This window comes from Hyperolius riggenbachi, chromosome 2, assembly GCF_040937935.1.
Source record: "Hyperolius riggenbachi isolate aHypRig1 chromosome 2, aHypRig1.pri, whole genome shotgun sequence".
In the NCBI taxonomy this organism is placed as follows: Eukaryota; Metazoa; Chordata; class Amphibia; order Anura; family Hyperoliidae; genus Hyperolius; species Hyperolius riggenbachi.
The window spans coordinates 303,843,395-303,987,573 of record NC_090647.1 but is presented as its reverse complement, the minus strand read 5'-3'; the positions used below and the strand labels follow the sequence as shown (position 1 = coordinate 303,987,573).

The following is a 144,179-nucleotide window of genomic DNA, read 5'->3' as shown; positions in this document are numbered from 1 at the left end:
GCTCACAAAAGATGACTCGTGTGTGTGTATAATGCCACCGATCCACGGGGGGCATGCAAAAGACAAGAGAAAACTCTACTCTTGCAAGCTTACAATCTAAAGGGAACATGCTTCTTTTTATAGAATTGCAGCTGAGTAGTGCTGTAGCTCGAATTTGGGATTTTTAATATGGAAACTCTAATTATGCCGTACACCATAATTCAGCAGTGCCAGGCAAAAAGCAAACACAAAAGGGAAGCATTTCCAAAGGGGCAAATTTACGAGCTTGCTAAATCCGATGTGATCAAATGTTTGCAAACATACCTATATGGGCAAATCCTAATGCAAACGTCCATTTGCATATACATTTACATATGTGCACTCAACTCCTGTTGCCTATTCCAACCCAGTAGACCTTTATTTAAATGTCATACTGGGCATTATGGGAAAAAAAAGTTTGCAGCGGATGAAAATGCATTCAAAAATGCAAATACCATTGCAAAACCCTATCTGCAGTATTTAAAGAGGAACTCCAGTGAAAATAATGTAGTAAAAAAGTGCTTCATTTTTTACCATAATTATGGATAAATGATTTAGTCAGTGTTTGCTCATTGTAAAATCTTTCCTCTCCCAGATTCACATTCTGACATTTATTACATGGTGACATTTTTACTGTGGGCAGGTTATGTAGCTGCTCCTAGCTGTTTTGGCTGTTAGAGACAGCTGTAAACAGCTAATTCCTGTCTGTGAACATTGTTACATTGTGGCAGTTTGCCCAGAGTACCGCGGTACTCAGAGCTTCTTGTGGGAGGGGTTTCAGCACAAAATCAGTCATACAGCGCCCCCTGATGGTCTGTTTGTGAAAATCATTATATTTCTCATGTAAAAGGGGGTATCAGCTACTGATTGGGATAAAGTTCAATTCTAGGTTGGAGTTTCTCTTTAAAGGTCTTTTAGCTGAGAAACAATTAACAAAAAAAAAAAAAAAAATCCTTATCAGTTGTTACAGGTGAGAACTTCCATTCTGTTGTGAATACCCATCTAGGAAGGAGATCACATTCTCTTTCTTCAGTAGTATTTTCAAAATTTTTGACCAATCAACTGATAAGCAGTAATCTAATAGATACTTGGCGTGCTTAGAATATGGGTTGTATGGATTGATCCTTTTTCCCTTTTCATTTACATGAAATCCTGGTTGGATAATATCTTTGCACACATGTGGAAGTTAAGTGTCTTAATGTTTGTTGCAATATTAAGAGAGGCATAGTCAAACCATTCTATTGTACGTACCATTGTTACCAGTACCAACCTTGCTGTCACCCATCCACATGCCTTTACAGTGTATAACAGTAATACAAGAGAAGGTGATCAATGTTCTCAAAGTAAAAAAAAAAGAATTCCAATGTCATACCCTTTGAACTGAATTGTCTTCAGTCTTTCACAAATCTATTCAGGACCAGGTTAGGTATCAAAAGGACCAGGTTAGGTATTTACTTCTAATGTGGAGAAATTACTTAGATTATCTAAAGCTAAAATCTATCAGTATACCAATTTTCTCCTCCTTTAACCGTCCACTATAAGCCAATTGCACTGTTTTAGACTTGAAACCATTACATCATGGATAGATGAGACCCTTCTCCCTAAGTAAATACCCCTAAACCTTAAATGAAACCTGAGATGGACAATATTGCAGTATTTATACTTACCTGGGGCTTCCTCCAGCCTCATGTGGTCCTTGGACTCCTTCACCATCCTCCCTGCTTATCCCGCGATCAACTCAGGTAATTTTGCCAGTCGTGCTCTTCTGTGCATGCACAGCCCGGCCGCATGTGTGCCCTCTGTCGTGGTCCCGGGAGTGTTGTGCGCATACGCAGTACTACTATGGTGTAGACAAGAGGGTACATTTCTATAAGCTATCAAGATTCTGCATGTGACCCGTAAAGCTAGAATTAAAATTCTTGGCAGGATTCTTTCAAAGAGAGGCAGATGTCAAGGGTGCCCTTTCTCCCCTCTGATATTTGCACTAATTATGAAACCCTTAGTGTGAAAGATTAGATTAGATGCTAATATATGTAGAGGTGGGAGAAACCGAGTTTAAGATGAGACATTATGCCGATGACCTGATAATATAAATCACACAACATTAATAGCCTTCCCAATCTAATCTTACATTTACATCAGTTCTCTAAGGTTTCTGGTCTCAGGATAAATTTCACTGAATCATCAGCCCTCTTAGTTAATGTTCCAAGGCAGACTGAAATTCTTTGAAGGAATTTTTTTTAAGTTTTTGATCAAAGCACTTCAACATCTTTGCATCTTGCCTATAAACTGTATCTCTGCTCTTTTTGTTTCAAATATTTTATTATTTAGCACATAAAGGTAATATAAGACTAAAGAGGCAGGAGGAAATAAATTATATATAAAAATACAAATTTTATTGATGACCAAAATACAAACATATATAATATAATATAAATCTATTAAAAATTGACCAGAACACACAGGTGGGCCACCATATCCAGGCCAGATGAAAAGATGTGGGGGATCCCCCCCAAAAAATATATTTGAAAGGAGATTATTCCATTGGTTTTAAAGGCCAAGTATTGAGGACCTAAAATGGAAAAAAAAGGCATCCTATTGAGGAAGCACAAATATATCAGATTCCGGCTGTGTTGCTGCAATGTTTCCAGTGGTTTGTAGGATCCAAAAATAAAGTGGTAGCTGATAAAAGTTTCAATCCATCAATGTAAGTGGTCTCACTGCATATGCTGTCACATAATAATAGGATTGGTGTATAGATCCACAGATCAGGGCTATGACAGTGGCCAAGTGCACAGAGGTAGATTAATTGGTACACACTGTATGTGGCAAGCACTTCGGGTTGGTAAACAATATTTTCATAGCAAGACAGACATGTCCGCAGACCCCCGGGGTGACAGGTAGTTCACCAGATTTGGTGGTTAAACCCTCGGACAAGGGGGGCAACTTTGTTGTCATGAGCGCATGCCAATATGAACGGATGTGTTATAACATTTTGAATAATACTGAATGGTATGAGAGGGTCTCGGCGTCGAGGATGCAAGCCAGCCACCAACATTTTCAGGATATATTGGGAGAGGCCTTGTCCATGGGCATTATCTCAAAAAGAACTTATCGGTTTTTGTGGAATCCCAATCCAAGAATTCCAACTTTTTACTCCCTTCCCAAGACACACAAATCCACGACGGACCCCCCGGGATGCCCCATTATATTGGGGTGTGCCTCATTGACTGAAAATGCAAGTCGATATGTGGATGCACACTTACAGCCCCATGTGAGGGCACTACCCTCTTATGTACGTGATACGACTCACCTACTTACCATTTTAGATGACATTAGCATCCCTACTGGTGCCTGGCTTGTCACCCTTGACGTCGAGGCCCTCTACTCTAGTATCCCTCACACCGAGGGGCTCGAGACGATTAGATCGGTTTTGACGACCCTTCCCATTGATGCCATTCCTCATAATATGTTTCTGTTAAGGCTATTGGAGTTTATTCTCAAGAACAATTATTTTTTATTTGACTCCTCCCATTTCCTCCAGGTGCAGGGCACAGCGATGGGGACCACCTGTGCCCCGTCCTATGCATGCCTGTACCTGGGGGAATGGGAACGTTGTATTTTTTTGGATGCGGACCTGAGTGACCTTTTGGGGCATGTACTTACCTGGCATCGTTACATCGATGACATATTCTTAATCTGGACAGGAACACAACAACAAATGTTAGATCTGGTCAATTTGCTAAATGATAATGTTTTCAACCTTAAATTTACTATGACCATGGATACTCACAGCATCCCGGTTTTGGACATCATGATCTCTGTGAATGATCAGGGAGTATTAGAGACAGATCTATATAGAAAACCCACAGCAGCTAACTCCTTGCTTCATGCAAGGAGTTTTCACCCTACACACCAGATACGCAGTATTCCTGTCGGACAATATCTGAGATCCCGACGGAACTGCTCTGATGACAGGAATTTCCATGCCCAGGCCAATGATTTACAGCAACGTTTAAGGGCCCGTGGTTACCCTAAAAGATACCTAAAGAAAGCCTACCACCGAGCCTGTGATACCCCCAGATCTACTCTCCTATATAATCAATTTTCGGGACAAAAGTCTCGAAACGAATCAGATAGGGGTCTCTCCTTCATTACCAAATACAATGATCATCACTTTCAGGTCCGCGCCCTACTCCAGAAGCATTGGCATGTGCTCACGGGCGACCAACGTGTTGCCCCCTTGGTTCCAAGGGAGCCCTCCGTTACTTACAGGCGGGCAACCACCATAGGTGACACTCTAACACGTAGCCACTACTCAGGTAGAGGCAAAACCAAATTATGTAATTGTAAAGTTTTGGGTACCTACCCTTGTCAGTCCTGTAATCAATGCAGGTACATCTATGTTGGCAAACAGTGCCCCATTGTGAAGAGAGACGTTGTATTAACTATCAGACATTATGTTAACTGTGAGACAGAGGGGATAATTTATCTCCTCCTCTGCCCCTGTGGGGCCTTCTATGTGGGCAAGACTGGTAGATCCCTTAACAGGCGTATCTATGAACACACTTATGGTATCCAGGAGGGACACCAGACACCTGTAGCTCGACATTTCGCAACTTGCCAGGGGGGTAACCCCAGGAAAATCACATTTTTTGGCCTGGATATGGTGCACCGGGATCCCCGGGGGGGGGGGGGGGGACTGGGATGGGAGACTGCTCCAGTGTGAGGCCTTCTGGATTTACAAACTTAAGGCCTTTCGGACACCGGGCCTCAATGAAGGTATTGATTTTGCACCATTTTTGTGACAGCAGTGCTCTAGCCTTAGGCCATATTTTTTCTACATTTTCTCTACGTTTATGATTTTTTTAAAGACGAATTTTCATATTTTTCTTTTCTTTTATTACTGTGCTGGAACTGGAAACCTTTCGCGCTTTACCGGGTCTTCTCCCGTCCCTCTCTTTATATATTCTTTTTATTTAACAAAAATCTCATTTTGCCATCCATTTTGGATATGATCTTTGACACTTCCTGGATGGTGGTTGGTGGGTTGGCGTAGTCTCCCGCTTCCCCACTTTGTCCTTGGCCTTCTCTCATTTGGTCCCCTTATGGCAGGACAACAGATTATTTATTATTATTCTATTATACGTTTGTAGTTTATTTTTTGCTTATGATTATTTCATTACATATAGTTATGTAGGGATTTATCATTAATGGGAATATCTTTGTATTATTATGGTGTGTTCTTTAACGTGTAACTTTTTTTGATGACTTTGCTGATCTTGTGGGAGGTGGTAGTTATGCCCCCCCCCCCCCCCGGTGTGACGCACTGGCTGGTGGTCCTGGATGCAGGGGGGGTTGGTGGTGGATCGGTGTGCCCTCTGGGGGGGCTTCGGGGTCGACCCATGTTCTCGGCTTGACCTGGGCCATATACTGGGCTGAATGCCTGCTGACCCATGGCCTGCCTGTGGGCCCTCCCCGTCCCCCTCCCTTTGTGGCCCCCCCTCCTCCCCCCCCTTCCCTACCCCGTTCTCCTGTTGCCCGAGGGCACACTTGGCCGCAGCTATGGTGGCGCCCCGGTGGTGATGGCAACTGGGCGGCCCAGGGGACCCGGGGCCCCACTTTGCAGGACAGCCGGGTCACCCCTTCTCCTTACCATCAATTTAGGGGTGTGGTCCATGCGGTCCGTGCCCCCTAGCGATCGTGGAGCCCCCCCCTCTGGTGTCGGCCGCACTTTCCCAGCGGCCTCACTGGGGGGTACTTGTGGGTCACTTACATTTGTACGCATGCACGCGTTCCCTTCGTTCTGATCCGCCAAGCGGTTGCGGACGTGGGGGAAGCGCTGTGCGTACATCAGTACGCATGTACGCGTTCCCTCCAACTTGATCCGCATCACCGCATGCGGACGTGGGGGAAACGCTATGCGTACATGCGGATAATTGGACGCATCGCGCCTCTGCCGCCGCCCCTCGCCTACTACCTGCATCATGTGGTGGTGGGCTGGGTGTGGCCATGGGGGGGCGTGGTGGCGTCCTCTTGCCGCTCAGCGCCGTTTTAGGCCGGCTCCTCTCTCCCACAGGCAGCAAAACTTCTAAACTTGCCCTGATGATGCTGGTATCCTTACCAGTGAAACCGGTTGGCTTTCTAGGGCTCTCCTTCTGACCAGACACACTTGTGGTGGCAGCACATGGGCCTCTGTGGATAGACTTCACATTGATCTGCCATTCAGATGAGTATACCTCAATGATATGCATTTCTGCTGGTGACTTGAAAATGGCCTCCTAAGGAACAACCACTGTTTATTATATGATCATTGAAACACCTTTTTTGGGATGCACCTATATGCTGTTGCTTGCGGGAATCTGAGTTTGTTTATGACAAGTTGATGCTGCTGAAAGGGTGACCCTGGCGGACTGCTCTATGAGTGAACTTTATCAACGTCAATATTACATCATCTATACCTGCATAAGTCTGGGGTTTAAACATGTGCCTGTGAGTTTGTCGCAGAATGTGCTTCTGACTGGTGCACTAACTCTGGTGAACTAAATGTCACCCCGGGGGTCTGCGGACATGTCTGGCTTGCTGTGAAAATATTGTTTACCAGCCCGAAGTGCTTGCCACATAATGGGCTTGATTCACAAAGCAGTGCTAACCTACTTAGCACGTCTAAAGTCTTTAGATGCGCTAACCAGGGTGCTAAGTAGGTTAGCACCGGATTTCTCAATCAGCTCGTGCGCTAACTTTGCGCGCGTAAAGATTTACGCACGCAAAGTTTTACGCGCGCTAAGTCCCATAGGCTTTAATGGGCACTTCGTGCGCTGCGCCCTGTGCTCTGTGCAGTACGCGCGTAAAGTTTTACGCAAATAAAATTTTGCGCGCGTAAAGTTTTATGCGCGAAAAGCTTGTTTAGACGTGCTAAGGGGGTTTTCACAGGCGTGCTAACAGTTAACACCGCTTTGTGAATCAAGCCCGCAGTGTGTACCAATTAATCTACCTCTGTGCACTTGGCCACTGTCATAGCCCTGATCTGTGGACCTATACACCAATCCTATTATTATGTGACAGCATATGCAGTGAGCCCACTTACATTGATGGATTGAAACTTTTATCAGCTACCACTTTATTTTTTGATCCTACAAACCACTGGAAACATTGCAGCAACACTGCCGGAATCTGATATATTTGTGCTTCCTCAATAGGATGCCTTTTTTCCATTTTAGGTCCTCAATACTTGGCCTTTAAAACCAATGGAATAATCTCCTTTCAAAGGTCTTTTTTCAATGTTACCTGCCAGGAGCTATTTCCCCCTTTTTCTGTATTAAGATATTTGATAGATTGCGCACTATCAATATATTTTTTGGGGGGGATCCCCCACAGTTTTTCATCTGGCCTGGATATGGTGGCCCACCTGTGTGTTCTGGTCAATTTTTAATAGATTTATATTATATAATATATGTTTGTATTTTGGTCATTAATAAAATTTGTATTTTTATATATAATTTATTTCCTCCTGCCTCTTTAGTCTTACATTGGTCATATTGAAAAGTCTCAGACTTGTGGAGGATCATCTTTGCTAGGAAATTTTTTTAGGACCCATTTGTCTAAACAACATAAAGGTAATAAACAGAGCACATGCTAATATCATAAACATGACCTTATTGTCTAGTTACTTTTCCATAGTAAACACGTCCAGTACATTATGTTTATACCACTGTACTAAAGCTCCTGCTTTTGCTATATAGAAAAGAAGAAAACAATAAGATGGAAAGAAAACATTAGAAAAACCCAGTATTGGAGGAGAGTGATTAACCTATAGAGTTAGAAATAGAAAAGAGAAGAGAATAGGTGCCGTTTTTAAAGCCAGTTACCCCAAAGCTGTTAATATTGCTTCTGTGCTGCCAAAGCAGAGGTATAAGTACAGAGTATAGTGGTTGAATTAGATTGTGGTGGGTTAGGAATCACAGTATAATAAATAAGATGGAGAAATCTAGGAACTAATGAGTAGAGATGTTGGCAAACAGCTCGCCAGTGAATCTCTATGGGCAATCTGGCCACCTACTACTTCCGGGTCGCAATATCCCGCAGTAGTACGCATGCCGGCGTCTGCATGTGTCCATTAGTACGCATGCCCTGGCCCGGCGGTGCGTGTTTCTGATTGCAACGAAGTGTGCCCGGCCACATCGGCGCAATCAAGGACACACACCACCACAGCAGGACATGCATACTAACGAACGTGTCCGGGCCACGGCATGCATACTACTCCAGGACATTGCGAACCGAAAGTACTACAGGGCCATCTATTCCCAGCAAGCAGCTCGCAAGCTGTTCACCTACATCACTACTAGAAAGCAGAAAAATAGAATTGTGAACTTCGATTTTCTATTATTCAGACTGTATCTTGATGCTGAAAACAATACAGATAAATTAATTACTTATCTGGGAATTAAAATAACAAACATATCAGATATCTTACTCAAAAACTTCCCATCACTTTTAGAAACACTCAGTGCTGACCTCAAGAAATGGCATTGCCCAGAGTTCTCAAGGCTAGGAAGAATAGCAGTTATAAAAATGAATGTGATCTCACATTTGTTGTACTTGTTTCCAATCCTTCCAGTATGTATCCCTATTTTTTTTCATGAAAAGATCACAAATGACCTTCATTAGCTACGTACATCTGGAGACGTGAACCCCCCAGGGTCCATAGACTAGTTCTGTACTTGGCGAATTAGCAGTACTAGACGTCCAAATATCATGCCGCTGTCCTGACAAAATTAGGCGATTGGCACAAAGATCCAAGATATGTATATATGCCTTCAAAACGTCAACTGCGGGGGTGCATGCGCAGCGCCAGTGAGTCAGGATGCAGGCTTGCTGAGCTCCGTGCCCGACCGGACATTTAAGGCACCTTAACGCTACATTCCTTATGGAGACCCTGACGGGACCTTTGGCCATCGGTGCAGGACATGCCTGGCAGTAGAAGAAGACGGAACAAGGCCAATAAAGATACCAAGAACGCTTCAATCCCGGAACTCTTTCTACGCAGTGCACAGAAGGCGAGGCCCAAGATGGCCGACGAGGCCTCTCTCTCAAGTTCCGCCTCTACTCCTTCAACCTCTCCGAAAGGAACTAAAAGCTCCCAGGAGGGACATAGTATGCAAGACAACGCTGCACTTCTTGCTTCCATCCAAAAGCTCCTCAAGAAGGAGCTGGATTCAGCCGTCTCTAATATTAATGACCACATCAGTGAACTGGGCGATCGAGTGCACGCTGTGGAACAACGCCTAGATGGCTTTGCTGGCGCACTTAAAGAAGACTCAGCCCGGCTGGATGAGCACGATAAAAGACTTGATCTGCACGAAGCCCGGCTTGAGGACTATGAAAATAGAGCTCGGCGCTCCAATGTTCGTCTTCGAGGCCTACCCGAAACCTTTACAGAACTCAGAACAGTTGCTACCAACCTATTTGCAGCTATGCTCCCGCAACTTGATCATTCCCTCTTCAGGATGGATAGGATCCACCGTGCTCTAGGTAGACCCCGAAACCCAGAACTGCCTAGAGACGTTGTTCTAAAATTTCATTATCATGAGACCAAGGAGCAAATTATGGAGGTTGTGCGGAATTTATCCCCTCTTCCTGGAGTCCCGGACACCGTCCAGCTTTATGCGGATCTTTCTCCGATTACACTCCAAAAGCGCCGGACCCTGCGGCCTATTGCTCAAGCCCTCATAAAAGAATCGGTGCGATACCACTGGGGGTTCCCCTGTTCGATCAACTTTACACTCCAGGGAGCTACTCACAGGGTTACATCACTGGAGGAGGGTAAACGAATTCTCACTGCAGCAGGCATTGGAGTGACCCTTCCTCCCCCGGTAAACCTTACACCACGTCCGCAAAGGCCCGAGAGAGAATGGTCCACAGTAAGAAGCTCAACAGGCCGCTCTCAAGGAACTCCCTCAGGCTCACCCAGATGAGTATACGCTTGTTCGCCTATCTATGCCTTCTCTCTTTATACTGTCCGATGTTGCCCATAAGTACTGTTCACCCACCCTATGGGCTATTAGCCCGGGTCTCAAATTTTTATCAGTGGCACTAATCATCGGAATCTGACTGTTCATCTTTACCTTTAAAAAAGACAGCTGAAACCTTAAAATTGTTCCTCTAGAACACAAACGCCAAAGAAGCTAATGTATGAGGGGGGGGGAGGATGAGGGGTTTTTCTCTTTTTTTTTTTTCTTTTTTTTTTTTTCTTTTTTTCTTTTTCACCCTATGGGCTGATGGCCTGGGACTTCTGTATCACTACCATAAGCCTGTTCCTATTGACAGCATCTTTACAAACGGAACATTATCGTATTTTACTTAAAGGGTGATACACCTGGACATTTTCTATTACTAGCACTGGAGACTCTGTTGGCCATCCTTGATACAGGTTGCCCCCCAATCTTGTGTATACCCCCCCCGTATTTTGCCCATACGCTGGGTTATTGCTACTGTTTTTGTTGTATTGTTGTTTTCGTGTTGTTTTCATTTTGATATACGGACCAGGGGATGCCCTCCTACTCACGCTAAACCTGCTCACAAATCATCTGATTTCTGCAAGTATGACCCCCCTTAAGATACTTTCCCTCAATGTGAGGGGATTCAACTCACCCCCTAACCGTAGAAGGACATTTGCCTCCATCAGAAGACACCACCCGGATATAGTGTGTCTCCAGGAAACACACTTTTAAGGTACCTCCAGCCCACGATATTTTCATAGCCAGTACACCACGTTTTTCACTGCTAACGCACCCAAAAAACACAGAGGAGTTATGGTTCTTGTTAGGAATTCTCTTCCGCTGGTGGTGGAATCCTGTGAACTAGACCCAGAGGGTCGATTTATTAAATTAATAGGATCATTATACAATAAGAAATTGTACCTGATAAATTTTTATGCCCCTCCTGAATCAGCGCTACAGGCCTTTTCTGCAGTCCAAAAATCCCTTGACATAGGACCAAACACGATCTTCGTTTGGTGTGGAGATTTCAATCTTACTCTCAATGATAAATTAGATAAGTCCAAACCTACAAAAGATAAACTCTCTAAAAAGCAACGCTTACGCCTACAGACCATGCTGGACGATAATTTTTTAGTTGACGCATGGAGAGAACTTTATGCTAGCAAAAGAGGTTACACGCATTACTCCAGCATACATAATTCATATGCAAAAATCAATCACTTTTTAATTACGACGTCGGTCGTCCCCTTTATACAATATATCAGACACATCCTGAATACTTTTTCCGATCATGACACCCTATTGTTATGTTTGGACCTCAATGTTAGTCCCACACAACGACCTTGGTGGCGCTTAAATGAATCCCTTATAACAAATGAAAAAACAAGATCCATTATCATGGAGCAGCTTTCAGAATATTTTAATTTCAACGATAGAGATGATATATCCCCGGTCTCAATTTGGATGGCTCATAAGGCCTATATGCGTGGCTGTATTATTAAACTGGCAACGCAGTCTAAGAAGTCTTACATGGAACTGACAGACAACCTTCATTTTAAACTAATAAGACTGCAACACTTACATCAAATCGACCCATCCATATACCTTCTTAAACAAATAAAAGACACCAAGGCACAATTAGACCTTCTATTAGCAAAATCAACCGAAAAAGCTCTTCGTATGACAAAAGCTAAATACTACAGGTATGCCAATAAACCCGACTCATGGCTTGCAAAAAAATTAAGGAGCCAACAAAAGATGAATATAATAAGTAGGATTCGTACCACCAACGGAAACATCTCCAGTAGCCCTGACAAGATCTATTCTGCCTTTCAGGCCTATTACACTAAACTATATACCTATTCCCCCACTGCCCCCCCATCTGATGTAGACTCCTTTTTATCCTCCCTTCATTTGCCGACCTTAACGACAAAAGCAGCAAAGCAACTTAACGCAGTCTTCACAGACGAAGAGGTTGAGGATACAATCAAAAAACTTAAGCTGCATAAAGCCCCAGGACCAGACGGTCTGAGCTCTATCTACTATAAAAAGTACTCTCATATCTTAGTTTCCTATCTCACTAAATGCCTTAACTATATAAGAACTAAACCTCTTTCCCAGCCCGAATTTTTGGAAGCCCACATCACAGTAATACCCAAGCCCGAAAGAGATATGTTAGACACTAAAAATTACAGACCAATTGCACTATTGAACCTTGACTACAAAATTCTTACAAGTATTTTAGCAAAACGTCTTAATAAACTCCTCCCCTTTCTAGTGGAGAAAGACCAAGTGGGTTTTGTCCCGCACAGGCAGGCCTCTGACAACATTCGCAGAACTTTGAATATATTAAATCATGCTAAAAACTCAAACTCTCAACTTATCACTTTAGCTTTAGATATCGAAAAAGCTTTTGATACTATCTCCTGGGACTTTATGAAATGTGTGTTGAAGAGAGCAGGCCTGTGCGGTTCGTTTCTCCACATTATTGAACAACTATATTCAACCCCCATGGCATATCTTAACCACTTAAGCCCGAAGGGTTGAAATTTTTTTACATCCGAGCAACTTTCACCCCCCCATTCATTTGCCAATAACTTTATCACTACTCATCACAATTAATTGATCTATATCTTGTTTTTTCCGCCACCAATTAGGCTTTCTGTGGGTGGTATATTTTGCTAAGAGCCACTTTACTGTAAATGCATTTTAACAGGAAGAATAAGAAAAAAATGGAAAAAATTCATTATTTCTCAGTTTTCAGCCATTATAGTTTTAAAATAATACATGCCTCCATAATTAAAACTCACGTATTGTATTTGCCCATATGCCCCGGGTATTTCACCGTTAAAATTATGTCCCTATCACAATGTATGGCGACAATATTTTATTTGGAAATAAAGGTGCATTTTTTCCGTTTTGCGTCCATCACTGTTTAGAAGCCCATAATTTATTAAATCATATTGATATACTCCTTTGACATGAATATTTAAAAAGTTCAGACCCTTAGGTAACTATTTATGTTTTTTTTTTTTTTTTATTATTGTAATTTTTTTTTTTTTATTTAAACTTGTATGTGGGTATTTTTTGGTGTGGGAGGTAAACAGGGTTTTTTTTAATATCTTTATAGGTTTATTCTTAAAACTTTTTTTTTTTGGGTGTAATTTGCTATTTGGCCACAAGATGGCCAGAATCAAAAAGTCCTGGGAGCGATCGATCTCGCTCCCAGGCAGAAGAAAGGAGACCAGAGCTCAGAAAAGCCGCAGCGTCTGAAGAGACGCTGTCGGCTTTTCTCCGGGGGGGTCCGATCAGCGAAAGGGATTTATAATCCCTTTCACTGATCGGTGGGCTAGCGGCCAGCAGCGGGGGCGCTCACGGGGGGGCCCGCGGGCGCACGCGCGACCCGCGGGAGTGCGCGCAGCCCAACTGGACGAGAAATCTCGTCCAGTTGGGCTTAAGTGGTTAAACTTCCTAGCTCATCTCCAACTGCAATCTCTATAAAATGTGGCACCCGTCAAGGCTGCCCTCTTTCTCCGGCAATTTTCGCACTTGTGATGGAGCCCCTGGCCTGTGCCATACGACATAACACTGACATCAAAGGCTACTGGATAGGAGACTTAGAATATAAGCTCAGCTTATTCGCTGATGATGTTCTACTAACTCTGACCCAGCCAACCATCACAGTGCCTAATTTGCTGAAAGAGCTGAAGCATTTTGAATTTGTGTCAGGATTAAAGCTTAATTATAACAAGTCGGAAGCAATGTTTACTAACTATCCAGTGGGCATGGGTGATTATATAAGTAGAATATTTAAATTCAAATACCAACCTCATTATCTCAAATACCTAGGAGTAAAAATTCCCCACGACCCTTCCTCGATCTTTCAATGGAACTATACTCCTTTATTTAAAGAACTCCACAAACTACTCGAATCCTGGATGAATCAAAACATATCGTGGGCTGGACATGTAACAGCCGTTAAGATGACACTTCTCCCCAAGATTATGTACTATTTTAGAACTCTTCCCATTCCTTTATCGAAAAAGGTGTTGGAGCCCCTACAGAAACATATTTTTCTTTTTATTTGGCAAAAAAAGAAGCCTAGAATCAAACGTAGCTTCATGCTATTGCATAAAAAAGAAGGGGGGATGTCAGTCCCCAATCTCTATAAATATTATCAAGCCTCTCAATTAGCTTTCTTACCTATGCTGTATGCGGTGCCCCACACGCCTAAATGAATTCAGCTAGAAAATTAGCTAATATATCCCCTGTCATGGAAGGGAATAATGTGGTCCCAACACTGGTCACCTAAACATCTTAAGAAAAGATCCCCATACTCATACTATACCCTCATGGTGTGGAGGAAGGTCAGATTTAAGTTCGGCCTTCAATCACATCCCTCACGTCTATTAGAGTTCTTCATGAACCCTGACTTTTCTGAGGGGCTCCAGATAAAGAGATTTAGTTGGTGGACATCTCATAAACTTACCACTCTCAGAAGCTTTCTCATAGGAAGCAAAATCTGTTCCCTTAAATCATTCATAGAAAATAATCAGGTTCCACAGGCAGAATATTTTAGGTTATCCCAACTGTTTCATTATATACGATCCATATCCACTTTGAATCAGGAATTGAAGCTGTCCTCCTTAGAATCCATATGTCTTTCTGACCCACTACGAAAGGGAATTCTCTCTATGCTTTATGCAATCCTTAATGCTGCCTCCAGAGAGTCCAAATTCTCATTTCAACACGAATGGGAAGACGATTGTCAGCAGACTCTAGATGAGGAACAATGGCTCCAATGTTTTGACACGCTCTCTAAGGGCAGTCTCTTAGTAACTCACATGGAGGTATCATTGCGAATCTTGCATAGGACATACTTAGTGCCTGCCAGACTACACCAAATATGTCCAGATAGGGACCCTTTCTGTTTCCGAGGATGCCAAGAAAGAGGCACTATGTTACATACTTGGTGGTCGTGCCCGATAGCTGGTGGTATGTGGAAGAAAATCCTTAGATTAATTAATAGGATCCTAGACCTGCACCTTACTCTTGATCCGTCCATTTTCCTATTGGGCCTTCAACCCAAAACTGTGACAGCTGCCAAACACAAATTAATACAGTTTATAGCCAATGCATGTAAAACATACATAGCATCTCAATGGCGGAAACCTAAGCTATATTACAAAGTGATCCTTGAACGTATACATGATTTAATGGTCAACGAAAAGATCAAAGCGAATCTGCTAGACACGACACACCATTTTGAAAAGGTTTGGCTCCCGTGGATACAGAACATGTCCTCTATAGGAATTCGCAATAGCTTAACGTACCTTTAGGGTTCGTACTACCCTCTACCTGGATGTGTGACGTGAGATGGGCACCCCTGGTCTGACCCGTTCTAACTGTTGGTTTTCTTTTCTTTTTCTTTTTATTTTCTATATCATTCTGGTTTATTTTATCTAGACTCTGACTGGCATACGTGTGCTTTGTTTCGTATGCCACAATATCAAGCCTATAATAATAAAAAACATGAGGCAACCAAAGAGATCATTTTAGCATAACCAGGAAATTTTTTTTAAAAGACTAATAGCAGATATATACCCAAAGAAAATCTTAAGAAGTCTGTTTTAACTTTACCAACAATGTTTTGAACCAAACAATTGTCAAATAACTATCTGTTGATATGTGTAACGACCTGTTCTGTCTTGAAAAATTTTGTAAGCTTGTTATCGCAATGATTTTCCATACATCTGCTAATAAAAGTCTTTGAAACTAAAACGTCAACTGCGGCTCATATCTAAGAAATGAAAGCGGATCCGAGATGAAAAACTAACTATAACAAGTAACTTGGCTATATATCTTATGTACAGTTTAGATGGTTTAAACAGCAAATCTGTCTGCATACTGCTTTAATAAAATATGATTATTTCTTCCTGTGACACAATGACAGCAGCCATGTTGTTTGTAAACATTACACAGAGGCAGGCTTATCTGCACCATCAGCACTCAAACCTAATCCCCCCTCCTCCTCCCCTCTACCTCTGAAATCTCTGGCTAGTAATACCTCCCCCTCCTCCTGCCCAGACTGAGCTCCCATGAGCCCTTGCTACTACCAAGGCTCTCTGAAAACTGTGGGTGGGGCTTATTTAGTTTATAGGAAATTAGAGTATTAAAACAAAAACAAAAAAGTATTTGGCTTGAGGAATGCCCTATAAACTATAGGAAAGGAACACAATTATGCAATGATTAAAAGTTCAACTCGGATCCACTTTAACTACAAAATTTTAGCCATATGGTACTACACCCCCCCCCCCCCTGAGCTTGCCTCAGATCTTTCCTGATAAAGACCCTAACTGCTGGAGATGAAAGTTTGAGCAGGGTTCTTTGCTGCATGTTATATGGAACTGCCCATTGTTGATCGCGTGCATGAAAAAAGGATGCCGTGAAAAAGGGCCCGAGTTGATAACGAAATGGCACCAGTTATTAACGAAATATGATATTGATAAACATTGTTGTCAAGCTTTGTTAATGATAAATACCATTGTAAAAACAGACGAGAAATAAAAACGAAAAGATATTAATGTTAAATATTGTTATGTAATTCAACAATACAGCTTAACCCAACCCTACCCTCACACAGAACCCTCCACTGGTGGTGCCTAATACTAACCACTCCCCTGGTGGCGCCTAACCCTAACCACCCCCCCAGTGGTGCCTAACCCTAACCACCCCCCCAGTGGTGCTAACCCCCCGGTGGTGCCTAACCCTAACCACCCCCTGGTGGTGCCTAACCCTAAACACCCCCCCCTGGTGTTGCCTAAAACTAACCGCCGCCCGGGTGGTACCTAAACCTAACCGCTCCCCCTGGTGGTGCCTAACCCTAATGACTCCCTCTGTAGAAACACCCTTTTAGACATAGTAACGATAATATCTTTGATAACGTAAAATCTGTACATACAAATGAAATAATATGATAAAAACTATAAGGTTGCAAGCTTCTAAAATGAAAACATACTTCAAAAACTATAATGTTCTAATATTGTCAATGATATTTATCACGGCACCCTTTTTTCTGCTTTTTTCGACGTATTAACAATAATTGCCGGGGAATCCTGGTTCGATTCCGGTCTGGAGTGGGAGCCTAAGAAACGGCTACCACCACACATCCAAGGAAGGCAGCAGGCATGCTGTGGGCAAAGGAGCAGGAACGGCTACAACCACACATCCAAGGAAGGCAGCAGCCATGGCATGCACGTCCCGAGGTAGTGACCAAAAATAACAATACAGGAGGACTTTCAAAGGCTTGCTGTATTTGAAATGAATTAACTTTAAATCCTTTAACAAGAATCTGTTCCCAAGCCGTGAGTCCAGAATCTTTTCAATCTCATACTCAGGTTGGTCATCAATCAACACAGGGGGGGGGGGGGAACGGAAGCCACGTGCACTGCCGGCTTGAGCAAGGACACATGGAATGATCTCACACCTCGCATGCTGGTAGGGAGATCAATAGCATAAGTGACATTATTGATTTTTCTGGTCACTGGAAAAGGACCCACAATTGTAGCTGCCTATCACACACACAGGTAGTCACTGAATGTGCTGGGCCTGGCAGTGGCACACACACAGTATGAATTACAAAAGCTGTCTATGCAACACAAGTGCAGTAATGGGTATTACAATGTGCAGCTGCCTATCACACACACAGGTAGTCACTGAATGTGCTGGGCCGGGCAGTGGCACACACACAGTATGAATTGCAAAAGCTGTCTATGCAACACAAGTGTCAGTTAGATCAGTAGGACACAAAGAAAAAAAATAGATCACAATAACAACATTAGCTCTCAAAAAAGCTGTTGTGGGGTGCTATTTTAGTAATAAGAATCAGCCAGGGCAAGCTAACAAGCCAAGAGCCTAACTAATCTTTCCCTATGAGAGACAGTCTGCAGCAGCTTGCCCTTCTCTAATTACTGCAGGCACACGAGTGAGTGTAATGGCCGGCGCTCCCTGCCTTATATACGGGGGGAGTGGCTCCAGGAGTGAGTGTAGCCTGATTGGCTACAATGTGCCTGCTGACTGTGATGTAGAGGGTCAAAGTTTTTTTTTTTTTCAAACAATTATATTTTATTGGAAGATGTGCAACAACCACATATATATACATGGTCAGGTATATTCAACATATAATCAAGAGCATGACAATTTTGTGTACATACATATCTTCTGATAAGAACAGACTTCACACTTAAGGGACAAAGGTAATACAGAAGATGGTACTGAAAACAGAGACAAAGCGTCCCATAATAAACAGAATGATAAAAAGTACTATACTATAAATCTTAACTGTTCACAATTATATATTCACATAAGAGCTGGTGGTTGTTCAATTATGAAATATAGATGAGTGGAGATAAAAAGAATACACATCTGTGCACATTGTAATGAAAATAACACCTGCATAGTATATGTCTTGACCATAGAAGATACAATCTTAGTTAGAAGCAACCTAATAGAGAATGTAAATTATCGGAAATTAAAGCTATTGATTAGGTCCATAATGAAGGTTGATATATTTCATGGTACCTGGGAGGGTGGGATAACAGTTGGGCCTAAACACAGATGTGCATTGAGGGGAGGCCTTGATTGCCTATCTATCATTAAGTCTCGATATTCCTGGCTATCTAAGAAGTCAAACCATTGGGCCCACATAATCACATATTTTTCAACCTCCTCTGTGGTGGAGTGGCGTAATTGTTCCATTTTTTCAATCTGTTCTATCTTTTGGAACCAAAGAGAGATCGATGGAGGGTCAGTAGATTTCCATTTGAGAGGTATACATGCCTTGGCTGCATTGAGCAAATGTTTGACAAGAGATTTTTTGTATGAACGCATGCTCTCTCTAGAAAGATGTAATAAGAATACTTCTGGTAGAAATTCTAATTTTTCACTAGCAATAGTAGCTATTAATGATTGGACTCTGGTCCAGAAGGGAACAATTGATTGGCAATCCCACCAAATGTGAAGAAGAGTACCCTTTGCACTTTGACACCTCCAGCACACATCATAGACCTGAGGGAAGCACTGATGAAGAAAGGCGGGTGTTCTATACCAATGAGCTAGCAGTTTAAAGTTCATCTCTTGAGTCAGTACACTTACTGAACTTTTATATCCCATAATAGAGGGTCAAAGTTGACCCTAATGGAGCATTATGGGGGCGAACCGAACTTCCGGGAAAGTTCGCCTTCGCCGGTGAAGGCGAACCACCCAAAGTTTGCCTGGAACCGTTCGCCGGCGAACCGTTCGGGCCATATCTAATACCAACTTGCAGCAATATGTAAATATATGACGTGTTTCTGGTGCTGAAACCAGGAAAATTAACATAAAAGTGGGTATCCTGAATAATTTACTACAATTTACTATGTGTCACTGGAGCTCCTCTTTAAGCCGAGTACACACGCTGGATTAAACTCAGCTAAGGGGGCCATTAACGACCACCACACGCTTTATTGCTAGTTGGGTGCTGGGAAGTTATTACTTAGATAAGGTGAAAAAAATAAGGCAAATATGTTAGTAAAAAGTTTGTTCCTACATAGCCAAAGTCTTTACAGTAGATACATTTTTAACAATCTATTTAAAACCATGGCAAATTGGGGGCGTGGCCAGCGGCCGAAGAAGATGGCGGCTTAGAAGCCCTGCTCCGCACCCACCGCTCGCACAAGCCTGTATCTACCGCAACATAGCGAGATACAAACACAGGCTGAGACTCCTGGGGACACGCAGGCAACATCGGGACCCGAATGGGAGGACGGCGCTCACATAAATCCCGCAAATTCGCCTCCACACAGCGCGCCTCTCCCAAGCCCAGCAAGCCAAAGATGGCGCCCGGACAGCAACGCAGCAGCTCTCCCGCTCAGGCCTCCGACGATAGCAGCCTGTCAGCCAGCTCCCAACAGACCAGGAGATCGGAAAGACAAGCCCAAGCCACAAAAGGTACTGGGGATCCTTCTAATAGAGATAAAAAGCTCCTGGAACAATTTGAACTAATATTGCAACGCAAGCTGGATGAAACTACCAAAAAGATAACATCCCAGCTAAAGCAGGAGATTAGAGACCTGGGGGTGCGTACAAATACCCTTGAACAACGCATGGATAAGGCTGAGGTAGTGCTAGCTGCCCATGAAGGGGAGATGGAGACTGTCCAAGCGGATACTCAGTTCTCTCAGCTGAAGCTGGAGGACTTTGAGAACAGGGCCCGAAGGGTGAACTTAAGAATCAGAGGGATCCCAGAGACTGTCACTGACCTTACTTCCACAATCACAGCTTTATTTCAGGAACTGGACCCTACAATTCCTATTGACAGACTGGAATTTGATAGGATCCACAGGGCCCTTACACCCCTGAAAACAAACGGCCCCCCTAGAGACATAATCGTTAAACCAACGTTCTACAATACGAAAGAGGCTCTATTGAAAGCAGCAAGGGACAAAGGAGATCTTGTGTTCCAAAGCTATACATATCAACTGTTTTCAGATCTAGCTCCTGCCACGGTCCAACGTAGGCGAGCCATGAAACCTTTTTTACAGATCCTGATTGCCCATAAAATAAAATATAGATGGGGATTCCCCTTTAAGCTGCTTTTCACATACCAGGACAAACAGATTACAGTCTCTACTCTGGAGGAGGCACAGCGGAAATTTGAGAAACTGAATCTAAGTCTCCCAGCAGGCTCACCCACCCACAGTCAGCAGTCTGCCCGATCTACCCCTCTTTGGGAAACAGTGAAATCCAAGCGCACAACCTCAAGGCGCCGCAACAATTCCGAATCACCCTCTAGACTCTCAGACCCCGGATGAACCATATCTTATCCCTCTTTTTGGTGATCGCCAGTCACTGGTTACCCTAGGCCCTTTGAGCCTCTCCAGTCCTTCAACACAGGAGAGACTAGCATTGTAGCATGATGTGTTTAATTCATTTTTGCCCTTCAGTTTCTGAATAACTATCACCTGAGCCCTATACCGGTTATAGCTACTTTAATATGTTTATTAGAGGTTAACCCTTAAGGTTTTATGCTTTTTGTATTGATAGTTGTCTTAAGATGATCAGTTAATTGTTACCTTCTTTGGGCGGGGTGTGTGTTCAGGGTCCATTCCCGTTGCTCCACAATTAGATGGAGCCACTGGAGGGGACCTGGCACACAGCACTTGCTACCCTATCCTTTATGTAACCTAAACAGCCCATAATAATCCCTAACGGGCTTAGGTTTCATATTATTGGACTGAGCAGACAGAACTGAAATACTTTCTCGTTTGTTACGGAATTTGACTATACTGTTCCTTTAAGAATGCTGTGCGAGCGGAGGGGACCATTAGTTCCCCTTCTACCTTTTGGATGGCTTTGCAAGCGGCAAAGCCAGGTAGGTTCTCTGGCCCTTATGTGTCAGTCCGACACAGAGGTAGCCATTCTAAAGTACGTGTTTGCATCTCCCCGGTTAGCCTTCTTCCAGGGGGATGCACCCTTCTAACCCTTTTACTTTTTTCCCTTTTTTCCCCCCTCTTCTTATTTCTGTCTTCCCTTCCGAGTTCCGGCGAGCCCACTGAGGTCGGAGTAGCAGCCCAGGTCACGACTACAGATCTCAATTCAGTATATAACCAGATACTACCTGAGGTAAGATGGCCATGATAGATTCTGCTGACCTTTCTGTGATCTCTCATAATGTTCAAGGTTTCAACTCCCCCCAGAAAAGAACAAAAGCCTTCCATTTTTATAAATCTTGTAAAGCAGACATAGTGTGTCTCCAGGAAACAAGATTTTCAGTTTCATCATGCCCCTCTTACCTTAGCTACCATTTTCCTTTAGTTTTCCATTCCAGAGCACGGGAGAAAGTGAGGGGGGTCACAATCGCCATCCGACGGGGCCTATCGTTTAAATGCACTTTTCAAATATCCGACCCAACTGGCAGATATATGTTACTAGTGGGAGACCTACACGACACACGGGTCACTCTTGTGTCATACTATGCCCCTAACAGTTTCCAGGAGCGATTCTTATCACATTTACTACAAGTCATACAAAACCACTGCGAAGGTACATTAATTCTATGCGGGGATACAAACTCGGTATTAAATGAAATGCTAGATAGATCTAAAGCATCTTCCCATAGTACCTCCCCCCAGTCTCCAGGAGTTCCCCGCCCAAACGCAATCAATACCCTATTCCACTCTCGAGGTCTGTTTGATGTTTGGAGAGAATTGAATCCGACAACAAAGGACTATACATTCTATTCTAATCCCCATCAAAGTTTCTGCAGGATCGATCATTTCTTCCTACACCAAACGACTCTACCAAACGTAATTAAAGCTAAAATACTAGCCGTGTCATGGTCAGACCACAGCCCTTTATTGATCCAACTCTCCTCTCTAGTCCCTCGCAAGACTAGTTTCCGATGGAGAATGAATGACTCACTGCTCTCTGACGAAGGCTCCCTGGAAAGGATTCGTTCCTTCTTGTTGGAGTACATAGACGACAACAGTGAATCAGTACAATCTCCTATCACTTTATGGGAAGCTCTCAAAGTGACTGTTAGAGGTCGCCTTATTGGTTTAGCCTCCTTTAAAAAGAAACAGCGCCAAGAGGAAATTCTGGATCTGACCCACAAGCTAGATGTAGCTGAATCAATGTGGAAGGCCTCCCCCACCACTAGCTCAAAACAAGCCAGAGATCTTCTACGAACACAACTAGATTTAAAACTATCTAATATGGCTGAAAAACACCTAAGATGGCAGCGAAATAAGTACTATAGATGGGGTAATAAACCCCACACAATGCTAGCCAATAAATTAAAGCACAGGATATATAAGCCCCCAACTTTGTCTGTCAGAACTGCACAGGGCCGCATCACCTCAGACCCCCACAAGATCACTTCTAGCTTCTATGATTTTCTAAGCAAACTATATACACAACAGCCTCTCTCTAATAACTTAGATATTGATAATTTTTTAGAAACTGTGCATCTACCAAATATCTCAACAGACTGGACAGATTTATTAAACAGAGATATTACCTCCGAGGAGGTTCAGGAAGCTATCAAATCACTACGCATTTCTAAAACACCAGGCCCAGACGGTTTCTCTGGTCTATTTTATAAAAAATTCTCAGCTATTCTGACCCCTCTTCTGGTATCTCTTTTTAATAAATACAAAACAGGCTCCCTTCCACATTCTAGCTCTCTTCAAGCTGACATCACAATGCTTCCAAAATCAGATCAAGAACCTCTAGACCTGACCCAGTTCAGACCCATTTCATTGTTAAATATAGATAACAAGTTATTAGGCAAGGTCTTAGCCACTAGGATCAATTCCTTTTTAGCTGAATTGGTATACAAAGATCAGGTCGGCTTCGTACCGGGCCGCCAGGCCTCAGACGCTATATTTAGGGCAATCCAAGTTATTGAATCGTTCAAAGACAGGAAAGTTCCAGGACTGTGTCTTTCCTTAGATATTTATAAGGCTTTTGACACAGTATCCTGGAACTACCTATTCAAAACCCTTACAAAATGGGGCCTTGGATCTTCTTTCACAGAATGGGTCAAGGTCCTGTACTCCAGACCTACGGCTGGTATACACTACTCTGGCTATTCCTCCCCGATATTTGAAATAGGCCGGGGGACTCGTCAAGGGTGCCCCCTATCGCCCATCTTGTTTGTTTTAGCGATAGAGCCTCTAGCTCAAGCAATTAGACAAAATCCCTTGATATCGGGCCTTGAGTGTGCCGGAATACAACATAAACTAAACTTATTCGCAGACGATTTACTATTATTTTTAGCCCAACCAGAAACCTCTATTCCTGAGCTTCTTACATTACTGGAAGATTTTTCTAAAATCTCCGGTCTGCAAATAAATGTTGGAAAATCCAAGGCTTTAAACATAACTCTTTCTCCTCAATCATGTCAGTTTCTTAAATCCAACTTTCCCTTTGCATGGCAAGCTTCTACCTTAGAATATCTAGGAATAAAACTGACTTCTTCTTATCTGACTTTGTTCCAAAACAATTATTACCTCCTGGCTAAGACCTTAACTCAATTGCTACAACAATGGTCCACCTACAATATTTCCTGGCTGGGCCGGATAAACTCTATAAAAATGACTTGGTTACCAAAGGTTCTTTATTATTTTCGGATGCTACCAGTACGAGTCCCCCCTCACTCAATTATATAATTTTATCTGGGCAGGAACCCGCTCACGAATCTCTAGATCAACTTTATATATACATAAGCGAGACGGGGGACTGGGAGTTCCCAACCTAAGCAATTACTATCAAGCTGCCCAATTGGCACATTTGATTGATCTTTATAAAGGCCCACGGATGCCAACATGGATTGTTTTTGATATACTAGCCTCAGCTCCCCAATCGGTCCAAACCTCTATGTGGTTACACAAGCCCCTCCGCCCACACAACCTGAGCAAAATATTACAACACCTTCTGACTATATGGGACTCGATACGATACTCGCGAAAGCTGATGTCCCCAACATTACCGCTTCTATCATTTATCAATAACCCTAAATTTCCCCCAGGATATGATAATCCACTTAGCTTCAAATGGTGGAGAGACAAGGGCCTAGAACAAGTACAATCTTTGATAGGGAGATCAGGGATCTTAAGGTGGGAGGATCTCCAAACAAAACACCAAATTCCTTCAGGGGAATGGTTCCGATACACACAATTAAAACATTGGTTGCAATCTTTCCTACCAACCCAAACACAATTTCCACTATCTCTCACGAATTTTGAACGTCTCTGTGCCAATAACCCCTTTTCAAAAGGGATAATATCAGAATTATATGCCTTACTTAACAACCCATCTCCATCATTTCGTCACAACTATGTAATAAAGTGGGAGTCTGACTTGAAAACCAATAAAACTATAGAGGAATGGGGAAAGGTGTGGGGCATAGTCCCTAAGCTCTCCCTTAATTTGATGATGGTTGAATCAGCATATAAAGTCTTATTCCGATGGTACTGGGTACCAGCCAGGTTATCGTATCTGACCACCCCAGACTCAGATAAATGCTTCCGGGGTTGTGGGTCAAAGGGGGACATGCTACACACCTTCTGGTCATGCTCCATGTTATCCAGATTCTGGGGCAGAATCTTTAGACTTTTATCCACGTTATTTGGCAAAACAATCTCCAGAGACCCCTGGCCAGCTCTACTACACCATAAAATTGACTCCCTTACTAGAACCCAGAATGCTCTAGCTCATTTTATATTTGTCGCAGCTACCCAGACCATCGCTAAGGCATGGAAGACTCAATTTGTGTCATTTGAGGAAGTCAAGAGTAGAGTAACGGCCTTCTTGATCCAAGAACAGATGGCCAGCCAGCTTGAAGACAAGACAGAATTGTTTTCTAAAATATGGGATCCCTGGAGGTTGTATATTGGCCTACCCTGACTGCTATCTATTGAGAAGTGATAGTGGACTTCAGTGGACGACCGGACCCTTCTCTCTTCTTCTTTCCTCTTCCCTTTTCTTCTTTTTCCTTTCTATTCCCTTTGAACCCTCACATATATGGGCTAATCCTGCTCTTTCATAGGTATAAGTTAAGTCTATAGCCCAACAGAAGCTATTAGGAATCCGGAGATAACAATGACGCCTTAATCTAGGTTCGCCTGTTAATATAACATAATATTGAATATGATGCCTAAGGCAAGACTACTTGAACCTTTTCTGTAATCATTCATGGTACTTAGTAAAATGTCACTGTGTCTCTCTGCTTGATGAATTGCAGGAATATTGCAATCTTGTTTGTTAAAATTCTCTCTGAAAACTTCAATAAAAATATTGAAACAGAAAACCATGGCAAATTATACATTCTAAAATACATTACAATAACTGATATAACAGCAGGCTTTTATTTTCACACATCCTGGAGTTTTTCTTTACTTGGTGGCATCCTAGTTGTGTAAAGAGCTATAGAGACATTTCTCCAGAAAGTAAAGGTAAAACTTATGTGTGATAGTTTTCCATATTCATTTGTTTTTCAAGAAAAATGTGTGTCTAGTGTGTTAACATGCAGTTACAGCACAGATCTCCTACTATAGATTTAATGTGCTTTCCTAATGAACAACACATCATCTTTAGGACGGTTGTCAAACTGTGATGCAACATTAAGATGGGGCATATGAATATTCATATAGGGCACACCAAAAGTCAAAAAGGATACTGCTGAAGTAAATGCTTGTCTTCAAAGGGGCATCTAACATATGACAATGTCACTTTCAGACAAACAGGGCTTACATAGCCAATCTTACAAGCTCACAATCACAGCTACACCCTGTGTTCAGCATTAACTTAAAGTGTACCCAAGGTGATGTGCCATGATGAGATAAACATGTGTATGCACAGTGCAAAACATATTAATAACCAGGCTGTTTTTATTTTTTTTATGTTGCAGCCTGAAAGAGGCAATATGGTAAACCTCAATGACATGCAAATTTCAGCCATATAAGTTTTCCTAGCAGAATGAAACTTCTGAGAGCAGGGGAAAGATAGAAAAAGGTAATAGTTCATGATTTATTTTTACTCTGGGACACTTAATAGACTACCATTGAGCAGATAAAATAATCTACTTTGTAAATGCTTACATATAAAATAGACCATGGGATATATAAACATGTTATTTTAGGAGTAGGGGAATAAAAACAATTCTTTATTTCATCAGTTTATTTTTACCTTAGGTTCAGTTTAAGTAAACATTTTAAGTAATTACAAAATTATTCACATAAAACACCAGTCTATAAACTTGAAAAAGTTAAAATAAGGGTGTCCAAAAATATCATATATTCCATTCCATGTACATCAACATTTAAAACAAATAACCTGGCGTTTAAAAAAAAAAAAATCATAAAAGTAATTTTAATGCTAGCCATATTTCTTTGTAATTGATATGGTGAACACAGCTTCCTGCACAATTTAAATGTCCTCTCTAGTCAATGTAGCTTTTCAGATACACAGTGCTTTTATCCTTAGCAGCTTGCGAGCAGATCTCCATTCTTCATTCAGCCAGGCTCCCGAGGCTGCTACGGAAATGTTTGTTTTAATTGAAAAGACTGACACAGACCCCTCCGAATATTCCTGAATCTTTCCACCAATATGAATTCCAGGCTGTCATGTTCAAGAAGTTGGCTTGATGCAAACAGAAGCATCCTGGAGAGAAAGCAACTTTATTATCACACTCCAGCCTTGTGCAGATGGCGCCAAGGCCTTACTATCTTGGCAGGCCATATCAGAAATGTCATTATTTCAGACGCTTTTAATTCTTCACAAATGCTTTCTTTACAAATCATCACAGTGGTTTCCACTATCAAAACAAAAACTGGCAGTTTAGCATATAATATGCATGCATAATGACTTCTCACCAATAAAATCTTACAATCTAATTCAATTTGAAAGGAACACGTAACTGGATTCTCTGTTGCCGGTCAGGGTTCCTCTATGCCCGTATCTTGACACTCCAGCGTGTTAATTATATTGTAATATCTGGCGGAAAGAGTGGTTTTGAAATTCCCATTTTCATCAACAGAGGTTAAATGAAAGCTTACCAGTCAATAACGATCAGGAATATGTCAAGACAGACATTTACTCTGGTATTTAATGCCAACTAAGAATGATTGGGAAAACAAGGCAAATGTGTGCACTAAATAAAACATAGTTTATTACATTCTCAGCCTATAAAATCCCCAGTGATCTTTTGTGATTCGAGCTTTAAGTTTTGCTGACAGATTAGAACAAATGCTCCTTTGAGCACTGCTGATCTGACATATTGTGATATTTAATAAGAAAACAAAAAGTGTTAAAGAAGTCTTAATAGATTGTCAACACTTGCAGGAACGCAATGCCTAGTGCAAGCAAGGTTTTCCCATCATTTCTGAATCATTTAAAAAAAAACAACAACAAAAAAACGATTTTGTTATGCAATAATTAGACATGCTAGACATAGTTCTGCAGCTAATAACAGCTTAATATATCACTTAAAGTGACCCAGAGCCCGAAACCTATGAACTTAAAGTGAACCTGAGGGATGAGAGGGATATAGAGGCTGCCATATTTATTTCCTTTTAAACAATACTAGTTGCCTGGCACTCCTGTTGATCTTCTGGCATCAGTAGTGTCTGAGTCACAACCGTGAAGCAAGCAAGGGGCTAATCCAGTCAGAATTGAGTTGGAGCATCTGATCTTCTGGCGTGTTTAGGGTCTATGGCTAAAAGTATTAGGTGCACAGAGTCAGGGGGACAGCCAGGCAACTGGTATTGTTTAAAAGGAAATAAATAGGCAGGCAAACCTGTGATAACTATGTCATGTGCCATCTTTTAATTTATCCACGCTTGACTTCAATATTATTTTCACCTTTTCTTCTTTTTTACTTGTAGTAAGTGTCCATACCTTCTTGCCTCATTAAGCTGCTCATATTGGCCAACTGTCACCAGCCTGTTATACTGGTGACATCTTTATGGGGAACTGGCCTGTAATTAAAGGGCACTACAGCGAAAAACTGTAACATTTAAAATATGTGCAAACATATACCAATAAGAAGTACATTTTTTCCAGAGTAAAATGAGCCATAAATTACTTTTCTCCTATGTTGCTCTCACTTACAGTAGGTTGTTGAAATCTTACAGAAGTGACAGGTTTTGAATTAGTTCATCTCTTTAAAGCTGGCCACTAACGGTCCAATTTCTAGTGAAAAATCGTTCGAGCGATCAGAAATTCTGATCGGATTGGTTGTAAATAATCTCCATTGGTGGACACAATCGATTATGAACGAGTGAAAAAAATGTCGCCCGAATGAATTTTCGTCGAACGAAAATTTGGATTTTCTTGGTGGCCGTGATAGATAGGAAGCAAAGATTAATTAGTTGATGGTGTAATGAACGATTTTTCGTCCGATCAGAATTTCTGATCGCTCGAACGATTTTTCGCTAGAAATTGGACAGTTAGTGGCCACCTTAAAGGGGATTCTCAGGGATATATTTATTTTCAAAGCACTAAAGCTGGCCACTAACGGTCCAATTTCTAGCGAAAAATCGTTCGAGCGATCAGAAATTCTGATCGGATTGGTTGTAAATAATCTCCATTGGTGGACACAATCGATTATGAACGAGTGAAAAAAATGTCGCCCGAATGAATTTTCGTCGAACGAAAATTTGGATTTTCCTGGTGGTCGTGATAGATAGGAAGAAATGATAGGTTAGTTGATGGTGTAGTGAACGATTTTTCGTCCGATCAGAATTTCTGATCGCTCGAACGATTTTTCGCTAGAAATTGGACCGTTAGTGGCCAGCTTTAGTGAATGGCAGTTGCTCTGTCCAACTGCCAAAAAACTGTGTAGGGAGCAGGGAGGCTGGCCAGCATCATTGTTTAATTCCTTTTTAGGGAATATCTTTATAAAGAATAAAAGCCTTGCTGAGAATCCCCTATGAAGAGATGGATTAGTCCAAAACCTGTCACTTCTGTCAGATTTCTACTGCCTACTGTAAGTGACAGCAACATAGGAGAAAAGTAATCAATGGCTCATTTTACTCTGAAAAAAAACGCACTTCTTACTTGTATATGTTTGCACATATTTTAAATTTTACAATTTTTCGCCTTAGTGGACCTTTAACTTAGAATTGCTTTACCAAAACTGCAGCTTAGGGACAAACACGGGGCAAACATTCTTTCTGATATCCCAAGAGAGGCTAAAAAACATAAATTAATCTTCAAACCATAAAAAAGAAAACAGACACTAAGCAGGTCCTTATTATCATCATCAATTATATCTGTATACAAGTGCGTACAGCTTATTAAGCTCATTTTGGACATAGGTTTGCTTTAACATTCAAAGGACACACTTGCTTACATTAGGTGCAATTGCAATGTCAACCGCATAATATTATTTTTTGATTATCAAGGTCCTCTTTTCATTTTGTGCCTTAATATCTACTATGGATTTGTTCATAAGAAATTTAAAGTGAACCTGAAGTGAGAAGTATATGGAGACTGTCTGGCAGCCCTGCTTGTCTCTTTGGCTGCAGTAGTGTCTGAATCACACCAGAAACAAGCATCTACATGCAGCTAAACTTGTCAGATTCCAGTATTTTAATAATTCCAGGATTTGTATAGCGCTTTTCTCCTGACTGACTCAAAGCGCTTGCAAGGCAGCCATAAGAGCATACTCAGTAGGCAGTAGCAGTGTTAGAGAGTCTCGCCCAAGAACTCCTTACTGAATAGGTGCTAGTTTACTGAAATAGGAAAAGCCTTAGATTTGAACCCTGGTCTCCTATTGTATGTTAGAGGCAGAGCCCTTAAAGAGACTTAGAGCTGAGTAAATATAATAGATTTATACATACCTGGGGCTTCCTCTAGCCCCATCCGCATGGATCGCTCCCACTCCGCTGTCCTCCACCTTCTCTATCACCGATACAGGATCTCATAATTTTGGCCAGTCGCGGCCAGTTTTCCGCATGTGCAGCAACTCCCTCCGTCTCACCGGCGCCTGCCTTATGCATGTGCCTGCACAGTACGGAGGGAGCACGCGCACTGCGCTTTCGTCGATTGGCACTGACTGGCCGAAGCTACGAAACCCAGTACCAGCAATAGAGAAGGCAGAGAACGGCAGTGTTGGAGCGATCCATGTGGATGGGACTGGAGGAAGCCCCAGATATGTATAAATCTATTATTTTACTCGGCTCTGAGTCTCTTTAACCATTACACTATCCAGCCACTAGATCTGACAATAGTGTCCGAAACCCATGATCTGCTGCGTACTTGTTCAGGGTCTATGGCTAAAGGTATTAGAGGCAGACAATCAGCAGGATAGCCAGGAAATTGGTATTGCTTAAATGGAAATAAATATGGTAGCCTCCATATACCTCTCACTTCAGGTTCCCTTTAAAAACTTGCTCGCGGTTGCATTCTATGAAGGGTGTGTTCCGCTTCTAGAAACTACTATAGAAGATCCATAGAAGTTAGGCACCTGTACTATGTGAAATTGCTGCTAACTAAGGACATGAACTGCCTGCTTAACTGATGAACTGCTGTTGCATAACTGTTGCTGTATAACTGTTGCTGCCTGCATTACTGTCATGTGCTTTAATCTGCTGTATACTGTCATATGCTTCCGCATACAGGGCCAACAGGTCCATAGAGGATGCAATAAATGTCGGCCTGGCATACATCATGGAGCATCTCGACAAGCCTGACTCCTATGTCAGAGTCCTGTTCCTGGACTTTAGCTCGGCCTTCAACACGATCTGCCCAGACACCCTGGTCAACAATCTGACGCAACTCGACATCGACCCCATGCTTCGTGCTTGGATCAAGAGTTTCCTCTCGGACAGGACACAACAGGTCAAGCTCGGCAACTGCTCCTCTAGCGTGAGAACCACCAACATGGGGGCACCTCAAGGGTGTGTACTGTCCCCGCTTCTGTTCTCCTTGTACACAAATAACTGCACCTCCTCCTCGGAATCTGTCAAGGTCATTAAATTTGCTGATGACACTACAATTATTGGCCTTATCGGCAGCAACGGAGAACAAGACTACCACAGCGAGATAGAGAGAATCTGCAATTGGTGCAAGAACAACAACCTTGTCCTAAATGCAACAAAGACGGTCGAGCTGATCGCTGACTTCAGGAAAAACCCTCCCACTCGCCCACCAATCCACATAGGTGAGACCGAAGTCTCCAGAGTTTCATCGGTCCGGTTCCTTGGCACAACCTTGTCGTCTGACCTAAAATGGAAGCTAGACACCATCAAAATTCAGAAGAAGGCACAGCAGAGGCTATTTTTCCTGCGCCAACTCAAAAAATATGGCATGCCTCAGGAGCTGCTCACCAGCTTCTACACCGCCACCACTGAATCCATACTTTGCTCCTCAGTCATCGTCTGGTATGCCAGCGCATCAGCTAGTGACAGACATAAATTGCAAAGAGTCATTGGTGAGGCGGAAAGGATCATTGGTTCGCCCCTACCACCGCTTGAACTCCTTCACAAGGCAAGGATGAAGAAGAGGGCCACCTGGATCTCCCGCGACTCCTCCCACCCTGGCAGCCGCCTCTTTGAGCCCCTCCCATCTGGCCGGCGCTTCCGCACCATCCCATCCAAGACCACCAGGTACAGGAATTCCTTCTTCCCTCAGGCTGTTCTGTTGCTGAACGACACAGACCCCTGACTTTCCACCTCCTAGCCTGCAACCAGCACGTCTGCCTCTGATGCGGCTATTCCACTTCTCCTCTGCATCCCTACTCACACTGCCTTTCTTCAGCATTACTCTCCGCCTTCTCTTCTGCACTTTCCGCCTCCCTTTGCAACTCTGACACTATACCACTCTGAATGTTATCGTAATGTTATCGTACTGTTTATGCTGCTAGCCTGTTTAAACGTAGTTGTAAATGTACTGTATTGTTAAGTGCTGTCAGCATATGTACATGTAGCCGTGTGTGTAACATGTACAACTGTTACTGTTGTACTTTGCCTAAGCCATGTGTACCACAAGTATTCCGAGTACGGCTCCACTGTACTTGGCGAATAAATCCTTCTTGTATCTTGCACGCAGTTACATCAGAACATGTGGCGGTGTCACGTAGTACAGGTCCTGGGCAGCAATGGAGAAAGACGCGGTTCACAGGAGGAGGCGAGGAGTGGCACCTGTGGAACAGATATCCCTGCAACACTCAAGTTGCGGAGACTGGCCAAGGATCTATTGGGTCCTCATCATTGGGAAATCGCCATTACTGCTGTGCATCAAATCAAACCCTTCCAGGCAAGATTTTTCCAGCATGCCGGATTGATCTCTTACCCCTTACCCATTTCCACCTAGAGTTAACAGTTAAATAAAAACACAACAATGATAATAGTTCTTTAATGCTCTTAATTAGCCATCAATACTTACTTTTGGTTAATCCCATATCAATATCCTCAGAAATGTCCCACGCCAATATCCTCTTGATACCAACAAACACTGAGTATAGCAAGCCCCAGCAAAGCATCTTTGAGAGTGCTGCCGGGCTCACAAATGGTCCTTAAAGAAAACCTGAACTGAAAATTAAAAGTCAAAATAAGCATACACAAGTCATACTTACCTTCCATGTAGTCTACTCCTCGGTGTCTTTCTCCTGCCCCGCATCCTGTTTGTCCACTGTGATCAAGGGAATTTTCCGTCCTCCATTTTGAAAATGGCCATTACACATAACAGCTTTCTGATCAGCACACAGTTAAACTGTAACATTGCCCACTTGAGCCATAGGGAAACATAGACATTACCTGGTACATCCGTTTTCCTCTCAGCTATAACTGACAGCAACTGATATTTTTACTGACAGCAACTGATATATTTCAGATCTGACAAAATATTGTCAGAACTGGAAGGGATTATTGTCAGAAGAAAATGGTGAGCTTCTGAGAGGAACTGATGGCAAGGTAACTATGTAATGTTCATTTGAAGTTACCTCATGTGTTTATTTTAAATATTTTTACTCAGTACACATTCTCTTTAAGCAGACCAATGGAAATCATAAACAAATATCACAGAGACACTACACATCATATGTACACCATCTGTAATTTTCTTGCAGTCATCTTGTTTATTATATCGTTTTTTTTCTCTTCTTTTATTTACTTTTTATAGCAATTTATCATTGACTCAAAAACTGGTTTATACTGTAGATCGTGCTGGTACTACTTACATTTGTACTGTAGTTTAACCAAAGAGGAATGCTGTGCATGGAAGCCTTTCTAGCCCATAGATGACCTCAGGTCAAATGAGGATACTTCAGCCTGCAACAAACTATTATAATGCCAAGCTAGGAGATTTTTACCAACCATTGGTCAATGCAGATTGCATGGTGTTTGCACTGAAAATCTGATCGACAGTAACTACTTGCATAATGGAGTGTTCCAAATCATTGACCATAAAAGGCATGGATTGAGTGAAAGACCCTGAGGAGAGTGGCGTTCACATGAGGACCACCTGTGCAATCCTATATAATAATCCCCCTGTCTCTGCGTTCCTGTCCCTATTTGTGTCCATACGTTTGCACTACTGCGCATGTGCCGCATGGATAGCCTGGGACAGGAGCAAGGACGGACCAGGGGGCCGGCCGTGTGGGCGGGCATAGGTGCGTAGCGGGTGTGTGTGTTCACATGCACGCTGACAGGTGGCAGTAGTGACAGAGCTAGAGCCCTTTTTTAAACGGGCTTAGGTATACTAGTGGAAAAATAATGGTGCACTAGTCAAAGGTAACACAGCACATTTTTAAAGTCATGATTGCTTTCACTTAAGCCTAAAAATGGTTAGATTCATGGAATGGACCACAAGAGACAATGGACATATCAACTGATACTATGATAAACAAATGATCCATTCAGACCTGCACCAAAATGTCTGTTCTGTCCAGAGACTGTGTGTCTATTGCAGTGATGAAACACAATGACCTTAGATAAGATATATGTAGCCAGGGGTATATGTGCCCAGTATATGTAGCCAGGGGTATATGTGCCCAGTATATAGCCAGGGGTATATGTGCCCAGTATATATAGCCAGGGGTATATGTGCCCAGAGCATGGGTTCGTGGGAGTTCCATTCTGGGGTGCTGTCACTATCCACGGCACTGAGCACCCTAATGTGAATCAAGGCTCAGACCTTTGTTAGAAATGTTTGATGTAGTGAAAGTCATTCCAATCTACTAACTTGATTAACTAAGTGACAACTATATTGAAAGTACCCTATCATCACTGATGGGATAGAAAGTACATTATGGGTTACTTCACTCTATCTGTATTGGTCATCTCTATGCAGGCTATTTAGTAACTAAATACCATTATACAGTATATTAACTTTAAACATCAGTCCACAGCATCAACTACTTTTTTTAGGAAACATTCTGGAAACCATGGTAACAGCATATGGTCTGCTTAACCAGTTAAGTACCAGCAGTCTCTACCCCCTTAAGGACTAGAGATCGCTGGTAACAGAAATGAAATCAGCTCCTGACCCGTTCACGAGGCTCTGCCGTTATAGAAACAGCAAAGTGAGTGAGCTGCGGCAGGGAGATAGCGACGCGATTGTTGGAAGCAAAAGCGGCAAGAACCTGTGGCGTCAGTGAATTGAGATCAATGCCCTGGCAGCCACATCAGCATCAAAACATGGCGTAGATGTCAATTTGCGTCATCTTTAAATGGTTAAAAAAGTGCGCAGAATTCTCCTCTCTATGTTTGCCTCACTGGTTCATAAGTTTAAACAAAGCATAAAGTAAAACTCATTTCATTGTTATAGTGAGAACACATTCATTCCATAGGGAGGAATGATCCTAAGTGTTTGGGCTCTGCTTATGTGGGGTCTGGTATAGTCACTCCCATCTCACTTACAGCTGAAAGGAGATGCTAACCAGCTTTCACAATAAAACATTCAGAGTTGCTATGCAATGCACTAAATGTAATCACAGGTATGTCTGTATCATACAATTTAGTAAAAGAGGTGATTTGATGTGGGTTGTTTTTAATTTGGAAAAACGGAGATACACTTTAAAGTGAACCTGAGGTGAAAATAAACTGATGAGATGAACAATTATATTTATTCTCCTACACCTAAAAATGACCTTTTTTTTTTTTAAGATATCTCATAGTTTTATTTTATATGTAAACATGTACAAGGTAGGTTACATTTTGTACTGTGTCCAATCAGTGGCAGCCTATTAAGTGTCCCAGAGTTAGAAAAGGGTCAATAGTTCATGTATTTTATCTCTCCCTACCCTAGGCAGTTGTATTCTGCCAGGGAAACTTGTAGGGCTGTAATTTGCTTATCAGTGATGTGTACTATATTCTCGACAAGGTAACCACAAGACAGAAGGTGTCACTTCCATGCCTAGAAATTAAGTCTTTCAGGCAGCAAAATGAATCAAGAAAAACAGCCTGGTTATTAATATGTTTTGTACTGTACAATCACATGTTTATTTCATTATGTTACATATCGGGTACACTTTAAGTGAAGCAATGTTTATCCCACTTAAACATCATAAATATAGTTTCACAATAGGAGAAGGTATTGTCTATAGCCAAAACAGGTAAGAACTTAAGAAGTTTTTCTCAATTAAAATATATGTGAGTACAAATGTGGCATTTAATTCTCCGTGTCTTAAATGAAAAGCTTGGACTGGCCCGGTTACCTTTCATCCAAGGCCAGAAGGCAGCAATAATCATTTCACGTACTTGGGCCTGGCAGTAAGCTACTGAGAGAGGCAGGATTCTTGGATCAAGTAGCAGCTTTTGGCCACCCTACTTTTACTCTGAGTCAGAGCACATAATTCTACAGTAAATGCCACAGATGGTGAAGCCTTCAGCCAAAGAACCCCAGTCTGTGCACAACGTACAGGATCCTTCACTTCCCCTCGAAATGACTAATATAAAAACAACCTAGTCATGCACATGATGTCTCCCTCCCTCAGCTGATGCACATTTGCAGGTAGAAAGTGAAATCACTTGATGCTAATTAGTGGACATAAGCTGTTTAACATCTGTGGCCAATTACCATATAAGCTGTTGGCTTGGGTTCTACATAAACAGGGAATGCCACCTTCCGCTCAACAGTTATCTCTTCCCAACACAAGCTTTTATTTGCTCTAACAAAAATCCGAATGAGGTTATAGAATGCTAATGCTGACCCAAAGCTTTTGAAAACATAGCTCCTTTCCCTTATATCACAGACCCCCAGAGTTCTGATTCAGTTACATCTGTAGCAATTAGGAAATGGATTGTTTATGCGGAGAATGCCCAGCCAGGTTTATCTGATTTGCTACTAAAGGAAGTTGCAGCAGTTATGTCTCCTCTTGACTGCTAAGTTATCATATGGATGGACGCAGTCCAACGTTGCTCCTATACCGTATGGCTTGGCATCGTACAGACTTACCAAGTGTCATATGTTGCATGTTACACACAGATTTTAATTGATGGCATTCAACTGGTCCTAGCATTTTAACTTTTAAATGCTATACTTTGTTTTGTAATCTGTAAATAAAACAGTTTGTGTTGTCCATGGTAAAAAGTTAGAAACTTTTTATTCTGTTCTGGATTGGAGCTTCAGTTGATAAATATTCTTCCTATCTGTTACACTGCCACAATATTTATTTAGCTATTATCTCTCCTTCACTGCACAGAATTCACTGTATATAATGCTAAGAACAGACATCTGTTGGTAGCGCAACATGCAAAGCATAGTCCAACATTTGTGTCTTCTAAACAACAAAAGAGCATATGAACATGTGAACACTTGGCTCCACTGCACATGCATATTTATTTCCATGGAAGGGGATGGCAAGTGAGAGGCAAGGGATGAAAGCAATCTGACCAGGAAAATCCAACTCTGTAGATTATTATTCCATTAAGCATCCTTTAGACATCAAGACAAGACACAGAACATTTACATTGTGCTTTTCTCCTGGTGGACATAAAAAGCCAGAACTGCAGCCACCAAGGAGCGCTCAGTAGGCAGTAGCAGTGTTAGGGAGTATTGCCCAATGTTTCCTTACAGAAAACAGCTACCTTACAGAACAGGTAGAGCCAAGATTTCCCAAGATCCAATCCCTGGTGTCCTGTGGCAGAGACAGAGCCCGTAACCAGTACACTATTCAGACACAAGAGCACAGAGCTTTCCTTCTATTTCGATATGTATCAAACCTGAACTGGGTTTCCTCACTTTAGGTTCCCTTTGATGCTGACGATGAGACAAATGTGTCAGAACATGCAGTGTTTTCCAGCTTGCTGTGTATGGGGCTGTGTAGCTACACATACCAGTAAGAGTGCTCATGCTGATCCATGTCCACCTCCAAAAGTGCTCACAATGAGCACATGAGCATTGATACAAGATCATGAAGTGATGGAAGTGGTGGCTTGGTCTAATACATCACCCATTGTTTTAGGTTATGTGGATATCATATTACCACCTACTTAAATATTGTTAAAGACTATGTGCAACCCTTTATAACAATGCATCAATTTCCTTTTTGGCAGTGAACTGTGTGCTTCTAACGTCTGGGTAGTTGATTCCATGAAACACATCAGAGACCTTGCAAAGTCCATGTCTAGATGGGTCGCAGCAGTTTTGATGGCACAAAGTTGACCTACACAATATCAGGCAGATTTCTGTAATGTTTTGGCTGATCAGTATATGAATTATTGTTCGCTGTAGTGTCTCCACTATTTTGTTATGTTGATAGGCAGGTGTAAAATTGCAGATTTGAAAATAAGACAAAACATTCTGTAACAGCTTTATACACTAACAAAACAAAACAAAATGATGACACAATCAACCCCACATGTGGTGATAACTGTGTTATCGAAACATAACTACTTATAAATACAAACACCCTTTATTAGAACAAGATGGCTCTGAATTCATACTGTTGGCAAACTCCTGTATTTGAACAGAAAATGCTATTGAAGTTTGTTCTGTGTGTCTGACCTAAAGAACATCACTTCATTTTCTTAATAAAAATGTATCTGCCTACCTTTGTATACTGCAGAATGGGAGACTGAATATATACTAATTAGCTGCTACACACTGCATTGTGATAGTTCAGCCATCCATCTCCTGGATATCTCCTAGATACATATCATACTGGGTAAGGTAGTGTTACAAGGTAGCAAAGTGAATATCAAGTCAAATAAACAGATCGGCTGCCAAAGCTCGTTTGTTATCGCCAGCTACCAAATTAGAAATTAATTTCCCAATGTCAATGGAGCACTTGGGAGAAAATGCAAGTCAGTGTCGCATTGTGCATGTACATTAAGGAGACCTCTGGGTCATTTTCACACTTCAGAGGAGACTGATCTATGGCAGGGATGCTGTTTCAACAAAATGAATAAAGATGCAGCACATGCTATTGCCAAACCTTGTGTTGCATACAAATGACCTGATGTGGATTATGTTTATGCACATATGGACATATACTAAATGATCTTAAAGCAGAAATAGCTTTTTTAACTCATAAAGAAAATAAAAAACCCTTTCTATCTTAGCCAGCATGTTATGTGATAAACAGCTCTCCTGTCTCGGTTTGCCCCTTGAAATGTGGATTTGGTGTGCCACCATCAGAAGGAGATGGAATGGACTTTCCACTTGGTAACAAAAGTCCATGTTCCTTGTATTTTTTTTATTTATTTCTATAGGGGGCAAATCCTTGATGTTGCATGCAGGAGATTAGCACAGCTGCACTGTGTAAAATGGCTACTTTACTTGCTAATTGTTTATTGAGACAATCGGCTCAATTAGCTGGATTATTTTGTGCTGGCAGCTGGGGTAATTCAGGAAGAGACAGGAACACTCTTTTACCACCTCCTTATGCCATTAGTGAGTAGCCTTAAAGGTGGCCACCGACCATAATTTTTTTTTTTTTTAATTTCAAGAATTTTTTAAATAATTGTACTATTTGAAAAATAAATAAAAAAAATCCAACCAATGTACCACATATGTGTTGAATTTTTCCCCAATTTTATGAAAAAAAAAATGTTTAAAAAGCATTGAAAAAATTGCTTGGGTCTATACATCAAGAAATTGACAATCTACCCTACACCATTCAATTTTCATAAAAATCGATTTATATAAAAAAAGGGAAATTCAATCAGATTTCTTCGTCTGACGAAGCTGCGCATTGAAGGCAGCGAATCGCGACGGCGTTGTGGGGTACACCCTTCCCTTGCCTGTCCCTCCTTACCCCCGGTAAGCTGCAGCCTCACTTCTTTGTCTCTCACAGCACTTTATATTGTATTTATGGTTCTTCCATTCCTGCACGTTGGTCTTACACTTTATCTTTATGGATGGTCCTTTATACCTTATCATCTCTGATGGCATTATGCACTTTACTAACTTTTACACATGATTAAGTATTGTATGTTTGTGGCTGACACCTTGTCTGGGGGGTTTTTGATTGCTACCTCATGTATGTAACTGATTTAGCACCTTGCCACTATATACTATTCAGGAGGTGCACTACAGGCACTGTGGTTTTATGAAATTATTTGTATATCTACCATCATTATCATGTGCCCCTTTGTCCATTGTTTTTAGTGTTTTTATTCACTTCTTGTACTGAATAAAGATTGATTATATTTTGATAATTTGATAGAGTGGTGCGGTTTTTTAGGGAACTACTTTTTTCTTGTAATATGTATATGTTTTCAGTTCCTTTCTGCACACTCCTTGCTATTTACCCATATATATGGTAGAGTGGATGGTGCTTGCCCAAACTTGTTGTTTTTTTGGATGTGGGTGGAGAATCTCTGGAAGTGGGTGGTCCTCACAGGTACGTGCCACCCTGTCTCTATCTCCAGGCTGTGGGCGCTCAGACGGTACAGGCTCAAGGCCTGTCTGTCTTTGTGGTGGTGTAGCCTCTCCAGATATGGAGCCATTGTCTCTGCTCAATGATCCCTTCACTGAAGTATGCTAGCGCTCAAATCTATGAATTACTGACCCTTTTTATCTATTTCCCGCTCTCAGAAGCCATTTACTGACAGGAAAGTATTTTATGCCGGTAATTACTTATCAGTGAGGGTTATGCTATAGTCTGACCCAATCCTGACCCGGTCCCGACCCATCATTTGCATACCTGATGTTTAACTCTTTCAGGCATAGAAATAAAAAAAGGAACACAGCGTAGTTATTTGTATGCTTGGCACTGTACATACACATGTCTATCTCATCATGTCAAATGTCACCTCGGTTGTCCTTTAAGACTAAGTTGTCTGTTTTTATGGTTCGTAGTTTCTTTCATTGATGTTTGAAGTTTCTCACCTCTGTGTCTAGTTACAGAAAGTTTGTCTGCATCTGAGTTACAAGAAACTTTTTCTAGCTTTCAACTATAATTTCTCTATTGCCGGTTTAAAAATGGAGCAAGTATGTTATTGGGTTCTGTGAGCATCAAAAACAGATTCTTTCCTCACATAAGGGCCCTGGGTTAGAGGTAAAGAACAGTTGTATTTCTTTCAACAAGAGCTGTACTAGGTTATTTGTAGTTGATTACTTTATTTTCTGAAAGCGGTATAAAATTTGATTGGGGCCACACTCCTCTCCAAGCATGAGCGGGGAAGCAGTAGCAATATCCATGGCAGCCATGGCAACTGCTATGGGGCCCTGGAGCAGAGGGGGGCCCAAGTAATTGATGTATTCACTATTATTTAATTTTCCTTTGTATCTCCATCATCTGACTTTATCTCCGTGCCCATAGACTGTACAATATGTACAGTATACATTGCGTGGTAATGTACATTGCCCTGTCCACTCACATCCCATAGGGTAGGGGCAATTGGCATTGCTAAACACTGCCTCGGTCTGATGCTCCATCAAAATTCTGCTATGGAGCCCCATAATCTCTAGCTACGCCTCTGCGGGGAAGTACTTTGCCTGTGCGAGTACAGCCGTGCTCGCGAAGTAAGCCGGAGCCATTCATGCATGAGCAGTTCCGTGTGAAAGCAAAGCCTTGCTCGCGTGAGTGCAGCATGGCCGCCCTCATGCCCAAAGAGGAACGCTAGTCCTGATGTTCATGAGGGTCTCGATGTTAAAGAGAACCTGAGCCGAAGAGTAATTAATGAGTTTATTAAAAATTAATAATTACCTCTTAGAGAGGGGAGCCTCAGGATCCTTTTGAGGCTTCCCTTGGTGGTCTGCAGTGCCCTTCATGCTGAGAGCGCCCCCCCTCCTCATCCTGGCCAGGCAGCTCCTCTTCTGCAATCATAGCCGCGCATTGTAAGATTGAGCCTGCCCATGCATGCGCAGTAGCACGGTGCCGCATGCTTTGTGCTACTGCGCATGCGCGGGCAGGCTCTATCTTACAATGCGCGGCCATGATTGCAGAAGTGGAGGCGCACGGCCCTGATAGGATTAGCAATAATGCAGTGACGGGGGACAGCAGACCACCAAGGGAAGCCTTAATAGGATCCAGAGGCTTCCATCTTCTTTGCTAAGTATTTCACTTTAACTGACCATAATTTTTGATTCAGGTTAACTATAATGTACAAATGTCAAAGTAATAACATGAACTTTTTTTTTAACTATTCGAAGCTTTATTGAATATCAAAAGTGAAAAGGTACAAACATTTCAGAATCAAAAAAGAAAGCATACAGACAAAGCCTTTTATGAAAACATAGATAGGTTAAATAGGTTAAGTGAGTCAAACCTGATGAGTGACATGCGACAAAGTGAAGCTAATTGGTTAGAGGCCAGGATGTTGTAGTTTCCACCAATTATGGCTAGTATCCCAGCTTGCTACTAAAGAAGGGGAGGTATTCCCAGAGAGGAGGGTAGAGTAGAGAGGAGAGTAGGGAAGTAGAGAGGTAGTAAGAGCATCCAGGGAGTTTGTTGCTGAAGGGGAGATTCAGGCAGTGTAAAGCATTTCGTGCTAGGGAAACGTCATGTTTGCCCTCCCACTCTTTGTTGGAAGTCATCAGATAGTTTGAAATGGAACCATACTGCCCATGTGGTGTTAAATTTTTCAAGTCTGTCCGCCGCCGCCGACACCAGCTCCTCCATTTCAGCAATAGCATCAACTCTACGCACCCACTCCAATGGAGAGGGGGAGATATTGGATTTCCAATGTGTTGGGATGAGTGCTCGTGCAGCGTTAATCAAATGTAGTAGTATGGATTTCTTGTATGCTCTGATGGAGGAGGTGGTGTCATGTAGAAGGAGGCAGGCTGGGGTGAACAGGATCTTGTCGGTTGTAATATGTTCCATTAGGGAGTGTACTGCTTTCCAGAAGACACGTATGATAGGGCACTCCCAGAAGATATGCAGGAGGGTTCCCCCCGACCCGCCGCATCTCCAACATTGGTCCAGGACGGATGGGAAGATTTTGTGGAGTACATGTGGTGTCTTATACCAACGTGTCAGAATCTTGTAGCCAAGTTCCTGAGTGTTGGTATTTAAAGAACCTTTATGGTTAAAGAGGATGATTTGTTCCCATCTATCATTGTCAAATTTACGATTCAAGTCTCTTTCCCATTTGTCCTGGAATTTGGTGTTTCCATCCCAATTTGCCCCAAGCAGGATTTGATACACGGAGGACACTAGGTGTCTGTGTGGGCCTTTGCTATCTACTAAGTTTTCGAAAGCGGTGAGTGGTTTGGACCAGTTTCTCTTAATATCGTCACTTCTGAGGTAATGAGAGATCTGCAGGTATTGCCACCAGGTAAGGGGGGGGTGGGTTTCTGAGAGTGAGTTGAGATCCGTTAGTGATTTTAATCTACCGTTGTTTATAAAATCTTTTACCCGAGGGTTTGGAAGGATGGGGTGATTAAAAAGAAAGGGGATCTCCTGGGCCGGAAGAAAGTGTGGGTTATGGGTTAGAGGGGTTAGGTTGCTTGGATGGGATAGCAGGCCTAGTTTTGGAAGGATTTTTTGTGTGCTTAGAATGGAAGCAGCAATTAGTGGGTTGCCCAAGTCTCTCCCAGTTTGTTGGCTCTGAGGGATCCATCCCAAGACTGAAGCAGGGATGTGAGTAGAGTCTTGCTCAACCAGAACCCAATGTTTTGTATCCACCTCGTTTGCCCATTCCACTACTCTCGAGAGTTGTGAGGCGGTATGGTACTTATATAGGTCAGGGAGACCCAGGCCCCCATGTTCTTTGGGCATGGAGATGACCGATCTTTTCAATCTGGGTGGTTTGTTTCCCCATATGAATTTGGAAATTTGTGATTGAAGGGAGCGCAGGTAGGATGGAGGGAGTGTGATGGGAATGCATTGGCTGACATAGAGAAACCGAGGAAGCAGGTTCATTTTAACTGAGGAAATTCTCCCGAACCAGGAAAGACAGGGTTTCTTAGCCCAAGTGGATAGGTCATCTGAGAGGACTCTACCCAGAGGTTCGAAATTTAGGTGGAACAGTTCAGACAGGCCACGAGGGATGGTTATTCCCAGGTATTTCAGGGATGACTTCGACCAGGTGAAGGGAAAAGTCTGTGTGCAGTGAGTGGCCATCTCTGGTGGGAGGGAGATGTTGAGAGCTTGTGATTTAGAGAAGTTAATCTTTAGGTTGGACAAAGCGCCAAATTCCTGAAATCTCCTCATCAGATTAGGGATTGAGGTCAGGGGGTCTTTTAAGAAGAAAAGAAGATCATCGGCAAATGCCGCAACTAGGTGTTCATTGGTGCCCACCCTCACCCCCTTGATTGATGGATCCGATCTGATGCAGTTAAGAAAGGGCTCCAGAGTAAGGATATATATGAGGGGCGAGAGGGGGCACCCCTGTCTAGTACCGTTCGATATTGATAAGGGAGATGAAAGTACCCCATTTGCTTTGACCTTAGCTGACGGATTTGAGTAGAGTAACCCGATCCATTGGAGCATAGGTTGGCCAATATCAAGCCGTGACAGGGTGGCCTGTATATAGTCCCAGGCCACCCTGTCAAAGGCCTTCTCAGCGTCAGTTGAGAGTAGGAAGGTTTGAATCCCATTCTTTTTAGCTAGGGATATAATGTCTATTGTTCGAAAGACATTATCTTTTGCTTCCCTCCCAGGGACAAAGCCAGCTTGATCGCCCAGTATTGTGCTAGGTATGAAAGGTAGCAGTCGGTTCGCGATAATTTTTGCCAGGATTTTTGCATCCAGGTTGAGTAGAGAAATTGGCCTGTAACTAGCACATTGTTGCGGGTCCTTCCCTTCTTTGGGGATCACGGCAATGTGGGCCTCCAAGAATTGTGGGGAGGGGATAGTCGATGAGTTAATGGAATTGAAGGCTGCTACAAACCTGGATGCGAGGGTGTGGCGGAAAAGTTTATAGTATTGGGATGTGAGGCCGTCCGGGCCAGGGGCTTTACCTGCCTTAAGGGCAGAGGTAGCTAGAAGGAATTCATCCTCAGAGATGGGCGCTGCAAGAGTTTCTCTGTCATCCTGGGAGAGATTAAGGGGGTTACTGAAATTCTCTAGAAAGATTTGCATTTTGGTAAGCCTTTCCGAACCTCGGGGGTCTGGGGACCCAGGTGGGTAAAGGTTGTATAGCTTCTCGTAGAACTGCCTGAACTGCTCCACTATGTCCTCGGGAGAATAAAACCTCCTCTGGGCTTTATCTGAAATAGAAACAATATTTGATTTGAGAACCTGCTTCCTCAGTGACCCAGCCAAGAGTCTACCCGGTTTGTTACCAAACTCGTAAAAGAGACGCTTACTCCAGCATACTTTCCTCTTAGCCTCCACCAGGAGATATCTAGAGAGGTATTCTCTAGCTGCAGTCAGTTCCTCCATTCTGCCTGCTGCTAGGGATTGTTTGTGAAGCTTTTCAAGCTCATTGACTCTAGCTGTTAGGTTAGCTATGGCCTCCTCCTTTTCCCTTTTGAGTTGTGCTCCCAAACGAATGAGGCGTCCCCTTACTACCACTTTGTGTGCTTCCCATATCGTGAGTGACGAAGTGTCTGGAGTGTTGTTATGCGAAAAGTACTCGGTAAGATCAGCTGTGATCTTCTCTACTCTTGTTTTGTCAGCTAAAATGTGAGGGTTTAGACGCCAGCACCAGGTTTTGGTCACTCGCTCAGGGAGTCTAAGAGTAAGGGTAGTTGGGGCATGGTCTGAGATACTTTTGACACCAATTGAGGTTGAATGTATGAGGCTTAAATCTCTCTGAGAGAGGAAGAGGTAGTCGATGCGCGAGTGTTTATCATGTATCTGGGAGAAGAAGGTAAAGTCCCTTTCTTTAGGGTGCATGGCTCTCCATGCATCAACCAGGGAGAGTTTCTGTATTTGAGTTTTAATGGCTTTCAGAGCTCTATATGATAGGGATGAGGAGCCATTGGAGCAGTCAATGAGCGGTTCTAATGGGACATTAAAGTCTCCTCCCAGTACTAAATAACATGAACTTAAGGGGACTCCGAGCTCAACCTAAAAAGCAAAATAGTACTCATCCGGGGCTTTCTCCAGCCCAGTGCTGGTCTGGAGGTCCCACGACGGCGTCCTGGCTCCTCTCCTAGTCCCCGCTCTGGAATGGCTGACCGGCGGCCGAGTGTCGTGCTCCTTCTTCCGCGTATGACGTGGCTGACGTCACGACACCGGCCGCCTCGCGTCATCACGACGGCCGGCGTGGCAGTTCGGCGCATGCGCGCTTTAATCGCACATGCGCAGTACTTTCACGCCGGCCGCCGTGATGACGCGAGGTGGCCGGCGTCATGACGTCAGCCGCGTCATACGCGGAAGAAGGAGCCCGACACTCGGCCGAGTGTCGCCGGGCTGCTGCCGGTCAGCCATTCCGGAGCGGGGCCTAGGAGAGGAGCCAGGACGCCGTTGTGCTTTTTAGGTTGAGCTCGGAGTCCCTTTAAATCAAAGCAGCCATTAATTGCTGTCCTGGCAGAGAAAGCAATGAAAATCTATGGGCTCACACATTTGATTGTGGCTTCAACATTAGATTAGAGATGGGCCGAACCTCCGATTTTAGGTTCGCGAACCGGGTTCGTGAACTTTCGCGTAACGTTCAGTTCGCGTTAAAGTTCGCGAACCGCAATAGACTTCAATGGGGATGCGAACTTTGAAAAAAAAAAAATTATGCTGGCCACAAAAGTGATGGAAAAGATGTTTCAAGGGGTCTAACACCTGGAGGGGGGCATGGCGGAGTGGGATACATGCCAAAAGTCCCGGGGAAAAATCTGGATTTGACGCAAAGCAGCGTTTTAAGGGCAGAAATCACATTGAATGCTAAATGACAGGCCTAAAGTGCTTTAAAACATCTTGCATGTGTATACATCAATCAGGTAGTGTAATTAAGGTACTGCTTCACACTGACACACCAAACTCACCGTGTAACGCACCGCAAACAGCTGTTTGTGTAGTGATGGCCGTGCTGGACTGGTGCGCACCATGGCGAGAGTGCAGGTTTTGGTGGCTTTACAGCCCATATGGTCGCCTGGCTGATGTAGCTGAATGACAGAACAGTGACTGTCCAGCTGATCAAATTTGGTCTGACCACAATGAAGCAACGACCTTATTATCTTTTGTGTGCCCCCCGAGACACTCATCTAGGCGCCGGTCATTGCTTCATTGTGATACGCAAGCCCCTTCACCACGGCAAGGTAATGATCACGAAGGGAAATGGGCGCATGTACATGCCTTTTCTTTTGTTGTTGCAGCTGCCCGCAGTGCAGCCAGAAAAATTAGGCAGTCATGTACACGCACCAGAAAAATTATTACAGCGGCCGCTGCTAGCAGCGGCCTAAAAAATTCAGCAATCCGCCTGGAGTCCAGGACCCTGTTGGTGGTGGCGGAGAAGGTAGTCAAGCGGCCTGCAGGCAGACATGCTGTGTGGAGGGACTGGGAGCGACTTAGTCTTCTTGGGGCAGCCCAGGCAGCCAGTCACACGGCGTGCAGGCAGAGATGCTGTGTGTGCGGGGACTGACTTAGTCTTGGGGCGGGCAGCAGCCCTCCGGGATCCATGCCTCATTCATTTTGATAAAGGTGAGGTACTTAACACTTTTGTGATTTAGGCGACTTCTCTTCTCTGTGACAATGCCTCCAGCTGCGCTGAAGGTCCTTTCTGACAGGACGCTTGCGGCTGGGCAGGAGAGAAGTTGGATGGCAAATTGGGACAGCTCTGGCCACAGGTCAAGCCTGCGCACCCAGTAGTTCAAGGGTTCCTCATTGCTGTTCACAGTAGTGTCTACATCCACACTTAAGGCCAGGTAGTCGGCTACCTGCCGTTCCAGGCGTTGGTGGAGGGTGGATCCGGAAGGGCTACGGCGAGGCGTTGGACTAAAGAACGTCCGCATGTCCGACATCACCATGAGATCGCTGGCGCGTCCTGTCTTTGACTGCGTGGACACGGGAGGAGGATTAGTGGCAGTGGTACCTTGCTGGCGTTGTGCTGTCACATCACCCTTAAAGGCATTGTAAAGCATAGTTGACAGCTGGTTCTGCATGTGCTGCATCCTTTCCACCTTCCGGTGAGTTGGTAACAGGTCCGCCACTTTGTGCCTGTACCGAGGGTCTAGTAGTGTGGCCACCCAGTACAGCTCATTCCCCTTGAGGTTTTTTATACGGGGGTCCCTCAACAGGCAGGACAGCATAAAAGACGACATCTGCACAAAGTCGGATCCAGTACCCTCCATCTCCTCTTGCTCTTCCTCAGTGACGTCACGTAAGTCAACCTCCTCCCCCCAGCCGCTAAAAATACCACGGGAAGGTTGAGCAGCACAAGCCCCCTGCGACGCCTGCTGCGGGTGTTCTCCTGCCGCCGTCCCCTCCTCCTCCTCCTCCCCCAAAGAAACACCTTGCTCATCATCCTCTGAGTCTGACTCGTCTTCTGCACACGACTTCTCTTCTTCCTCCTCCTCCCCCCTCTGTGCTGCCGCAGGTGTTGAGGAAACAGCTGGGTCTGATGAAAATTGGTCCCATGCCTGTTCCTGCCGTAACGGTTCCTGGTCACACTCATTCACAGCTGCATCCGCCACTCTACGCACAGCACACTCCAAGAAGTAAGCGTAGGGAATTAAGTCGCTGATGGTGCCCTCACTGCGGCTCACCAGGTTGGTCACCTCCTCAAATGGCCGCATGAGCCTGCATGCATTTTTCATCAGTGTCCAGTTGTCGGGCCAGAACATCCCCATCTTCCCAGACTGTTTCATTCTACTGTAGTTGTAGAGGTAGTGGGTGACGGCTTTCTTCTGTTCTAGCAGGCGGGAGAACATGAGCAGGGTCGAATTCCAGCGAGTCGGGCTATTGCAAATGAGGCGTCTCACCGGCATGTTGTTTTTCCGCTGAATTTCTGCAAATCGTGCCATGGCTGTGTAAGACCGCCTCAAATGCCCACAGAACTTCCTGGCCTGCTTCAGGACATCCGCTAAGCCAGGGTACTTTGCCACAAATGTTTGAACAACTAGATTCATGACATGTGCCATGCAGGGTATGTGTGTCAGCTTCCCCATATGCAAAGCGGCAAGCAGATTGCTGCCGTTGTCGCACACCACGTTGCCTATCTCCAGGTGGTGCGGGGTCAGCCACTCATCCACCTGTTTCCTAAGAGCAGCCAGGAGAGCTGCTCCAGTGTGACTCTCCGCTTTGAGACAAGACATGTCTAAGATGGCGTGACAGCGTCGTACCTGGCATGCAGCATAGGCCCTGCGGAGCTGGGGCTGTGTAGCTGGAGAGGAGAACTGCCACTCAGCCAAGGAGGAGGAGGACAGCGAAGAGCATGTAGCAGGAGGAGAGGAGGTGGCAGGAGGCCTGCCTGCAAGCCGTGGAGGTGTCACAATTTGGTCCGCTGCGCCCTGCTTGCCATCGTTCACCACCAGGTTCACCCAATGGGCTGTGTACGTAATGTAGCGGCCCTGCCCGTGCTTGGCAGACCAGGCATCCGTGGTCAGGTGTACCCTTGACCCAACGCTCTTCGCAAGAGATGACACCACTTGCCTCTCAACTTCACGGTGCAGTTGGGGTATGGCCTTTCTCGAAAAATAAGTGCGGCCTGGCATCTTCCACTGCGGTGTTCCGATGGCCACAAATTTACGGAAGGCCTCAGAGTCCACCAGCTGGTATGGTAACAGCTGCCGAGCTAACAGTTCCGCCACGCCAGCTGTCAGACGCCGGGCAAGGGGGTGACTGGCCGAAATTGGCTTCTTCCGCTCAAACATTTCCTTCACGGACACCTGACTACTGCTGTGGGCAGAGGAGCAGGAACCGCTCAAGGGCAGAGGCGGAGTGGAGGAGGGTGCCTGGGAGGGTGCAAGGGAGAAAGCGGCAGAAGCAGATGATGCACCTGAAGGAGGAAGAGGAGAAGGAGGGTGACTTTTCTTTTGTGTGCTGCTGCTGCTTTTGCTCAGGTGGCCATCCCATTGCTGTTTGTGCCTTTTCTCCAGGTGCCTTCGTAAGGCACTTGTCCCTACATGAGTGTTGGCCTTTCCACGGCTCAATATTTGTTGGCAGAGCGAACAGATGGCTTTGGTCCGATCTGAGGCACACACATTAAAAAATTTCCACACCGCTGAGCCACCCTGGGATGTGGGCACTATGGGGACCTCAGCAGCTGATGCTGAAGGGCAAGTTGGCTGGCTGTACATAGGTGGCGATACATGGTGCCGGACACTGCCACCAGCTGTTTCTGACGAAAAGCTGCCCCAGCTTCTTTCAGCAACTTCTCTCCTCCTACTACTCTCTGACTCCCCCTCTGAACTGTCCCCCTCTTCATCTCCTCTATTGGGAACATACAGAGGATCCCTATCATCGTCATCATCGTAATCATCCTGCCCAGCTTCGCTTGCCTCAGACAAATCCAAACATGCACCATCAGTAGGTCCTTCATCCTCCTTACACGTTACATCCATAGTGTTGCCGGGTAACTCAAATATATGAGCTGGTGAAAATTCATCTGGCTGTAACAACAATGGCTGTGCATCAGTGATTTCACCACTAAATAATTCTTGCGAAGTGTCAAATGCAGCGGAAGTGGTGCTAGTAGTAGCGCTGGTGGCTGAGCAAGATGAGGTGTTCTGTGTCGCTAAATACTCAACCACGTCCTGACAATCTTGGGAGGTGATGGGACGTGCCTTCTTCCGAGCACTGTACTGTGGGCCAGGTCCACACGAAATTACATTTACACGACCTCGCGCAGACCTGCCGGGTGGCCTTCCTCTGGCTCTGGCACTACCTCTTCCTCTACCTGTTTTGTCCATATCGGGTATGCACGGAGTGGTATATCACACTGCGTGCACTCACGTAGGTAGGTGGGTTCACTTAACTGCACAGGTATGCGCACTGATGCGGTGGGTTCACTGAACACAACAGGTATGCAGTGGCGGGTTCACTGGACACAACAGGTATGCAGTGGCGGGTTCACTGGACACAACAGGTATGCAGTGGCGGGTTCACTGAACACAACAGGTATGCAGTGGCGGGTTCACTGAACACAACAGGTATGCAGTGGCGGGTTCACTGAACAGGTATGCAGTGGCGGGTTCACTGAACAGTACAGGTATACAGTGGCGGGTTCACTGAACACAACAGGTATGCAGTGGCGGGTTCACTGAACACAACAGGTATGCAGTGGCGGGTTCACTGAACACAACAGGTATGCAGTGGCGGGTTCACTGAACAGGTATGCAGTGGCGGGTTCACTGAACAGTACAGGTATACAGTGGCGGGTTCACTGAACACAACAGGTATGCAGTGGCGGGTTTACTGAACAGGTATACAGTGGCGGGTTCACTGAACAGAACAGGTATACAGTGGCGGGTTCACTGAACACAACAGGTATGCAGTGGCGGGTTCACTGAACAGGTATACAGTGGCGGGTTCACTGAACAGAACAGGTATACAGTGGCAGGTTCACAGAACAGGTATGCAGTGGCAGGTTCACTGAACACAACAGGTATGCAGTGGCGGGTTCACTAAACAGGTATACAGTGGCGGGTCCACTGAACAGAACAGGTATGCAGTGGAGGGTTCACTGAACACAACAGGTATGCAGTGGCGGGTTCACTGAACACAACAGGTATGCAGTGCCGGGTTCACTGAACAGGTATGAAGTGGCAGGTTCACTGAACAGTACAGGTATACAGTGGCGGGTTCACTGAACACAACAGGTATGCAGTGGCGGGTTCACTGAACAGGTATACAGAGGCGGGTTCACTGAACAGAACAGGTATACAGTGGCGGGTTCACTGAACACAACAGGTATGCAGTGGCGGGTTCACTGAACAGGTATGCAGTGGCGGGTTCACTGAACAGTACAGGTATACAGTGGCGGGTTCACTGAACAGTACAGGTATACAGTGGCGGGTTCACTGAACACAACAGGTATGCAGTGGCGGGTTCACTGAACAGGTATACAGTGGCGGGTTCACTGAACAGAACAGGTATACAGTGGCGGGTTCACTGAACACAACAGGTATGCAGTGGCGGGTTCACTGAACAGGTATGCAGTGGCGGGTTCACTGAACAGTACAGTTATACAGTGGCGGGTTCACTTAACACAACAGGTATGCAGTAGCGGGTTCACTGAACAGGTATACAGTGGCGGGTTCACTGAACAGAACAGGTATACAGTGGCGGGTTCACAGAACAGGTATGCAGTGGCAGGTTCACTGAACACAACAGGTATGCAGTGGTGGGTTCACTAAACAGGTATACTGTGGCGGGTCCACTGAACAGAACAGGTATGCAGTAGCGGGTTCACTGAACACAACAGGTATGCAGTGGCAGGTTCACTGAACACAACAGGTATGCAGTGGCGGGTTCACTGAACAGGTATGCAGTGGCGGGTTCACTGAACAGTACAGGTATACAGTGGCGGGTTCACTGAACACAACAGGTATGCAGTGGCGGGTTCACTGAACAGGTATGCAGTGGCGGGTTCCCTGAACAGTACAGGTATACAGTGGCAGGTTCACTGAACACAACAGGTATGCAGTGGCGGGTTCACTGAACACAACAGGTATGCAGTGGCGGGTTCACTGAACAGGTATGCAGTGGCGGGTTCACTGAACAGTACAGGTATACAGTGGCGGGTTCACTGAACACAACAGGTATGCAGTGGCGGGTTCACTGAACAGGTATACAGTGGCGGGTTCACTGAACAGAACAGGTATACAGTGGCGGGTTCACAGAACAGGTATGCAGTGGTGGGTTCACAGCACAGGTACTGTATGCAGTGGCAGGTTCACTGAACAGGTATGCAGTGATGGGTTCACAGCACAGGTATGCAGTGGCAGGTTCACTGAACAGGTATGCAGTGATGGGTTCACAGAACAGGTATGCAGTGGTGGGTTCACAGCACAGGTATGCAGTGGCAGGTTCACTGAACAGGTATGCAGTGATGGGTTCACAGAACAGGTATGCAGTGGCAGGTTCACTGAACAGGTATGCAGTGGTGGGTTCACAGTACAGGTATGCAGTGGTGGGTTCACAGAACAGGTATGCAGCCAGCCAGGAACAAGTTAAGCCTAACTAATCTTTCCCTGAGAGACAGTCTGCAGCAGCTCGCCCTACTCTCACTAACGCAGGCAGCACACGAGTGACCGTAATGGCCGCCGCTGCCTGCCTTATATAAGGGGGGGTGGGGCTCCAGGGGCTAGTGTAGCCTAATTGGCTACACTGGTCCTGCTGACTGTGATGTAGAGGGTCAAAGTTGACCCTCAAGGTGCATTATGGGGCGAACCGAACTTCCGCAAAGGTTCGCCAGCGGGACGCGAACGCGAACCACCGAAGTTCGCGTGGAACCGTTCGCCGGCGAACCGTTCGGCCCATCTCTACATTAGATGCCATGATTATTTCAAGGCCATGCCCCCTGAAACATGCTACAAAGCAAATGTTTCATGTGGATTTTTATGTGTCTTTTTCACACTAGAGCCCAGTTGTGTAGGAAATAAACATTTCACTTTGCACATGGACCTATACAAAGATACTGGCTGGCCTGCCTTATTGCATACACACTGTTGTGGACTGTATCACTGCCATTCATGGAATGGTTTTAAAAGTATAGAGAAAACCATTAGGGGATAGATTAGTCCAAAAACAGTCAGTAAGGGGTTCAGTCCTGTCAGAGGAATGCTACCTATTTTCACAGCTACATAGGAAAAAATAATAAACTGCATTTTTGTCTGGTAATTAAAAAAAAGTAATAAACTGTGCATATATGTATTTATTGCAATGCCTTTTTTTTCATTATTTCATGATAGTAGGCCTTGAAGACAAAGAAAGTACAAAAAAAGCCGTGAAATAGAATGCAACCATATAAAAAAGCCTGCATGCTTAAAAATAAAAAACTGTACACAAAACAAAAAAAAGCCAGAAATTGTGGGCAAAAAATGCATCCAATCACACAGTTTTTTTTAGTCTGCATTTCCTGATTAACAGTGTGAAGCCTTGGTGTAAGGACACTAAACAGCAAGCTCTTCTCTAAGGGCTCCTTCACATCTGGAGCCATTCTCCTGCACGCGTTATATGGCCTGCAGAGTGTCGTCAGGATGTTGCGGAGCGACGCAATCAACGGCAGTAACTATTAATTCACCCGACAGGAAAACGCCGGCTCCTGAACGATGAAAAGCTCCTGGGTGCGTTGAACCGCAATGCATCGAAACGCAGCGTTGGGTGTGAAAGGTAAAATGAAAGTCTATGGACTTTCATTTTACCTTGGTTAACGCAAAGTATTGACTTCGCGTTAAAACACTGAAAATGAGCTCTAATGTGAAAGAGCCTTAAGCCGTTTCTTTGTTTTTTCACCTAAATTAAGAAACAGCTTATTGCTACTTGTCAAAACAGTTGCCAAGTACTGGCACATTATATTACACCAGCACCATATGAGAAGACATTATATCATTGGCAGCAGCATCTCGGTGTGTTATTATGCATGGCTTCATCTTTGTACTGAAGACAAAACTTTAGTATGACCTTGTACAAGTTATGCAAGTTACTGCCTCTTTCTTTCAACATGGAAATACATTATAAAGGCTTAAGCAGAAGTTCATTGCGTTTATATTGTTCTGTGTTATACAGTCAGGCATATGATGACACCAAATAATTTCCCAGCAGACACTGTGAAATATCTACATTATGAAAAAGAAGAACATTGAGAGAGAAAATTGGATGCTAATAGCAGTAGTTAATTACTGATTGTTTTGAGTCAGGCTCATTGGAAGAAATGGCTTATTTTCACAAATAACATTCCTCTCTGTATTTAGTTCATCCATATGGCACTTACCATCTGCTTCATCAGAATTCTTTTTTTCCCCTATCTTCCTTTTTTAATGTTAGCACTAAAAGATTTCTTTGCAGATTTAAAATCTTGCTGATATCTACCAAAACCAAACGGTCCGTGTTTGAATGTGCTAATAACAAAAATTGGTTGTGTAGGTTTATAGGGGGTGAATACTGACCAACAGCCATGATTGATTTATCCTGCCGCATTTCTTGTGTTGTAGGTGATGTCAGGGCCAGATTTGTACCCTTTCCCGCCCTAGGCTGCTGTCACCAGCCTGTCCCCAGTATAGGTAGCCAGATGATCCCTCCCCCCTTCCCTCTTGTATAGGTAACCTGATGACCCCACCCTCCAGTATAGGTAGCCAGATGACTGTTCCCCCCTTTCCCTCTAGTATAGGTAGCCAGATGACTCCCTTAGTCCCTCCTTTTCCCACTTCCCCCCTATTCAGTATAGGTAGCCAGCTTGCCTTCACACCACAGCAGCCATCAGTATGACTCATTTCTCAGCTCGTCTCCAGTACAGAAGCTTCCTCTTCCCCTCTGTCTCCAATGCTGCCCAAGTCCATAGCCGCCCACCACAATGCAAACGTGCACAGAGAGCAAGGTGGCTGCTGCACAGGCCACTGGCTGCAGAGCATTGCAGCATTTGCAAGTTTGCAAATGCTGCATAAGTTCAGCCTGCTGCTTTGGTCCCCTTTCTCCTGTGGTGCCCTGGGCCATGGCCTAGGCGGCCTTGGCCTAAATCCGGCCCTGGCTGATGTTTTGTAGGAAAATAAAGGAAAGTGGAAGCAAGTGATACATGATGAAATGGCTGAGAGCAGCCAGTTAGGCCTGGAACCCACAAGGAATCGCTGCAGCACTTTAAAATCACAGCAGCGCTGTGTGCAGTGATCCCTAGGGTGATTGCACTTGTGATTCCCTATGCTTAGAAGCGCTGTACAGTAAACTGTACAGAACTTCCAAGTAGCAATCTTCGGTTTTTCTTTTTTCAATAAACTATTATACTTACCAGGTGTCCAGCTTCTTTCCGTAGCCCTGTCCCCTAAAGAAAGAGGTCATAGGTGCTTCTCTAGGACCAATCAGAGAGCCTCTTCTTCTAGGGGGCGGTGCTACAGACGGAAGCGGAAATACGGACACAAGGTACTATATTTATTTAAATTTACATTTGCTTACCTCTGAAATAGATGCAAAATCACTTTTCAAAGCGCTTTTGCATCAATACTATACACAGCACTTGAACTCAAATGCGCTAAAATGCTGCATGTCCTGTGATTGTGATTACCTCGATTCGCAATCATACTAGTGGGTTCACCACCACTCACTTTCAATGGCAAAGCATTTTTGGGAATCACTGGCGATTGTCGGCGATCCCAAAACGCTACCAAAAACACCCTAGTGGCCCCAGCTCTTAGAGACTTATAGGATTTTTTCAGAGAAGTAAGTCAATTTCTTACTGTTTTTCTACATTTGCACTCTGTTCATACTAGATCCATTGCCAGACTACTTCCCAGACAAGTTGACAGTGGCCCAATGGACATACAGAATGGACCCAGGCACTCGAAACCACAGAGAAAAGCCATCTGTTAAGACTCTGCACTATCCTTACTTTAGACCAGATGCTCAAAGCCAGTCTGAGACACTTCTTCCAAGGATATATTATTTAGGAGAATTCATATGATCAACTTATATAATCCTAACATTTCAGGGACTAATCGAGTGACCCTTTTTTCAAGAACACAATGGGCCATATTCCCCAGCCAACAGAATATTACCAGGGCCGGATTTGTATCTTCTAGTGCCCTAGGCCAACTGTCAATAACCGCCCCCCCCCCCCCCCCCGTATATGCACGCATAATATTATACACCTCTCGCCCCTTTACTTGCCACCCAGTACAGTGATGTAATCTGGATTCTTTGGAGCACTCCTGGCCTTCAAACAATTCCTCCCACTCAACATGTGGATAAATGGAGCATGGGGTGGGGGGGGGGGGGGGGGGGTGGGGGGTGAAGCGTCAACCTTTGTAACAGCGGTGTAAGCTACTAACTGGATGGCTGCTGCCAAGCCCATTTCTGATTGTATGGCACCACAGACAAGTCAATCTCCTAATGTGGTAGGTCATTATGGCTGGTACACACAATACAACTTCCAGTCAGATCAATGGGTCGAACCGATAATTTCCAACACGTCTGATCTGCCTCAGATTGATATTGGGATACATTTTCAGACCATTACTGCACAAACTGGATCCCGTTATCAATAGAGAGCAGATCAGACTTGTCAGAAATAATTGATTCAACTCATCAATCTGACGGGAAGTTTCATCCTGTGTACCAGCCATTAGACTATGGTAGGATTAGATTGTGAGCTCCTCTGAGGATGATCAATCACATGACTATGTGTTCTGTAAAGTGCTGCAGAAGATGTCACTGCTATATAAATACACAATAGTAATATGGTAGGACATTAGATTTTTACTATGGCAGCATTAGATTGTGAGCTCCTCTGAGGACAGTTAGTGACATGACTATGTCCTCTGTAAAGTGCTGTAGAAGATGTCAGTGCTTTATAAATACATAATAATAATATGGCATGACATTATGCTATAACTATGGTAGGATTAGCTTGTGAGCTCCTCTGAGGACAATCAGTGACATGACTATGTACCCTGTAATGTGCTGTAGAAGATGGCAGTGCTTTATAAATACATAAATAAATAATATGGCATGACATTATGATGCTATGACTATGGTAGAATTAGATTGTGAGCTCCTCTGAGGACAATCAGTGACATGACTATGTACCCTGTAACGTGCTGTAGAAGATGTCAGTGCTATATAAATACATAATAATAATAATATGGTAGGACATTACACTATGACTATGGTAGGATTAGATTGTGAGCTCCTCTGAGGACAGTCAGTGACATGACTATGTACTCTGTAAAGTGCTGTAGAAGATCATGTCAGTGCTTTATAAATACATAATAATAATATGGCATGCCATTATGCTATGACTATGGTAGGATTAGATTGTGAGCTCCTCTGAGGACAGTCAGTGACATGACTATGTACTCTGTAAAGTGCTGCAGAAAATGTCAGTGCTATATAAATACATAATAATATGATAGGACATTACACTCTAAGTATGGTAAGGGTTAGATTGTGAGCTCATCTCAGGACAATTGGCATGACTCTGCAAAGGGCTACATAAGATGTCAACACTACATTACAAGTCAGTGCGAGCTGTCTGCACCTGCGTGGTAGCACGAGCATGGTCATGCCCAGCTTTTTTTGCCAGTGCCCGAGCAGTTTTGCTACTGTACAGAAGCACTGCAGCTCCACTTCGAAGGGCACCAGCGCTGGATCGGCCCGGCACCAGAGGACAAGGAAAGCCTCTTTAGGATCCAGAGGCTTCTTCCTCCTTATGTTAGTATCCAAATGTGCCCCTCGCAAGCCTCATAGGTTCACTCTAAATGTTGTAGAGAGTGAAAGAGGGAAAGATAGAAGTGGGGAGAGATAGGGAGAGAACAAAATAGTGGCGAAAGGGTGGTGACGGGCTATATGGGGTGGGCAGGGAAGAGAGAACACAAGAAGGCAAGATTGCAAAAAGTAGATTTGAGGGGACAATTATGGCAAAAAAAGGTTAGCAAAGGGAAGGGAGAGTGAGAGAGGGAAGGAATGAAACAAAATACCTGTAGAGGAAAGGAGAGAAAGTGGTAGAGAAGAGGGGGTGGGGTGGGGGACAGGGAGTGAGAGGAGATATCAAGGCAGTTTCTTAGCTGTTGCTAAAGGTTTCTTTCTCCCCCAAACACAACATTGAAAGGAAAGGGGAGATAAGGACGTGAGAGATTAGAAGGAAGGTAAACAGATAGAAGAGAGCACAAGATAGGATAGGAAAAGAGAGGGATAGTGAAGAAAAGTGGAGGAGGAAGGGAGATTTTCACATGGAAACAGAATAAGCAATAAATCAGCCAGGCGGAGACAAAAGCATTCAGCTGCAGCTGCCAAGTCAGCTATGGACAGTATATTGCAGCTGTTCGTTTACTTACTTGTCCCAGCCCAGCCATCTCTGGTGTGAAGCCTCCGTCCCCATAGCTCCCTAGACACTGATCCCTGGGTCGCCGCGTTGTCCTAATCAATCTTGCTAATTGCTTACCAGCAATGATTGCTGATAAGCTGTGTCGCTGCCCGAGGCTCACTCCCGTGCACAGTACTCTCAGCCCCAATGTTGCCCAGATCTTTCGGAAACAGTCCTCCTTGCCGCCACTAGTCTCCAGCCAATGAAAAATCATAGTGCTGGCCAAGCCACATCCCCCAAGCCACGCTATTGGTTGCCTCTCAGCATCTGAGCGCCGTGATTGGCTGCCGTGCTCTGCCACTCGCAATGCTGAAGGAGAGGGGAGAGCAGCTCTGTCCGGAGTCGGATCCGCAAATACAGGACATCTTCAATTAGGCAGCAGCACAGGTCAGGTTCAGCACAGTCCGAGTCCAGCCTGCCCGTTGCCGCCGGCTGCCAGCCGATGCCTGATGCAAACTTTTAATGCAGGGCGGCCGGTGGCACTGAATGGACTCTGCTGCAAGAATGTGTTTAAGGAGGGAGGGGAGTAGAAAGGAGGAGACAGGGAGAGAGCGTGCAGGCTGAAACTGGCGGCTGGGAGAGCCGCGGGCGGGCATAAATTAATCAGGACGGGCGTCCATTGTTGTTGTCACTCTCTGCCTGTCTGCACACATTTTTCTGCCCTTCAGCCGCCCCAAGCAGAGGTGAATTTCTGGCGCCCTAGGCCATGGCCTATGTGGCCTAGCCAGAAATCCGGCCCTGAATATTACTAGATGTCTCTGGAAACCAGAGGCATCTTTTCTGGATGTAAGAGGTCCAGAGCCTGGGTGTGAGAGGTCCAGGCCCACCTGCACTCCCCTCCAGGTATCGCATGTTGGCCTTGGGGCCCCGGCCAGTGAGAGAGGTCCGGGGCCACTGGCCATAGTGCGAACCAATCGTGTGTTTTTAAATGTCTCTGGAAACCAGTCTGGTATTTCCCATAAATTAAGCGAGCATGGGGCTTCATACCCTGAACAATGCTAGCCGATGTGTGTAACTGCTAGAGTATGTTTCAGTCATTTTTCCATACTCTGAACATGAACCTTAAAACTGATTTTCTCCAAAACTATAAGGTCTTCTTGAATTTTTTCTTTTTTTTTCTTGTACCACTCTTCTCCTTTCCTTGCCCTATAAATTTGTGGATTCTAGCTTGTATGGGGGCTTTGCTAATAACCACTAAAGTCAGCAGCCATTAACATTTCTTTAAAAATAACGAAGTGTTTGCGCAAAATACGTAATTTTTGGCGCTTAGCTCACACTTGATCCTCCTCCGCCATGCCACTGTCCGGGTTTTGGTACACTTTTTCCACCTTTTTAAAGAAATTGCAGTTGCGGAGATTTTCTGAAAGTTTAAGAAGTTAAACTGCCATTAACTACCTAACAACCGCATCACACCCATAGGCATGAATGCGGCGGCTCCCCCAGGACCGCGTAACACCGATTGGCGTCAAGTCCTGGGAGTTGGTTTGCAGAGGATTGCGTGCACCAATGTGCATGCATCCCCGCTCTCCCAGCGGCTATCGCCGTCTATTTACATTGTACAGTGCTGAGATTTATGACAGCACTTTACTGGGTACAGCCGTGTCACTCGACTGTCCCCTGGGGAGACACAAGAGTGATCGGCTCTCGTAAGCTGATGCCTATGACAGCCAACCAGGGATGAGCTCCGGATGAAATTCAAATGGATTTTATTCGGATTTCATCCTCCTAATTAGTGCAGTTGAGTGGGTGTGTGTGTGTGTGTGGTGGTGGGGGGGGGGGTTAAACTTACCCAGCAGCCTTCTTCTTTAACCCGTCCCACGCTGCGTTCCAAGCTGCGGTCATGTGACTCCGGGTTGAAAGAGGAAGCGTAGTAGTCACGTGACGCGGCTTGGAACGCACCATGGGGCAGGTTAAAGAAGAAGGCTGCGGGGTAAGTTTAACCCCCGCGCACAAACCCGCTCAGCTGCACTAATTAGGAGGATGAAATCCGAATGAAACCCATTCGGATTTCATCCTGATTTAATCCGGAGCTCCTCACTGCAGCCAATCACTGTCATTGGCTGGTGGGGGGGGGATGGGAAAATACATAAATAAAAAAACACATATATTTATTTAAAAAAAACCCACAAACAAAAAAATAAATAAACCCGGTAGCAGCGATTAGAGCTCTGTTGGTGGGTAGAAAAGGAGGGGGGGGAATCACTTGTGTGCTGAGTTGTACAGCCCTGCAGCGAGCCCTTAAAGTTGCAGTGGCCTGAATTGTCAAAAATAGCCTGGTCACTAGGGGGGGTGTAAGCCTACAGTCTTCATGTGGTTAAAGTCTATGGAGCTCGCTGCGAAGATCAGTTCACAAATTTTCATGGTAAATTCGGAAAAATTTGATGTTCATTCATCACTAAAATGTGCTGTTTTTTGGTAAACGAAGGACCATGTCACATGAAAGACATAGTTGTTGCTGCTACTTGCAGCTTCTAAGAAGCTAAAGAACTATGCACACCTCTAAAAATGGCTCATGAACAAATAGTGCTGGAGACTGCCAGTTGTACAATATCAGTGAAATTACAGATATTCTATTATTTCCTATAATAAAACATTGGTAATCTTTACCAATATTTTACTATAACATAACCTAGCCCTACTACTGGGGGCAGTATGTAATTAGCATAACTTAGCATATTACTAACAACTATTAGCACGAAACTAAATGCCAGTTCGGCCAGAATGCTGCCGGTGTCCATCCTTGTTGTTTACCGTTGGGATCCACTGTGTCCTACATTGAGATGAATGGAAGCATTCATCTCTCAATGCATTTACCCTCAATTGTCATTTATTGCACACGCGGCACGGTCGATAATATTTTTTGACATGTTGCTTGTAGCTTCTAGTGTCACCGGCATGGTTCTGTATCCTAAAGTCTCAATACACAATACGACGAGGAATCGACAGGAAACACTGCCAAGCTTTTCTACTCATGCCGAAACAAGGCGTCAGCCGCCTGAACTGGCCCTTAGTCTTTAGGATTCTCCTTGGTAAACATTAATAGTGCTGATATTGCTTTCTGCAAAAACATTGTGGTGTGTATGAATTTCAGAGTGGAAATGGCTAATATGAATGTGTGGGTACATATTATTTAGGCGCTGCTCAGTTCGGTGCGGGGAGAGCCAAATAACGGCTCTCTCTGCTGCCGCTAAATTCACAGGTGGCGTTAAATACTATTCCCTCTCCGAGTTGTCGCAACTCGGAGGGAGATGTAATTCGGGGTCTGGCAGCCGCTGGAGCCCTGAATTACTGCTTTGCGGGGCGCACATCATAGCATTGCTGCTATGACGGCGCCCAGCCTCGGCGCCAAGGTCTTAGAGCAGCGCTCCGAGATGAACTGATCCGTGAATGTGTGGTTTTAAATCTTTTTGAAAGTTAATGTAAACTCACTTTATGATACCGACATTTGGGTGGCATCAAATAAATAAAATCAGTATACAGTATTTCAACATTAGTTGCAATATCTAATATAGTCCGGGATACATTTATTAAATGCTTCATGGAGTTCTCCATGGAGAGGAACTTTAACCAAGGATTGAACTTCATTCCAATCAGCAGCGGATACCCCCTTTCCCACGAGAAATCTTAAGCTTTTCTCGAACAGGATAGCCAGGCAACTGGTATTGTTTCAAAGGAAATAAATATGGAAGCCTCACTTTAGGTTCTGTTTAAGGCAAACTATCATACAGCTAATAGGCTGCATTTCACTTAGTGAACTAATCTGCACAGAACACTCCACATTAAATAAATAGGCAATACCTCAACTATACCTAAAATGAATTAAAGTTCCTCCATTGGTCAATTTGTGATGTAAAAATTAAAGAGAATGCCTTAATAAGCCATTTATATTGCAGATTATGCTACAATTACACAAATAATAAAGAATATACCACAATGAACTAATTAAGCCATACAACATCTTGTCAGCAACATTAACAATGACAATAACCAAATAAATTAACATCAAATATCCCAATTACTACAGACAATATACCTTTAGTTGGCCATATCTAATATAATTAATTCAGACATAGCTCTAAACCCCCATTCCTGGAGGATAACCTGTCACCTACACTATAGTCCACTTTTGTTGATCTTCCTATCAGTAGAATAAAGCTTGTATTTTCTATTAGTGCCTAGCTATTCCCACTTGAGGACACATTAGTTAAAAAAAAAAGAACATTTACTCTACAATGCAAAACCACTACAGCATTGTATGTATGTATGTATGTATATGTATATATATATATATATATATATATATATATATATATATATATATATATATATATATATATATATATATATATATACTGTATATATATATATATATATATATATATATATATATATATATATATATATATCATACAGTCATGCGAAAGTACATTCTTTTTCAATCCTAAAGGTTTTAAGTATCAGGGCATAATAAAAAAAAAAATCATCTGGTCGCAGGTTCTAAAGTTTGTAAATTCCACTGTGTCATTAAAGGAACCCGAGGTAGGGATTCAAATAACCAAAAAACAAACAAACAAACAAACAATGCTATCTGATCCAGGGGGGGAAAGGGGGGAGGGGGGGCTGGGTGGACCAGGTAGCCACAACCCCTGCCGCTCTCCACCGCTCCATTGGCCTGCCATCCACTACTGTCCTTTGTTTGACTCCTGGGGTCACAACACTGGAACAACTGCTCTGTGTTCAGTGTGCTCTGTGTTCAGAGCAGTGTGCAGGGAGGTGGGGGAGCGGCAAGGGAGAGACAGAGCCCAAATTCACTTAACTGGGGCTACCGCCAGCCTCTTGCAGCCTTCCTGTCCTGCGCTGGTCCTCCACGTCCCCCCATTCTCCCGCCGCCAGCTAGTTTCGGTTCGGTTGAAGCGGCAACTGCGCCTGCGGGTCCCAAGCCACACATATCTTTCTTCACATTCCAGCCCACAATAGTGTCCTGCGCTAATAGCGCAGGACGCTATGCCTGGAAGGAACGTAAAGAAAGATAGGCGTGGCCTGGGTTGGGCAGGTGCAGTTGCCGCTTCGACCAAACCAAAAGTAGTACGGAGGATCGTGGAGGACCGGCGTCGGACAGGAAGGCCGCAAGGGGCTGGCAGTAGCCCCACGAAAGTAAAATACTGTTTTTTTAACCTTTCAGTTCAGCTTTAATTTCACACATAAATAGATAATAGCATATGGCATTTCTAAATCCATGCCTTAAATAATACCCGAGCCGAAGCTCGAGTACACAAAATCTGATACTTACTTAACCTTTTTAACTTTTTAGTTCCACTTTAAGCAGGGACAAATTTGCAAGAATGGAAAGACACGGGCCCATATGCAATTAACTATTTCTCCTGAGTTATCTTTTATGAGATCATTTTCATCTTCTCTTTAAAATTACTTTTCAGCGTTTTACAATTAAAAAAGTTCCCAAAAGTTGATGAAAAAGTACTATCAAAATTAGTTACTCAAATTAATTTGAGTATTTTCTTGCTTGCTGGGGGTTTGCATTTTATGACAAGGTGTGAAAATATCACCTACGAGAAAACTCAGGAGAAAAAGTAAATTGTATATGGGCCACAGAGTGAAATCTCAAAGAACAATACAGTATACAGGTAGTCCCCAATTAATGAACAAGATAAGGACTGCAGGTTCGTTCTCAATCTGAATTTGTACATAAGTCGAAACACTGTACTACCTCTGTCCCCATGACTTCTCTGTGTTCCCCCTGTGCCTCCTTGTGTCCCCCTGTTCCTTACTTCTATACTCTATGCCCCCTCTGTGCTTTCTTCTGTCCCCCTGTGCCACTCTGTGCCTCCTTTCATTCCCTTTGCCTCCTTCTGTCCCCTCAGTGTCTCTTTCTATCCACTGTGGCTTCTTTTTTACCTGTCTTTGCCTCCTTCAGTCTCCTGTGCCTCCTTCTATCCCTATCTGTGCCTCCTTACATCACCTGTGCCTTCTTCTGTCTCCCTCTGTGCCTGCTACATCCCCTTTGGCACTCCATGCCTCCTTCTTTCCCCTACTTTGCCTCTTGGCATCCCCCGAGTCCTGTTCTCACCTCCAAAGATGTCCCTCACTACTTTGGGAAGCTCTTTGTGTTCTCAGTTCCATAGCTGATTGTAAACCTGGGACTACCTGTATAGCAGTGTAGATGGCCTGGAAATGGGCTCCTGACCAGATACATCAGAAAACTTTTTTAGACATGAGTGTCTAAATAGCACTTTAAAATGTGTACCTGTAGTTGGACTTAAAATACTGTTTTAGGTCAATCTGCTACCATGTTATAGGGAATACAGCTGATACACACTGCCTGATACTGTCAGGCTTGTAAGAGACAACATTTTCTTGGCCAAATAAGCTGCAGCCTGCATCCTTGTAAAGCCAGGCATGATGACTAAGAGGCTTCTGGAGCACTGGGGGTTTGTGAGCCATGCAGTAGAAAGAGATCCATCAGAATGATGGCATTCACAAGCCAGTATTAAGTTTTAGTCTACTTTCCTTTCTTTTTATATTTAGGTCTTAATTGGTTCCTGACAAGGTAAAATATGAGATTTTCTACAGATACGTTGGCTGATAAATGATGATCTCTAGTATGATGACAACATTACCCTGTGCAGGCCAGTCTCTGGAGGGAAAGTAGAAGTATTTGAGTCACTGATAAAAAAGTGAGAACCTTCAAATACATTTGTGTATTATTAAACACAAGCACCGGAGTCCTGGGAATTCTGTCTTTGAGCCAGTACGATATGAGAACACTCATCATTCAGCAAACACAAGATGTCAAACTAATTCCCAAGTTACCAAAATATGATTTATTTTTAAACTGCTCCTATCTGAAAAAAGGAAGAGCAAAATGTATGCAGCATAAGCATAAGAATATTCAAGTGACACTTATTTTAATTATGTTATGTGTCCCACAATGGATGAACCGTTTGTTTGTGTAGGATTGTTTGCACTTATTGTTAGCATAAAGACCCCATGCTGAGGTTGGCCTTGTTGCAGCTTTAGGACTTACCCTCACACCTACAGATAATTTCTGTTTTATCATAGGGGTTCTGTATATCCATTGAACCCCCCTCCATCCAAAGTGGCTGAGCTTTTTATGGCCTCTGGCCTTTTGTAAAGCCTCAGGTATGTTTATTCTCAAGTTTTTTCGTTTGTACAGATATGTTTCCCAATGTATGGTATGTACATTTTAGTGTATGTGCCCCTGGATGAGACGGATCTTGTTGAGGCCCTGCTCTAGGACTTGCCCTCATATATATGGCTGTGTGGAATCAACAATCTCTGTTTCTTTTGAGGCTTTGGGGTAAACCTTGCTATGACAAATAGCACACCTTATCAGAGATAGCACGCCTTATCAGAGATAGCACGCCTTGTCAGAGATAACATGCCTTATCAAAGTTAACACATCTTATCAGAGTAGCATAGTGAGCACTACGAATTGATGCCTGCTAATTGCCAATGGCATTTGTCCTACCCTGAACACCTGCAGGTTCGTAGCACTTGCTATACTACTCTGATAAGGCATGTTACCTTTGAAATGGCATATTATCTTTCATAAGGCATGTTATCTCTGATAAGGCGTGCTATCTCTGATAAGGCGTGTTATTTGTCATAGCACGGTTTAGTGAATCAACCCCTTTGTGTGTGTCTGCAGACTTCATGTGATTTTAAACCAAGGTTCTTTAAGTTTTGCTCTGTGGCACTTAATTTAACCTTTTCACAGTCAGGTTCTTGCTTTTGGCAAGCCTAGGAGCCCGGTTTGCTAAAGCCCTGCATGCATGGCAGATTGAACAAGGCTGAAGCAGCCAATGGCAACAGCATCTGTCGAGAATACAGCGCGTGTACGGCAGCCTTCAACCCCTTTTGACTATTCCCACAAGGATGTACCTTCAACAAGAAAAAGTTTGTTTATTAAAACCAGCAGGACAATTTGAATTCATCAACCTTTTCTGGATGTAGCTATTTGAAATCTAAACCCTGTTTGGGACCTGTTAACCCTACTAGGGTGCTGCTCTCCCATCACTGCAGCCTACTCGTCCTGCTGTCGATATGACAGCAAAGCTCCGTGCCCCGATTTCATTGGCTCCTGACCAGTGGCGTAGCTAAGGAGCTGTGGGCCCCGATGCAAGTTTTATAATGGGGCCCCCCAAGCACTCTATACATAACAATTGTTATGGCACACCAAAACCTGCCAATGGCAACTACAGTGTCAGAGGTGCAAGAAGGGGATGGGGAACAGTTTGTTAATGATTACTACTATTCAAACTATCTATAGAAGTGATTATTATGCAGGACCAATAGAGAGCTAATACTGTAGTTAAGGGAGGGCCCTTTGGGGCCTGTCTGGCCCAAGGGCCCCAATGCACTTGCAACCTCTGCAACCCCTATTGCTACGCCCCTGCTCCTGACCCTGTGATCACTGTGAGCCAATCACAGTGTGAGTGGGCTTCAGCGACGGTAGAGTGGCGTGAACGGCGAGAGGGATGGGTTTGTAAGGGGCTATAGACTGCTGGCACTTGAGTGGTCAAGCAAAAGTTCTTGCCCTGGATGCATGCATGTGACTACAGTGGCACAACCAGTAACTGTCTAACATTTTAGCAAGTCTCACTATGGTATGGCATGATTGAGTAGAGGGCTACAAACCTTTAACAGCATACAGTTTTTGGTAAATCATTTATTACAAGCACACATTTGCCGACACTTTTCATGACACAGCCCTTATTTTCAAACCTATAAAACTCTTATGCCATAGGTCCCTGGAAACTATTTTAATTGAGTGTTTATGAACTGTAACTAGGGCATTATTTTTGGAGTAGGGCTTATTATTTTGAGCAACCTCACAAATCCTGAAAAATCATGCTAGGTCTTATTTTCAGGGAAATAGGGTACCGTATTTTTCGGACTATAAGACGCACTTTTTCTCCCCCAAAAGTGGGGGGAAAAAGTCAGTGCGTCTTATAGTCCGAATGTACAGACCAGTTTGTCCTCCATTCCCCGGTGTCTGACTCCACCATTCCTGTGTGCAGTTTTCCACCCATGTGTGCAGAGTCCCGTGTCCCTATGTGCAGCGTCCCAATGTCCGATGTCCCTCCCATGTGCATTGTCCCCTTTCTCTGTCCTGATTCGGAAGTCCCTGCATCTGACGTACCACTACGTCCGGGGTCCGTGTATCCGATGTCCGCCAGCGTCTGATGTCCCCCTACATCCGGGGTCTGTGTATCTGATGTCCCCGTGTCCGGTGTCCATTCATCCCCTGTGTTTCGTGTCGCCGTGTCATGCATACCATGTTTTCTCCTCTCCTCAGGCTTCGACTCGAGCATCTTAGATGATGGAAGTAGCCATGGACCAATCAGGCGGGGGGCGCTGCCCCAGACCGCCAATGGCAGCGCTCACTTCTCCTGCATGCTTCTTCTTACAGGGCCCGGTAGTCCCGCGGGCGGGATCATTCGGGCCAATCAAAGCACGATGTGGGCGGAGCTTCACCCGGCGCCTGTACTCGGCACAGATTTCCCCGCGGATTTAGCAAGCAGCCCGCCGCTAATCTAGCGCTGCCAGCCTCTTCCACGCTGTTTCAGGGCTGCATGCGGTGGGTAGCAGCTGATGGCGAATTGACTGTTCTTGCCGGCAGAAGCAGTGAGCCCTGTAATTTGCGGTCTGGGGGCAGCGCCCCCCACCTGATTGGACGATATCAACCTGAGGAGTCGGAAGATAAGCTATGGTATGCAGGACACAGGGGGACGCTAAATGCAGGGATGGGGACACACAGGAAGACACCACACACAGGCATGTGACACGGGGCACACCACACACAGGCATGTGACATATGGGGGACACCACACACATGGATGGGACACTGCAAACATGGATGTTACACAAAGGTACACCGCACACCTGCATGTGACACAAGGGGGACACCACACACATGGATAGGACACGGGGACACCACACACAAGGATGGGACACTACACACAGGGACAGGGCACAGGGGGACACTGCACACATGGATGGGACACAGAGGGACACTGCACACATGGATGGGACACAGAGGGACACTGCACACAGGGACAGGGCACAGAGGGACACTGCACACAAGAATGGGACACAGCACACATAGGTGGGACACTACACACAGGCACAGGGCACAGGGGGGCACTGCACACATGGATGGGACACAGAGGGACACTGAACACAAGAATGGGACACGGGGACACCGCACACATCGGTGGGACACCGCACACATCGGTGGGACACCGCACACAGGGATAGGGAACAGGGGGACACTGCACACATGGATGGGACACAGGGGGACACCGCGCAGGTGGATAGGACACCACACACAGGGAGGGGACACAGTGGGGCTGGCACACGGACATGGACACAGGGGAATACCAGAGGACACAGAGACAGAGGATGACACGGGGGACAACAGAGGACAAGGGGGCAGAGGAGGACACATGAGGCACAAGAGAAACATAATTGGGGGTGGAGGGCCATAAGATGTCCCTGCACTATGGACGCTCCAGGTTTAGTATTTTTTTTTGCCTGTTTTTTGTCCTCTAAACCCAGGTCCGTCTTATAGTCCAGAGCGTCTTATAGTCCGAAAAATACGGTATATTGCAAATTGTATTCAGTTGCAGAAAGAGGGCATTAGCTTCCAAAATGTATTGTATGCAGAAGCATTCTGTACTAGACTCGCTCACCAGCATTCAGGCTTCCTCTTGTGGAAAGGGTTCCTACTCTACCTATACCAGTTGGAAAGCAAGCAAACATTTTATGCTCATGAACCTGTGATTCACTGTTAGGTTTTACCATTCTAGGAAACAAGCATGCACATAAATCAGTCTAATCTCCAGTGAGCAACAAACTGCACTACTTACACCAACACCATTAAATAAATTGGCTGCGCTGGAACAGGGAACAAGAGAGCTACAGCCTTCAGCCAGACCACAGTGGTTTTTAAAAGCATAGCTCTAATTTCTTGTGTGTAAGCTGAATATGGGTACAGTAGAACAGGGCTTCCCAACACTCTCCTCAAGTGCCCCTTACAGTCGGAGCAGTGCTTTTCGGTGCTGCTAGATTTGGGCGCAGCCAGCGCCGCCATAGACTATAATAGGAATCAGTCTATAGCGGCACTCAGTGAGTAACGTCGGCGCCATCAGAAGACGGAGCTGAGGTTACTTAAAAATCACAATAATTCGGCCTCCAGCAGTAGTTGGAAGCCGAATGATATCATTCCCTACCATCCATGGCGGCCTGGAGGGGGAATAGTAATTAACACGGCCGGGACTTGTGCAGCAGCAGGATCAGCCATATACCGGTTGTATTCTGTGCCCCAAGTCTACCGGCACCCATTTCAAATGTACTCCCTACAGTGCATGTTTTGTGGAAATCCACAGAGGTAGTTAACCACTTGAGGACCACAGTCTTTTCGCCCCTTAAGGACCAGAGCCTTTTTTTCCATTCAGACCACTGCAGCTTTCACGGTTTATTGCTAGGTCATACAACCTACCACCTAAATGAATTTTACCTCCTTTTCTTGTCACTAATACAGCTTTCTTTTGGTGCTATTTGATTGCTGCTGCAAGTTTTAGTTTTTATTATATTCATCAAAAAAAGACATAAATTTTGTCAAAAAATGACTTTTTTAACTTTCTGTGCTGACATTTTTCAAATAAAGTAAAATTTCCTATTTGGGCGCGAAAGTTATTCTGCTACATGTCTTTGATAAAAAAAAAAAAACATTCAGTGTATATTTATTGGATTGGCTAAAAGTTATAGCGTTTACAAACTATGGTGCCAAAAGTGAATTTTCCCATTTTGAAGCATCTCTGACTTTCTGACCACCTGTCATGTTTCATGAGGTGCTAAAATTCAAGGATAGTATAAATACCCCCCAAATGACCCCATTTTGGAAAGATAAAGTGTAGAGAAACCGAGAGCCCAATATAGTGTAGTATGTTAAGCATAAATGAAGTAAAGGTTATCGTGAGAAAATTATACTCACAAACCTGGGTTACCACAAAGGCAACCACTGTATAGGCAGGTGAGGAGATTAGACCTGTCCTCACTCAGGGATAAGAAGTCGCTCTCTGTAGATGCGAAAGGGGGTAGATCACCCCTCCACCAGGGGTGGACACGGTATAGCAGTAGGAGAACAGAGGCGCCAGCAGGATAAAAGCGGATAAAAACTTTAAAATTTGCTGGGAGGAAGCGGTGGACTTACCTCCATAAAGCAGACACGAAAGACTGTCTGAATAGTAGCAATCACATTTATTAACTAGTACCCCAAAACAGTGCAACGCGTTTCGCAGGCCCAGCCCGCTTCATCAGGCAATAAACATGGGGACAAGACAGAATTTCAGCAATAGCAGGTGTAGCGCCTCAGTCAGACTGTTGCACTGTTTTGGGGTACTAATTAATAAATGTGATTGCTACTATTCAGACAGTCTTTCGTGTCTGCTTTATGGAGGTAAGTCCACCGCTTCCTCCCAGCAAATTTTAAAGTTTTTATCCGCTTTTATCCTGCTGGCGCCTCTGTTCTCCTACTGCCATTTTGGAAAGAAGACATCCCAAAGTATTCAGTGAGAGGCATGGTGAGTTCATAGAAGATTTTATTTTTTGTCACAAGTTAGAGGAAAATGACACTTTGTGACAAAAAAAAAAAGTTTCCATTTTTTGTAACTTGCGACAAAAAAAAAATGAAATCTGCCACGGACTCACTATGCTCCTCTCTGAATACCTTGAAGTGTCTACTTTCCAAAATGGAGTCATTTGTGGGGTGTGTTCACTGTCCTGGCATTTTGGGGGGTGCCTAATTGTAAGCACCCGTGTAAAGCCTAAAGATGCTCATTGGACTTTGGGCCCCTTAGCGCAGTTAGGCTGCAAAAAAGTGCCACACATGTGGTATTGCCGTATTCAGGAGAAGTAGTATAATGTGTTTTGGGGTGTATTTTTACACATACCCATGCTGGGTGGGAGAAATATCTCCGTAAATGACAATTTTTTATTTTTTTACACACAATTGTCTATTTACAGAGATATTTCTCCCACTCAGCATGGGTATGTGTAAAAATACACCCCAAAACACATTATACTACTTCTCCTGAGTACGGCAATACCACATGTGTGGCACTTTTTTGCACCCTAACTGCGCTAAGGGGCCCAAAGTCCAATGAGTACCTTTAGGATTTCACAGGTCATTTTGCGACATTTGGTTTCAAGACTACTCCTCACGGTTTAGGGCCCCTAAAATGCCAGGGCAGTATAGGAACCCCACAAATGACCCCATTTTAGAAAGAAGACACCCCAAGGTATTCCGTTAGGAGTATGGTGAGTTCATAGAAGATTTTTTTTTTTTGTCACAAGTCAGCGGAAATTGATTTTAATTGTGTTTTTTCACAAAGTGTCATTTTCCGCTAATGGGGTGTCTTCTTTCTAAAATGGGGTCACTTGTGGAGTTCCTATACTGCCCTGGCATTTTAGGGGCCCTAAACCGTGAGGAGTAGTCTGGAAACCAAAATGACCCTTGAAATCCTAAAGGTACTCATTGGACTTTGGGCCCCTTAGCGCAGTTAGGGTGCAAAAAAGTGCCACACATGTGGTATCGCCGTACTCAGGAGAAGTAGTATAATGTGTTTTGTGGTGTATTTTTACATATAACCATGCTGGGTGGGAGAAATATCTCTGTAAATGACACATTTTTGGGTTTTTTTTAACACAATTGTCCATTTACAGAGAGATTTCTCCCACCCAGCATGGGTATGTGTAAAAATACACCACAAAACACATTATACTACTTCTCCTGAGTACGGCGATTCCACATGTGTGACACTTTTTTGCAGCCTAGGTGCGCTAAGGGGCCCAACGTCCTATTCACAGGTCATTTGTTTTCTAGACTACACCTCACGGTTTAGGGCCCCTAAAATGCCAGTGCAGTATAGGAACCCCACAAGTGACCCCATTTTAGAAAGAAGACACCCCAAGGTATTCCGTTAGGTGTATGGTGAGTTCATAGAAGATTTAATTTTTTGTCACAAGTTAGTGAAGAATGACACTTTGTGAAAAAAACAATAAAAATCAATTTCCGCTAACTGTTGACAAAAAATAAAATCTTCTATGTACTCGTCATACACCTAACAGAATACCTAGGGGTGTCTTTTTTCTAAAATGGGGTCACTTGTGGGGTTCCTATACTGCCCTGGCATTTTACGGGCCCAAAACCGTGAGTAGTCGGGAAACCAAATTTCTCAAAATGACTGTTCAGGGGTATAAGCATCTGCAAATTTTGATGACAGGTGGTCTATGAGGGGGCAAATTTTGTGGAACCGTTCATAAGCAGGGTGGCCTCTTAGATGACAGGTTGTATTGGGCCTGATCTGAGGGATAGGAGTGCTAGGGGGGTGACAGGAGGTGATTGATGGGTGTCTCAGGGGGTGGTTAGAGGGGAAAATAGATGCAATCAATGCACTGGGGAGGTGATCGGAAGGGGGTCTGAGGGTTTTGCCGAGTGATCAAGAGCCCACACGGGGCAAATTAGGGCCTGATCTGATGGGTAGGTGTGCTAGGGGGTGACAGGTTGTGACAGGAGGTGATTGATGGGTGTCTTAAGGTGTGATTAGAGGGGAGAAATAGATGCAAGCAATGCACTGGCAGGTGATCAGGGTTGGGGTCTGAGGGCGTTCTGAGGGTGTGGGCGGGTGATTGGGTGCCCTAGGGGCAGATTAGGGTCTAATCTGATGGGTATCAGTGACAGGGGCTGATTGGTGGGTGATCAGTGTGTGATTAGATGGCAGAACAGATGTAAACAATGCACTTTGGAGGTGATCTGAGGGTAGGTCTGGGGCAAACTGATGGTGTGAGTGGGTGATCAGATTGCCCGCAAGGGGCAGGTTAGGGGCTGATTGATGGGTGGCAGTGACAGGGGGTGATTGATGGGTGGCAGTGACAGGGGGTGATTGATGGGTGATTGATAGGTGATTGACAGGTGATCAGTGGGTTATTACAGGGAAGAACAGATGTAAATATTGCACTGGTGAATTGATAAGGGGGGGTCTGAGGGCAATCTGAGCATGTGGGCGGGTGATTGGGTGCCCGCAAGGGGGAAGATTAGGGTCTAATCTGATGGGTAACAGTGACAGGTGGTGATAGGGGGGGATTGATGGGTGATTGATGGGTAATTAGTGGGTGTTTAGGGTAGAGAACAGATGTAAACACTGCACTTGGGAGGTGATCTGATGTCGGATCTGCGGGCGATCTATTGGTGTGGGTGGGTGATCAGATTGCCCGCAAGGGGCAGGTTAGGGGCTGATTGATGGGTGGCAGTGACAGGGGGTGATATATGGGTGATTGATGGGTGATTGACAGGTGATTGGCAGGTGATTGGCAGGTGATCAGGGGGGATAGATGCATACAGTACACAGTGGGGGGGTCTGGGGGGGGGGTCTGGGGAGAATCTGAGGGATGGGGGGGTGATCAGGAGGGAGCAGGGGGCAGTTTAGGGTTAAAAAAAAATAGTGTTGACAGATAGTGACAGGGAGTGATTGATGGGTGATTAGGGGGGTGATTGGGTGCAAACAGGGGTCTGAGGGGTGGGCAGGGGGGGGGGTCTGAGGGGTGCTGTGGGCGATCAGAGGGAAGGGGGGGCAGGATCAGTGTGCTTGGTGCAGACTAGGGTAGCTGCAGCCTGCCCTGGTGGTCCCTCGGACACTGGGACCACCAGGGCAGGAGGCAGCCAGTATAATAGGCTTTGTATACATTACAAAGCCTATTATACTAAGTACATGCGGCGATCCGGGTGCTAGTAACCCGCCGGCGCTTCCGAACGGCCGGCGGGTTACAGCGCGAGGGGGGCGGAGCCAGTCGCCGGCGGCTGATCGCGTCACGAATGATGCGATCGCCGCATAACCACGCCTGCCACCGCCTCCGCCGATGGGCGTATTGCGGTCGTTTAGGCCCAGTCTTTGCCGCCGCCCATCGGCTGGGGGCGGTCGGCAAGTGGTTAATGAGCTCTGCTGAGACACTATTGACCTCACCTGTGAATGTTTGTGGTTTTCTGCAAAACATGCACTGTTGGTGTTACTTGAGGACAGGATTGAGAAGCCCTGCAGTAGAAGATGGGGGAATGAGGGTCGGGCAGATGATGGCACAGTTTATGAATTTTAGTGTTTTGGGAATCTCTTACATTTATTTTGAATCAATTTTTATGCACAGATTTTAGTGCTCAATTTTTTTATTTAATCATCCCATAGTTGAAATTAAATGAGGATGGCAGTTCCCTTATGAAAGCAATGTTTCACTGCACAGAGTGTAAAAGAACGTCTTACTAGTGCCTTAATTAAAAAAAAAACACATTTTTGTTTATCTTAGTCTCAAATTCATTAACTTCAACTTCTGATTCAGTTACCTAAAACTATAATTGGATTAAATACCGATGTAAAGTCATAATTTCCTTAGCAAAGATTATTTGTATATTTTAAATAAAACAAGAATGAGAAAGCAAACTACAGCCAAAAACATTCTAGGAAACCTTATTAGACTTAAAACTAACAGACATAATTGCCCATATGCACTTCATTTTTTCTCCTGAGTTTTCTCCTACGTGTTATATTGATACCTTATCAATATAATGCATTTTTTAAGCACACAAGGAAATATTCAAATTAATTTTGAGAGTATTTTTTAATCTACTTTTTGATACTTTTTCAATTACAAAGTGCTGAAAAGTTATTTTAAAGAGAAGATGAAAAATTCTCCCCAGGAGAAAACGCAGGAGAAAAAGTTATTTGCATATGGGCCAATAAGTGTAGTAATGCTAGATGCTGAGACTCTAATTATTGTACTCTCAACCAGGAACATTTCTATTTTCTATTTATATTGCTTATATTGTTACTGTATGAAGAATTCTTAAAGTCTTAAGTGAAACTACATGAAACAGATAAGCTACTAATAGCTTTGTGCCATTTTATTTGGGTCTGTGATCTAGACAGTAGATACTCCTCAGGGTTCCTCAAATGTTTCCATGACTGCTATTGGTGGACTGGTATGGCTGCACTTAGAAGCAGGACAAAAGACCACAAATAGTCTTTCTTCCCCAACTATGTGCCACCCAGCAGTGATCCTCCCATGCCTCAAGCCTGGTTTATAAAGACAGGTTTGGGTGGTGCGTGGTGATATGCGCTGCATCAACTGAACTTATGGGGCTTGATTCACAAAGCGGTGCTAACCCAGTTAGAGACTTTAGGCGTGATAACCATTGCACCATGCTGGTGAAAAGCCAGTTTAGGCGTGATAAGTTTAGGTGTGATAAGTTTAGGTGTGATAAGTTTAGGCATGCTAAGTTTAGATAAGTGTAGATAGCGTGCAAAGTCCCGCACGCAAAGCAGCACCATTAAACTCTATGCGATGTGCACCAGACTTTGATAGCGCAAAACTTTTGATCAGCTGTGCACTGCGGTGCTAACCCAGTTGGTGCTAGGTAGATACATACTTCTACTTACATAACATATGTAATGGTGTATGATTTCAGTGAATTCTATATAGTAAATAAAGAGAAAACTGTCCCCTGACTGAAGCCAATCCTGATGTGTCATTTCCTCCCTTACGCCTCAGTCTGAAATGGTGTATGCAAAACTGTTCTGTCATATCTAGTTTGCTTTCTAAACATGTGAGCAGAACATGGATCAGATTTCAGCAGCTTCTGCAGAAGGGTGAGGTGATTTATCGTGTATTTTACTTCTGAGCCTCCTGTTACACTGAACTGCCCTCAGCCAATCAGCAGGAATGTGGGAGGGGAAGAAGAAGAGATGACAAGGCATTTTTAGCTTCCCTCTCCCAGCAATGTACCATGAAAGAGCCAGGCTGACTGAGATAAGATTAATTATAGCAGACACAGGGGCGTAGCTAGGGGTGGGGAAGGGTAGGACATGTGCCCCCGGGCGCTGGGGCCCTAGGGGCGCCCAGCTGTGACCTGAGGTGTTTTTTTTATATATATTTATTTAATTATAGCGGAAGTACAGAGAAGAGGGAGAGCAGTGGGCACAGCGGTGGTGAAGGGCAGACGCCCCCCCTTACCTCACCTTGGGGCTCCCCTCTCTCTTGCTCCCCCCTCCAGATATGAGTGGCGGGCGACAGAACACTTACCCTATTCACGGCGCATAGAAACATCTGTGCTCCGCTACTCTGGTCTAGTCTAGATCAGAGTAGCGGAGCACAGATCGGTCTACTCCTCCGGGAATAGGGTAAGTGTTCTGTCGCCCACCGCACATACCTGGAGGGGGAACCGAGAGAGAGGGGGAGCCCCAAGGTGAGGTAAGGGGGGGGGGGGGGGGTCCGCCCTTCCCCACCACTGTGCCCACTGCTCTCCCTCTTCTCTGCGTACCCGCTGGGGGGGACACCTGGCTACCTATTCTGGGGATTACTATACCCCTGGCTGCATATACTGGGCACATATACCCCTGGCTACATATACTGGGCACATATACCCCTGGCTACATATACTGGCCACATATACCCCTGGCTACATATACTGGCCACATGTACCCCAGGCTACATATACAGGGCACATATACCCCTGGCTACAAATACAGGGCACATATACCCCTGACTACATATACTGGCCACATATACCCCTGGCTACATATACAGGGCACATACACCCCTGGCTACATATACATGGCACATATACCCCTGGCTACATATACTGGGCACATATACCCCTGGCTACATATACTGGGCACATATACCCCTGGCTACATATACTGGGCACATATACCCCTGGCTTCATATACTGGGCACATATACCCCTGGCTACATATACTGGGACATATACCCCTGGCTACATATACTGGGGATTACTATACCCCTGGCTACATATACTGGGACATATACCCCTGGCTACATATACTGGGCACATATACCCCTGGCTACATATACTGAGCACATATACCCCTGGCTACATATACTGGGCACATATACCCCTGGCTACATATACTGGGCACATATACCCCTGGCTACATATACTGGGCACATATACCCCTGGCTACATATACAGGGCACGTATACCCCTAGCTACATATACTGGGACATATACCCCTGGGTACATATACCCCTAGCTACATATACTGGGCACGTATACCCCTGGCTACATATACTGGGCACATATACCCCTGGCTACATATACTGGGCACGTATACCCCTGGCTACATATACTGGGCACACTCGTAAGACTATTCAACCTCATCCTGAGTGCTGGCTCCTTTCCTCAGGCCTGGAGCGAAGGCCTCATAACACCCATCTACAAGAATGGGGACAGATATGATCCAGCAAACTACATAGGAATCTGTGTCAGCAGCACACTGGGGAAACTGTTTAACAGCATCATCAATAAAAGGATCCTCTCCTTCCTCACACAGCAGGACGTACTCAGCAAAAGCCAAGCTGGGTTCATGCTGGGCACATATACCCCTGACTACATATACTGGGCACATATACCCCTGACTACATATACTGGGCACATATACCCCGGCTACATATACTGGGGACATATACACCTGGCTACATATACTGGGGGAACATATACACCTGGTTACCTATTCCAAGGACACCTATAGGCCTGGTTACTTCCACTGGGGACACCTATAGACCTGGTTACCTATACTGGGGGGCACCTATTTTGGGGGAACTGCTGCCAGATTAATTGTATTTTCGGGGAACCGCTGCTGCCAGATTAAGTGTATTTTGGGGAACAGCTGCCAGTTTATATGTATGTTGGGGTAACCACTGCTGCCAGATTATGTCTATTTTGGGGGAACCATTGCCATATTATCTGTATTCTGGAGGAACCTCTGCCTAATTACATGTATTTTTGGTGAATGCTGTCAGATTACATGTATTTTGGGGAGAAACACTATGGCAGAGCTTAAACTTCCCTGGCAGACCTTTTACACCACTGCTAAGGTCATGTATATTTGGCTCCACCCATTACCACACCCACATTCTGTTGCGTGGTCACGCCCCTTTTTTGGCGCGGTGCGCGTAGTTCCCCCCTTAGAGGGCGCATTAATAGTCTTTGTCACCGGGCGCTGAAAGATCTAGCTACGCCTCTGAGCAGACATACTGTATTTATGCTTATATTTGAATGCTTGCAATCAGGGTCAGGATGTAAACTGCATAATGAGCACACAGAAGTGGGTAAATGGAATTTGATTCTATGGCTGACAATTGTGCTTTAAGAGACGTCTCATAAACTGCCTTGGACCTGATCTCTCTGTACGGACAAAAAGTAGGGATAATAAAAATGGAACCCTGCAGAAAGAAAGCTACCTCACTTTTTTCATTTTATTAGTTTTTAATGCATTTTATCTTCTCTGGACGCCTCTTTCCCCTTTATCCTGATCTCTCTGTAGTTCACAGTGAAAAGAGAATGATAAAATATGCAACCTACTACTGAATGATGACTAAAGGCCACTAGAGTATTTAAAATGACTGGACATGTACTGTAAAACAACGAATAGGATGTATGCATATTTCATGCTTGCACATGTACATGTCTAAACTCTTTAGCAGAGAGTGCTAGTAATGCTATACAGTATTTCCTAGAAAAACTGCTTACGCAATACTGAGTCAGTTGAAGAATAATGCATAGATGTTATACATCACTGAGAAATGGAGCTGTAATCCTTTGGGCATGTGTTTTTTTTTCTTCATTCAACTAAAAATCAATTTCATGTTTGGGAAAAACACCAAGCATTATACCCAATGGATTAGTGATCTAAGCATCCAATACAAGGTTTCGTGGCTTAGGGAAAAAATCCAGTTAGACACTTTATATTTCATCCAATTTCATCTTTATCCGCTGTTTCTCTCGTTCTCTGCCTTCTTCTAAATCCATTGCTCTTTTGTGATTTTTTTTTTTAATAGAGGATTGATGCCTTACCTGTACAGTGAAATAAACCATGACGTTCTTGTGTCAGCACCTAGTGAAATCTAATCAGGGATATATTTACCCACTGAACACGCACAGATCTATCAGGTAGCTAGGCAAGTTACTGTTATTCCAGGAAAGAAATAGACAAACAAATAACCAGCATGATCAGCTAGCGTATATCTTCATATGTGCCTTATGTAGCAGGCAACGTCAAGCCACCTGCAAAGGTTTGGCAATGACCCAATTAAAGGCTTACTATAGATAGAAATGTTTTCATAGTTTTTTGTAGGCATTCAGTACTTGTGCTTGGTTACATCAGTGTATAAACCTCTATATTAGCTGATTTTAATTAGATTTCTTTTAAAGTATCAGACCAGGATACTAAAGTATCAGTTCCAGTCATTGGAGTTTATTCAGTAACCAGCAGTTAAATAGCTGTGCAAAGGCAGTACTTGACATTTTACTGGTACTTATACCACTGACATAGCGCGTGTTGCACAATTAGTGTGGCCTTTTGCTGCCTCCAACTGATCAGAGCATTTACTAATATTATGTGGTGTGTTTGTATGCATATGCACATACAAGCATCAAACAGTGTTTATCTATGGGGATTTCTGACCAGGCCAGAGCCATGGTCAGTTTGCTGATAGGCACGTGGGAGAGGAAGTGGCTGTAGAACCCTTACATTACTGAAAGTAGTTGCTCTGGGAGGTAATACATGCAGTGTAGTGCTGAACTAGTCAATGCTAACCCTTGCTTCCTATGTATTCTTTTATATGAGGGTCATCCAAAATATAATAGCAGTTTGTTTTTATCTGCCACACAAGGCATACTTTCTGTGTACTTTAACTTGCATCTGTCAGGTTAACCTCTTCTCTCCCTGCACAGCTTGTCACAGGACTGCACAATGCCAGTAATTGTTTGTTCAGCAGCATTAACATGAAGCCCCCAGTTCCCCAACTCATAGGTGAAGAGTGTGATGCTACTACAACAAAGGGATTAAAAACCTTGTAAAATATGTGATTAAAGGGGGTGATTATGTGAAGAAATTATCAGAAAATCAAAATTTTCATTAACAGATTAAATAACCACTTAAACCCAACTGGATGGATATATCCGCCAAGCAGGAGCTGCTAAGTGGCAGCGGTGTTGCGACAGGTTCACGCTCGGTTCTGGCGTATACGCGCTTGGTCCCAATGGCTTTGACAGGGGATTGACTGGTGAAGGGGAAGATGCCTTCCCCAAATCGATCGAAGCCCCTGTTAACGACTCAACATGCCTCGAATCACGAGGCATGTTGATTTGTAAAAGGGAAAGTAGTTAGTTGTAACAAAAAATAAAAAAGATAATACACTTCCTGGTACCTTCCAGGAGAGTGTACAGCACCATCTAGTAGCCGAAAAGTAATATTAAAGTAAAAAAAAAAAAAAACATATTAACCACTTGAGGACCACAGTCTTTTTGCCCCTTAAGGGCTGGTTCAGACGGACGCTTGCGGAGCGTTTACCGCAAGCGTTCGGAACGTCGCGGTAAACGCTCCCATTCAAGTGAATGGGAGCATTTACACCGAGCTTTTGCACGCTTTTACACGAACACGGCATTCGGGTCCCGATTTTTGTTAGCGTTCAAGCTGCCCCTGAAAGCGACATGTAGCTTCCTGGGAGCAGCCAACAGCGACGGCTAATGTTCCCCTAGGGGAAGAAAAAAATGCGACCGCATCGGAACGCGACCGAAGGCTACTGAAAGCCTGACCGTGCAGCCGCCGCAACGCCCCCAAACGCGACACCACGCGGACATCCGTCTGAACCAGTCCTAAGGACCAGAGCCTTTTTCTCCATTCAGACCACTGCAGCTTTCACGGTTTATTGCTCGGTCATACAACCTACCACCTACATGAATTTGACCTCCTTTTCTTGTCACTAATACAGCTTTCTTTTGGTGCTATTTGATTGCTGCTGCGAGTTTTGGTTTTTATTATATTCATTAAAAAAGACATGAATTTTGTAAAAAAAAAAATGTACTTTCTGTGCTGACATTTTTCAAATAAAGTAAAATTTCTGTATACATTTTTGTCCAAATTTATTGTGCTACATGTCTTTGATAAAAAAAAAATCCATTCAGTGTATATTTATTGGTTTGGGTAAAAGTTATAGCGTTTACAAACTATGGTGCCAAAAATGAATTTTCCCATTTTGAAGCATCTCTGACTTTTCTGACCACCTGTCATGTTTCATGAGGTGCTTCCAGGATAGTATAAATACCCCCCAAATGACCCCATTTTGGAAAGAAGACATCCCAAAGTATTCACTGAGAGGCATGGTGAGTTCATAGAAGATTTTATTTTTTGTCACAAGTTAGCGGAAAATGACACTTTGTGACAAAAAAAAAAGAGTTTCCATTTCTTCTAACTTGCGACAAAAAAAAAATGAAATCTGCCACGGACTCACTATGCTCCTCTCTGAATACCTTGAAGTGTCTACTTTCCAAAATGGGGTCATTTGAGTGGTGTGTTTACTGTCCTGGCATTTTGGGGGGTGCCTAATTGTAAGCACCCCTGTAAAGCCTAAAGGTGCTCATTGGACTTTGGGCCCCTTAGCGCAGTTAGCCCTTTCTGGACCAGCACCCTCTGCCCCCTTAAGGACCAGAGGGTGCTGGTCCAGCAAACCGCCGCTTCCCGACGAATCGCCGCAAGTTACTGTCGCTCCCGCCATACACGCCGCTCTGTCCCCGCCACAGGCTGCTCTCTCTGCCGTCGCTATGATGGCAGAGCGCTGTGCGCCGGTCAGGAGCTGCTTTCATTGGCTCCTGACCCTGTCACTCCATGTAAGCCAATGGGAACGGCTTACATGAATGACAGGGCCAGGAGCCAATGAAAACGGCTCCTGCCCGGCTCACAGTGCTCTGCCGTCATAGAGGCGGCAGGGCATTACATTGCGGCGGGGGCAGAGCGGACCGAGCAGCGCAGACGGGCTGGGGTGCGCGGTCAATGGGACGTAGAGTTTACGTCCGGTCAGGACCGCAGCGCCCCCTGCCTGACGTAGATTCGTACTCGCTCGGTCCGCAGGTAGTTAGGCTGCAAAAAAGTGCCACACATGTGGTATTGCCGTACTAAGGAGAAGTAGTATAATGTGTTTTGGGGTGTATTTTTACACATACCCATGCTGGGTGGGAGAAATATCTCTGTAAATGACAATTTTTTGATTTTTTTTACACACAATTGTCCATTTACCCCAAGGTATTCCGTTAGGAGTATGGTGAGTTCATAGAAGATCTTATTTTTTGTCACAAGTTAGCGGAAATTGATTTTAATTGTTTTTTTTCACAAAGTGTCATTTTCCGCTAACTTGTGACAAAAAATAAAATCTTCTATGAACTCACCATACTCCTATCGGAATACCTTTGGGTGTCTTCTTTCTAAAATGAGGTCATTTGTGGGGTTCCTATACTGCCCTGGCATTTTAGGGGCCCTAAACCGTGAGGAGTAGTCTTGAAACCAAATGTCGCAAAATGACCTGTGAAATCCTAAAGGATTGCACTTAGGGTGCAAAAAAGTGTCACACATGTGGTATCGCCGTACTCAGGAGAAGTAGTATAATGGGTTTTGGGGTGTATTTTTACACATACCCATGCTGGATGGGAGAAATATCTCTGTAAATGACAATTTTTTTATTTTTTTTTACACACAATCGTGCATTTACAGAGAGATTTCTCCCACCCAGCATGGGTATGTGTAAAAATACACCCCAAAACACATTATACTACTCCTTCTGAGTACGGCGATACCACATGTGTGACACTTTTTTGCAGCCTAGGTGCGCTAAGGGGCCCAACGTCCTATTCACAGGTCATTTTGAGGCATTTGTTTTCTAGACTACTCCTCACGGTTTAGGGCCCCTAAAATGCCAGGGCAGTATAGGAACCCTACAAGTGACCCCATTTTAGAAAGAAGACACCCCAAGGTATTCTGTTAGGTGTATGGTGAGTTCATAGAAGATTTTATTTTTTGTCACAAGTTAGTGAAAAATGACACTTTGTGAAAAAAACAATAAAAATCAATTTCCACTAACTTTTGACAAAAAAATGGGGTCACTTGTGGGGTTCCTATACTGCCCTGGCATTTTACGGGCCCAAAACCGTGAGTAGTCTGGAAACCAAATGTCTCAAAATGACTGTTCAGGGGTATAAGCATCTGCAATTTTTGATGACAGGTGGTCTATGAGGGGCCGCATTTTGTGGAACTGGTCATAAGCAGGGTGGCCTCTTAGATGACAGGTTGTATTGGGCCTGATCTGATGGATAGGAGTGCTAGGGGGGTGATAGGAGGTGATTGATGGGTGTCTCAGGGGGTGATTAGAGGGGAAAATAGATGCAATCAATGCACTGGGGAGGTGATCGGAAAGGGGTCTGAGGGGTATCTGAGGGTTTGGCCGAGTATTCAGGAGCCCACACGGGGCAAATTAGGGCCTGATCTGATGGGTAGGTGTGCTAGGGGGTGACAGGTGATGACAGGAGGTGATTGATGGGTGTCTCAAGGTGTGATTAGAGAGGGGGAATAGATGCAAGCAATGCACTGGCGAGGTGATCAGGGCTGGGGTCTAAGGGCATTCTGAGGGTGTGGGCAGGTGATTGGGTGCCCTATTGGGTGACAGGTGATTGACGGGTGAATGACAGGTGATTCACAGGTGATTCACAGGTGATTACAGGAGAGAATAGATGTATACAGTACACGGGGGGGGGGTCTGGGGGGGTCTGAGGTAGTTCTGAGGGTGTGGGCGGGTGATTGGGTGCCCTAGGGGCAGATAGGGGTCTGATCTGATTGGTAGCAGTGACAGGGGGTGACAGGGGGTGATTGATGGGTAAGTGGGTGATTAGATGGCAGAACAGATGTAAACAATGCACTTTGGAGGTGATCTGAGGGTAGGTCTGTGGGCAATCTGATGGTGTGGGAGGGTGATCAGATGCCCGTAAGAGGCAGGTTAGGGTCTGATCTGATAAGTGGCAGTGACAGGTGGTGATTGACGGGTGATTGACGGGTGAATGACAGGAGATTGACAGGTGATTGACAGGTGATTACAGGGGACAATAGATGTATACAGTACACAGGGGGGGAGGTCTGGGGGGGTCTGAGGTCGTTCTGAGGGTGTGGGCGGGTGATTGGGTGCCCCAGGGGCAGATAGGGGTCTGATCTGATTGGTAGCAATGACAGAGGGTGACAGTTGCTGATTGATGGGTGATTAGTGGGTGATTAGATGGCAGAACAGATGTAAGCAATGCACTTTGGAGGTGATCTGAAGGTAGGTCTGTGGGGGATCTGATGGTGTGGGAGGGTGATCAGATGACCGTAAGAGGCAGGTTAGGTTCTGCTCTGATGGGAGGCAGTGACAGGTGATTGACGGGTGAATGACGGGTGAATGACAGGTGATTGACAGGTGATTGACAAGTGATTACAGGAGAGAATAGATGTATACAGTAAACAGGGGGGAAGGTCTGGGGGGGGTCTGAGGTCGTTCTTAGGGTGTGGGCGGGTGATTGGGTGCCCTAGGGGCAGATAGGGGTCTGATCTGATTGGTAGCAGTGACAGGGGGTGATTGATGGATGATCAGTGGGTGATTAGATGGCAGAACAGATGTAAACAATGCACTTTGGAGGCGATCTGATGGTGTGGGAGGGTGATCAGATGCCCGTAAGAGGCAGGTTAGGGTCTGATCTGATAAGTGGCAGTGACAGGTGGTGATTGACGGGTGATTGATGGGTGAATGACAGGTGATTGACAGGTGATTACAGGGGAGGATAGATGTATACATTACACAGAAGGGTCTGGGGGGGTCTGGGGAGGATCTGAGAGTGTGTGGGGGGGTGATCAGGAACCCCCAGGGGACAGTTTAGGGACTAATAAAAAAATTGCGTTGACAGATAGTGACAGGGAGTGATTGATGGGAGATTAGGGGTGTGATTGGGTGCAAACAGGGGTCTGAGGGGTGGGGGGGGGGGGGGTCTGAGGGGTGCTGTGGGCGATCAGAGGGAAGGGGGGGGAGATCAGTGTGCTTGGGTGCTTACCTTCATGGCTGCAGCCTGCCCTGGTGGTCCCTCAATCACTGGGACCACCAGGGCAGGAGGCAGCCTGTATAATGCGCTTTGTATACATTACAAAGCGTATTATACACTTTGTTTGCGGCGATCTGGAAGTTAGTAACCCGCCAGTGCTTCCGAACGGCCGGCGGGTTACTGCACAAGGGGTCGGAGCCTGTCGCCAGTGCTTGATCGCGTCGCCGCCACCACCGTTGGGCATATTGCGGTCGTTTAGGCCCAGTACATCGGCTGTGGGCGGTCGGCAAGTGGTTAAATAAAAAAAAATACATGTAAATTGTATTAAAACCTTATTAACCCCCCTCCCCCATAGCTGCAAAACACACACATAAAAAAAAAAGACAGTTTAGAAAAAGATACATAAAAAGTTGCCTTAACCGATTCCGGCCCAACGCAGTACAAATCTACGGCAGGCAGGGGGCGCTGCGGTCCTGATCGGTCGTATCTTCTTTGTCCCATTGACCGCACGCCCCCGCCATTCCCGTCGCTCCCGTCGCGTTCAACCCGCCGAAATTCGCATGCTCTGCCGCCTCTATGACGGCAGAGCACTGTGAGCCAGGCAGGAGCCGTTTTCATTGGCTCCTGGCCCTGTCTTTCATGTAAGCAGCTCCCATTGGCTTACATGGGAAAACAGGGTCATTAGCCAATGAGAGCGGCTCCTGACCCGCTCACATGACTCTTCCGTCATAGAGACGGAAGAGTCTGTATCCTGAGGGTCCCGGCGAGCGGCGATGATGGTGGTTACGGTGGTAAGGTGCGGCGATTCGTCGGGAATCCGTTGGGATTGGACCAGCGGCGTCCTGCTGCTAATGAGATCCGGCATTAAAAATAAATATAAGTGAGTAGCCCGCGTAACAGGCAAGGGGAGGATCGACACACCGGGCCCGGCCCATTGACGTGATGACATCAGGCGGCACACACCGCCGCGTCATCATGTCACATGACGCACCACCATGCCTCCAAGGCAACGTGAGGAGCGGCGGAATTAAGTTATTGATGGTATGGATGTATACTAAGCATGTGTATTTTTCATCTGTTCTAGATGTAATCTTAAAGATCTTCACACCGATTGACATCACACACCATCAAAAAGCGCTCTGTCCGTTCCCTGCTATAATGTTGCCATTCTTTATCTAAGCTCAGAACTTCCGATGCCGCCCTCCCATCCCCATGACGATGACAGTGTGTGGAATGCATGCGGCAATATCTTATTTCTGCCACTCCTTACGCTGCCTTGGAGGCGTGGTGGTGCGTCATGCGACATGATGACGCGGCGGTGCGTGCCGCCTGACGTCATCACGTCACTGGGCCGGCCCCGGGTGTAACGATCCTCCCCTTGCCTGTTACGCGGGCTACTCACTTGTATTTTTTTCATGCCGGATCTCATTAGCAGCAGGACGCTGCCTCTCTACCTCGCTGCAATAGTTGCAATTAAGCTACAGACCCATTGAGAATGGATAAACTCCGAAACGCCGACGTCTGGGTAAAAAGCTGCGGGTGTCAGCACCTCTAATCGCTTTGATTGCTTTTAGGCTGCCCTGCATGTGTTGCTGTAGTAAGAGTGGCTGCTCTTACGTGGACTTTTGCTATTTTATATGGACAGTATCTTGGGACACACTACTAATTAGTAGCTCTGGACTACTTTGACTATCTAGCCACTCTAATAGTGTTTGTTCCAATTTATTGATGCTCTGTGATTGTACAGATTTGTGTAACCATATCATGTGAACTATTGAATAGACATTGTTTGTTTAGATCTGATCTATTTATTATGTATCATCAACTCTTTATATACATTTTTATATGCATTGAATAGACTTGGTGTGCGTGTCCTTATAAATTTCTATCAACAGTCAGAGTCAACCCACAGACCAGGTGTCATGAGCAAGCTGCTCTGATGAGGATCCATCTGCTGGAAGTGTGTTGTTGATGGGACAAAACAGGCGCATGTGCTGTCTTATAATTTGGATGGCATTTTGAGAAGGTGAGAGTCCATGTATGTTGGTATGGGACACCTGGATGTAATAGGGAGCACTTTGCACTTGGTGATGTTTGGAGGCTTTTATAGCTGTCTGTGATCTGGCAGCCATAATGCATGGTGAGGACCTGTAAGACCCTGAATGTTGGTGGATACACACACAGATATTGCTTACAGCACTGGGTGTTGTGGGTAGAGGAAATACGTTTAAACAGTATTATGCTATGGTATTTTTGTCTCCTTTTTTCCGAGTGGCATCTATGGAATAAGGATTCAATGAAGTTGTGAGCGCAGTATCTGGATGACATCTTATGCTTGGTGACTGATGCTGCGATCCAAAGGACTTTTTAGCTAAGTAAAAGGACCAAAAAATGTATCACATTTGGGACACTAATTGAGTGAGAGCACAGATACGTTGTATTTTTGGTATATGATATATTTAACTGACATTTTTTATTGTAACAAACAACGATTTATACAGGAAAATCATGACGATTAACAAGGTTGCCCAAACTTATGCATCCCACTGTATATAGCTGAAAATAAAAATATGAAGCTCTTTTCTTTGCTACTAATGTTTTATTCATTATCCGTACTACACGTACAATACATTATATCATACTTTTTTTGCTTCAGGTTTACTTTAAATATCCACCTGGAATTTTGCAATAAACTATTGTGAGTAGATGGGGCTGAATGGAGAGAGATGGATTAATGACATTTCCATAACCTCAGCTCACTCATCAGCCATTTTATAATTCTATGTAGTGTGTGTTGCAACCCTATTCTTTTGTAACCCCCACTTTCCTTCTCAAACCAAATCTGTAAACCTTTCCATGGCTTGTATTGAACGTCAGGTAAATTTATTATTTATTAGAAATTATATATTTAGACAAGTAAAGCTGTTTCAAGGTGATCATTAAACATGTCTGCCTTTAGTTGAATACTGTGCACAGTTCGCTGCCTTGTTCCTTTGATTACACCATTAAAGAAATTACAGCATTGCTAGCCCAACTTGTACAGTGTTTATGAACAGCTGGAGAAAACATTGTACAAATCAGCTTTATTTCTTATTCTTCTGAAGTCATTGGCACCCTGTCGCTTACACCTACATATAAAGAATAACCAGTGTCTCTAAGATGAAAAGCAACGCAAGCTGATAAAACACCTTTACTATTTATAAGTTTAGTGAATTTCATGCTTGAATGTGTGGAGGTTTTAGCTAGTGTTGGGCGAACATCTAGATGTTCGGGTTCGGGCCGAACAGGCCGAACATGGCCGCGATGTTCGGGTGTTCGACCCGAACTCCGAACATAATGGAAGTCAATGGGGACCCGAACTTTTGTGGTTTGTAAAGCCTCCTTACATGCTACATACCCCAAATTTACAGGGTATGTGCACCTTGGGAGTGGGTACAAGAGGAAAAAAAAATTTAGCAAAAAGAGCTTATAGTTTTTGAGAAAATCGATTTTAAAGTTTCAAAGGGAAAACTGTCTTTTAAATGCGGGAAATGTCTGTTTTCTTTGCACAGGTAACATGCTTTTTGTCGGCATGCAGTCATAAATGTAATACATATAAGAGGTTCCAGGAAAAGGGACCGGTAATGCTAACCCAGCAGCAGCACACGTGATGGAATAGGAGGAGGGTGGCGCAGGAGGAGAAGGCCACGCTTTGAGACACAACAACCCAGGCCTTGCATGAGGACAAGAAGCGTGCGGATAGCATGCTTTGTACCACCATGCAGTCATAAATTTAATAAAGATAAGTGGTTCAATAAACAGGGACCACGCGGCAACGCTAACCCAGCAGCAGCACACGTGATGGAACAGGAGGAGGCGCAGGAGGAGAAGGCCACGCTTTGTGAGACACAACAACCCAGGCCTTGCATGAGGACAAAAAGCGTGCGGATAGCATGCTTTGTACCGCCATGTAGTCATAAATGTAATAAAGATAAGAGGTTCCATAAACAGGGACCGGCAACGGTAACCCAGCAGCAGCAGCAGCAGCAGCAGCACACGTGATGGAACAGGAGGAGGCGCAGGAGGAGAAGGCCACGCTTTGTGAGACACAACAACCCAGGCCTTGCATGAGGACAAAAAGCGTGCGGATAGCATGCTTTGTACCGCCATGTAGTCATAAATGTAATAAAGATAAGAGGTTCCATAAACAGGGACCGGCAACAGTAACCCAGCAGCAGCAGCAGCAGCAGCAGCACACGTGATGGAACAGGAGGAGGCGCAGGAGGAGAAGGCCACGCTTTGTGAGACACAACAACCCAGGCCTTGCATGAGGACAAAAAGCGTGCGGATATAGCAGCAATGCTTTTTGCCGCCATGCAGTCATAAATGTAATACAGATGAGAGGTTCAATAAACAGGGACCGGAAACGCTAAACCATCCCAGATGTTCATCGGTCATGTTACTTGGTTGGGGTCCAGGAGTGTTGCGTAGTCGTTTCCAATCCAGGATTGATTCATTTTAATTTGAGTCAGACGGTCTGCATTTTCTGTGGAGAGGCGGATACGCCGATCTGTGATGATGCCTCCGGCAGCACTGAAACAGCGTTCCGACATAACGCTGGCTGCCGGGCAAGCCAGCACCTCTATTGTGTACATTGCCAGTTCGTGCCAGGTGTCTAGCTTCATGCCCGGTTTCAGGTCCAGCGGTGCCAGCCACAAATCCGTCTGTTCCTTTATTCCCCTCCAAATTTCCTCCCCTGTGTGCTGCTTATCCCCAAGGCAGATCAGCTTCAGCAACGCTTGCTGACGCATGCCAACAGCTGTGCTGCACTGCTTCCACGATCCTACTGCTGCTGGTGCTGGGTTAGCATTTCCGGATGAGGTACAGCTTTGAGATGCGTTGGAGGAGAAGGAGTCAGAGAGGTAGGTGCTGCTGTTGTTATCCAGCTGTTTGCGGCGTGGGCAACACCCGCGCCGTAGCAGGTGAGGAATCGCTGCCAGGCTCCACAAGGTTCACCCAGTGCGCGGTAAGGGAGATGTATCGACCCTGGCCGAACGCACTCGTCCAGGTGTCAGTGGTGAGGTGAACCTTGCAGGCAACGGCATTCTTCAAGCTTCGGGTTATTTAGCTGACCACGTGCTCATGCAACTCAGGCACTGCAGAGCGCGCAAAGTGGTAGCGGCTGGGAACCACGTAACGTGGGATGGCCACTGACATCATGCCCTTGAAGCTGTTTGTCTCCACCACTCGATATGGCAGCATTTCGCAGGCCAGAAGCTTGGCTATGCTGGCTGGCTGTTACTGCCACGGCCCGGGGGTCATTTGCTGGCAATTTCCTCTTGTGCTCAAACATCTCAGAGACAGACAACTCAACCGTAGCGCTGCACACCGAAGGGCTGTTGGTTGTTGTGTTTGATGAACACTGGGAGACCTCAAGAGCACTAGTCCGGAAAGTGACAGTGTCAGCATCGTCTGATGTTTGTGAATGTTGTGAACCACGCAATGGCTGGGCTACTGCTGCTGCTGAGGCGGGTCTGGTGGTGAGTCTGGTGAACCCAAGGGAGGCAGTGTTGCTGGTGGTACCCTGTCCTGCCGCGTTTGCCCACAGAGTGGGATGTTTGGATAGAATGTGGCGGCTCATGCTGGTGGTGGAGAGGTTGTTAATACTTTTCCCCCTGCTCAGGCGGGTCTTGCACACCTTGCAAATCGCCATGGTAACATCCTCAGTGCAGTCTTCAAAGAAAGCCCAGACTTTAACTGGCTGAGGACTCGGACCTCGTGCGTGATGTGCTGGTGCTGCTTAACCCACTGCTGGACGCTTGAGAGGTCATCCAAGTAATTATCTGGTCCTGTTCTTTTGGATCTGTGAGGGTTGTTGTCCTGGACAACATGGGCAGTATTGAGTGGGTTTTCTTGGGTGCTCCCCTGTGGCCTGTACGTGAACCGTCAGGGGAAACACCTCTTCCCTTGCCCCTCCCTCTTTCACCGGATTTCTTCCTCATTTCACTTATCCTTAAAGTACACGCTGACTGGCAGCAGTACAGTGGCAGTACAGAAATGCTATACAGTGGTGGGTGAGCGGTGTACCACTATTGTCAGCAGTGACACAGAGCACAATGCTATACAGTGGCGGGTGAGCGGTGTACTACTGTTCCCAGCAGACACAGAGTGGAAGTAAACACAATGCTATATAGTGTGGCTGAGCCGTGTACACAGAGTGGCATTAAACACAATGCTATATAGTCTGCTATATAGTCACCCCGAACAGGGTGATGTTCTGCAGAACCCGAACAGTGGCAAACACTGTTCGCCCAACACTACTGGGAGGGAACGCAGATTTTAGTACCTAAACACACGATACAACATGTTTTCCGGGGTCGGACTCTGAGGCACATACAGATGGTCCCGATCATCATCCTCATCATACAACTCTTCTCCTGAGTCTGACCCACCCACCACCTCTGCCACCCCAACATCCCCAGACACAGACCCCTCATCGTCCTCAACATTAACTTGGGATGCTGGCCTGAGCCAGACCTCCTCCTCCACATCAGGCCCCATCATCTCCTCAATGGCAGCCCTCATTAATCGCTCTGGCGACGGACTGATGGACACAACGTTCTCCTCCGGGGAGGGCTGCTGCTGACCACTGGCTGCTGGGGTGGATGTTATAGCTTGCGTGGGGCGTTGGCTGTTGCTGTTGTTGGGAGTGCTGCTCACAGCGGAGGTCTCTGGGGAACTCATGTTGAGCTCATATAGTGGTTGACGGTGAGTGGAGTATTACTGATCCCAGCAATATACACACTGACTGGCAGAGTACGCAATGCTATATAGTGTGGCTGAGCGGTGTACACAGAGTGGCAGTAAACACAATGCTATATAGTCTGGCTGAGCGAGCGGTGTACTACTGTTCCCAGCAGAATCAGAGTGGCAGTAAACAATGGTATATAGTCTGGCTGAGCGGTGTACACAGAGTGTCAGTAAACAATGGTATATAGTCTGGCTGAGCGAGCGGTGTACTACTGTTCCCAGCAGAATCAGAGTGGCAGTAAACAATGGTATATAGTCTGGCTGAGCGGTGTACACAGAGTGTCAGTAAACAATGGTATATAGTCTGGCTGAGCGGTGTACACACAATGCTATATAGTCTGCTATATAGTGTCAGTAAACAATGGTATATAGTCTGGCTGAGCGAGCGGTGTACTACTGTTCCCAGCAGAATCAGAGTGGCAGTAAACAATGGTATATAGTCTGGCTGAGCGGTGTACACAGAGTGTCAGTAAACAATGGTATATAGTCTGGCTGAGCGGTGTACACAGAGTGTCAGTAAACAATGGTATATAGTCTGGCTGAGCGGTGTACACAGAGTGGCAGTAAACACAATGCTATATACTCTGGCTGAGCGAGCGGTGTACTACTGTTCCCAGCAGAATCAGAGTGGCAGTAAACAATGGTATATAGTCTGGCTGAGCGGTGTACACAGAGTGTCAGTAAACAATGGTATATAGTCTGGCTGAGCGGTGTACACACAATGCTATATAGTCTGCTATATAGTGTCAGTAAACAATGGTATATAGTCTGGCTGAGCGAGCGGTGTACTACTGTTCCCAGCAGAATCAGAGTGGCAGTAAACAATGGTATATAGTCTGGCTGAGCGGTGTACACAGAGTGTCAGTAAACAATGGTATATAGTCTGGCTGAGCGAGCGGTGTACTACTGTTCCCAGCAGAATCAGAGTGGCAGTAAACAATGGTATATAGTCTGGCTGAGCGGTGTACACAGAGTGTCAGTAAACAATGGTATATAGTCTGGCTGAGCGGTGTACACAGAGTGTCAGTAAACAATGGTATATAGTCTGGCTGAGCGGTGTACACAGAGTGGCAGTAAACACAATGCTATATACTCTGGCTGAGCGAGCGGTGTACTACTGTTCCCAGCAGACACAGAACAGTAAACAGAATGCTATATAGTGTGGCTGAGCGAGCGGTGTACCACTATTCCCAGCAGACACAGAACAGTAAACAGAATGCTATATAGTGTGGCTGAGCGAGCGGTGTACCACTATTCCCAGCAGACACAGAACAGTGAACAGAATGCTATATAGTGTGGCTGAGCGAGCGGTGTACCACTATTCCCAGCAGACACAGAACAGTGAACAGAATGCTATATAGTGTGGCTGAGCGAGCGGTGTACCACTATTCCCAGCAGACACAGAACAGTAAACAGAATGCTATATAGTGTGGCTGAGCGAGCGGTGTACCACTATTCCCAGCAGACACAGAACAGTAAACAGAATGCTATATAGTGTGGCTGAGCGAGCGGTGTACCACTATTCCAAGCAGACACAGAACAGTGAACAGAATGCTATATAGTGTGGCTGAGCGAGCAGTGTACCACTATTCCCAGCAGACACAGAGTGGCAGTAAACAGAATGCTATATAGTGTGGCTGAGCGAGGTACACAGAGTGGCAGTAAACAGAATGCTATATAGTGTGGCTGAACGAGCGGTGTACTACTGTTCCCAGCAGTGACACACAATGACTGGGGGGGACCCTGGCTAGCGTGGCTGGAGCGCGAACTACCCTGCCTGCCTACCCAAAGCTAAACCCACAGACAAATGGCGGAGATATGACGTGGTTCGGGTATTTATTTACCCGAACCACGTGACAGTTCGGCCAATCAGAGCGCGTTCGGGTCCGAACCACGTGACCCGTTCGGCCAATCACAGCGCTAGCCGAACGTTCGGGGAACGTTCGGCCATGCGCTCTTAGTTCGGCCATATGGCCGAACGGTTTGGCCGAGCACCGTCAGGTGTTCGGCCGAACTCGAACATCACCCGAACAGGGTGATGTTCTGCAGAACCCGAACAGTGGCGAACACTGTTCGCCCAACACTAGTTTTAGCTATCTGCGCCGGGGTTCCAAAGCAAAATAATTATAGGACTTTCTAATTCTAATGCTAACCTCTATAGGCAAGCTGTCTAATGAGACCTGCGCTATTGTAAGGCAGCCTACAAACCCTACAGTACAGTGTACTTATTGTTTTCATAGCAATTTTAGAGAGTGATTTCCTCTACCACACACACGTTCTTTTCATCCAATGTTTTATTGCCAAGTGCTATTGCTACCAGCATAAATAATTAAAGCATAGTACACAGTTAGGTTATGGAAGACCAGCAGGATTTTGTGTACTGGGCCAAGTGGAATGAATAAGCCCTTTTACTGAAAATACTGCAAGATACAGCATTGCCTTCTTAAAACAGAAATTATTTACATGTCATTACTTCCAGCACGTATCCAAAAATTAATGGATTCATTCTTGTTTCAGAACAGTGCATAGAGCCATGCAAATCATTCATTTATGTCCCTCTTAGCCAAAAACTGTGCTTGCCGAGCTACTGTGTCACAGATACAGCCTCACGTTTACCAATGTATTTATTTCAACTTGCATACAGCTGGCCTCTAATCAGTGAAATACATAGAATTAGCCAGCTTTTGTGCAGTAGGATTGGTAACTTATACTTATTTAGTTATGGAAAAGCACCAGGATTTTGCCCAGTAGGCTAGAAAAAAACGGAAAAGGAAAAGTACAGGTGAATGCAAACAGGAATAATTTGCTCAAGAAACAAACAGACAAAAAGAACCCAATCATTTTAACACTATATACTGCTTGCAGTACATTTAAGGGTAAATTGCACTTTTATTCAGAATTTATTTTTCAGTTTATCAATTTGATTCTTTATACACTACACATTGTTTTTTAGTGGAACTTAGTAGCTATGAGTGTCAAGGTTTGCTGCTAGTCAACAAATTAGTGAAGGTTAAAATACACACCTTGAATACAAATCAGATGCAAACTATGCACTAATCCCAAACTGAAGCACATGGATGCAGCTAGCCATACATGAATGCAGCTAGCCATATGTATACTTACGTTTGTTTTCGTACAGCAGAAGACATTGGCAGTGCTTTCAGACAGAGGCTGCACCCAAATTAACTACCTACATTGATGTGCAGAGCACGAAAAACGGGCAAATTACACAACTTGCATTCAAAACAGGTACAGCAAAGGAGGGCTTTAGTTTCAGCAAAAATAATATGTGCACAAATTATTCCCTAATAAACTCTTCCATGGTGGTGATGTGCCCTCTCAGAAGAGACCTAACCACTAACCTAACAGTAAAAACATAATTCTTACCTGGTGCTGCTATTCATAAATGGTGTACACATTTTTCTTTTTTCCCCAAAAAAGAAAACAATTGACAGTGCTTCTTGGCTGCAAATGAAATTAAACCAACAGAGGTGTGCAGATCCCCCAGGGGCTAAAATACACACCTTTAATACATTTCAGATGCAAATTATGCACTAATCCCTAATCTAAAAATTTGAATGCGAACTGAAGCACATGGATGCAGCTAGCCATAAGTATACTTACGTTTGTTTTGTACAGTAGAAGACATTGGCAGCACTTCCAGACAGAGGCTAACTACCTGCATAGATGTGCAAAGCTCAAAAAATGGGCAAATTACACCACTTGCTTTCAATACAGGTACAGCAAAGGAGGGAGTTAGCTTCAGCAAAAATATGTGCACAAATTTATTCCCTACTAGACTCTTCCATGGCGGTGATGTGCCCTCACAGAAGAGACCTAACCACTAGCCTAACAGTAAAAACATAATTCTCACCTGGTGCTGCTAGTCATAAATGGTATACACAAACCACCTGTTTCCATTTGCGTATCTTTAACTTTAGCTGCCTATCTCTTTCTAGGTCTTCCAATTGGTCTTCATCCATCCATACTCCTTGTAAATATTCTTGTAGGGATAATGTTCTTACATTCCATGATCCAATTGTGAATTCCATATTCTGTTACCTAAGTCGACTGCTGTTAATCCCTATTGGTTTACAATTCTACTCTGAAGGTTTCCTAAAAATTTGGTTTTTATGGGAACAGGTTGTTAGCCTATTGCCCAACCCCAAGACTTGGAGGACCAGGGTATCCTATTTAGTATGGCACATCACCTTTAACCTGTCCGGCTAGGTAGACCCTACCAGTGGTGTAGCTACAAACCTCAGGGGCCCCAATGCATAATTTGGACCCGCCCCCTCACCCTACATTAAAAAGCCAAGAGTAGCTGCCTCCATTATAAGTAGCCAGGAATAGGTACCTCAGTATAGATAGTCAGGAATAAGTACCTCAGTATATAGATAGCCAGGATTAGATGCCTCAGTATAGATAGCCAGCAATAGGTACCTCAGTATAGATAGCCAGGGATAAATGCCTCAGTATAGTTAGTCAGAAATGGGTATTTCAGTATGGATAGCCAGGATTAGATGCCTCAGTATAGGTAGCCAGGATTAGATGCCTCAGTATAGATCGTCAAGATTAGATGCCTAAGTATAGATAGTCAGGAATAGGTACTTCAGTATAGAAAGCCAGGGATAGATGCCTCAGTATTTATAGCCAGGATTAGATGCCTCAGTACAGATAGTCAGGAATAGATCCCTCAGAATAGATAGCCAGGATTAGATGCCTCAGTATAGATAGTCAGGAATAGGTGCCTCAGTATAGATAGCCAGGATTAGATTCCTCAGTATAGGTAGTCAGGATTAGATGCCTCAGTATAGGTAGCCAGGCAGAGGGGGAATGCAGCAGCGCAAACCAGCAGCCATCAGCCATCAGATAGACACTTTGCCCATGATCCACACGCTGGAACTACAAACTTCTTCCTGTTCTTGCATTCCATCTCACAGTAACAGCGCCCCCAAATGGGCACTCTTAGTGTGAGGTGGAACATAGGACAGGAAGAAGTTTGTAGCTGCAGCGCGTGGATCGTGGGCGAAGTGAGTATCTGATGACCCCCTCAGTGGCAGAAGGTAGGAGGGGACGAGCTGGCCCACAGGCAACTGCTGTGACCGTGGCCCCTACGCACCTGGACCCTACCAGCAGCTAAGCTACCACCGGCATAGCTCTCAGGTTCACTTGTTCACGCAGGAAGCGGGAAAAAAGGGCGCATGCTGCTAGTGGACAAAAAGGGCGCCGCCATTCACTCTCATAATAAATAGCGTTTAATGGGCGCCGAGCAGGAAAAAAGGGCGCAGGACATAAATAACGTTTACAAACGGCGCCAGGAGATTTTTAATGATTTATAAGTGTGCTTGTGGTGATTTACGTTTATAAAATGCACCCGTGCCGAATAACGTTTATAAAAATACTAAACATATTTATCTTATTTAACTAATTAAAACATTATTTAAAGTTTTATCCCTTACTGTTTGTAAAACATTATTCACAAAATAAAGCGATCAGTACGTAACGTAAATTACAAAATATTTTTTGCATCCACAATTAGTAAAACATTATTATCCACATAATAAAGGGGGGTCTTAGGTTTAGGCACCACCAGGGGGGTCTTAGGTTTAGGCACCAACAGGGGGTCTAGGGGTTAGGGGTAGGTACAGGGAGGGTTACTTAGGCACCAACAGGGGGGGTCTTAGGTTTAGGCACCAACAGGGGGGTCTTAGGTTTAGGCACCAACAGGGGGTCTTAGGTTTAGGCACCAACAGGGGGGTCTTAGGTTTAGGCACCAACAGGGGGGTCTTAGGTTTAGGCACCAACAGGGGGGTCTTAGGTTTAGGCACCAACAGGGGGGTCTTAGGTTTAGGCACCAACAGGGGGGTCTAGGGGTTAGGGATAGGTACAGGGAGGGTTCTGTGTAAGAGTACGCTTAGGTATAGTTTTAGTAAAATTTTAGTAATAATTACTAATGTTTTACAACACTTATTACGAATGTAGTTATATTTATATCATCGTTATAAAGAATATTTTCAGATTTTGTTATAAGAACAAACCGTAAATGAAGGTTATTCACAATAATATAGAATTATAACAATTAAACATATATTATTGTTTTTTTCATTAACGTAATTATAAGTTTAACTTTAGAAACAGGGAAGATTAACGTTTTCACAATTTCCGACTTCATAAACATTATTTAATGATTTATAATTTTGTTAAACCTTATTTGTAAACGAAATATAGCACACTATTTTTATAAACCCTTAATGATTAATTATTATTTAGAGTTTACACCCCGCGCCCTTTTTGTCCGGGCGCCCTTTTTGTACGTACGCGTTCACGCAAGCCCCAGCACTGTGACCAAGTAAGATACCTTCAGTGGGGGCAATTTGCACTTACTGTCAATTTTGGAGATTCTTAGCTAAATTCTGATTGAAACGAAAAGATCATTTTTACTAACATATCCACAACCCACAGGTTGGTTAAGTCCACTCACAATGAACCTGTTTATACAAACAACATATGCATTCATAAATAATAAAGTAACACATTGGTGTGCCACAAGTCTACAAAATAATGATGAAACAATATATAGGATGAGCAATGATCATACATAATATGATCATTCAACCTGAATGCAAAAAAAATTATAAACTATCAAACCATCAAAATGAAATGTCTTGTAAGATTTGCCCAAACTCTGTCAACAGGTCATGCTCATGGCCCTCAAGCCCCATTAGGTACAATAATGTCACATCATTCTATGATAACCAATCAGTCTCCAAGTATAGAGGCTAAAACATGTATATCCACTTGTCTGTACTTAAATAGCCAACATAATTGCAATAGGGTGTAAAAAGTGCATTGGTGATCCTAGCAGTAAAATCTCAGGTGCATGACCGACCTTTAAAGTCTCTGAAAGGTGATCATGATTCAAACTCTAGTCCTGATTGTAACTGCCCAAATAATCAGCTGCATCACATTGGCAACACCATTTATTTCTAAAGTTTATTTTTTTTTTAAATCCTTTTTCACTTTGTAGCTATTATTAGCATGGCCATCCCTATGGAGGGGTGAAGAGGGTAGTGAAATGCCACACTCCTCTCCTTCCTGCTCCCAGCTTGCATCATGCTGTCATATCATACACGCACATACATGAAAGCCAAAAGAAACGTGTTTCAAAAAGCTTCATTGATAAGTAAAATTAAAAATCTTGAATTCCTCCATAAACTTAACGTGACTAATGAGAAAGCAGACTAACTTTCTACAATGAGGAGGCAATTAGAATCCTAATTGGATGCACATTACATGATTGCACGGGACGGGTTGAGGAAGATATCTTTTGAATCTATAGGTAAAAGTGGACATTTACTCGCTCAGTTTCTTCATCCGAGAGCTAGAAATACTTTTGTAACCGCAATCCATACCATGAATGGAAATTTGACTCAGAGCCCCAAATAAATCACCTACTCCTTCAGAGAGTTTTACTCTGTTATACAATATTAAACATAGTTCCACAAACTTCTCTGAGGAAATTCATCAGAAGATAGATATTCATGTAAGCAGGATGGCTTTACCTCAGATCAATGAAGAGTCTAAACAAATATTGGACAAGCCATTTACTTAAGATGAAATATTGTTAGCTTTTAAAACAGGTTAATGTCCTGGCCCTGAGGGGTTGTCCATACAGCTCTATAAACCTCCTCACTGTCCCTTAGTTAAAAGCATTTAGCTCTATTTCTCCATCATGCCCCTTCCCCAAACAGACTCTGGAAACATTATATCTCTATTATTAACAAAACCTGGCAGGCTGTGTGAGCTACAGGCCCAGTTCATTTATCAATAATGATCCTTATTGAAATTATTTATAGCTCTCAGGCTATAACCCCTTTTGCCGAACTTCATATTAGGGGACCAGGTAGGTTTTATACCAGGGAAGAAAAAATGAATACAATAAGAACTACTGTGTAAATGTTATAGCACATGTTCACTGACACTCTATTCCAGCATATCTTTTAAGTGTTAATGCCGAGAAGGCAATTCACAGGGTGGAATATTATCATATACTTTTGATGGTATCCAAGGACACAGTGTAAAAAATGTGCCAGGAGATAGGTATGATCATAGATGGGCAATGGCAGTTAGGACCGGAAACTAAGAAGCATAGTCACAAACTCACAGACTTTTACTGTTCATGTTTGAGTAAAGGTCAAATTCATCCCCTAAAAGAGTCATCTGGTATGGATTGTTTGAAAAGGTAAACTACACTGAGCATTGCTTTTTATAGTCTTGTTTTTTAGTCCCCTAAATTTTCCTAGTGGTTTTGGGTCACCGCAAGCTGCTTGGATATTCAGTTGTTCTGGTCCAAGCCCTGTCCCATAGAGCCACATCAACCCCTGCCATGCACTGAGGAGGACCATCATGGTAACCCACAGTTACCCACTTAAAGCTGAGTTATCAAAATACCTTCTGTAAAGGTAAATTCTGTTAAGGTAAATTACACCGGACTGTTTGGTAAGACTTTAGCAAGTCAGAAGGCCTTCTTTGGTTGAGCTAGGGTTGAATTGGTAGCAAGTTTGTTAATATAGAAAACATCAGTTTTACAGTACTCAATCTACAGATTATATTTGAAAAATGTTTTAGCACGCTATCCATTCATTTACCTCCTACTGATCAAACATTTGTTTATCAATCGTTAATTCACATCTAATTCCTAGTCTTATCTCCGGAGAAAGATCTTAAGTAACGTTGGCCCATTTAGCGTCTGCTACAAGCACCAGTTTTCCTGTTGACCCAAGACCTGTGGCTGACAAGGGAACTCCCAAAATTATCCCATTTAGTGTGGATTATTATTATTATTATTTTTTTGTATAGCGCCAACATCTTCCATAGCACTGTACATAGTACAAAACAAATGTTGGGGAGCATAGATACATGAGAAGTTCAAAGCTCTGTACAATCAGGACATCCAGCAATACAAGTGCAAATATATATGTTGTTGATGTGTGGTTTGAGACATCACTAATACTGGTACACATTCATATGATAGCTTACAGCAGAAAAGGAAACACTAGAAGAAGGTCCTGGCTCTTACAGGCTTACAATGTAGAGGGTAGTTGGGTGGAGACACTAGGGAAGGAGTTAGCGGATGAGGCAGTAAGCCTCCACTATGACTTACAGCAAATTATAGGCTTGCCTAAAAGGTGTATTGTGAGAGTATGTTTGAAGGTTTCCAAGCTTGGAGGATGAAGGACAGGCTGTGAGATAGCTTCAAAAGAGAAGTGATGCTCGTGAGAAGTCCTGGATACAGGAGTGAGAAGAGAAAACCAAGCTAGAGGACAAGAGAGTCTCTTGGGAGGCATCTCACACGTGTATGACGCATGTTTTTGAAGCTTGTGAAATGTTCCTTGGAAGAACTGCTACAGCTGTTCACCGCAAACAATGGGGCGTGCTTTTCAAGTTTCATATTAAAATTCAATGGAGAGGCTTCACACTGTTTCAGTGATGCTCCAGGCTGATGTTATATAAAGGAATAAAAGCACATGTCTAATATATGTTTAAGGCAGAATTACATTGTAGTACAACATACAATAAAAACTGTCTCCAAAATATTTATTGTCCATTTAACTATCTGCCTTGCCTTTAGCCCAAAGAAATATCACAATTACCTATAAATCCCAATATATTTAGTGCTGGCAGCTGCCATATAAATCTTTATGCCATTACCTGGTCATAGGTGAGTTTGAAAATAAAAAGAAACTCTTGTTTTGGATCAATGCAGCTGTCAGAATCAGTCACCTCTAAGAGTCCTCCTTCTTTTAACAAGTAAACACAAGCTTATTTTGTGTTCTTTATTCACCACCAGAAAGACACTAGCAGCACAGCACAATTTTGTGAGCATGGTCCTGTCCTAACGCTACAGACAAAGTGAAAGTGCAGGTTTTATTAACTTTTTTCAAGATTCTGATTTTAAACATTACAATAAAGTCCTGTTATCTGGAACTCAGACAACTGGAAGTCTCAACAAACCGGCATGCCCAAGGGTATAACAGGGACAGTGCTTTCGGGATTTTTGAGGGTGTTTGTAAGGCATCTCTTACCTCCTCCCGATGACCCCGCACAGCCCCCCGCAGGTCAGATGACACCATACACAGAGAACACCGGAAAGCTAGGAGCTACAGGAAGGCTAGAAGACACCTCCCGGAGGCTCGGCAAGTATTTTATTGTGCCCAAAAGCGGAGGGGGGGGGGGGGTTGTGGGGAGGCGGAGTTTTGTGCCTTCTTCGACCGGTAGCTAGCGGGAGGCACATGTATTCAGCATCAGGCGATCCGCGCCAGTCCCAGATACTGGGGACTTTGCTGTATAATGGTGAAGCTAATCTATTGGTGCAACAGAGGGTTGTAATTCTGGGGTGTAATTCTGCATCACCAGGGAAATGCAAGGTGCATTTTTAAGCCTTCAAGTCTTGAAGTCTCCTCAAAGCCTATGGGGACATACGTAGCCTAGAGGAATAGATTACAGATTGCACTAGTAGGAACTGTTGTGCAGATTATTGATCAGAGCACATTTAGTGGTTAATGTGTCATGTTATAGTTATAAACACATACTTTTTAACAATATTTTTTTCCTCTCCACACGAGACAGTTAGTAAGATCATGTTACAGCTAATTATCTACTAAAATAAGTGTCTGTTTTAATTGAAACTGTTCTATCATATTTTGAAGTTAGCGGAAGCAATTTTTCTCTGCAAAATAAATTTCTTCCACTCTAAATACAGTTGTAAAAAGAGCATGTCTGAGGATAAAAGAAAAATAAATACATTGTAATAAGAGCTTATGTGACCATTATTCTACACCTACAATATCTGTTTTGAAAATGTAATAGAGCGTCCAATGTCACATCAGGAAAGGACGTGTGTATTTTACCTCCGCATAGGTTCCCACTCTCCAGTATGCAGGCATAAAAGGCAGTGTTGACCTGCGTCCTTGAAATTTGATGAGATACTTGCTGCAGGACTGATATAAAACACAATCACTCCAACACATTTCCATCTCCCATCTTATCTCTTTCATTCAGCTGCCCCTGAGCCTGCATACCCCCTACCCTGATTGTTTAGAAATGAAAATCAGTGTGTAGGAGACTTTTTCTTTTTCAAATATATATTTCTTTTCAAGATGGGTGGAGGCAGGAGCAAGCCTGAGCATTGATATCGGACATTACCTGCTGACTTGGAAAGCTGAGCTGTTGAAATACTACCTTGCTGGAAGATTGCCAACGTCTGCACGCAGATTTTTCAAACTGTGAGCATCTGGCATTGTTTAAAAGCCTTGGTTCTCCAGTGGTGTCAGGGTTATAGTTTTTGAAGGAAGAAAGAGAAAGAGAAAACAGAGGACCTGGAAATTTGCACCATCTTTGGAAAGTGACATTTTTCTGTGCAGTTCTTTGTCGAGTTCTCAGTGCTGTCCATACTAGCTGCCTTATGCAGCTGGTGGATTTGAATTTGTACGTGAGATTGTCTCCCTCAGCTATTATGGACACAGATGCCTGCAAGACATAGTTCATAATTCTGAATCTAGTTTAATATAAACATATCTGTGCATGTTTAATTGTTTCACTAAAAAGGTTGGTCTATTTTAGTCCCCTATACTTTCCTAGTGGTTCTGGGTCACCATGATCTGTTTAGGTATTCTGTTGTGCTGGTCCAAGCCCTATCCCATAGCCATATCAATCCCTGCCATGCACTGGTGATGGCCAGAAAGTCAGTCAGTCAGGTTGTCTGCAAGTTGGGTTGATGTGGTTCTGTAAAATTTATGAGCTATGGGGCTTGATTCACAAAACAGTGCTAACTGTTAGCACGGCCATTTTCGCGCGCATTTTCGCATTGCGCGCGATCGCGAATTTTTGCGCTAAATGATAACATTTTCGCGCGCAAACGCGAATTTTACCGCGAAATCGATATAGTTTTCGCGCGAAAATTCGCATTTGCGCGCGAAAACTTTATCGTTTAACGCGAAAATTCGTGATCGCGCGCAATGCAAGAATTCACGCGAAAACGGGCGTGCTAACAGTTAGCACTCTTTTGTGAATCAAGCCCATAGACTTGCTATATACCAGCAGTTCTGGATGTGAGCCTGGCTTCAGGGGTGTAAAGAGATAATATGTATATTCGGTAGCAATGCATTGTGGGAAACCACAGTCGCTCACTTAAAGCTGAATTATCACAAATACTTTCTATTTTAAAGAGAAACTCCGACCAAAAATTTAACTTTATCCCAATCAGTAGCTGATACCCCCTTTTACATGAGAAATAGATTCCTTTTCACAAACAGACCATCAGGGGGCGCTATATGACTGACATTGTGGTGAAACTCCTCCCACAAGAAACCCCTCCCACAAGAAAAGTTCATACTTTTTGTCTGTCTGTGAACCTTGTTGAATTGTGGAAAATAGCTGTTTCAGTTGTTTCCAACTGCCAAAAACCATGCAGTAGCTACATCACCTTGCCAACACTAAAATGTTCACTAGAGTTAGAAGGCAAAATACAAAAAAGGTTGAATGCTCTATGTAGTACTCTTTTTATTTGCAATAACAGTAATTGTTATAGGACTTGTTTTTGGAGTGCAACTGTCTTTGTCAGACTTTTGGAACCAGTTATACATTGTAAAACAGGAACATTCAAATATAAGGCAGCAGGTCTAGATATTGTATTTGGATTGGCATGTGTACCAGTTCACAACTGTCAATCTATTGGCATAACTTTAAATCACATGAAAAAGGAGGATACTGTGCACCTGTCTCTTAAGCAGTTCCAGAATTTATTCTGTTCCTCAGCCAAAAGTATACAGTATTGACATATACAAAAGACGTCGTCAAACCTGTGTGTTGGAAGTTGTTGCGGTGAAGGAGGGAGAGGTGACCAGGGGAAGATTGGACGGCACTACAGCCGTTTCACGCCGCTCGGGCGCTTGCTCACATGCGTGTCCGTGAAGAGCTGGCGCCGGAGGACTTCCTGTATAGGACCTTCAAGCCACGCCTCCAGCGCCGTCTCATTGGTGCAGAGTGACAATGGGGAAAGGTCGGGGGTGAGGGGGCAGAGCTTCGCCGTCCAGCGGCGAGGGACCTATGTCAGTGTAAGGAATCAAGTAATAGTAAAGTAAAGTAAAGGAATAACTTTAAATCATGTTGCCCCCAGTGATACTTTTGTCCCCTCACATTTTTCCTTCCCCCTTTCTCTCTTGTTGGTGCCCCCTGTGGCCAGGAGGACTATCTGCTAGAGGTCATAGTGGTTATATAATATAGCAAGTGCAGCTACCATGATCCATCCATCCATCTCCTAACAAATGTGAATACTTGGAACTGTAGTAGAGCTGGCATTGACTAGCAATTGGACATGAAAGTCTATCCTTCATACACACTTAGCTAATTATGCTATGTTAATCTATAATGTCTTGGATAACACAAATGATGAATATAAACAACTTGCTATAACCCTGTACCTTTTTTTTGTTGTCTCAGTTATATTGCCTCCACTGTCTCACCCAGACTGACCTTTTCCTTCTGCCAGCGACATCACATTCCAATTGATAATTGTCATGCTTCTATTTTCATTGACATTCAGAATAGCTGGTATAAGAAGGACCTATTTGCATCACATTGATTGTTGAAGGAACAGTGCCAAGAAAACATTGCATCCGTTTAATATTGTGGCCTTGAACTAGCTGTTAGTGCCAAGCTTTGACTTCACGACAAGATCTTTTACCACTTTGTCTAATAGGTTATACTGATATGAAGCTGTTTGTGCTATTCTTATTTTCCATCATCTTGTGATTTATTTATCTAATAAAGTTGGAAATTGATTTCTATTTTTCATTTAAACTTGGAATTAAGATCCATCAAAAATGCCAAGAAACCTATAAACAGTAAACTTTTGGAACAGATGTCCCCATCTAAGTGTATGTGTCACGTCTAGATCTACACACTGAGTCACACGCAGTGCGAAATACGTACATAATAAAGGCATGAATGCATACATTATATATGTGCATAATTTAAAAGATCATGTGATGGAAGCAAACTAATATGCAGAACATAAATATTTTGCTCAAGCAATAAGCATATTAAGTTACCTATATTTATAGGCATATAGTATGTAACAAAGCAAAAGTGTGTGCGGCACTATAAATATATGAGAAACAGTGAGAAAAGTGTGAAAAGTCTCACCACATCCTTCAGCTTGTGTCGCTGTTCTGGTCGCTGTCCATGTTGCTCCGTCATGTAGAGGAAGAAAGACATATGTATGCATTGAACAAAAAAGCAGAGAGAGAGCACCATTCATGGTAATTGCAGCTTTATTGTGGATAGACACTAATGCATCAGCATTTTCTTGTTCAAAGGACTTGAATGTGAGACCTAGCGTCCAGGTAGGACACGAAACGGCCAATGTCCAGTCCCTTTTGTGCCCACGTACCCACCTCCTCTCCCACATCCGCATCTTTATGATGCACTATATATACCCCAGTGAATGAAACGGCATGGATTATCACATTGCCTGCTGATGCATTAGTGTCTGTCCACAATAAAGCTGCAATTTCACCACAGATGGTGCCTGCTCACTGCCTCTTTGTTCAACCCATTTATAGGCATACTTTTTCCTTATTGTTACAATTATTATTTGCTTATTATTTACTTGTGCTCTATATGCCTTATTTTACATTTTCAATTACCTTTCCCTGAACTCATAGGGCGTCCATCTGCAAATTCGCCATGGCAAGGAGGCAACATGATCATTTTCCCACATTATCTCTCCTACGTTTTATTTTTTAATGTTTGTTGGTTTGTTCATTTTAAAAAAAGAACACTATAAGAACCCATCAAAAATTAGGCAGAGTGTACACACAAACATTTTTTAGGTAGCATATCCCTAAAACTCATAAATAGGCAGAATTCCCAAAGCATAACTTGCCCCAAAACACACTCTGCATCACCCAAGTTAATGAGACAGCTTCGGTGTACGGAATGGTTGTGTCCTGCCTGGCCTCCTGCCTGGTCTGCTGCACATAGGAGATCTCAAAACAGGGCTAATTCATTTTTAGAAAAGTGCAAGGCATTCAGGGCAAAGGGCCCCGAATTTCAAGCCCTAACAATGCCAGTGCATGGTACCCTTCAGTATCAAGCTGTTGTTTAGGGATGAGTGATATTGTCACTAGCAAGCTTGCCAGATTTTCTTTGAACTTCTGACCATTCTGTTTTTTTTTTCCAAAACAGTGTTGTCAATTTGCATTGAAGTCAGTGGCACCGAGCCACTGACTTTTGCAGTGATTTGCAAAGCCCTCATCCATGATATTATTACCAATAATCGTAATTACTGGTAATTGTAATTGCAGAGCAATTAAGGTTGAGGTGTGGCCAGCATAGAAGAAACATCTGAAAAGGTTTTCTGAAACACACTCTCTCCAGGCACTTCAAAGGGGCACCTGTGCAGTAGAGCGTACCCAATCAGGTTCAGCTATTTCTGCTAGAGCCTGAGAGGGAAGATGGTACTGCACCTGCCCTGGATTGCAAAGTTAAATATTGCCACCTGCTGCTGTCAGGAGGAAGGGGAAAGACGCCTTAGGATCCAGAGGCTTCCCCCTCCCCCAGGGGCTCTTTTTTTCTTATAGGTTCTCTTTAAAGGAAACACAAAATAAACCTTGGACAAAAAAAAGCTGCTTACCTAGGTAGAGAGTAGCCTATGGATCCTCCAGAAGCATTCGGTGTTGTCCTTGCCCCTACTGCCACGGCCCGGGACCCTCTTGAAGATCAAGACTGCGCTCCTCTTCATGCATAGGCACGGCTGTGCTGCACCTGCACAGAACTGCACAGGCGAAGTAACGCCGTGCTTGTGCATGAATAGGAGAGCGGTCACAATCAGAAATCTGACAAGCTCTTGATGGATTTCTTTTGGGGGTCCATACCCTGCACCAGTGGGGGCCAGGAGGACGTGAGAAGCCTCTACAAGGTTCAGATGCTTTCTTTTTCTTATGCAAGTATCTATTTTTTTTTATTCATCTAAGTTACACTTTAAAGAGACTCTGAAGCCACTTAAAAAATGGCTTTTTACCTTTTATTTATGTTAGGCATGTTTGCCCCTGTTAAAACGCCGCTATCCCACGGCAGAACGAGCATTTTTTACCCCACAAATCCCCTATGCAAAATCCATGACTTTCTTGGTCGTGGATTTTGCTGCCCAGGGAGGCAAAGCTTTTGGCTGCAGCTTTGCCTCCATGCGCGTCAATTAGCGCATATCTCTGCCTCTCCCCCGCCCCACTCAATGAAGGAAGACTGAGAGGGGTGGGGAGAGGCGGCGATCCGCACTGATGGACGCGTGTAGAGGCAGAGCTGCCGCCACAAGCTCTGCCTCTCACGGACGCATTCCCCGCAATGTGCCCCAGGGGATATGGGGGGTAAAAACCGCTTGTTTTGCCGTGGGATAGTGGCGTTTTAACAAGGGCAAACATGCCTAACATAAATAAAAGGTAAAACGCCGTTTTTACTTTGGCTTCAGACTCTCTTTAAGATTCTGTGATCTTTATGGGAAAATGATAAAAGTAATAAAAAGATAAACATTGCCTTGAATAACACAACATGTGGAGTATATTTCTATATTCTGCTTTACCTGCCTAAAATTTCACTTATAGCAAAAATAATTTCTCTGTAGACAGATGTACTTATGTGATCCTTGTGGTTTCTTCACCATTCTACTGTGGAAGAAAGGGCACTGACATTGTGCTATTACCGACCGCTGGCATGTTACTGAAGCAGACAAACTGCATGAGACTCAGGTCTGATAACAGGGACTCAGTGTAATATTCAAGTGTGAATCCTTCTTCTTTATAAAGAGTTTTTTTTTTCTGCAAAATTACGTTTTAATTTTATGTGCAGAACAGTATTGGGTAGATAGTGGGGGTTAATGCAATATTTGTATTATTGTGCCCAGAGTTGGGAATGAGCTCTTGCTATGAATAAGAATTCTGTACTTTCAGCACCAAGAAGGACGAGCGATATGCATGCAAATATTATGCAGAATTCTAAAGAAAATAAGAGCTACGAATAATTTAAGAGAATTCCATTTGATGACCTTTATCTTTCAGAGTTGTCAGAGACAAGGTAGTTTCTTTAAATGATTTTAACACCCCCACAACAATATAACAAGGTCACCTTGTAGAGTGTAGCATGAAAAACACTGCTACAATAAGAAACAGCAGCATGTGCAATTTTATTTCTCTAAGCACAGACTGACTTTTTCAAGATCAACCTTCCCAATACAGCATGGATGAATTCATTTTTTATTCTGTTCTTACATTGTACTGCACATACAGGAAATTATTCATATAGGCTTTATCCCTATATAATTTTAAGACTTTATAGAATTAAACTATTATTGATACAGTATATATTGCATATCTGTATGCAAGCCAAATTATAGTGTTAAGTGTGGTTTTAATTTTAACGTACTCCTGAAGTAAAAAATGAAAGTAAAATTAACTATAACACTCAGTCCCCATGATGTCCTCTATTTTTATACCAGGAAACTACAATTCTCAGAAAAATCATAAAGCCCCCCCCCCCCCCCCGTGCAATGCTCTCCCCTGGTTGTCCAACCTCTTATGCAGAAAGCCCTGATGCCCCCCTTGTGCCATGCCCCCCCCCCATGTGATGACCGCCCATCCAACCTCCGATGCCCCCTCTTGGTGCATCTGTGGATGGCAGCTTAGTGTGGGCGTTAGCTTAGCTGTGCATCCAAGCATACTTATATAACCTTTGATTAGTTATATACTGTAGATGAGTGGGGGCAATCAAATACATTTTGCAGGAAGTTCCTCATCTTGAGTTGTGCTTGCACTGGGCAGCCACAGGCATGAACACATGCATTTTTACCATGCATGCACAAGTTCAGGAAACCACAAATGCCCAGTAGAAGGAGACACTTCTGCACATCTTTTTTGCTTTGTGCATAGGTTGGTCCTTTTTCTGGGCATGTACAGTTTAGTAAAAATGTGCTTCTTCATGCTAAGGGAGTGCAGCTGAAGATAGGGCTCTAATCCAAACAACTGAGTCTATAGTACAACACTTTGATAAGTGCCCCAGCAAATGTACACTGTACACATACAACCAACAAGAAAAGATCATTTGCATGGAGATCATAATAAATCAGCTACAAATAGCCACTTGCAAATTGAATACAACATTTTTTATTAATGCACCAGTAACAAAAATACTAAAAACACTTAAAAATGACATAAAGAGACATAGGGAGCATTTACACACTTAACATCAATCACAGATTTGAGATGCATAAATCCAAAAGTAATCACTGAATCCAGGACTAGATATACCAGCAAGCAATCAAAACAATGTGCCTGTCAATATGTATCAAAAAGCCACTGCACAATTCCCCATTGTAATCTATGGTGCATAAGAATATATCCCCAATTCAAATAAGTACGCTATCAGGCATCCAGTAGATAATGCATCGGTATGTCGACCTCTCGTTTAATGAACATTATTAAAGATGGACAAATGCCAGTTAGTGCTACGGGACAGTGACCAAGAGGAAGTATTAATGAGTGATTACCTGTTCAAGGAGTTTGCATGTTCTCCCTGTGTCTGTGTGGGTTTCCTCCGGGTACTCTGGTTTCCTCCCACATCCCCCAAAACATGCAAATAAGTTAATTGGCTTCCCCTAAATTGGCACTAGACTATGATACATACACCACACAATATAGACAAATGACTATGGTAGTGACTAGATTATTGACCCTTTGAGGGAAAGTTGGTGACAAGACAATATACTCTGTACAGTGCTGCGTAATATGTTGGCACAATATAAATACTTAAATAAATAAAAATAAATGTGGAGAGTAGCCAGACACTGGTGCTTTCAATAAATTAGTCACCCCCAAAATACCAGTAATAGTAATGATAAAAACAACAATAAAAAAGGTTTACTAGGTTATTTTCATGATCCTATACTACATATACAGTATATCTATGAAGGTCATTCAGGTGGGGCAAAAGACAAAATCCACCCTGATAAGGTTTAGAAGCCAAAATGAACCAAAATATTCTCCAGTGATGTATGAAATAGTCCATAGTAGGAGAGCACCAACTAAAAGTATAAGGAGTTGACATCATACAGTAAATCATGTCTACTATGCGCATAACAATTTTAGACCTTTTTTTTCCCTCTGTCACATTCATCCAGATGTAACAGCATGTGTCAGTGCAATCTTATTGTCTGAAAGGGCTTTAAATGAACATATGCAGTCACAGCATGAGCAAACTGATATAAATAACAAAGAGCAGATAGGAAAAAATACCATGCCCTTTGGGAGAACACCACACTGTGTTTCCATTGTCAAGAATGACAAAGCTTGAAATGTTCCAATTAATATGTGCCACTGGGAATCCGCTGCCACATTCCATGCCGCCTGATGGGGATAAGGTCAAAAAAGTGCAAATCTCCATGCAGAAATTCCCAACAGAAAAATATGCTGATTTAGCTTCATATGAGGGCCTGGATGCAGCTTTGTGGGGATTCTTTGGCTTTTGTACCGCATAATTATTCATGACCTTTTACCCTGATATAACAACAGTAGAGTTTTGCTTCCTTTTGAAGGACCTTAAAAGATGACTTATAGACATTGGGTTTCCAACATATACTACGCATTATGCACTATTGTAGTCACTGATATAGTCACCACAATTAACCATTAAAGAAAAGTTTTAGACAATGGCTTATTTTCATTAACTGCTACCTAGTGATAATAATAATAAATCCGAAAGTGTCAGCTGGTATTTTTAGATATTCAGTAAGAAACCTAGGCCCATATGCAATTCACTTTTTCTCCTGAGTTTTCTCCTAGGAGATAATTTTTCAACTTCGATTTAAAATAACTTTTTAGCACTTCACAATGGAAAAAGTACCAAGAAGTAGGTGAAAAAGTACTATCAAAATTATTTTGAGTATTTTTTTGCTTGTTGGTGGTTTAAAAGGGATTTTATTTACAAGTTGTGAAAATATCACCCAGGAGAAAACTCAGGTGAAAAAGTGAATTGCATATGGCCCCTAATCTTATTAACATTTTGTGATAATTTTTCCCAAACAGACCATCAGGGGGCGCTGTATGACTGATTTTGTGCTGAAACCCCTCCCACAAGAAGCTCTGGGACCGCAGTACTTTTGGCAGTTTGTTACAATGTAACAAGGTTCACAGACAGGAAATAGCTGTTTACAGCTGTCTCTAACCGCCAAAACAGCTAGGAGCAGCTACATAACCTGCCCACAGTAAAAATTTCACCATGCAATAAATGTCAGAATGTAAATCGGGGAGAGGAAAGATTTTACAATGAGCAAACACTGACTAAATCATTTATACATAATTATTGTAAAAATGAAGCACTTTTTTTATTACATTATTTTCACTGGAGTTCCTCTTTAAGCCACACCCCTAAACACGCCCTGACACACCCCTAGTTACACGTACCATAAAGATTTTGTAGGAAAAATATGTTGTTTTATAATTCAAACCACACTTGTATTTTCTATTATTAGTAGTTTTGTCTTCCAAAATAACATTTATACAAAATAACAGAAAAATATCAATTTAAAGCATGGGAATGAAGTTTAGAGTCAATTAAACACATTTGTCAGTAGAGAAATAGACATATTTACAGAACTCTTCATCAATCGTGAAAGAGGTACAAATAAGGAAGAAAAAGGGACAGAGGGATTGGGTTCCCAAAGAGGGATTGTCCCTCCAAATGAGGGACACTTGGGAGCTACGACATTGCCATGAGGTCTGTTTCCCGGGAAAGGTATTCCACCCCAAGCCCCAGCGCACTCCAACGTTTCTCCCTCCATGTACACACAGCAGGAGAGCTACCATGCCTCTCATCTCCCTGGTCTGAACAGATCCAATGAGCAACATTCCATCCCCAGAGCTACACACAGGTCATCATTGGAAATGCTGTGCTCCCCACACCCAGCAGTAAAAGTTCAGAATAACCCGCAGCAGAAGCCTTATCTTTTACCTAGCCAGGCAGCCATGAATCTTCCTGTCACCGCTGGTCTAGAGAAGGCATCGCGTCATCACATGGTGCAGGAGGAGATGCCAGCCACAAGGGGGAGCAGTGACTGGAAGACTCAAAGCAAGCACTGTCTGCAGAGGTGAGAGATGTAAAGGCTTCTATTGCATGTTACTCTACAATATAATACAGCCAGGCAGGGGGAGCAGAAGGGGCGCAAGTCGGGGAAAACAGAGAGGGCAGTGCAGGACATGGGATAACCCCGCGGAAAACGGGACACTTGGGGGAGTCTGAAAATAGTATATAAAGCTGTAACTTATTTGCTTCCTTGAAGGCACAACAAACATAAATATGCAATATAAAACCACCAACTCTCAGTACACTATAGATAGGAGTTGGGGGATTCACATACTAACACTGATATAATAACCCCAGAAGTTACAACTAGCAGCTTTAAATTCAACAAGGTTAAATAGTATGAAGTGCTTGTGCACAGTTCCAGGTTGAGTAGTAGGTAAGCCCCCCGAGCCGGAGGATGAATAGGAGGTGAGGAAAGGCAGAAATCAGGCAAAGGATAAGGAAGAAGAGGAGAAAGTGGAGTGTGCTTATTGTACCCAGGTGAACTGCAGCTGCTGAAGGGTGGACATGTGGGATGCCTGAGAGATCTCCTGCAGTGTCACCTAATGTGTGTCACAGGGGTTCCAGCTGTATCAGAGGCACTGGCAACATTAGCTGGGGAAGGTGAATACTCACACATTAAGCTTCAGCCATGTTAACAGATTTATCTCAGAGGCACACTACATCTCCCTGTCTCCTCCCATTTCCTCACTTATGAATGGAAAGTAGGGCATATATAGGCCTTATCCAGTCTCTTATATTATGTATGTCTGTTTTAAACTTTAAGTGTAATGTACTTTATTCATGTTATTTGTATGCTGTGCACCAATTAGCATTTACCTATGCACTGAGCGATGGCCCAATGAGCATGCACACCCAGTGCCCGCTCAGTGGGCCATCGCTCAGTGCACTTCCTGGTCTGATGCACACTCCTAGCACATCACATTTGTTTACATTCTCAGAACATGTCACTCCTGTGATGCGGTGGAGGGGGCAGCTCCAAGGGTGGAGCCAGAAGACTTTTCCTGCTGGCCAGAACAAGCTGCCCCCACACCTGGACTAAGCACGTGACCAAGTGTCTGTGACGCAAAATGGTCCTCAATGCCCATCGTCACTGCTCTCGCTCCCACCTAAGGCCACCCGTTTCACCCCTTACTCCAAGCCCTTTACACATATCGAGTGTCTGTGGAGTTCATATCAAAAGGATATTCAAATATAATTTGCAACTGAGGACGGTGCCCGGACTGCATCTTTTGTTTGGGGAGACGTTTACCCCTCACCCCTCCTGGTTCCTCCAGTGATTGGCTCTTCCTCTTGTTTGTACTAATGTTGAACCTCTTGTGTCAGCATGTACGGGTCCAGGCTTGATGACTGTATATAGTTTGTATATATATATATATATCTGTATCTGTTACTTTCATCATGGTTATTGTGTGCTGAGACAGCTTGCATTAATATTCTATCGTATTTTGCTTCACTATTGTTTGTTGTCTGACTGTTCACTTTTGAATAGATTCACAGTTTTGATAAACAATGTGCATTTATTTATGTGTCTGAGTCACCCAGTACATGCTGCAAAATGTTCTAAATTGGCTACATGAGATTCCTGCAATGGAAATCATCTCAACTGGTGTCTTTTACCACTGCAAGTACCTCATACACCGTAATATTACCACAAAACTTTGCAATACAGCTGAACAGAAATACATTACATTGTGAGACATTCTATCTCAACATATGCCTATCTATTCTCTGCAGACCTCATTGAAAGTATTCTTCCGGCAATACCTTCCCTGACTCCCTCTCTGTTTATAGAAGCTGCAGATGTTCAGTATCTTTATTCATCATATTTTTGTTTGTGTCATCTTAATTGTACAGCATTACGAAAGATGATGGCCTTTATCTGATCTATTTCTGTATTTAACAGACAAGCGATGAACATAAGGGGCTCGATTCACAAAGCGGTGCTAACCCAGTAAAAGACTTTAGGCTTGATAACCATTGCACCACGCTGGTGAAAAGCCAGTTTAGGCATGCTATTAGAAAAAGTATCTATCTGAAAAACGCGGGGGGAGCAGTGTGAAAACAGAGGGTTAACATAAAACTCTAATAAAGGGAATTCCAGTATAGAGAGGCTGGTGGCCAGTGTATTGCATTCTAAACCTCTCTTTATGAGGTAGTGAATGCTAATATGGATATTGGGAATGCTGTAGATGTGATATACTTGGACTTTGCAAAGGCCTTCGACACTGTTCCCCACAAAAGTCTGGTGCAAAAGTTGAGGATGCAAGGACTGGGGAAGAGTCTGTGTTCATGGATAGGGAACTGGCTAATGGACAGAAAACAAAGAGTTGTGGTCAATGGATCATACTCAAAATGGGAGACTGTTAGCAGTGGGGTCCCACAGGGGTCTGTTCTGGGTCCAGTGCTCTTCAATTTATTTATTAATGAACTAGTAGATGCAGTAGTGAGCAATGTTGCTATTTTTGCAGATGATACAAAATTGTGCAGAATCGTTAACTCTCAGGAAGATAGTGTCATATTGCAACAGGATCTGGATAGGATGGCTATATGGGCACATACATGGCAGATGAAATTCAATGTTGACAAATGTAAGGTCATGCATTTTGGACGTACTAATGGTCTAGCACCATACAAAATAAATGGGATACAGTTGGGGACATCAAACTTGGAGAAGGACTTAGGAGTACTCATTGACAACAAGTTAAATAATCGTACTCAATGCCAAGCAGCTGCAGCTAAAGCTAACAAAATTTTGGGATGCATTAAAAGGGAAATAAAAACTCGAGATGCTAGCATAATATTGCCCCTGTTTAACTCTCTAGTAAGGCCACATCTGGAATATGGAATTCAGTTCTGGGCACCACATTACAAAAAAGATATTGCAGTTTTAGAGCAGGTGCAGAGACGAGCAACAAAATTGATGCGTGGGATGGAAGGTCTCACTTATCGAGAAAGGTTAGATAAACTGGGTTTATTTAGTCTAGAGAAAAGACGCCTTAGAGGGGATCTAATTAACATGTATAAATACATCAGAGGGCAATATAATACCTTGGCGGATGAGCTTTTTGTCCCTAGGCCTTCTCAAAGGACTAGAGGACATGATCTGCGCATGGAGGAAAAATGTTTTAGCCATTTATTTAGGAAAGGGTTCTTTACAGTAAGAGTGATTAAGATGTGGAATGCATTGCCACAGGAAGTCGTTATGGCAAACTCTATACCTGCATTTAAAGGGGGCTTAGATGCTTTCCTTGCGTTGAAAGACATCCATGGCTACAATTACTAGGTAATGCCTAATGATGTTGATCCAGGGATTTCATCTGATTGCCATCTGGAGTCGGGAAGGAATTTTTCCCTTTAGGGGCTAATTGGACCATGCCTTGTAAGGGTTTTTTCGCCTTCCTCTGGATCAACAGGGATATGTGAGGGAGCAGGCTGGTGTTGTACTTTATACTGGTTGAACTCGATGGACGTATGTGTTTTTTCAACCAAAATAACTATGTAACTATATGTAATGCTAAATATAAGACTAAAAGGATATTGCTGTGGGCTGCAGTATACATAATGATTCCTGATAACCCCTCTGGCGGCTAAGGAGTAGTGAGGATGGTGACCGAATGTAGGAGGTGGCAGATGGGCTTACCTGTTTGCTACAGATGCACAGCGTGGGCGCCATAGACGCGGTCTGCTGCGCTCCTCTTTAAAAGGTGTATGGCCGCTAGTGGTATGCCTGTAGATGCGGAAGTTCTGAGTCCGTGTGACGTCACTTCCGTTGGAAGTGCGTCAGCGACGGAGGTAGTGTGCGGGCGGCGGCCATCTTGTGTGTGGCGCCGTCCTATTTCAATACTATAAGAATTTTATGAGCGGTGGCCATCTTATGTGTGGCTATCCTCCCACATACTAGAGGGAGTGTCAGACGGTGGCCATCTTGCGTGTGGCCATTCTGCTATGGCAGCCATATTGGTGCTGTCAGTCAGCTCGTAGTGTGGCTTTGGTACAGCCTGAAGGAGAAACGGCTGCCATCTTAATTGTGGCTACCTATGTACCCTACATAGATGTATGGTGGTCACTCCTGAGTGGGCAAAGGTCATTTCACCATAAATTACTCTGAAAACTAACACATAATACATAATCTTATTATTAATACATAGATATATGTGTTTTATATATAGGTTTTTTTCCTCTACTCCAACTATAAAACCGACATGTTTAGATATGGGGAGGAGGGAGGGAAAGGAGGAGCAACCTTGGGGACAGATTCTCATAGTATGTACTAGTACAAGTAACCGTTTGTATCCGGTCCCAGTGTCGCACAGGCCCTGTTCCGGCCTGTATTCAAAACATTCCCGATGATTATATAATTAACTAGACTATATAATTAGAGATCTAGTACAGAGAGTTCATATGTGTAGATACAAAGGGGGGGGGGGGGGAGGGGAAAAAAGTGGGGGGGGGGGGTCTGGGGGGGGGGGGGGGGTTGTTGTGGGGAGAGGGAGAGTGAGAGGGAAATTAGTTTGGGGAAAGAATCGGGGTGGGGAAGGGAAAATATTGCGTTAAGGAATTTATTTTATATCCTCATAGAATCGAATACATCTAAGGCTACTACCTGGAATTATATAATTTATAATTCCCCTTTCGATTGAACCTTATAGGTCGAATATCTTATTCAAAGGTTATGTTCCAGGCAAATGTTGAGTCCTTCAGGGTGCAGGGTTCTCAGCTTGAACACCCAAAACATTTCCCTTGCTCTTAATGTGCCATATCTGTTAGTGGCATCCTCAGGGACTAATTCTATGGGACAGATGTTCAGGGTAGTGGGATCCTGGTTGTGTATCTCTTTACAATGTCGAGAAAGACCATGTTTTGTATATCCCTTGAGGATGTGTTTTTTATCCATTTAAAAATGTATACATGCCTTGGGCTTCCTCCAGCCCCCTCCAGCCTGAACACTCCCTCGGCTCGGCAGAAATCCTCCAGTTGAGGCCAGTCGGCGCATGCGCCGTCTGGCCAGGCGTGCTACCGTGTCTTTGCTGGAAGAAGCCCCAGATATGTATATTTTATTGCTGTGGACCCGTCTCAAGGTCACTTTAAACAAGTACTTTATAAAGCAGAATTATAAACTCTTAAAGAGGAACTTCAGCCTAAACAAACATACTGTCATTAAGTTACATTAGTTATGTTAATTAAAATAGATGGGTAACATAATCTCTTGCCCACCCTGTTTTAAAAGAACAGGAAAATGTTTTTGATTTCATGGGGGCTGCCATCTTTTTGGTTGAAAGGAGGTGACAGGGAGCATGAGACACAGTTCCAACTGTCCTGTGTGCTGATAACCCCTCCCAGCTGCGCATCAGGGGAAAAATGCCTGGGCAGATTTTTTCTGTGAAGCTAAAAATGAGGCTTGGGTAAGAAAAACAAAGTTATGATGCTGTGAAACACCAAGAACACCAAGCCTTTTCAGTACTGCTGAGTAGATTTTTAGTTTGGAGGCTCACTTTAAGATCTCCTAGATGCTACAAAGATGTATTCATAACAAAAATAGAAATATTGATAAACATTTCGCTTTTTGCTTTATAGTAAGAATAAGCCTAGATTTATTCTTACAAGTCTTGAATGACCTGTGACACTGATGGCTTATAACACAAAGAAGTGTAAAGGAGGAAGTTTAACATGCTAGCGGAACATTCATTGCAAATTCCTATCATTGTTGAATCTAGATAGTCAGTAGAACAGCTTCATTTCAGTAAAATCACACCTATATTCCAAGTTTGGAATTGACATAAAAATGATATTTTGGCACCACTCCAGCCCATTTATCATTTTTACGTCTTATACATATGGCTGCCAAAATCTGGAATGCAGTGATCTTTCCTATTTTCCTTCAAGCATTATTCATGCCAGCTGTTAAGAAAGTTTATTTAGAGTGGATATGTAATAAAGCAAAGGAAACTCATCTGTCTTTGCTGATGTAAAATTTAACTTAACAAATCAAACCCAAGCTGGGGAAGTCGTAACACTCAACAAATGAATGAACCTGCAACTGCAATCATATATTAAAACAGTAAATGAAAATGTGCAGGTTATGCCATGATCAAAGCTATAGAGGGAGCAGCCTCTGCAGTGGCAGGTGGCCCAGTGTTGTGGGGACCTTTAGCTTGTTATTCTTCCAATACAAGGGCTAACTCTGTAGAGCAGGTGATAATGTAGTCACACATGTTATGGGTGGGGGAAGTACTGTATGGTGGCCACACTTATTATATGATTTCTGGCAGAAAGGTTGTGGGGGTCACCACAGGGGAAGGAAATGTGAACTTTGGGGGGGGGGGGCAGCAAAGATTTTTTGTAACTGTCAGATGAACAAACTCGGGGCTGTATCCTCACTTGTTATTAACACACAGGATGTCTGGGAATAGAGCTTGGCTTAGGAAAGTCCTTAGCAATAAACGGAACTCATATTTTGGAACAGATGCTGCTAATATATTGTCTTAGGCCCCGTTCATAGAGTGCACTGTCTGATGTTCACACTGCATGCGTTCCGGACCTGTGCAGTCCGGGAACGCATGCTGCATGCATTTTTTGCAAAAACGTGTGGCTGTCCCATTCACTTTTCAGTGATGGGATCAGCTACGCAACGCATAGAAACGCGGATGGCGTGCGTTCGCATGCGTTGCGTTCCGCCCGCATGGCCGTCCGCATTTGTAATGTGAACGGGACCTTAATGGGCAGAAATTGTTATTCAAAAGTCCTGAGGAAAATAATGCTAGCAGGAGGAGTATGGTCCCTTTAATATAGGCCACGTGATGCTTCACTCAGTATTCTGCTGCTACAAGGCCCTAATATTACTTTCTGAGCTATGAGAAATGCTTTGTGCTTCCCTTCTGTGTTGCCGCCTTTCTGCTCTTACGCCATGATATAGGCAGCTCAACAACTACTTATGATATGTCATGACGCGTGAGAAGAGATTTTGTGAGAAGAGATTACAAACGCTGTGAGGAAGTATCGAGGAAGGTGGGCACACTGTACAAAGAAAATATGAGATGCCTAGGGGTGTCTGCAAGGAGCAAATTACAGAGGTGGCACCCTATTAACCACTTTACCCCCGCGCGTACGGATTTCTCCGCCCCTTTTTCCATCCTTTCACCACCAGGGACGGAGAAATCCGTACTCTGCGCACTCCCGCCGCTGTCCGCACTCCCGCTCGTAAACACGCCGCCCGCCGCTAGTAAACACGCCGCCGCCCGCTCGCCCAGAGATCAACGAACGGGAAAATCCATTCCTGTTCGTTGATCTCAGCCCCGCAATGATCTGCTGCCGCTCGGCTGAGCAGCGCGATCATTGTGAAAAAATAACAAAGTCCCTGCCTCTTTCTACTTCCTGCAAGCGTCCGGAAGGACGCTTGCAGGTCGCATGAAACAAATTGGTAATGTTGCCATCTTGTGGCCAAATAGTAAAACTACACCCTAACCATTTTTTACACACAAATAAACTTGTTTTACACAAAAAATTAACTCCTTACCTCCCACACTCCCCAATTTTTTTTTTTTTTTGTAATTAAAAAAAAAATAAAAAATTAACAATTTAAAAAAAATACATAAATATTTACCTTAGGGACTGAACTTTTTAAATATTTATGTCAAGAGGGTATAACACTGTTACTTTATAAACTATGGGCTTGTAATTAGGGATGGACGCAAAACTGAAAAAAATGCACCTTTATTTCCAACTAAAATATTGGCGGCAAACATTGTGATAGGGACATAATTTAAACGGTTTTATAACCGGGATAAATAGGCATATACATTTAATGGGTTTTAATTACAGTAGCATGCATTATTTAAAAACTATAAAGGCCGAAAACTGAAAAATAATAATTTTTTTCCCACATTTTTTCCTATTTTCCCATTAAAACACATTTAGAATAAAATTATTCTTGGCATAATGTCCCACCTAAAGAAAGCCTAATTGGTGGCGAAAAAAAACAAGATATAGTTCATTTCATTGCAATAAGTAATGATAAAATTATAGACGAATGAATGGAAGGAGCGCTGAAAGGTGAAAATTGCTCTGGTGGTCAGGGGGTAAAACCCCTCAGTTGGGAAGTGGTTAATAATATCTACACTTCAAAACCATACAAAGTTTTTTTTTATTACCGTTTATCAACATGGATGAATTATTCTAGCACACCCCATAGTGTTGTAAATGTAGGACTTCAGGAGTAGTGGACCTGTATGTGACAGGATTGTTGTCTGTGGGGCATAAAGTGTGATTTGCAAGGTGCAATTTTAGATTTCCAGCAAAACGTATAAATAATGAAGGATCTTGGAGTCCAGAGAGAGGCCAGGCTTTTGGAAAACTTTTTGAGAAGGGATATTTGGTAAACCAACTCATGTGGCACGTTTTTTAAGAAGTCACAGTACCAGAGGGTTGTGAACTCCCCAAAATTTTGCTTCACAGGGAAGCCAAGCATATAAACTGTGTAGTCTTCAGTGCCGACCTGGATTAAATAAGAAATGTAGTCTTGGGTGTTTCCTGTGAGAAAGACATAGTATGATGAATATACTTGAGTTTAGAGCACGGGTGTCAAACACAAAGCCCATGAGCTGAATGTGGCCTGACCCGTAATTTCATGTGGCTCACAAGAATTTCAAATGCACATAATTTTCTTAAAGGGAACCTAAACTGAGAAGGCTATGGATTTTTCCTTTTAATATAATACCAGTTGCCTGGCTCTCCTGCTGATCCTGTGTCTCTAATACGGTTAGCCACAGCCCCTGAACAAGCATGCAGATCAGGTGCTCTGACTGAAGTCAGACAAGATTAGCTGCATGCTTGTTTCAGGTGTGTCATTCAGCCACTACTACATCCAAAGAGATCAGCAGGACTGACAAGCAACTGGTATTGTTTAAAAGGAAACATCCATATCCCTCTCAGTTAAGGTTCCCCTTAAATAAGGTCTGTGCTTATTTAAAGCACACATCACGCATAAACGACATATCCCACAATGCACTTCCATCTTGTCGCCTGTGAAGGGATATCTCGCCACTAGAGTATGGTGTTTCTAATTCTGCGTTTCACAACTGGATTTTTAATGAGTAAAGATTAGACTTGTTAGAAATCAATTCCAAAATCTCCACGAAGAGAAAAATTGACACTGAAGGAAAACAATTTAGTAAAATATGGGGAAGCGAACATATTGCGAGCTTAGAGAAGACAAACCAACTTGTGTTTTGTGTTATGAGGCAGTGGTAAAGGAGTACAATGTCAACTTTTTTACACCAAACATGGAACTAAGTAGGTGTGCTACACATACAGTATATCCTTTTAGAAAATAATACAATTGTGCAAGAATTAAAAGGTAGACTACAATTACTGCTAGAAATGTTTAATAAAGCTACACCCCTGTCACACTCCCGAGGCCGGGAACGTTCTGCACGTGTGCAGTAGTAATGCGCAGACGCAGAACACTCTCAGCGACTGGAGTGCAATGAGCGAGCACACGTGGCCGGGCCATGCATGCACAGTATGCCCCAGACTAAAGGACTTTCCGGGGTGAATTGCGGTGCATCCAGGCTGCGCAGGAGGGCAGTGAGGGAGCGATTAGCTTAGAGGAGGTTGGAGAAAGCCCCAGGTATTTGTAATTTTTTTCTCTCCAGCTCAGGTTTCCTTTAAATGTTAATAAGCAATTTGGTCCACAACTTAGATTGTGTTTTGGATTAAAGCCTTTTATGTGATTGAGTTTGACACCCATAGAATAGACGTTTATACTTTTCAGGTAAAGTGGTTATGTACCTTTAATGTGAAGTATATTGCAGGCCTTGATTAATTTACATCATTATGTTGTACCCACCTTTAGTACATGTATTATATAATACTGCTGTATTGTTCACCCCTAGAGTCCACCTTCAAACCTTTGGAAGCAGAGCCTTCTGTCATACTGCTCCTACCCTTTGGTAGTCTTACCACATCCACTCAAGAAAGTTCCAACCCAGGAGCTGTTTAAATCAAAACTTAAAAGCAAAACACATTCCAAACCACAACCATGTAATGATATGAGACATATCTATGCACCTTGAGTCCTATGGAAGAAAAGCACTTTACAAATGTTTATGTTGTTGTTTGTTGAATGATGCCCTTGACAAAGGGCAGATGGACCTGAGACTTTGCTCTTCATTTTTAAGCTTTATTCCTTTTTTTGTAAAGTTGCAGTAAAGCAGTAAATACTGTCAAATATCTTCTTAAGTTATCTATAATGGCTTTGGTTTTGAAAATTGAGGGGTTGATGATTCCCCTAGTTAGTTGAGGTTCTGGAAGTAAATGCGGGCAGATTGTTGGGCACTCCACTCCACTACCTTCTGTCAGAAGACCCTTCCCTCACTACCATGAAATGTGCAGATATCAAAGATGCAGGCATCCTTATTCACTTACCCAGCTTCTATCACATTTATTATTTATTTATTTATTTATTGTATTTATAAAGCGCCAACATATTACGCAGCGCTGAACATTAATTTAGGTTACAGACAATATTTAGGGGTGAGATACAGCAATATGACAATACAGGATACAAGAAAACCAGATCACGCACATTCACTTGAAGCATCAAAATAGAACTCATGTTTCCATATTTGTGCGGATAGAGAGATCTTACCCCATGCCCAATGTTCCATATTCTTATGCTCTCACACATCCTCATAATTAGAAATCAATTTTCTCTGCTTAATCACTGGAAACAAGGGAAATGCATTGCTAAATGAATGAATGTAGACTTCTAGGAGTAACTGAAAATAATGAAAAGCAATGCCTCAGTGGACCAGTGCTTAGACTGAAAGTTTGTCTGCTTGGGCAAAAGCACAACTTAAACGTAAAGAATACTATTTTAACCATTGAGTAAAAATATATTATAAACATAAATTCAAAATACAGTACTCTGCGCAAAAGCAGTAATCACAGCACTACAGAGAATTACTCAATGTATGCCACTGTGTCCCCCCATAATCCCCCCATACGTATAATAAGTGATGACAACACCAGCTTTGGGGGAAGAGGGACTCTGTATTAAAGGAACAGAGTGTGAGTAGTTGGGGATCCTCTAGCTCTGTTCTCAATAAAGTAAACAGCATTCTCCACTTTCAAAATGAAGAATGCCACCCAGCAAATATGGCATAAATCGTGCTCTATGGCACAACACGCTGCCTCTAGGTATGAATATTGTATACTACCCCACCTCTTGTCCACCCCCCTCATTTTCCTTTAGATAGTAAGCTCACAAGGCAGGGCTCTCTCACCCTTCGTTACGTTTGTCACTGGAATTACTAATTCTGTATGTATTTTTTACCAGTTCTGTATATTGTACCAATTCGGTATCTTGTATATTGGTGTATTCCGTTGCCTGTATTATTATGTACCCCATGTTTGTTTCTTACTTTGGCCTGCACCACGGAATATGTTGGCACTTTATGAATCAATAATAGGAGATAATTTTTCATCTTATTTAAAAAAATAGCTTTTCATCACTTATAAATGGAAGGAGTACTAAAAAGTAAGCAAAAAAGTAATAAACATTTTTTTTTTATATTTTTTTCTTGGTGGAATCTTTAAAAATATGTTATCAATAAGGTCTGGAAATATCTCCTTGCAGAAAACTTATGCGAAAAGTTAATGGGATATGGCCCTATATTTGCAATAATTATTGGAAAAAGTGTTCATCAAATGTATCCCTAAGTTTTTTCAGCTGCACGGGGGAAGGTTTGTGCTTTTTCAGCTAATTGCTCAAGCAACCGGCAAACACATGTACCCGGGAGCAGCCGATCCCAGTCTGTGCCGGATACCAGGGGTCTTGCTGTAGTACTAAGTTCAAAAGGTCAATTGCTGAGCTTTAATGCTGCCTGTTCTTATACTTACTGTGCCACATCCTTTGGTCAGTGAGTGATTTATGGTAAGAACAATGATTACAGCATTTGTGCCAAGTATGTTCAAATTTCAGATGAAAGAACATCCTGTGTATAGTCAACTTTTAATTAATGAGCATATTTTTTTTTTGTAAACTTTGATATGCCGCTACATTAGTATTTTTCAAGGTGATCTATTATTCTTTTAAATAGCATTGTAAAACAAAGATGTAAGGGAGAATGTGCAGATCTGCACAGTGTGTGATACCACAGGACATTATCAGCACCATATAAATCAGGTATCACGTTCTGCATCAATAGCCTCCTGCGTGGATGGGACGAGCTGGCAGCAGACCCATCTTCCCTGGCTAATTTACATAATCCCAAGCGCCATTACAATTAAAATTCTGTGCCATCAATGCAAATTTTGCAGGATGAGCTGAATCTCGACAGATAAAAATGAACACGACATTTGGAAATCTCTGTAGTGTTTCCACAATTGTTTTTAGGAGTCTAATAAATAGGTAGTTAGAGAACGTTTACACGTAATTAATAATATTATTGAACTATACATTCTTGTCTCACAGGTGCTATAGCTCAGAATAACAGAATACAGGAGCCAATTCACTGGCTTGGCCATGGAGCTTTTAAAATGCATTCAGGAGCGGGTATCTTTTTCTGCAACAGAAGCTGGTTCTGCCAATAAAAATTATTTGTGCTGCTCATGCTATTCACACCGTGTATGATTTGTACAATAGGAGAATGATAATTGTCAATATCAACAAGCAGATGATGAAATCCCTAGCGGAAAGTGCATTCTACAGTTAAATGGCAGTTGGCTGCCTGGCAATATTTTTCTGCTGATAGGATGGATCTGCTTTCTTTAAAAGTAAACCTGTCCAAATTCATTTAAAATGCCACTAGAAATGAGACGGGAAGACTGATTTAGGTCTGGCCAAAATATCATTAGTTTTGAATACTTGTCATCGGAGAAGAGCCAAAAGCTGTATACATACAGTATGTTAAAAAATAAACCACCCAGAACTGAGAAAATGCATCAGTCATTTAGGGGCCTATTTATAAAGAAGCGGCAGTCTGACTGTAGATTTCTGTTTCTTTGTCTCCGAATATCAATTTTAAAACAGCCATATTTGCAATGGGGTGATCTTCTTCTAGCCTTGATAACCGACTGCAATTATGCAAGGTAAACTGGAGTGGTCCCTCTTCCTAGGCCTACCTGGCCTGTTCCGCCGATGCACGGTCCGTCTGTGGGTCACCACTCCACAACAGTCAACAGATAAAATTGAAATGAAGGAGGCACTGCAAAGGTGTTTTATAAACTTGTGTTTATCTAGACGGATGCAGAATACTGCAATTACCCAAGTGCTAATGCATAACTCCATTCACTTGAATAGAGCATCATGTCGGAAGAGGTGATTGGCCATTCACCAGAAGATAGATGTCCGCATTGACTTCGGTTGGAGCAATGGATCTTGAAAGGAACACCCTTTTCCTCCATTCTGCCCTCATGAAGACTACAACATTCTCCAATTTCAAAGGGGGTAGACACTTGTGATGCATAGAGTGGTGATCCCACTGTTTTGCCCTTTTTCCGATAATTGTTGGAAATAAGTATTAGTCACCAGTCAGAAACCTGAATTCTACTGCACACAACATTTCAGCACCCAAAGCAGTGGACAGGGTCCTGAGGAGTTTCCTCACGTGTGGTTCATGCTGCGACCTGGCTTGAAAGGAGGAAGCATTGGAGTCACGTGAAGTGCAGCATGAACCGCAAGCAAGTGAACAGTCCTTGACCCTGTCCACTGCTTTAGGTGCTGAAGTGTGATGTGGGGGAACATTCAGGATTTCAATTTAATTCTCCCTAATTCGAACACCAACACTATTTACAAGGCAATGATCACCAACTTTGAATGTGGAAAGAAATCTACCGAGTTCTGTGGAGCAGAGTGGACAACATGGTATTCTTTTCAAACTTTAAAAAGTGGTGATCTGTGGCCTCATTGTAAGTCAGCTGTGACTATTCTGTTTTTGGCAAACAGCTGTTTACTACTTCTGTGTAATTACAGTAGGTGATGAAAGCACGGATCACGACAGTAAAACATAAATATATATTTCCCTTTAAAATTGTTAAAGACTTAAAATTAGTTTTAAAAGTGAAGAGAAAAGAAGTGATAATCTGTTGGTATATCACTACATCTTATCTAGACCTGCTACATGTCAGTTAGCTGCCTTCTAATCTGCTCCTGTACATTGAGAGCAACCCGAAACTACTGACAAATATTGATAGCAGGTGATAGCTAAACAGATCTGCAGAAGGCAGAGGAAAGATGACTGGAAAACACAGGCCTGTGCTATGGAGTATACTGTGTTTGCTATGCATGCTATCACGTGGAGTGGCTAGGAGGCAATTTGCACGCCTTCCTAGCCTTATTAACTTACTGAACTGCAATGATAGTTATGCCAATTATTCACAGTCCATGTCAAGAGTATTATTAATTTAGGAAAGTGTGTGACAGCCTTTTTGCAACAGTACCACTTCAATTCAGATATTTAATTACTTCAACTTTATCCGTCCTTCAATTTTTATCCATCCATTTATTCTATAGTGGGCATGAAAATGTTATGCTAGCTAGTGTATCTATCTGTATAGAAGAACTTCATTGTATATACGTAGACAGCAAAAGATCCAATAAATATACATGGTCCAAGGCTAAAGAACTAGAGAGTGCCTTATCTTTCTTCCTTTATGAGAAACTTAACAGCAGGATCAATTTGAGGCATTAACATACGTGACAGAAAATGTCCCCAAACACGCTGACTGTTTGTCCTTGAATTCTACATCACTCTGTGTGTTATATGTGCCAGGAAGACAGATGCTGAAAATAGGAAAAAAATCCTTAAGGGACCCAGCAGATGTTATAACACTCACCAGTGCTGCCCATATTTTCCAGTGTTAACCTCTCTTGGCAAGCGTGAAACGCCGAGTTGGTCTGCTGGAGCTCTTCTGGCCACAGAACTGCTTCCTCAGCTCATTTTTCAATTGACTGCTCCTCAGACTTGACACCTGGTTTTCTAGAATTGTAAATGTCATGTATACCTTTTCAAGAAAACAACATATCTATACTCAGCACTCATTCTGATTCTTCCAAACATAAATATCTGAAACAATAGTCATGGCACCTCTATACTAACTCATAGTATCTCTATGTAATGAGCATTTCCATAGTGCCTATCACAGTATCTAGTACAATAAGCTATGTTTTTAAAGTTTTTCAAACTATCCCCAACTTCATGCCTTTCTAGTCTACATAACAACAAAAGTTGTTTACGTGATTTCTTTAATGACTTACTGTACAAGATTTCTTTGCAAGCTTTCAAAATGTAGTTTCAACTTCAGGCATGTTACAGAACTGGATCAGAACCCTGCCATACGGTTCTGCTCCAGAAGATTACGATTATCACTATTGCCTTTTTTTTTAATCAAAACTGAGAAAGCCTGATACACCTGCATGCATTACTGTACTGTGCCAGGACCTTGAGATGTTCCTGATGTGGGCAGTAAAGGAAAGTGCAGAGTCAGAGGTGACACCAAGATCGGCATGCTCTTTTTGTTACTTGTAATGTTCTTCTTTATCAATTTATATTCTGCCGTCTCCAACTTCTGTCCACTTCAAGCACTTCTGCCCAAGTGATGCAAGGTTCTGCCCGTATTTATAGATGCAGCTGGATGTTATGGCTGAGTTATGTCAGTAATAGCGGGGATTTTCAAAAAGTCCTCTTTAGTTTATTATAATTTCTAGGCATCACTGGCATTTCTTAGCTGCATCAACCTATCACATCATCCAGTTACCTCTGTACATGGTGAAGGGGCTGGTTGGATTACATAAATTGAATGGAAGAGCTTGAAGGAGACAGGTGCTTGAGAAATGTTTTCAGTCAAAGTAGAAAAAGATTACAAGAGACATGAAAGAGATACTAGAGGATGCTGACTTCATAGCTAGATTTGACAATCAAGTTAACAGAACACTTCTAGAGAAATTGGTGCAGTACCACTCTGCAATCAACATATGAAAATTTGGTAGATCAAGATGGGGTCCCAGAGTATTTACATTTACTACTGGCAAATGTGTAAGTAGCCTAAGTGGGACCCCTGCACTTTTTAGCTGGGGTGAGTGTGTTATTGGATTGGTATGTTATCGGGGCAGTCAAATAGCATCATATTACCAAGTACACAATATGAACAGGAGGTGTTCCAAGAGCTCTTGTACTTACTGCTGCCTTCACTGCCCTCCTTACAAGGTACCCCATCCATTGCTCATCGGCATTGTGAGCTGGTGAATAGAACACAGAAGGACCCACATGATCAGGTCTCTCTCTGCTCATTTCCAGCTGCTATAGATAGTGTTGATTGGCATTTTCTTCTTTTATTTAAACTGATCATAATCAGAACATTGAGATCATCTGCCCTGTGGTAGCTGAAAGGCTTTAGACAAGTAGTGCTGACTGTTCACACACTTAAGATTTGTTAATTTCATTTAAACAAAATTGGTAAGAACCAACCCTGGGTGATACTTGCCTCGGGAGGGGGAAGCCTCTGGATCCTAATGAGGCTATCCCCCATCCTCCTCCATCCCGGAGATCCAGTGCTGAAGCCCCTGAATGGTGGCCATGTAAATATTTACCTACTGTGATCCAGCACATATGCAGTAGTGGCTTTCAAATCAGGCTCAGGCAGAAATAACCAAGCCCAATCAAGTCCGCTCTACTGCGCATGCATGAGTCTGTGCCTGCTCAGTGGAGCAGGCCCAATCCAACTTGGCTATTTCCACCTGAGCCCTTCGGAAAGCCGCTACTGTGCCTGCACTAGAACCGGGAAGGGTAAATATTTCAGGTGCTATGGTGCATAAGGAGGAAATGGTCTCACATTTTTTGTAGACCGAACCCTTTACTTCAAATAACCCCAGTTCTAATAAGCACTCATAGCTTTCACTTTCACATAAATATCATCAACAGGTATGTTATATACAGTAAGTCAAACGCGTTTCACGTTTATTGGTCCTTTAAGAGCGAATCTTGATGAAATCACATTTACTATGCATTGTTCTACAGAGTGCACACAATTTATTATTGCTAATGTATTATTGATTCATGCCTCTCTGGAACAATACATTTCTGATAAAATAGTTCCTGGTATTATTATTATATGACTGAGTTAATTAAAATTTGAATGGTTTCTATCGTACAGAACACATTACATAACATTAATGATGGATGAGAACAGTAAAACACTGTTCATTTTGTTTACTTTTCACTTAGAGGTCATTTGAAGTGGACCTGTCATGTTGAATAAAAAATATCCACCCTCCTACTACAGTCTCTAAATTTAGTACAGCAACTAGATAAGACTCATTAATTTGTAAATCCTCCCCGAAAGCACACTCTGGTGCATTTAGCAGCAACTCAACTGTGTTTCCTATATAGTGCAATGCAAGGTAGCTTATAAACTCTGTGTTACTGAATATTCATTGCTATGTCAACATGTATTAACGGAGTAGTTTGTCGCTGATTCAATTCAGGTTAAAGTCATTAAGAATATCACTTATTTGGCCTGGTTTGATTGGAACTGAATACCAGTGAAGACTGAGGAAAATGTGGGGACTAAGAAGGAATGGGTGGGGGGCATTAGGTGTTGGAGAAGAACTGATGCTTTTTGTTGTTGCGGGGAGATGTTATTATACTTGTAGGGTATTTAGAAATGACTGTAGCCAGGGTCTGTGTCAAGCAGGGACTGTGGTATTAGGGTAGAGCTGTGATGCAGAGAACTCACTATCATTAATCTTTTCTGATGTCAGTGGTGGTCCTTGTACAATAGTTGCACATGCAGTTTATTGCAACAAACATTTGACAGCATTGCTATTAGTCTTTACATTGTAGCCAGACTACTGTAAACTGTTCTTCTTCTTCTTTTTCTTTTTTATCATCATCCTTCCTGTTTTTTTCTATAAGTGCAGAATTTTCTAGAAGGGAAATTATTATTATTATTATTATTGTATTTTGTTCATCACTTGTCACATCACTTGCAAATTTGCAAAAATGCAAATTGCTTGTCCGAAATGGCCGGCACTTTCGTGAGAGTTTTAAAAAGGGAGGTTTTGCCCAATTTGCTCTGAGACCGAACTTGAGAACGCTAACCACTACACCGTGCTGCCCTAGTATGCCTCTCAGTGAAACAATACATGGGAACATAGTGCAAGAATTTTAGGATAACGCTCTTCAATGTAAAATTACAAGGAATTTGTTGATTTCACCATTGATAATATATGATGTTATTAAAACATTTAGAGACTCTGGAGAAATATCTTTTGTGCAAGGCACAAAACCAAATGTTATCGTCTTGATCTCGGGGACCGGGGCCTTGAGCCAGCAGTGCACTAAACATACTTTTTTAGTGGAAATCATGGCATGGATAAGGAACATTTGTGAAAACCATTTTAGTAGTGTAGTGTCTACAGTGTCTAGTAGTGTCAGTGACTACAGATTGTTATTGCATTCCCACACTCTAGTTAAAGCTCTACCATGCACAGAGGAAACAAAATAAAACATAATCCAGAAACACTGCCAACGGGTTCAAAGAATATGTCCAGTGGTCTGAAATTATTTTAAGAAATCATGGTCATTAGTGGCATCCTCCAGACTAAAGTGAAGTAGGACCATTGGGCTTGTAATCAGAGCACAGTATAAACACCAGTATCTGGCAGCTTACAAAAGTGGGAAGACACCACTAATGCTGAACATACATAAGGTAATGAAGCAACATAGTCTGCCATCCAGACATAATTTTCAAGGATAACTTTGCTTATTTCAGCAAGACGATGCTAAACCACATGCTTGTATTATCAGCTTACACAGTAAGGCCTCTTTTACACTATGTGATGGAAAACGAATGCATTTTGAGTTTCCATAGCAGTGCATTTTGAAAAAGCTTTTGGTTAAAAAATGTGTATAGTATGAACTGAGCCATAGGGAAACATGGGCATTACTTCGAAAACCAGTTGTCCTTTAAAGGAGTTGTCAGCCATAAAATGCTGCCCCCTGATATACGTATCCGGGGCTTTCTCCAGCCCTTTCCAGCTGACATGTCCCACACCACATCTCCACTCGCAGCCACCAACCTGTGGTCCCCGTTGGTGCAGAGGCTGACCTCGAGGTCGTCCTTACGGCACCTTCGTGAGCGCGGCTGTCAATCAAGCCGACATTTTCTGCGGTGTAATGCACAGGTGCAGAACTATTGCGCCTGCACAGTACACCGCGGACAATGTGGGCTTGATTGACAGCAGCTCTCGCGCAGGCACACTAGGGTAGGTCGGCCTCTACACTGGCAGGGACCCCGGGCCGGCGGCTGCAAGTGGAGATGTGGCGTGGGACATGTCGGTTGCAAGGGCCTGGAGGAAGCCCCGGGTAAGTATATCAGGGCAGCATTTTATGGCTGACAACTCCTTTAAGTTATAACTGAGAGCAACTGATATAGTGTAAAAGTGGTGTTTCTCCCTCTTTACAATGTGTGATTTATGGTGCTCCCTCTCTATATTTCCTCTCTTGGAAAGTGCTACAGCGGACCTAAAGTGCGTATCAGTACTTGCTGAAGCTACCTCCCAGTCTCTCCAGCTGATGGGATTCCTCCTTACTAAGCCTTCTGAAAATACCAACTTTGCTGATTCACATTACAAGAGCTTTTTAAATGCTATAGATTTTAAAAGCTCTTGCTAATGCAATGCTAAGGGGGGATTTTTACAAAATCACATTGCTCCAGTGTATACACACACATAGGATAACATTGGCAAGAGCTTTTAAAATCACAAAGTGCTTAGAAAAGCTCTTATTTTGTGAATCAGCCCTTAGTCTTGCTCGGGCCATGTGAAAGCCACACCATATTAAGGCTGTATAGCCTAAGATATGGTGGCAGATGTCCTAGCAGCTGGAGTGGCTGGAAGGTCACTATATTTGATTACTGTCCAGCACACACAATGGTAGGGTGGGGGAAGTTAGGTACTCTTCAGAAGTGGCCACACGGGCAAGACAGTGTTGGTGCTGCAGATGCAGGGAGGGGCACTGTAGGATCAGAGGGGAGATGCTGAGGAAACAGGCTTGAGTTGCAGAGTTTCAAAGGAGCAGCAGAACACTTAGAATATGGCAGTAGTGGCGGGGTCAACAAAAAGATCTGGCGCTGGACCTAATGTACACAGGAGAAGGACAGTGGTAAAAAGAGTGGCCATGGGGTTCAGCGGAGACCAAGTGTCAGCAAATTCCATGGGCAGGGTTGCATCTGTCAGGATACGGGAAGAAGATGAGGACCCAGTAAAAGCAACAGGAGGAGAGGCTTGCTTGGACTACACTGAGTATGTCACACATGCTCAGCTCAGTCACCTGCAGAAAAAAAACATTCTAAGCATGCTAATTTGTATGCTGTGTGCTCAGAGTGCCTGGCCTGACTCCTTTGAACACAATGATGGTCTTCTAGATGTGAACACAAGCATCACAAACTGACATATAATGTTAGATGGGGTTGAAAAAAAAATAGATAATTATGCCTGTCATCAATAATTATATGTATGCATGTTTACGAAGAGGAAGCATTATTATTTATGTAGCCCCAACATCTTCTGCAGCGCTTCACAGAGTATATAGTTTTGTCCTTTAACTGTCCCTCAGAGTCATATGTATATTGTAGTCTAGGATCAATTTAGGGGGAAATAACTTATCTGTATGTTTTTGGCATGTGAGAGGAAACGAGAATGCCAAGAGGAAATCCATGCACATACTGGGAAAACATACAAACTTGGTGCAGATAGTGCCCTGGCTGGGATTCAAACTGGAGACTCAGCGCTGCAAGGCAAAAGTGCTATCCACTATACCACCTTACTAACCAGTAAATTGACACACCTACATGGCAATTGTTGCGGCATTTGTGCCAGAAGAAAAATCTAGTATTAACTACTTCCTGACCGCGTCTGGCCGACGGGTGGCCCGTGGCGGCAGCCCAAGGACCGCCTAATCTCGGTCGGCGTAAAGTCCTGGGGCTCTGTTTTGCAGGAGATCACTTGCAGGCTGGGCGCGCATCTCCTGCTTGGGGGGCAGAGCTCCACTCCGCCTTCAGTCTCCGAGCGGCGATTGCCCCTCGGGAGACTGTTAGGCGGCGAAACCGCCGTCTAATTAGGGTGTACAGCGATCTACAGCAGCGCTGTACTGGGGACAGCCGTGTGACAGGTCCACTTTAACAGATGGAGTACTTTTCCTCCAGCATGCACACTTCTGTAGGCATAATCATGTTACCACAGTCCCTGGAAAGTGAAAGTAAAGCTAGCTAGCTTCAATACTACTTTTGCATCGCTATGTGTATTATGTTTATGGTGTTCACTGCAGACACAGCTGGCTGTAATGTAAAATCAAATAAAGTCAGGAAGGCCAGCAGAGTGCAGAGAGGAGGGTTTGGTGTGCCCTATACCTGGGGACCGGGGGTTGGATGGGACTTGTTTGAGAAAATCCATGATGAGAGAGTAGAGCAGAATTTTTGGAAAGGCCCCAAAGGCCAGGCCTTGGGTGGCTGCAACACAAAGACGGCACCTGAACATGAAAGAGGGGTTGCTACATATGAAAGAGTAGGCTGAGAATGGGGAGCAACACATAAAAAAGGGAAAATGATGCTGAATGAAACAATGGGGCTGATACATGGTTGATACACATGGAAGAGGGGCTGCACATGGAGTGGGAGGGACGCAGCTGCACAAGAAAGGGGAGACACAACATACTTGGCCTAGGGGCACAAAAAGTGTAAATCTGGCCTTGTTAGAGAGTAAAAAAAGGTGTATTCCCAACACCTCTTCATAGAAGAGTATCTTTCTATCATTCAGCTCCTCAGGTTATACCCATAGCAATTCATATGGTATTCTGCCAGCTCTATATGAATATCTGAAACAAATCAAACAGTACTGTCAAAGGAAATAACCATTATACCTTTATTAGCCTGCAGGAATCGACATGCTAATTATTTGCTCTGTGTTCATATATACTATAATGACTCTGGGTGACAACAACTGCTGCAAACTTTATGTTTTGCCAGTTGTCAGAAACACGCAATAAACTTTCCATATAGACATCCATCTGTGTGTGGCCTAAAAGAGTGGCACATAAAAGAGAATAACAAGCGCTAATCTAAAATTTAACTATCCCGAACAGAACTTTATTTCTTTGGTGGCAGGCAAAAACAAATAAAAACAAATGCAGTGTTAAATATAGTAGTATACACTCTGGGATGGAACACAAAAAATAAGTTGAACAACACTAATATATATAATTTGTGGCTCAAGTCATTAAAAGTAGCCTATTAAAAATACATGACTTCTGTGCCAGACTCCTCATATTTAATTCTCTTTCATCATCAACTCACAATTGTTTCCTTCATTGGTAGGCAATTTGCCTGGCGAAGGAAAGAAAAAAATAAATAAAATAAACTCTAACAGCAGATTCCTGCCCTAGGTAAACAAAGAAAATTAATTATCTGAAGAGATGTCACTGCGCACAAATGCTCCCCTGTTAGTTTCAGGCACTTTAACGAAGTTTCTGAAAGTTAAGTTGGGACTGTTATGAAACAGAATCTCATAAACAGCATAACTTAAAAAGTTTGTGCCTGGCAAATGTTTACTGAAAACTGTAACCTCTCTTTTAAACATAAAAAAAGAGTTTTCTTTTATAAAGAACAGATAAAACGTAGAAACTGGGTTTTGTTGCTTTCCGGTCTCCATTGCAAAGAAGCATACGGTAGATAAATATTTTATGTAATGGAAGGAACGGTAACAGGGCCACACACCTATAGAGGGAAACCAGATTGACCATCAGATAGATCCCTCTCTGATCGGATCTGATCAGAGAGGGATCTTTAGGCTGCCTACACACTGTACACTGATTTTCAATTAATTTCAGCAGCATGAAATCAATGTAAAATCTGTGGGCCTGCCCTGGCCACCCAGATCTCCCCCAACTGTACTCCCCCCCCCCCCCACAGCTGAGCGCTCACCTGTCCCCCTGCTGCGTTTCCTCCATGGTCCAGTGGTTTACTTCATGCCTCAGGTCTCCTCCTCCCTGTGTCTTCTCTCCCTGTCACGTAACACAAGCTGAAGTGCAAACACTAGAGGCCGTTTGTGTATGCTGCTGGACTTCTAGTGTTTGAACTTCAGCTTGTGTCACATGACGAGAAGGGAAGAAGACAAAGGGAGTAGGAGACCGGCAGCATCCATCGAATCCCCGGACAGGGGAGGACACGCACCAGCGGTAAAGGTGAGAGTACTGCCACCACTTTGCTTCAGTCGACACCAAATCGAACGCCACTAGTTACATGCTTAGTAAATGCTTACACAGCTATTAAATAATATTCAAACATTATTTGCACATTGTAGTTTTATAGCAAGGTTTGGTAGTCATTTGCAAGATTCTCGTCAGAGTTTTCATCATAGCGTGCCATTCAACAATTCACAGTCTTCATATTTCTTGACTCTCCTGCAATGGGTGTTCTAAGGATAGCTACTTTCACTATGCATCTAATCACACTATCACTGAGTGTTACTATGTGTTGCTTGTGTTGCTCTTAAAGCAACATAATAGTCCTTTTCATAGCAGTATGGTGCAGAGCGGACGCCTTTCAAACATATCCACTATCCGCAAAGTTATATGCAATGGCATATACTGGTGCTGTGCACTGGCTGTAACAGAAGCAAGAGTGTCTTCATTTAAAACTCTGGATGTGTTCTGCACCTTGTGCTGTGGATTACAATAAAATGCATCATTATACACTAATGGGCACTAAAGAGTCCCATCATGCATAAATGATGATACAAATCGCTGCATGCAACATCTGCTATGCATGTTAAAGGCCCTCTCTAGGGTAGAAGTACAGGTAGTCCAGAGAGGATGTTGTGCCACTTTCAAAACGTCCTTCTGTACGGTCACTGTCCTGTACATAAGCCTTTTATCTTTAAAATGTAAGAGCTGTTGACACTTTACAGTGTCTCTACAGACAATGTAGCAAGTGGTAGAACTACCTGTTTTCTGTGTACACATATACACTATACAGGATACTGATATATGAGCTCATCTATACAAGTCACATAGACAGACAGATGGAGATTTCAGCTACACGATCAGCTTTCTTAGCCACAAATTGTCTAACTCGTTTCACCCTTTATTAGAAAACTTTGAGCACACCATGTACTTTCTTTCATTTTGTCCAATTTTCTGCTAAATTTTAAATTGGCCTGTCTTTTTTATATTGTAGTCCAGTGATTCATGACCTCCCTCTTCCACCTTTAGATCGGGATGGCATTTGTAAAGGGTACAAAACTCTCCAAAAATCAGTGTCCTTGACTGATTAAGGATCGTGGAATGATTTGTCCTTTTATACGGTGCCTTAGCGAGCAGTGTCACAGCAAGAGGAGAAAATGACATTTTTAAGGTGCCATACCTGTTACTTTCTGCAATGCAAAGAAATATTAAATCCTCCCAGGATCTCATTTGTACCAGTTAAACTGAAAATTACCAGGGTGTTTGTTATTCTCTGATCTAATATATCCAGGCAGATTTACTTAGGAGAAAACACATAGCAAATAGGATTAACTGCTCAAGATATCTGTAGGGCATTTTTAATGTTTATTAAATGATAATTGGTTCTCGTTAACATATATGACATTTATGAATTTTTAAACAGGTCATATGCAATGTTGGTTGCGCAAATGTGCCATGCAGAAACCTAGCTATGAATCTGTATGTGTATTTGGAGCCAGGGTAGATGCCTCTAAAATACAAGATCAAGTGCACATAGCTAGTTGCTGGCATTGTTGGTGGCAAGTACCATAAATAATACAAATGGATTGTTTTAAGCCCGCAAGCTGTCCACGGCAAAGTTATTTAAAATGTTGAAATGAGAACCACAAGCAAATCACACCTTTTTAGTATAGTATACTATAAGCTATCATAAAGGTGCTTATTTTGGCCTGCATTCTCTTTTAAGGTGCGCAGTTTGAAATAACAACTAATCACAATACGTGACACTTTTTTTTCCAACGACTTGACTGCAACACAATTGTTCTGTTACCTACTGCAGACTGTGTGAGCTGAATAAGGAGATGCTGAAGTTCTTAACTTTGATACAAACTCTTTTGAAATTCACAAAGAAAACTTGTAATAAGTGTGACACTGTGTTCATCTTAAGTAACATGTGACTTTACTCACTATGGGACTGATTCATTACTGTCAAGTGAGGCTGTCGTATCCTGCACATTAGGGGCTTGATTCACTAAAGTTTTTCGCATGCAAACGCCAGGTTTTTAGCAAAATTGCAGCCATTTTCGCGTGAAATGCGAATTTTCGTGCGAAAACGGGCGCAATTTCGCACAAAAAATCACGTTACGCTAGCACGACCATGATAATATTTATCACGGCTTAGTGAATCAAGCCCTAGGTATCATGGGTTACCACACCACACTTGATGCCTAGGTCATTATTGCTAATTTAACTACTTGAGTACCCTAGACTTACAACCCCCTTGTGACCAGGCTATTATTTACAATTAAGGCCACTGCAGCTTTAAGGCCTCGCTGCAGGGCCGTACAACTCAGCACACAAGTGATTCCAGCCCCCCCCCCCCCCCCATGTTTTCTGCCCACCAACAGAGCTATCTGCTCTGATTTTGTTTAGTTTTTTTAAATAAAAATGCCTATTTTTTTTTTTCAAATTTCCGCCATCCCTCCAATCAGTGCGATCGTCTGTCATAGGCTTTAGCCTATGACAGCGAATCACTTCCCTGCCTCCAGAGGGGGCAGCCGTGTCAAACGGCTGTCCCCAGTACAGTGCTGCCGTAGATCGCAGTGCTGTACGGTGTAAATAGACGACGGTTTCGCTGTCCAACAGCCCCTAGCGGCAATCGCCGCTGGGAGACTGATGGTGGAGGAAAGCTCCGTCATTCAATCGGGGATGCGCGCTCATCAGCGCGCACGATCCCCAGCAAAACAAGCCCCCAGGACTGCACGCCAATTGGCGTTAGGCGGTTCTGGGGCTGCCGCCAATTGGCGTGAGCCGGTCGTTTAGTAGTGAAGATATAGCACATGTGTAAGCTAGTGTTGTAGCACTTATCACACTTCCGGCACTAAGCTCTGCCAAATATTTAATTGACATCATCACTGGACACTAAAAGCCGATAGACAGAGGCAGCAGCAACAGCACAGCAGCACATTGTTTTCTGTGCACCACTAAAGAGGCTTTTGCCAGGGTTCCAGATTTCAGCACATCAAGAGGAATTGGAGAAGAGCAGCAGTGGTGGTGCCAGGAGATCCTGGCTTGTAGTGGCGGATGTTTAGTGAGTGCCAAGAAGCTTTGTGACTCTAGCGGCGACAGACATTGATTGGGCGTGGCAGATCTCATGGAAGAGTAATAGTACTGAAAGACAGCTCCACAGTACAAAACCTCGCTTCTCATCATTTGGCAGCTATAGTCAATGCTCAGGTGAACAGCTACACTCGGACATCACTCACCCCGCAATTGAATTTGCCGGTAAATTCTGAGTGATGTCATGTGATAAGAAGCTCACAAGCTACAAGCTTCTTAATACCATGAATTGCATATGGCTCACTGATTCTCACTAGACAGCTTTTTCAAAATATAAAAATGATTTCTTTCCTAGGTAATACCAATGACATATCTATGTCAAATGCAGCTATACAACTATAGCACACATTCAAAGCTGATTCAAAATGGCAGCTGCTATTGTGTGTGCAAGTCTACTTTACAATGCACTTATTTTTTAAATGGTAATTTACCATTTACATTTAGTGTATGGCTGCAGTCTATCTCTAACATCAGCGATGTGTAGTTCTTCAAACTCCACTTCCTACTGTGTAAGGTATCATTTATAGGGTCACCAATAATTGAAAATGATGGTGCGAAAGATCTCATTTCATTACATTTAATGAAAATGTCCCCGTTCAGCCAAGGCCTCAATAGATATAGATGGGGAACAGTGTTGCTGCTCATTCATAGAGAGGGTGAAGTATGAAATAAGCTACACGCCGGCTGAACAATGCAGAGGTAGAACGGTTTTGTAAGGTTGAGCTGATAGACAGCAGTTTGGATGGCTTTGTCTATCATGTCTCTGACCTCAGCCGTTATGAGCAATGTAGTTGTAGAAGCAGAAAGTAGGATCAGCCTCTTGAATCTACAGCCGGGAGATGTAAAGATGCATCTGAATATACCAGCCAGAGGTGATGTTATGCAGAAAAATTGGCGTTTTAAGTCTCTGCGAGGGAAAAAAAAACAAAGGTAATGTATTTTTCTTCAGGTTGCAAGCACGGTAATGGCAGATAATTAAACATACTCAAGATCCCTCAGGGATGTGCGTGTTACTAAATGTTGTTTCAGACAGCTAACACGCTCCTTGCAAATAAACACTTGCTAAATTCAATAGATGATTCCTCTGTAAGAAAAAACACATTTATATTCATTGCAAGGCATGATAAAAGGCCAATAACACAATACTATGCTTATAATGCGCTGTGCAGAACGCATTTCAAATCTCAGAGGTCCCCTATTTGTACGTGTTGTTATTTTAAAGATATTTTTACTGTGTACCCAAAGGTTTTGCCTGAGTATAACCAAAATGGATATCACAAAACTGTAAGGCTTATTATCTGTATCTAATGTACAGTCATTCAGCATTAATGTTTGCCAAGGAATTATGCAGTGTGCTCATTCCTATAATCCACCAGCGTGTATTTGCTAAAAGTCTGAAGATGATCATTCTCACGGAGGATGATTGCTTTTTCTGCTGTAATGATGCTGTTTATTTTTAGTCCTTTTCTTTTCTTATTATTAACAGTGTAGAGTATATGGTCATTAAAGCAAAAAAAAGTATTGTTTTATGGTCTTTTGTTGCAGAGTAATTTATTCCAATTTTGTTTACACTCCGCAGACCATGGTTGGATAACCAGACGGTCATTGGGGTTTGCAAACAGAGAGCAACAAAGAAAAGGGATAGAAGCCAGTCAGTGTCAAACTCCAGCAAAAGTTTGTTTAAGCAGAGTAAATGGAGGGGGAAAATGTTTAGCAGGCGGCAAAGATATTCTAAAAATGTGTAATGTAAAGTAAAAAAACAAAAAAAGGCACCAAAATATAACATTAAGCTGAATTTTGTATATTAAAGACATTTCCCCCTTCTCTGCCCCTGGATGGTTTGTGTGTCCTGGCCTGCATTTTAGTGCTCTTTCCCAAGGGAGTACTACAGCGTCTGATGTACTGACAAAAATAAAATCTCCTAGGATGACCTTATCATTTCTAGACCTGTCAATCAAGCATTCTGTCTAATAAATTTGCAGGCATTGCTTCTTTTACATGATTTTTGGTGGAGGTTGTATGGCTATGGAGGGGAATAGATTCTTTCTATAATGGACCTGCTGTGATCCTCAGAGGCTATAGAAGACAACTGTGATTTGGCCTTGCAGAGCTCCTCAATAAGCCAGTTGTATTCCAACTCAGACTAATATCTTTCAAGGAGCAGCAGGTGGATAGCATGGTTTAGGTGAGCTTTTTGTCATTTACCATCAAAATCAGGCTTAAGTTATCATCACACTCCGCCACCCACAATGGTAACTGCAGGTTCTAGTCACAATGGCCTCAATTCACTAAGATCATGCTAGAGATAATAAAGCAAGAGAAAACTTACCTCCACACGTGAGAGAGTTATCTTACCTCTTCATTCCTTAAAGGGGAACTGAAGAGAGAGGTATATGGAGGCTGTCATGTTTATTTCCTTTTAGACAATACCAGTTGCCTGGCAGCCCTGCTGATCCTCTGCCTCTAATACTATTAGCCATAGCCCCTGAACAAGCATGCAGCAGATCAGGTGTTTCAGTGTTTCAGACTTATAAGTCTGATCTGACAAGACTAGCTGCATGCCTGTTTCTGGTTTTAATCAGATACTACTGCAGAGAAATAAATCAGCAGGGCTGCCAGGCAACTGGTATTGATTAAAAGGAAATAAACATGACAGCCTCCATATACCTCTCTCTTCAGTTCCCCTTTAAGTTACCTCTCCTGTAGTTAATTTACCTCCTCTGTAGTTAATTTACCTCCTCTGTAGTTAATTTACCTCATCTGTAGTTATTTTCACATGCAGTTAATTAACAGCCTGTCTTTAACTCTGGAGTTATTTTAAGGATTGGAGAGTTAATTTAAAGACAGAAGAGTTAACTTTAGGCTTGCCTGAGGTAAAATGTTTCCTGAATACTACATGCCTTATCACCATGGTAACAACTCTAGAAGAGTTATTAAAGACAGGAGATAAGCTTAGTGAATTGAGGCCAATGTCTTTGTCCTTATATTTCTTATAGGTGGCTAGAATCCAAAACTTATGCAATTTTGAAAATCATATGGGCTTGAAAAAGGAGCATAGACCGCTTCAAAATGTTTTATTGATGTACCAGCTTTTGTTTCAGTGGATTATACAATTTATTACATAAATAGTAAGGCCTTCCTATATTTGGACTGTACTCTGTCTAAAGTGCTACTGGACACACCAAGGCACATATAGTATGGGTTGAAGCATACTTCATTTTTTCACTGTTCCTCTTGAATTTTGTAAGTTTTTTGCAGCAGCGATTTTAGACAGATAAACCTGTTAACATTAGCCAATGCAACATCAGTAAACAAAATCCTCCATCTAATTCTTTCCCATAAAAAGCACTCTACATATGATGTTCCCTCCCTGCTTCAGTTGCCCATATGACATGAAGTGAATCCTAGATACTGGAGTCTATACTGGGGCTGCTTGTATTGGTGGTCACAGTATAAATGTACCACCTAGAGAGGTACTTAAAACTCAATTTACTTTCAAAAAAAGGAATAGCAGAATATTTCACATTTAAAGTGAACCCTAGTTGAGAGTGATATGGAGGCTGCCATATTTATTTCCTTTTAAACAATACTAGTTGCCTGGCAGCCTTGCTAATCTATTTGGCTGCACACACCAGATATACCAGAAACAATCATATAGCTAATCTTGTCAGTCCTGACAATATTGTCCTCGATTCATTAACCGGCGCTAAGCTGGTTAGGAGGCCTTAACAGTTTGTGGGCACAAACCACAGCGTTAGGTGGTTTGTGCCCACGGACCACCCACATCTAATGCAGCGCGGCTGGCTGGTAATAGTGCACAGTGCGACGATAACGTTGCGCCGCTGCCATGTAAACATTGCACCCGGTGCACCGATAACGGCGCATTGGGTGCCCCCAAAACGGTGCATCAATGTGCCGCTTCAGGGGCCACCTGATGCGTTGTTATCGGCGCACCGGGTGCAATGTTTACATGGCAGCGGCGCAACATTATCGACGCACTGCGCACTATTACTGGCCAGCTGCACTGTGCATGATGTGGGTGGTCCTGTGCGCGATGTAGGTTTTCGCTGCTGTT

The 144,179-nt window shown here is 43.5% G+C and overlaps 1 long non-coding RNA gene across 1 annotated transcript; it reads right to left on the bottom strand.

The window, feature by feature from the left end:
- Positions 1-26,925: 26,925 nt before the first annotated feature.
- On the bottom strand, positions 26,926-138,242 carry LOC137544368 (uncharacterized). Its single transcript, XR_011025834.1, has 3 exons — positions 138,186-138,242; positions 128,604-128,746; positions 26,926-27,372 (listed from the first exon to the last, which is right to left on the bottom strand). It is a non-coding gene; the product is annotated as an uncharacterized lncRNA (long non-coding RNA).
- Between the last annotated feature and the right edge of the window lie 5,937 nt (positions 138,243-144,179).